This window comes from Eleginops maclovinus, chromosome 21 (assembly GCF_036324505.1).
Source record: "Eleginops maclovinus isolate JMC-PN-2008 ecotype Puerto Natales chromosome 21, JC_Emac_rtc_rv5, whole genome shotgun sequence".
Taxonomy (NCBI): domain Eukaryota; kingdom Metazoa; phylum Chordata; class Actinopteri; order Perciformes; family Eleginopidae; genus Eleginops; species Eleginops maclovinus.
This window is the reverse complement of record NC_086369.1, coordinates 13,665,251-13,787,146: the sequence shown is the minus strand read 5'-3', so window position 1 is coordinate 13,787,146 and position 121,896 is coordinate 13,665,251. Positions and strand designations below refer to the sequence as shown.

General features: G+C 40.7%; 9 protein-coding genes across 26 annotated transcripts; 3 read left to right on the top strand and 6 right to left on the bottom strand.

The window, feature by feature from the left end:
- Positions 1 to 849: 849 nt before the first annotated feature.
- zc2hc1a (zinc finger, C2HC-type containing 1A) lies at positions 850 to 7,892 on the bottom strand. The gene is given in 11 exon segments (XM_063912143.1): positions 850 to 2,351; positions 2,777 to 2,792; positions 2,795 to 2,880; positions 3,067 to 3,142; positions 3,289 to 3,394; positions 4,354 to 4,496; positions 4,782 to 4,923; positions 5,761 to 5,787; positions 5,992 to 6,108; positions 7,037 to 7,110; positions 7,808 to 7,892. Coding segments are annotated over 11 exon segments (942 nt in total). The 5' UTR covers positions 7,827 to 7,892; the 3' UTR covers positions 850 to 2,215.
- Positions 7,893 to 9,482: 1,590 nt separating this feature from the next.
- Positions 9,483 to 13,534, top strand: pkia (cAMP-dependent protein kinase inhibitor alpha). The gene is made up of 3 exons (XM_063874060.1): positions 9,483 to 9,600; positions 11,751 to 11,928; positions 12,576 to 13,534. Exons 2-3 carry the CDS (start codon positions 11,778 to 11,780, stop codon positions 12,650 to 12,652), a joined length of 228 nt encoding a protein of 75 aa, XP_063730130.1. The 5' UTR covers positions 9,483 to 9,600; positions 11,751 to 11,777; the 3' UTR covers positions 12,653 to 13,534.
- Positions 13,535 to 13,660: 126 nt separating this feature from the next.
- On the bottom strand, positions 13,661 to 22,149 carry bco1 (beta-carotene oxygenase 1). Its single transcript, XM_063874058.1, is given in 12 exon segments — positions 13,661 to 14,154; positions 14,333 to 14,444; positions 16,213 to 16,307; positions 16,413 to 16,518; positions 16,603 to 16,860; positions 17,256 to 17,443; positions 17,446 to 17,490; positions 18,368 to 18,518; positions 18,604 to 18,751; positions 19,455 to 19,584; positions 19,684 to 19,812; positions 19,891 to 22,149. Coding segments are annotated over 12 exon segments (1,581 nt in total). The 5' UTR covers positions 19,955 to 22,149; the 3' UTR covers positions 13,661 to 13,999.
- Positions 22,150 to 22,863: 714 nt separating this feature from the next.
- Positions 22,864 to 35,624, bottom strand: LOC134858153 (TLC domain-containing protein 4-B-like). The gene is made up of 7 exons (XM_063874059.1): positions 35,272 to 35,624; positions 32,145 to 32,314; positions 31,208 to 31,297; positions 30,362 to 30,420; positions 30,104 to 30,198; positions 26,084 to 26,157; positions 22,864 to 25,846 (listed from the first exon to the last, which is right to left on the bottom strand). Exons 2-7 carry the CDS (start codon positions 32,297 to 32,299, stop codon positions 25,528 to 25,530), a joined length of 792 nt encoding a protein of 263 aa, XP_063730129.1. The 5' UTR covers positions 32,300 to 32,314; positions 35,272 to 35,624; the 3' UTR covers positions 22,864 to 25,527.
- Positions 35,625 to 37,851: 2,227 nt separating this feature from the next.
- phldb2b (pleckstrin homology-like domain, family B, member 2b) lies at positions 37,852 to 72,616 on the bottom strand. 6 transcript variants are annotated; one of them, XM_063912720.1, is made up of 25 exons: positions 72,375 to 72,616; positions 65,581 to 65,637; positions 65,271 to 65,394; positions 63,487 to 63,585; positions 62,743 to 62,826; positions 56,370 to 56,489; positions 54,147 to 54,331; positions 52,530 to 53,720; positions 49,729 to 50,100; positions 49,035 to 49,196; positions 48,702 to 48,839; positions 47,612 to 47,740; positions 46,909 to 47,064; positions 46,716 to 46,826; positions 46,505 to 46,579; positions 46,269 to 46,385; positions 45,708 to 45,860; positions 45,004 to 45,147; positions 44,700 to 44,799; positions 43,325 to 43,475; positions 41,054 to 41,144; positions 40,740 to 40,886; positions 40,041 to 40,260; positions 39,869 to 39,954; positions 37,852 to 39,695 (listed from the first exon to the last, which is right to left on the bottom strand). In XM_063912720.1, exons 1-25 carry the CDS (start codon positions 72,405 to 72,407, stop codon positions 39,555 to 39,557), a joined length of 4,386 nt encoding a protein of 1,461 aa, XP_063768790.1. In that variant the 5' UTR covers positions 72,408 to 72,616; the 3' UTR covers positions 37,852 to 39,554. The 6 variants fall into 6 exon arrangements, with proteins under 6 accessions (XP_063768790.1, XP_063768791.1, XP_063768792.1 ...); XM_063912721.1 differs by lacking the exon at positions 46,269 to 46,385; XM_063912722.1 differs by lacking the exon at positions 47,612 to 47,740.
- Positions 72,617 to 76,498: 3,882 nt separating this feature from the next.
- On the bottom strand, positions 76,499 to 81,514 carry plcxd2 (phosphatidylinositol-specific phospholipase C, X domain containing 2). The gene is made up of 8 exons (XM_063912946.1): positions 81,155 to 81,514; positions 80,875 to 81,011; positions 80,589 to 80,708; positions 80,390 to 80,443; positions 80,162 to 80,317; positions 79,216 to 79,326; positions 78,901 to 79,031; positions 76,499 to 77,409 (listed from the first exon to the last, which is right to left on the bottom strand). Exons 1-8 carry the CDS (start codon positions 81,255 to 81,257, stop codon positions 77,250 to 77,252), a joined length of 972 nt encoding a protein of 323 aa, XP_063769016.1. The 5' UTR covers positions 81,258 to 81,514; the 3' UTR covers positions 76,499 to 77,249.
- Positions 81,515 to 82,581: 1,067 nt separating this feature from the next.
- Positions 82,582 to 93,485, top strand: mak (male germ cell-associated kinase). 8 transcript variants are annotated; one of them, XM_063912954.1, is made up of 17 exons: positions 82,582 to 82,706; positions 84,388 to 84,509; positions 84,640 to 84,780; positions 85,963 to 86,017; positions 86,139 to 86,260; positions 87,473 to 87,555; positions 87,978 to 88,110; positions 88,266 to 88,437; positions 88,531 to 88,698; positions 89,243 to 89,479; positions 89,594 to 89,796; positions 90,001 to 90,146; positions 90,521 to 90,667; positions 91,333 to 91,413; positions 91,989 to 92,108; positions 92,332 to 92,427; positions 92,707 to 93,485. In XM_063912954.1, the coding sequence occupies exons 3-17, from the start codon at positions 84,677 to 84,679 to the stop codon at positions 92,865 to 92,867; spliced, it is 2,028 nt and encodes a 675-aa protein (XP_063769024.1). In that variant the 5' UTR covers positions 82,582 to 82,706; positions 84,388 to 84,509; positions 84,640 to 84,676; the 3' UTR covers positions 92,868 to 93,485. The 8 variants fall into 8 exon arrangements, with proteins under 8 accessions (XP_063769024.1, XP_063769022.1, XP_063769023.1 ...); XM_063912952.1 differs by having other exon boundaries at positions 91,330 to 91,413; XM_063912953.1 differs by lacking the exon at positions 87,473 to 87,555 and adding an exon at positions 86,992 to 87,071 and having other exon boundaries at positions 91,330 to 91,413.
- Positions 93,486 to 93,508: 23 nt separating this feature from the next.
- Positions 93,509 to 95,880, bottom strand: tmem14ca (transmembrane protein 14Ca). Of its 2 annotated transcripts, none has more exons than XM_063912962.1 (5): positions 95,751 to 95,880; positions 94,622 to 94,706; positions 94,161 to 94,262; positions 93,957 to 94,044; positions 93,509 to 93,700 (listed from the first exon to the last, which is right to left on the bottom strand). In XM_063912962.1, the coding sequence occupies exons 2-5, from the start codon at positions 94,695 to 94,697 to the stop codon at positions 93,643 to 93,645; spliced, it is 324 nt and encodes a 107-aa protein (XP_063769032.1). In that variant the 5' UTR covers positions 94,698 to 94,706; positions 95,751 to 95,880; the 3' UTR covers positions 93,509 to 93,642. The 2 variants fall into 2 exon arrangements, with proteins under 2 accessions (XP_063769032.1, XP_063769031.1); XM_063912961.1 differs by lacking the exon at positions 95,751 to 95,880 and adding an exon at positions 94,790 to 94,924.
- Positions 95,881 to 100,743: 4,863 nt separating this feature from the next.
- On the top strand, positions 100,744 to 111,699 carry tfap2a (transcription factor AP-2 alpha). 5 transcript variants are annotated; one of them, XM_063912194.1, is made up of 8 exons: positions 101,667 to 102,001; positions 102,477 to 102,901; positions 103,367 to 103,786; positions 104,846 to 104,897; positions 106,342 to 106,567; positions 107,331 to 107,449; positions 108,971 to 109,112; positions 110,165 to 111,699. In XM_063912194.1, the coding sequence occupies exons 2-8, from the start codon at positions 102,875 to 102,877 to the stop codon at positions 110,448 to 110,450; spliced, it is 1,272 nt and encodes a 423-aa protein (XP_063768264.1). In that variant the 5' UTR covers positions 101,667 to 102,001; positions 102,477 to 102,874; the 3' UTR covers positions 110,451 to 111,699. The 5 variants fall into 5 exon arrangements, with proteins under 5 accessions (XP_063768262.1, XP_063768261.1, XP_063768264.1 ...); XM_063912192.1 differs by lacking the exons at positions 101,667 to 102,001; positions 102,477 to 102,901 and adding an exon at positions 100,744 to 100,908 and having other exon boundaries at positions 106,348 to 106,567; XM_063912191.1 differs by lacking the exons at positions 101,667 to 102,001; positions 102,477 to 102,901 and adding an exon at positions 100,744 to 100,908.
- Positions 111,700 to 121,896: the final 10,197 nt, after the last annotated feature.

Genomic DNA, 121,896 nt, shown 5'->3' with positions numbered 1-121,896 from the left:
ACCACCCACTTTTGTGAATAATTCACAAGAATATCTTACGGACTCCAGGTTCACAGTACAAAGAAGCTCTTGGAAGTCGGTAAGTGTACTCCAACAGGAAACTAAGATATAAAGCTGCAAACGGGTTTTGAGCAAATCGATAATATGCTATAACACTTACTGGCACTCAGTGATGCCAGTTCAGAGGCCCGCATGAGCGGGAAATATTAAGGTAGTAGTTTTACTTTCACTTTGGTGCAGTAACCAGCCCTGACACATCTTCTCTAAAGCTCCTTTGTTTTTTTGTTTGACTTGTTTTAGGCTGTGTGTCAACTCTTTTTGTACTCTCCTTAAAATGACATTGTGTTGAATCATCATCAGTGTCATTAATCAATGTGTGATTGATGTTTTAAAAGCACACTCTGCCACACATGGCTGATTTTGGCACACAACCCTGACTCTGTTATGGGATACGTCTAATAAGCTTTGCTGCCGCATAAAGTTGGAGATTTGATTAATGGGGCCTGCCTTATGATTGAAAAACCGTCCTGTTAGTGCTGCTCAGTTTGGGGAGCATTTGTTGTTTTACATTATTTTTGAATAGGCCATTTGTTGTTTGTGTTCCAGAAATAATATTGACACGCAGTCTTTTCCCAGTGGATGTGTTCTTCCTGTCAGGGACTAAACTCAGTGCATTTACATGTAGCTAATTTCTGTCTGTGAAATGTTGCAACTACTTTTGTATATGGCATATGTATTTCGAATATATTTATCTATAAAACAAAGTAAAGGTGTATGTGTCACTTATTTCATTTATTACAGCACTTATGTATTCCAGTCTCTTCAACAGACTCTCACAACTCACACAGATGTCTTCAAAGACATTTATTGATGATGGAAAAACATGCCATCAAGTGCACAATTTATCCAGGCTAACAACCAGTACAGGAAACACCCCTGTCAAACATGTCATTCATCTAACATAATATACTTATGTTTCATGGCTTATTGAACATTGTAACTTTCTTAGTTTTCAAAGGAATAAAAGATGACCTAGACACTGTACCTTTCCGTCTTAGTGTTCTACCTGTCAATCGACTGAGGGGGGGCAGTGATATATAGGTCACTTCCATATAGGGCATTTCAAATGATAACTTTTGACCCTAAATACCTTAATGCACTGCATACTGAATCAATAGTAGGAAAAATGCAATTGCAACACAACCCAAGTTCATTTAGGGTTTAATTGCTTTTCAAAAACACATTTTAATTCCGTAGAGAATTAAGGATTCAGTCATTGTTCATTTAGTAAAAGACAAATGGAAAAGGAAAATAAATATTAAATTGTATAAAATAAGTTTGAATAAAAGAGTTTTGCTACACGTTTAGAGACATCAGGCGTACAATGCTGATCTTAAGATAGCTGGAAACAAACGGTGCCTGTAAAGTGACCTTAAAGGGGGAGCTGACCTTTGAACTGCTAGGTGATGTCTCTCCAAAATTACAACAAATTGTCTTTCAGAATAACAATGTTGTTTTCCTCAGTAGTGAATCATATTGCACTTCAACTGGAACCGTTTGAGGAAGCAGAGGCGAATGGGATTAAGGAATGCATTTCAGATCATGGATGAATGGGGATAAAGATACAGAGGAAATCACATCCACCTCCAAATGACTCGCATTACACATTTTCTTTCATCTTCCTATTTTACCATCTGCCTCTCAATTTGATCTAATCTCTCTTATCTCATCTTTACTTATTCATCTTTTATCATGACATGTGCTCTTCTCTATAGGTTGCTCAACTCTTTATTATTGCCCAAAGACAATAAAACAAGGTTTTTTCTGATCAGATTTCTTTCAAAACTGGATATGTTATTTTTCTTTCAAAGGCTGCTGATATCTTGGACCTTTACACAGTTTAACATAAGTTTGAAATCCATCAGCCTACTATCAACATTTTTGTAGATTATGATTATTGAAAAGGAAATCAAGAATTGTATATATCCAGCAGAACTGATAGATGAGAAGAGAGGAATGGATCAGCAAAATCCATGAAGATATGAAGCCGACAGAAAAGAAAACACCGCAGCGTTGGGTAGTCTGCTGATCACACCACAGTGCTGTCGTGAAATTACACCCAAGCGTGAAAATACAGACGGATAAGCTTTGCTGAAACTCTGGTGCTAGTTTAAGTCCTGGTGCATCCCGGAGTCTCTTCTTCCTCTGACCTGCATCAAATACACATCCTCCTGATCCCACACTCGCAGCAGAATTTGGCCGCCTCAATGGGGTACTTGGTCCCACAGGAATGACAGAACTTGCTCTTCACTCCACCGTCACAGTTTTCGTCACTGCCGTCATTTTCATTCCTGGGAAATTCAACAAGCAACGCTATTAGAAACAAAGTTCATTTTGCAGGGCTGCTGATAAGGTCCAAAAGTATTATCGATACGAGATAGCCAAAGGTACATGTAAACAAAACAACTTCAAATCCTGTGGATGTGGAAGGCAGGCCTTTTAGTTTGATTATTAATATAATAACATATAATTAACATAATTGCTTAAGCTTTGATACTGCAACCACTAAATGGTGATTGTCTATCCGGAATTTCAGGTTATGTGTAAGTCTTGCAAGCTGAAATCTGCATAAAAAGGCACCATTCACGAGTTACTGAACGGGAACAGAATGGACTCAGCTTTATGAAATACAGCAACGAACCACAGGAGGTCAGGAGAGTCTATCAAGACTATGGTGGTTGTGTCGTGTTATTTTTCCAAACCCTGTTAGTCTCACCTTGATATGTAGTTGTCACTTTCTTCTTATTGAGTGCTATTCCAGACTGAGTGTTCCTCGCCGGGCCGTAGCCAGAGCTCACTTTCCGGGTCTTAATTCCAACACTGACAAAAAAAAGACATAAAAAGAGAAGAAAGACAAGGATGTGTTAAATGCAAACGTCTGTGTGTGTGTGTGTGTGTGTGTGTGTGTGTGTGTGTGTGTGTGTGTGTGTGTGTGTGTGTGTGTGTGTGTGTGTGTGTGTGTGTGTGTGTGTGTGTGTGTGTGTGTGTGTGTGTGAGAGCACTGACCCTGACGGAGGGCTTGTCAAGCCGGAGGGATTAGTCCTCACTGAACCTGCAGAAGCGATCTTACTAGAGGGGATCCCTAGAGCAGAAGAGAACAAAAATGGTCAAGTAATACAGAGGCATTTTACTGAACTCCTTGAACTTATCCAGCCCCAGTCACTGCATTAAAAGGAATCTGTCACAAACATATAGAACTGTCAGATGTGGACACAGCTGTACCCATACCAGAGGGCTGTCCGATGCCAGACCTCTGGGGTAAACGAGAGGAGGCTGAAGGGATGGTGGACACAGCAGGAGTGGTCACCTTTTTTACAGGAGCAGAAGTCTTGGTCTGAGAGAGAAAGGGGAGGCAAAGAGAGAAGCAATGGAATATAAATATGTGCATTATATGGAACATCCGCCATGGAGGTCATGGGAAGCATCAACATAATGGCTCTACATTAGGAGACACAGAAACAGGGAAAGCGCACACAGGTCATGCATCACTATTATATAGCCTACAGGCGCGGACTGTACTGTAGATGTGGTTGCACATGTATGCAAATGTGTGATATGTACTATTACTCTTTGAAATGTGTGCAAGGATTTGGCTTTACTTCCAGGGAAAATGCCAGGTTTTAAACTGTTGCAAGGGAAAACAATGTGAGACAATTAAAAAAAACACTGACTGAAGTTAACGACAGATCGACTCAAAGAATAGAAACTGTATCCCACCATGGCCCATTTAGGAACGGTGACAGAATGATCAACGATTTAAAAACATGCAGCGCTCTTAATCAAAATGCTTTGGACCCTGCTGTGCTTTTTTATTGGCTTTCAGATGAAATCCCCAGCCATGTGTTGTAGTTGCTAAGTGACTGGTAATTCTACGCCTGCTGCAAAATGGGCGTCTCACCGTGATAATAACAGACAAGGGATTATTAAATATTCCCAAACAAAAGTTCTCACTTAGAAAGATAATTGGCAGTTAGATAACATAAAGAAGTGCCTTGGCCAAGTATTTGGGAGAGAGTGTAGCTACAGGGGGTAAACACAACTTGTGTTTGTTGGGAGTAAGCTGTGTGTGCAATGTATGGTGATATTTTTAAATCAACACATTTTGAATTGCATGCTTAATATGTGTATGTCTCATCAGATTTAAATGAGGAATGAATGGTACATGTTTGCACAGGGGGTCTGGCATCTGTGAAATGTAGAATATTCGACCAAATTCCAGTCAAGGGAAAACACTATTTTCTAAATTGTCTGAGTGTGGGTATAATTAGTGGTGCAGTGTGTGCTTGTGTGTACCGGTGTGCGAGCAGCAGGCTTCTTCACTTCTCCTAACTTGCCCTTGCTAGGCATACGGGCGGCCTGCTCCTGGCAGAACTTGATGTGTCTCTCAGCTGCACCCTGGTTGAACCTCCGCTCACAGAAAGGGCACTGGACATAGTCTAAAGACAAAACAGGTGGTGAGAAAATCGAGCGGTAACTGCAACTGCTACGTGAAAAAAAAGCGTGCCTGTTTTTCTTTTCGCTCAACTGTAAAAACAACACTTGGTATTCTACATAATGAGGCAAAACCATTTCCACACTTCTTTCAAAATGTTTCCTATATTTACTAACACTACTACTACTGATAATGAATAATACAATTTATTACAGTTTCTTAACAGTAACCAAAATACAGTCACTCTTCTGTCTCTTGTTTGATTCCACTCTCTATAAAGCTATGTTACCTGGGTCATAAGTGGGAGGTGGAGGCGGGGGTAAAGGTCCTCCATCCTTCATGACCTGAGTGAGGCCCTTGGCAGCCCGGATGGTAGCGATAAAGTCCTCATGCTTCTTGCGCCAGTTGGACGGCTTCTTCGGGGGTTCTGCCTGGCAGGAGGCCACACAGACAAGATGCACCGTTACAGCAGCCATTTTTTTACTAAACCACAACCAGACAGCTATTGCTGCTGACATGGGAAACCTCATCTCTGCGTTACTGATGTGCAGTCATTACTTGAAATCACAGTCACCTTTGTACTCGGTCTCTAGTTACTCTCTACGTTAAACAAACAAAAGTCTTGGTATTCCGATTATTTAAGAAATTGTTTTAAGGAATAAAGTTCTTCTGTCTCTCATAACCAACTTCCGTTCTTTTCAGCATTGACATTAAAAGGATATCCTCTCTGATTCCACACTGGTGGTCTGCGGCAACATGATATCCCTGCTGTCTTCCTGATTGCGTCCTATACGGGTACAGCATGATATATTTCCTTTAACCGTAATTCTAGTTCATTTTATATATGACTTGACTCACAGATTGTCTCCTATTTACGGAATTGAAAGTGGCAATGATGCATTACTGAGAGAATCACATGACATAAGAACATCTCCTGCCGGAAGAGAGAATATTATTATTCCAGGTGGAGGGACATATCTGTTTTTAGAGTTGACATAATTTCAACGCATCAGACTTCACACCGGGCAATGGATTAGCAAGTCTCTGTAACTCAATGACCAAGTGCCTTAATGTACGTTATTTTGTTCATTGTCTGTTGTACATTATGGTTTTATAAAACAACACTACCACCAGTATGAGTTGACATACCTCGAGACTATTTAGACGAATGATTGAAAGCGAGAAATCAGCCTTTACAACAGCTTCAGTCATTTAACCAGGCCACTAAAATCCATGTAAACAGAAATAAAGAAAAAAAATCAACTTACTTTTCCAGAAGAAGATGAACTTTGTGACTGAAATACAATTGAAAGTGCCTAAATTTATTCAGGCTTACATTTTTACGTGTAGAAAAACAATGATGTCTTTAAACCGTTCCCACAGGGAGTTTTCAGACAGTACAAGCTCAAGCCCTTTTTTCTTCCTATTCATAACCAGTTTAAACTGTGTTCGAATTTAAAAGTAAGAGTTTCCATCCCTCTGCTTTAGATATGTCTTACCTTTGGTTTGATGGGTTTAAGCGTGGGGATGTCTGTACCCTCAGCTCTCTGTCGACTGGAGTCAAAAACCTTCCTCCTCTTCGCGGCTGACTTCTGGCAGATCTTAGTATGCTTCGCCTGGTGAGAGATTTACAAACACACTATAACTACACAAGCTAAATCTGATTCTAATAACTTAACAAACATTTGCAGACATTTGAAATGTGTACAATTCATGGATAGTCGTTCTAATATTTTAATACAAAAAGTTATGATGAGAGCCAAAACAGCGTGGGTAATAAAAACGGGTTTTGTACTGTATAACTTCTGGATAGAAAAGGAAGTTTAGTAAGTAAGAGGCATCTCAAAAGAGTGCAAACATCTCACTGATAAAAGTAGCCCCTTTGAGAAAGCTTCATAATATACAAACCCAGCATTTGTCGTGTTTCATTCCTTTGTACATATGGCAATACATAGAAACCACGGTCTACAATTTGTACTATTGAATTTACATTTGAGAATACCTTTGAGCTCATAGACAGACCATAAGTGAGGGTTTAAACATGTAGTCTTAACTCTTAAACGTTTAAAGACAAACTTTTAGTGCTTCGTTTATTTGTTGTTGCTCATATAAAAGCTCTCCACAGAGCCCTACTGGCTATTTGGATTGGCGCCAGTAACCAATCTCAACAGCTGATACCTTGTTAGCTGGAAAACACTTCTTAGCGCATGCATATCACAATACATTTAGTCTTATTTGGTATGCATCATTTTCAAAATATGCATGCTCCTATAACACTGTATCTTCATTTGGATTGCTCCAGTAATGGAGATGCATTTGAATAGAGCCTTTCTAGTTCTCTCATCACTTTTATACGACATGTCAGCATTCACCCATTCAGTCATTCACTCATCAGGATCTGATCTAAATGCTCAGCCATACACACACAGCCTTGGGGAGAAAGTACATGCATACTGGAGGAGCCTGAGATCGAACCCACCATACCTACTGAGCCACTATGGCTTTATATCTCTATTAGGAATATTAAAAATGATCATTTCTTACCAGGACTTTAGGGAAGAAACATCTTTTACAGGTTTTGCATTCAACCAGCTCCTCTCCAGGAGGAGCTTCACCATCTGCAAGAATAAAAACATTTACTTTTTATAACAGTAAAGGAGGACTTGTATGCAAAAGAAGAGTGATCAGCTGGCAATATTTGTTTAAGTGATAAATTAATGTGTCATGTGTAGACAAACATTGGGTTTGTTCACCCTATTTGATACATGGCAGTTAAATAAATGCTTACTATTGCTCACATAAATCATGTTTTGCATTGTTGTTGGCACAATAACACAACCACAATGCTATACATCGTTACCTTGATAAGTATTAGTTCATTTCACAAGAATCCCACCCTTAATATCCAAATGCCGGGCAAAAAAACTAGCGGTAGTTTAGCGTTAGTCAGACAGTGGCTACATTTCCACATTCATGTCGTCAGTATAACGGTAGTTCCGGCACACATTTAGCGTTTTAAAACCAAACGTAATGCTTTATTTTAAGGCTAGGTTCATTAGTTAGCAGCATGCTAACAGCGGATAGCTCCAAAGGCTAATGTAGAAACACATCAAGAGTAGCTAGCTTCTTCTTTGGCCATGACGTTACCTAGCATTACTTGGGCTAAACCCAACACAAAAAAAGAGGTCGTTGCCTTAAACTGGTAAACAAGCAAAAACGAAACCGACCATTTGTGATGATAAACATCGTGAAACTGTGAGCTCGACTGAGCCACAAAACAGATCAAATAAACCATTAGAGAGTTGTTTCTCTCACCTTCAAATTCTTCCATCATTAGGTTATGCTGTCTGATGCTGCTGTTGTTACAAACGGCAAAAAGCAGCAAGTGGAAGTGAGAGGATTCACCCCTGCCCACTTCCGGCTTCGCTAAGATTGGGAGGGAAGTCTGAAATTGGTGACAATACCGCTATTTCTGCTGAAAACAAATCTACGTTGCCTACATACAGAATGCACGAACATATATGATCATATATACGGTTTTATTTTGGCAACTACACATTTTAGTTTCAAGGTTTCTCTGGTAGGCCAAGTGTCTTGTATTTAGCAGTTGTGTTACTAGGATTTCCTCATAATATGTTATTCCTGTTATGTATGAATTGTAGTAGTAAAATCATTACATCACGTTTATTGAAATTATTTTTCAGGATTCAGTAGGCTCTTAGATATGTAACGTTAGAATTTAGGTCAAATTAACAGTGACTGGATTTCAAAAGCTTGGGATGAGGATGAACTATCTTGACATCACTGATCTTTGGCTACCAATAGCAACTCATTTGTCTTCGTGTGCCAACATCCGATCATTTCATTGGATGTTACTGAACGGGTACTTTAAGCAGCGATGGGTGTGGAAGGCAGTCATATGTGTTATGGAGGAAACCGCTGTTGTTCTTTTTATACATCCATATCGTTTTCCTGTTCCCATCATCCTTCCCAAATAATGCATTAAAATAAACCAAGTTTGCAATGTGGACATAAGGAACCCTTATTCATTTGACTTTAATCTAGTTTATTATTGCGAGGTTGGAACAATAATGTTAGCAAAATGTAATTAATAAAGATATAGATATAGGTTTATTAGTGATGTTCTTAATGAAAACAGACACATAAATATAAATATTCTGGAAGTTTTAAGCTTATTGTGAGTAGGCTATACATTTCTTCTAAAAAAAAAAGTCTATAATGTGCTCTATAAAATTAGGCCAATTGGTAGTTTTGTTTACTTTATATTTTAACCTTGTCCTGTGACAGACCTCATTTAAAGATGACTGTGATCATTGCTGCTTAAACAATACAACTAGTGTATCCCCTTGTGGCATCTGTTGGCTCAAACACTTGCCCAGAGCACTCGGAAGTTCCAAGCTTGGCATATTGAGCACATGTGTCATCTGAATGGAGCAATTGACAACCAGATGCTATAAGACCACAGTCAAAGTGTTACTTAAAGCCTTTCTGCTTTCATCACAACAAGATCACTGTTCTCTCACACTGAATATATCTCTCTCTCTCTCACACACACACACACACACACACACACACACACACACACACACACACACACACACACACACACACACACACACACACACACACACACACACACACACACACACACACACACACACACACACACACACTAACTGCCTTGTTCATCTGTCATCTGACCGTTTGACTTAAAAAATGTTTGACAAATTGGGGTTCAGCTGAATAAATATAATAGCCCCTAAATTAGCCTAGGTCTTTTGTGTTACCAATAAAATGCATAATGTTCAACACATGGAAGTTATAATCAATTTAAAATAATCAAAAACAATAAAATCTGAAGAGGTGGGGGAAAAAGTTAGATTCAAGCCCTGACTGTTTTACTCCTGATTGCAAATGGTTAAACAAACAAGGGTTTTATTTTGAAATTCAATCCGGAAGCGGTGGTGTTCTGGCATTGACTTGACGTTGGTAAATCCTCTTTCAGTGAGTGTGGGGAATACCGGAGTGGCATGACAATTGATGTGATTGACCCTTGCGAATATTGGGAAGCCTTTTAACCCAAACAGGTACACTACAGATAATAATATTAATAATAACGATTACATTTTTTAGGTGTTTTTAGGAGTGTGCATGCCTCGCATCGCAATTCAATGTGAACTTAATATGCATGCTGCGTTTACTGGCACTGCAAGAGCTCTGTGGGAGTCTTTGTCATCAGAGAAAGACATATGGCAGTAGATGTATAATGGAACATGTGGATCTCCCTGCACCATTACTGTTTTTATGCAAAGGTTATGTTTCTATTATGTCAACAATGCAATGATTTGTTGGAGAACCCAATTACGCACGACAATAGGCTATCCTATTTTAGCCCACAATAGATTCCTCATATTGCAAGACATTCATTATTTTTGATTATGATGCTGTATAAATAACTTCTACTTTACATATTGAATTGAGATATTGGTGATGCTAAGCTAAACTAAGGAATACAATTTGTACTTTTTATTAAATGGCTCTGAATGAGTCCAAATCACCCAAAATAACACTTGTATAAATTAGTGGGACTCAATTCCTTCACTCCCCTCCCCACATCATTTTCTGTTTGGCAGAACAACTAGGTTGAAGAGCGGGAGCTTTCTTTCCTTCTTTTCAGCATTTACTAAGAGGACAGAGCATGCTGGCTTGAAACTTTTCTTTGGATAGTTTATTGTTGTTCAGGCTCTAGATTGGGAGCAAAGTTCTATACAGCTTGATAAGAATGCCACACACACACACACACACACACACACACACACACACACACACACACACACACACACACACACACACACACACACACACACACGCACGCACGCACGCACGCACACACACACACCTTGCTACTTCATGGGTGCAACAGCATGACTAAATGATGTAAACTTCTGATTAATATTTCATAGAATATGACCAAAGGAAACACGGGCCAACAATGTGCTATCACTGTTCGCTTCAAATCCTGCTACGACATCAGTCTAAAAATATACATTTCAATTCAATTAGTAATCATGATATTTATCAAAAATAGACATTCTGTTGACATATTTTGTATTTCAACCTTATGTTCTGAAGCTATGGACAAGTATTTTGCATGTTGTTTGATAGTATCTAACAATTTCAGACTTTCATTCCATTTCATTATAGATCGTTTTTAAATGTCTGGTTATATAAAGTCTTTATGGTGTGGATCTTTTTGCTGAATCCAGAAATCTATATTGTCATCACCCCGAGCTTTAACATTCGATAATAATTAGATAATTCACTAATTGAGTTCTAATATTGGCTGTGCAGGCATGCTGTGTCTCTTGCTTCAACATGTTGAGGCTAACAATTGTACATGGACAACATCTGTTTGGTCTTTGCCGTCTTGACCCCATTTGGGGAATGACAGCCGGGTGGGAGCATGCTCAGATGATGACATAGGAGGTATCCAAAAATAGCCACGGTCAATAGCAGCCTGCCAGACTCTGGAAATAGCCACAAATGGATGTGGGAGCTGAGGTCATTTTTACCCTAATGTCTGTATTAGTTAAAAATCAATCTGTCCTTTGAATATCCAAGGGGATAAAAAGTCTCTGCAAGTGCATATGTTCAGAAATTAGTGGTAAAATTGAAGGTAAAAAACAGATATTAATGAGTGAAAATGGAGGGAAGCTGAAGGCCAGCTTCACAAGGGCAGATTGATACAGATTGTAATAATGTCATCAGAGGGGTTTAACCCAAATCTCTGCAGCAGCACAGCTCCCATCATGCACCATGCCTACAAGCGCTATGACATTTAAATACAGTACTCTCCTTCTTCATTACCCCTTTAATTGTGTATTTTTGGTTGCTGTATTGCACCATTATAAAAAGCACCATTATGTTTTGTTCCATTCCATCTGCAGAATATCTGTCCTCTGAGTATTTGGTGTTGACTCACTGAGATTAAAATAGATTAATCAGGGATTAGGTCATTAAATATTGGTGTGTGTGTGGGGGGGAGTGCAACTGTGTCACTTTTTTCATGTCAACACAAACAAATGATTCTTCTATTGTGCAAAGCCGTTTAAGACACTGCACAGATCCTCAGCCGTCTTCTTCACAAATGTCGCATAAATGAATGTGTGTGTGTGTGTGTGTGTGTGTGTGTGTGTGTGTGTGTGTGTGTCAATGTTGTACCTGCTGTGTGTGCCAGGCCCTGCTATGGTGAGGTGTGTTAGCGATGACGGATGAGGAGGCTAGTTATGATGACTTCATCGCCTCTCGACGGTCCGGCCGCAGGAACGCCATCCATAATATCCCACCAGCCTCTGGAGCTGAAGGCCCCGCTGACCTGTCACAGAGTCTTGCACAGCTCAACATCATCAAGTCAGGTAAGAAACATCACTGTGGGGATCTGAAGAGGGAATAAAGGAAGTGGAGGGGTATGTGTAGGGAGGGACTGATGAGGGAATGAGATGCAGGTGAGGGGTAACAGGTGTGTAGATGGGTGGGGCATTCAGGTGATGAAAAGTGAGGAAAAGTCTGAGGGCATCGAAAATGAGAATTAAGGGGCCTTGAGGATAGAGATGTACGACATATTTTAGCTTGGGCCACAATAAAAAAGGTTTTCAAAGGTATTTTAATTGCATCTTTCAAGTGTATGCAGTGGACAGTGCAGTGTCCGTTTTCTACCACAAGGGGGTAAATCCTGAACATCCGCACATGGTGGCTTTTGATGGATATTTATTGCGATAATTCTACTAAAGCTGAAAGGCCCTCTACCCTTACATATTGTTTTATTGTTGTTTCACTTAGATGTTCAACCTTTACAATGAGTGATATTACAACTCATTTGGAATCTTATGATGTAAATATATAATCTAGAACTTTTTATAATTCCCTTTTTTTAACACGAGCTGTTTTGAGAAGACCCTTCTACTTTAGTGTCTTTGGTTCCTGCAGTTTTAACCCACCCTATTTGCATCATTGACATCACAATAAAAACTTGAAACTGATTGGTTCTCTTTCCTTGTGTCAGGTGATGAGGGAGAAGACAATAAGAAAAGCCAGGACTCTGCAGCTAAAGAAGAGGAGGCTAAAGCTGAGGGAAGCTAAACGCACATGTATGGACTCAAACAACGCTGTTCTGTTCACCTGATCGCTGATTGCTAGGCTGGATCCAATAACCTTGAATGAACACGGCAAAATCCTACTGCCACCATCCCACAATCAGGAAGTCATTGCTATGGCAACCACAGCTCCATTGAGCAGTTGGGTGTGATCCAGTTTCCTTAAAAGATCAATCTATCAATTTGGCACTTTTTTTAAAACATAAAATGCTCAGTCTGTCAAATCAGGACAAAATACAGGACATACTGATGAAATATTATCCCTCCCATTACCTGTAGATGGTCCATGATGAAGTCTTCAATCTTGTAGTATGTGATGCAATAGGTGCTGGAGTTTTCTAATTAAAAACAGGGTGTTAGGTTTTGTACGTACAGAAAGTGTCCATATAATGTGTCTTGCTTTCCTAGTTTTTAACACTGCCATTGAGCATTTTTAAAAGGCATAGTCTGTAAGTGTGTCTGTGTTTAAAATTGGACTTTGTTTAGGGTGGATACAGAGATCAAGAATGTATTTGCTGCTTGGAAAAAAGAACATTGATTGCACTCCCATACACTTGTGTGTGTTTTTATGATGTAGCATATAGCTGTTGATTGGATGTATGAATTTCTCTGGTTAATTGGAGTTTTTTTTAGAATGCTTAATGCCATGATTGGACAGACTACTTATGACCTTTTCATTTACCAACCTTCATCTTCAACCACCCCTCAATACTATAATGGTACAATAGAAAGCCCTTTGCTGTTTATACCGAGCACATCTGTGGATATGCACTCCAAGAATGTCTGTCTTGATGACCTTTTTAAAAAGTGAAGTCTTTGCTTGTTTGTCTTGGCAACTTATAAGAAAATAAATGAATTTTTGAAGGAGGATTGGGCTTTTTTTTAAAAGTAATTTTCTCGGTAGCTTTACTTGATCAAACGTACAGAATCAGATATCCTGTCATTTCTCACTTTGACCCTCTGTCTCTGTCACTGCAGAATGAGAGGACACCACTTCACTTGTAGAACATAGTCTTTTTTATTAAAAATGATGAGCAAAAGTACAATGATTGTCAAAGTAGTGCAACAGAGTAATATTGACTACATAATAAACAGTGATAGGGCCTATATACATGTCTAAATGTCGTTTTGATTGACGCACAATTAAGAAATCTTCACCTTTGTAAATAAACATACCAATAGGAACTTTGATTTGATACAATCCCTATAATCTTACAAAGATGAGATAGTCCATGAATGCATCCTCCTCAAGCTTTTGTCTGGAAGCACTGTTCAGCAGAATGTGTCTCAGTGTTCAAACAGATCGCTGTGCCATGCAGCACAGTTTAACTGACTAATTGGCTTGCGGGATGAAAAAGCCGTGCATATCCTTTTTTAGCTTAGCGTGCACGTATGCTCGAGCTACCTCTTTAAATGTTTTGCCATCAAGAATCAGGATGAAACACAACTGGCCTGGGTTGCTGTTGATAACTGATGCCAACACCACACCTGCAATTAAAAAGGGTAGAGGTTACTGTTAGAATGCAAAGAAGAATCAAATATAAGTAACTGTTTCTTCAAAATACAATCTATCCATTTTCTACTTTAGCAGATACAGTTGCTTATACAGTGCTCACACCATTTCCATGTCATACATCGCGCATGCACATCACACAGTGTTTATTACCATCATCCTCTGACTCTCCATTTGGTCTGGGGATGAACACAGGCTCTGAGGGCAGGCAGTTTTCTTCGCTCCAGTAAATCCTCTCCTTGGTCTCTGTGTCAAACTTCGCAATCTACAGAAAATTGATAAGTTGTTAAGAAAATAATTCAAACGTGCTTTAACTAGGCCTGTAAAAGCGTTTCATGACAAAGCATTACAAACTAGCACTTCATCATCTGATAACTAAGTGTAAATCATAAAAAAACCACTAACGTTTATTAGTATTATTTTGCTAAATGACTGTAGGCTAGTGTCCACTTTAACAAACCGTTGGCACAGGTCAGGTTTTAGGTAGGGCTTTTCATGTTTCACTAGTTGCTGGTGATGATACTTTGTAATGCACCCAGTCATTTTATTTACAGGAGTAGAAACACCTCTCGTGAATCAATTTATTGCATTGTGATTTAGAAAGTCTGTCGGACAAACTCATGTCCCATCAGTTGTGTATCAGTACCTTACGTCCAGCTGTGATAAAGAGCATATCTTTTAGAGAAGCAGCATGCCTGTTCAGTACTTTGCCCCAACTGCACGCCATATAATTGCAATAGAGTTATTAAGTTGTAAAGTAGAGCTTCTTAGTACTGTTAATATACATACATTTTATCCTAGTGTCAGCTCAATGTACTTTCACACTAACTGTGGGAGTAAAACTGAGCAGTCGCAGGAACAGAAAAGCCATATTGTCCATACTACTACACCACACGGCAGGTATGAATACAGAATAAAATAAAACTGACATATCATTTGGAGTTATAGTCATCTGCTGAGTTTGTTCAGGAAAAGTCAACAAAATGATTGTGTGTCAAAATACTTCGATTGTATTCTCTGTTCAATTTATTTTCAGTGTATTCATAATGCAGACGTGTTAAATGAGACAACTTTATAAGCTATCTGAAACATAGCTTTTATCCCGAGACGAAGAGATATAGCATGTTGTAAGATTAAGCATTTTACAATCATGTTGTCCTTGCAGATTCAAGCACGTAATCTGGATATATGACTGGCATTGAAGTCCCACAACCTCTACGGCGAACAATCTATCCAGCTGGCGGTGGAAGAGATCCAATAATGCATATAATGCTGTTCAAATACGTTTTTATGATGCCCACAAGGAAACATTCGATAGATAAACGCTGATGGAAATGACTGCCTCCCTGTATGCGTAAACAGTGTTGTTGTTTAAGTCACCCTTCTTGACCTGTTAAAGGAATGAGTCATACATATTTCATCAACAATAAAAAAGAGGTTGGTGCGACATCTCATCGTAACTATTTAAAACTCCTTTTGTTTATTTCACATTACAAACGTCATTCAATTCAATTAAAACTCTCTTATGTTGTTGCCATTATGCGTCAAGTGAGAACAATATGTAATTGCCTGACATAGGAGGCTTTCTTTTGTTCCTTCCTCTTCTTCCTCCACTAAAATTTGGAGACCAGGCATGCTGTGACACGCAAAGGAAGCGTTGTTACTCAATACTTCAAAGCCTCACGGAGTTTATTACTTCTTTTCATTGTTACTGGTACCTTGATGTTCAAGAGTACCAAATGGAAAAGACATCTGGGTATTACAGACAGAGCCATAAAGTGGTGCGGTCATTGTTTTTGCAACACTAACCACGTTTTTCCTATCTCATGATGTGCCAACTGCTAATCCTCAGTTCTGCAATTTGCTTCCTGCAAAAACAACTTGGCCAGAAACAATGTGTTTTCCAATCTCCCCAGATTTAAAATCTAAGTTTTTATGAGAGTCTGCAAGTTATAGGTCTCTCTTGGTAGATAACAAACATGGGGATTTGAGAAATCACAAAGACAGATACAAATAAAATCAAAATGCGTTACCTCTTTGGCCAGCGCAGACTCCTCCACACAGTTCCCGTAGACATACCGGTGCCTCTTGCCGTTGAAATCATAATTCATCCTGGGTAATTCAAAGCCTGATGGGAAAAAAGGGAGTTTTTGTATTAATATATGACCACATGCATTACTTTTAAAGACCAAATGAGCAAGATTGACTTCATTTAGGTGTCTGAGTGTTTTACCTTCACAGAACACTTCTGCCTGGCACATTAGTTTGCCTTCCTTCTCCTTCACAGCACTGGCAGTCGTGTACTTGAGTTTCACCAGGTCTTCTCCAACTGCCACACCCTACATACACAAAATAATCAAGGGTTGAAGAACATCTTCTCATAATTTTAAGATGGAGTCCATTTGGTAGCTTTTTTTCCGCACCTTGTCTGAGTGGACAGGAAGTACAAATCGTTTGTAGCTTGGTGTGGAGTAGCTATCATCCTGGAACCCCGGATTTTCCTTCAGCTTGCTCAGGTAGAACATATCGTAAAGACTGGTGTCACTGTAGGCGATCACATCGAAAATCACGTGACCATCATCCTCAAAAGCATTCACGTGATGGTAGACCACCATTGCTCGGGTGTAGTACTTTGTCTCAAGCACTTTGCAAGTCTTTCTGTCTATCAGATGGATGAGAGTCTGTGGAAGAAATAAAGATTTAGAAACACAGTCACTGTTATATGAACCAAAGTCTTCTGACTTAGTTATGGTCTACTTGCCAGCAATGTGAATCCAGAAATGTTGAGTTTGACAATAGAAACGTACAGTTTGGGTCATTAGCAAAAAGGAGCTCATTTACATTTGATGGGCAACTTGCACAATTGGCACAAGTTGCATTAATTAGCATATGCAGACAATAGCAAAAACATTGCTTGCCCAATTTGGACAATGTTGGGGCAGTTTGTATGTTCTGGGGACCCGTACTATACATTTCAAATATAAAAGTTTGGGGTATTCCACATTTCTGGGTTCACAATAGACTAATAAATAGTATGAATATAAAGAACTGTAATCAGATCACAGGGACCCCTTACACTTTCATCAGGGCAGAACTTCAGGCAGCTGGCCCAGTTGACTCCCCTCATGTATGCAGTGGCCATCTTCAGGATGTCCAGTTTAAACGGCTGCTCGATGAAGATGAAGTAGTTGTCCGTCATGCCGAAGCTGTGGTAGTAGCTGGGTGTGAGCAGGGAGCGGCAGGGGACAGTGCAGACTACCTCGAGTTCTTCAGAGCGGGGACCCACTTGTGTTTGTCTGAAGGGTTCTTGTCTGAAGTTAGGGGCAAGAAAGTCACAGAAAAATACACTTAAAATTGTGTCAAAGCTATAGTTTTTATTTTTGGGCGCATATGACTGTATGTTGGAGTTAAAAATGCAATGATGATGAGAGTGCGAATGTACGAACACATCACACCCATCCTGAAATTGTTGCACTGGCTCCCGGTCTCACTCAGGATTGACTATAAAATCTCCCTTCTCACCTATCAGTGCATTCACAGAAATGCTCCCTGCTAACTCAGAGAACTGCTCACCCCACAAACCTCCACAAAAAAACCCAGTTCTGGAAAGGCTGACCTCCATCGACCCCAGGACCAAGCTCAAATCCATGGGAGACTGAGCCTTGTGCTCCTCTGCTCACAGATTGTAGAATGCTGAGCCTTCTGCTGGAACTTTAACCATCCATTTGTTTGACTACCTAATGTTTTTATTCTGATTTGTAGCAGAGAGAGTTTTGAGTATTCAAATGAAAAGTGTGCTTACAAATAAAATGTAATATTATTACTATGATTACATAACTATGAGCGTGTACTTGAAGAACTATGTACATGCAAATTAAAAAAGATAAAACAAAATGTAAAAGGAAATGCTGTATAGTGGCAAACAAGAACAACAACCAAGTAAAACCCTTCAAATACAATGTTGGAGAGGAGCTGGAGACACGGCAGCTATGCTAAAGCTGTTTGCATGTGTGAAAAGGGCCTTTAAATTTAATGCAGGAACCAACAGCCCAACCCTTTTCACCATGGCTGATCTTAATCTGGTCCTCATTCATTTGCATAATTGTTTTCAAAGTATCCCGCAGCTGATATGGCTTGAAAGCACTGAGCTGTCAGGGCAAAGTAGAGCAGGTAATGCAGTTTATATACCTTTCTCTGTAACGGCAGGGACTTTGAACAGCGTGTATTTCGTCTTGCCCTTCTCTGCTATTGAAGTTCCCATGTTGTAGGCATTGCCCTCTTTGTCGTAGTGTGGATGGGATGACGCCAGGTTTACAGGCAGGTACTTCAAGTAGTCCACCTGCGTGAAAGAGTTTATTAACTTATTAGCAATTCAATCAAGTCTGTGCAAGTGGATGAATGCTTATCGTGATCATTAGAGTTACCTTATCCAAAGTTTCCAGTGTCACAGGATCAATCTTGCGGATGTAGTTGGTTTCAGAGGTGGCGTAAAAGTCATTTCCATATTTAATGAAATTGCTTGCTCCATTGTCAGTGAAGTCGGGCACTGTGTGGTTAAGAAAGGTAATCGCCCTGGAAAATTAGAAGAACAAATGCTGTATATTAGAAAGTGGCAGAAGACCTAATCATCTCACACTGAAGGTCCTGTACTTTAGAAATGTGTGACTCATTTGCATCCCAAGTGCAAATGTACAAGCTGAAGGGGAACAGCAGGGGGTTTCTCCAAAGTGTGAATATCCTTATTTGACATATCCTATAGAGCTGTTTTTAAATGACCTTACTTTACAAGTCTGTGAGGTGAGTGTATTACAGATGTTTCTAAAGCCTCTTGAAAAAAACAGAATAAGACTACTGTGACGGTACCATGAGATACTCATATGTTATACTTGGGTAAAAGTAGTCATACCACATGTTACAAGTATGCATCCTTAAAGTAGCCTAGCAAAAGTCAAAGTTCGCATTTTGAACAATGGCTTACTTCGGAATGATATTTACTATATTATTGCATTATAACAAGAGATGCAGTAATGTGTGTATCACTTTATTGTTGCAGCAGGTAGAAAGGACACTGCTGTTTAACTTCTGAATCAACCAAGCGATCAATTAACCTATAATACTACACTAAACATCAAGAAAATGCAGTATAAGGTACACCATTTGCCCTTTATTGCAATAAAGTAGAAGCAGTAGGAGTGGAGTAGCAGGAAATATACATTCTTAAGTAAAAAACAACAAACTCAAAATTGTATTACTTCACAATTAAGAGGATGCTTACTTGAAAATGAAGTTCTTGCTCGGATCTGGATAGGCCATTGTTCCCATTTCAGACACAACAATCCTGTTGGCAGTCATGTTAGCTTTGTAGGTGTCACTTCTCAGGAATCTGCTTCTGTGGGTCACCTCACCTGCAGGGAAATATTGTAAGTATTGAGCATGCAAATACTGTAAACAAAAATAAAGTCACCGATCAACTACCGTTAAACAAAAAAGACTTTTGGACGAACCATCTTTAATGTCAAAACTGTTCATGATAGCCATCCCATCAAACCAGTGGCTGTAGCTGGTGTCCCCCAGAGAGAAGATGCCGGGGCCGTTGCGCAGCAGCGTGCCCTGCAGCCAGCTGGGAATACATCCTAAAGGAGAGGAAACAGCAACAGTCAGCAAAGTATTTGATAAAGTCAGTCCTTCAACAGCGTAAAAACTCGACCTACCTTTTACTTCTGCCTTTCGGGGCTCCGGGCTCTCCTCTGCGTTTTTGGAGTAGTCTGTAGACATGTTGGTTGGAGGCTCAGTGCCTAAACAATCGGAGATGTCCTAATAATCAACTGCAGTCAATCCCATCGCAAACCACTCCTTTTAAAGCGTGTGTGAGTGTGGGGGGTGTTGACCAACGACGCGTTAACTTATCTGAAGACACGGATGCACTCTGGTTTCAACGAAATCTTTATAGCAAGTTCAGCGAAGAGATCCGTATCAAAACACTTCATTATCAACAAGGCGTTATATGAGCGATATACAGGTTTGCAAGGTTTTTCATTCCTATTATTTCCCAACTTTCTTTTTACTTAATATGAGCCATATTCACTGCAGACCTTATAAATGCTTTAAGTTTACATTTAGCTTGTCTGAGTATGTTGTATTCTTCAGTACACTGTTATTTGTACCCGCCATATACATGTTTTAAATGCTTAGGTTTTGATTGAGTTTATTTGGATGGAAGAGTAGCTACTCTTTCATGGATTTACTGTTTCAGTAACTGTTTTTGTCTGTGTTGTTTTTTTTGACAGCAGAGTTCCTTCTCTAACTCACTGCTCCATAGTTTCTCTTTTCTTAACTGGACATATAACTTCACATTGTAAATATTTAATTTAATATGCCATTCTTGTACCCTAAACGTTAATAATATCCCACTTTCATTTTGTGTTAGCTGTAATTTAGCCCCTCTGTAGTATTTTATTTGTCAGATTTTGTTTAGGTATTTTGATCTTCACTATCAACTTTTGTATTTTGACTCTTTTAATTGTGTATATCTTCTATTTTGTATAATTGTTCATTTTCTACCCTTTTTTAATTCTTTAATTGTGTACAATACTTTGTCGTTCGTGCTGCTGCAGTGAAACAATCCCTATTTGGGATCAATACGGTATCTTATTTATCTCATATCTGAAGATAACCTATTTGAACTGCTTACTTAAGTTTGTTTAAATGAATTATAATCACTGAAAAAGCATGTTGCTCTTGGGTCAAGTGCTTTACAGTTTCTGGATTTTTTTGTTGGCATTACTTTTCTTGGAAGGCTGCAGCTGATTGAGTCAAAATTGTTCAACTCTAGCATACAGTGGATGACTGGGCCTTCTTGGAAAACCAGTGAGTAGTAGTAATAAATCTTATCTGTACGTTAAAGTCCAAATGCACTTCGCCTCCAACACCTTTTGTGGGTAAAAAGCCTATGTCTCGATGACATAATGCATCTGGCCTCAGATGACCGGAGGTAACATAATTATGTATGCTTAGTTATCTATTGTATGAAATGCTTTATGCAGCAGTGATCATCATCACAAGATAACTCTGTTGGCATAAAGAAGAATAAAGGGTGGCATCAGAAAGCAATAGTGGGAGGTTCTAAAAGCCCTTTAACTCAAATTTGAGTTTCACGGGTATAAGAGATCCCCGAGGTTAAACCTTTTCTGGAATAACTAGTCCAGTTTTTTCTTTTGGAGAGTGGGGATAATGTATGCATCCATTCCACAGGTTCAATGATCCTACACATGTAATAGTAATATGAATAATACAATAAAATGATGTCAACTAAAACATATACACAAGAGGGGTTATATATGAAAGAAAATACATATTTGCAAAGATGACATTAAATGATGATACAAAAAACAAGTCAATCGTAAACTAATAGGAGATGGATAAAAACAATGTTAACATTTAAAAATGATTTGTTAAAGTATGTATAAAGGGTTGGGTCCTGTCTATAGCTCACTTACATAATTCATCATAGGGCCAAAACACACTGTAGTTCTCCTTAAGGACACAAATACCATGAGGTTTTGGGCCTTAGAGATGCTTTGGGGTCTTTCAATATAACAGTATACGACCAAAACATGTATACATTTTGAAGAGTTGGATTTTGTAAAGATAGATGTGATGTATATCTTTGAGATTGAACCTGAAACTAGATGTACTATCATTCACTGAAATTGATGCAGCAGTCCACTCAGTCCTTCTTTTTTTGGACGGTTACATTTCATAAGGCATTGTCAGCGTAAAGGTCATTAAAGTTGACAAGGAATAACTTCTGCCATAAGGAAAAGGCCATATAGGATAGTGCAGGTCAATGGTTATCCTGTCTGAAAGGTGAAGTGATACCTCTGCAGCATTTCCACAATAAGTAGAATTCCACTCTCCCTTTTCAGAGAAACAAGTGACACAACACTCTGAAGTAACACCTCAATCCTTTCAAAAGAAATGCATAGCAGCAGTGCCCTCTAGTGGCTCTCGTGAGGCTCTACCTGTATTGGTTAGGCAGCAGTTAATGTGCAATTGCTACTTCTCTCATTGATAACATCAAAAAAAGTGAATAATAAAAGAGATAAAATAGTTCTTACTCACAGCTTGTAAGACTTACATATGTGTGGCAGGAGAATCTGGAAAGTGGGAATATGAGACAATCATCTCTTTTCAGGAAACTTTCATAAACACCTTCGCCACCTGGAAATGAAATAGGGGCAAACTGGGATTTATGTATGTGGCATTGTGTGACAAATGTACCCTTCTTTTACCAGCAGGGTGCAGATCTTTTAGTGTTCAGTGAATGCACCATCCTTTCCCAGGTGTCATCCATACATTTCTATTGTGTTATTATTCTGAGTATTTTGGAACACATTTTAAATACACAGACACCATCTTTGCTTTTAAAAGTGAGTTTCATTACTGTCTCCAATGTCAATGCAATCCAAAGTAATGACAGTAAGAATATGATTCTGTATCCACATACCTTTTTTATAGCTGCTATTAAAAAGTCAGCCTAAAGAAAAAATACATCAATATGTACTGATAATAAAAAGATTGGGTTTATTGAAGTTAAATGGCATACTGTAAAAATATATCACTAAATAAGGGCGTACATGAGTTTTAAGCTTCAACATAATACCACTTAAATTAAACACATGACATCAGTTAATTTGGTATTTATTGGAAAGAACAAGTGAAAATGTAAATGACAAGTATTTCCTCTTCTCCAATACATTCATAGAATGTCACTAAACACTCCGTCTACTCACATCTCTGCTCGTACGACATTCAGAACAGAAACACAGACACCAGCACTGGGCTCTCTGTTACCGCAGCATCTGCTTTTGGATTAATAAATTAAAGACAATGGTACAGACACAATGCTAGATGCTCTTAGTATTCATGTTTATTCTGAGTGCCCAGAATGTTATAGACTGTGCTGACCAGTATTCAAGTATTCCCTTAGGACCTCTCTCTGTGCAGGATATTATACAAAATATCTTTATGTTCTCGCCGCATCACCATCTGTACTACACTACATTATGTGACACAGTACAAGAAAAACGTTAGGTAAACATTATGCACTAAGAAAAATAATTAACAAAAGTTGTCTTGCAAAATGTATATCTGTTTACAGTGCGATCCCCATGCAATACCACATGCAGTTATAGAGGGTGCATGAAGAAGATCAAATAGACCATGCATACAGAGCCACACCTGGTTCTAACAGAATGCTGACCTGAAACCCTTTTATGATTTCCATTTATTCCCAGTGAAATATTAACACATCCTGACGGTTATCTAAGATGTGAGATAGTGTCTCATAGCCAGAGTCCATCCTGTTCCAAACAGTGTCTGTAATAAAATGGCGCAAAAGTCTTTCACACTTTTGACCAAGCCAAACTTCACTGAGCCGCATCACACCGTGACTACAGAGCTGTGTGACAACAGAACAAATCATGGTTGGCACTGAAAAGTATTTCGCATGAATGGCTAAAGCACTGGCACGTAACGTAAATTTGAACTTAAAACCACGACAAAACAAAAGCACTAAAACAACCAGCCTTCACATGCCGCTTGGATTTACATTTGGAGCTATAACAAAGGCTGAACAATCACTTTCGACAGGCATCAGACATGGAAGAAAAAAAAAAACAGTGTTGTAGGGGTGTAACAAAATATTCACTGTGCAATCAGAAGTTGTTTTTAAAAAGGCAACAAAATCAAGCGCTGAACAACAAGGCCTACTTCCAAAACTAGCAACACTTTTGATAGAAGCTAGTGATGTACAGCTCATGAAGATACAGTTTCAATATAAATTCAAGTTTTGTAAATCATCTATGAATTGCCATCTTTAATTTGAACAAATGATACATTTGTCCTGAAAGCCTTGTACGGTTTTGTTCAGTGTTGTACGACGATTAACTGCTGTGTCTGTAGAATATCGCTTTAGAAACAACGGTGGGGTGAATCCTCGTAACTTCTACATATTCAACTGAAAACATAACAGTATATTTTGTATCATGAATAACTATGGAAGTGCACATGGTGTTTAACAGCTGGAAATCATACAGAACAGAAGCTATTTGTCACAAAATGCTCTAAAATAACCACAAAATATCTTTAACATATATACAGAAGTATTACCATTTCAAATACTGATTATTGTCTCTGATTTTACCAAACCATTACCATTTTAATGTTAATTTCACAATATTATAAACAGGAATATTATATAAACCTATTGCCAAACCAAACTGGAAGAGTGTCAGATCTACTACCAACATTTCAAAGCAGTTGCTCTTTGACTACAACACTGATTCTGAATGAGTGTCCCTTTACATGCATCGCACATGTGATGCATACATGTGAAATAAATATGATGCCGGCTCTACAAAACAGTGTCATCAATATAACTTTGTGTATCTAATGCAATTTTGTTTTCCAATTCCAATTCAATGATGTGGGTTTAAATATCTGGAGATGACTTAAGGAAAAGTCTTGCATTGCTAAATGTCAGCAACACAGCGGCAACATTCAGTTTCCCTTTCACTAATTCTAAGGTCCTCCATACATTAGTCTTTTTTCATTAAAAACAGGATCTTTATTTGTTTAAAAACGATTTGCCTTGACCCCAGCAAGACAAAAGAAATACACTTTAATCCAAACCAATCAAAGGCAGACAGACTCACAATAGCAAATACACTTCTTAATAGGCTGGCTTTCATTCAAACCTCTGAACCTAATGACTGTGGGTGTGTGATTCAATGACTTAAATAACTGTTCTCCTCTGTGATTGCACTGAATATCCCATCTTGTGGCATTCAAGTCCCTGCAAACGTAGATTTCCTGAGGAAAAAGAGATGCTTGACTCTTCTCCTCAACAGGCCTCTGACTATGATTGTATGGCACTGACCATTACAGAGAACGTTTCCCAGGTTCCCTTTAGATCTTTGCTTTACCCTCATTTCCATCGTGGGACTCAGGCAGCAGTAATAATAATGAAAAACAAAATATTTTAAAGTCTGTTGTTGAGCATAAAGAAAGGTCAACTTTTTGACGATTTGTGGCAATCCTCAAATCCTTGGACGAACGTTTTTCAGATTGGCAATTCGCCATGCTCATATTGCTAAGAGGCCATTCCGTGGCTTAGGGACGCCCTGTTGAACGGTCCTTTATTACTCCTGCTTTCCAAAATAATTCCTTCATTACATTCGGTCTTGTAACATCACCTCGCAGGTTTGACCAACGGCTGTCCAACACAGTGCTAATGATGTCATTTGTCTCTGCTGTGGCGTTCTCTCACCACTGACACCCTGTTTCCCTTAATCCCTTTTCCCATTCTCCTGAGGTGCTCCGGCTTTGCTCCCTTGTGCCGAGCGCAGCACCCTGTAGCAGCCACGTGCGATCTTATGCATCCACATAACGTTCATGATGTCCAGGCAGATACTGGAGCCGATCCAGGCTACGCGGCCCCCCCAGGGCACCAGGTAGAAGGCATCGGTGCCATACACCAAGTACATACGGATGTAGTAGACCGGCATGACGGCGATGCGGACCACGAAAAAGACTACTGCCATGGCAACACCATTCGCCATGTTGGGCCGGGAGGACTTAGGATAACCTAGTACCTCAAAGAACCAGCTGGAACACAACACAGAGTTAGGAAACAAGTCTAACAAGATGAAATATGAAGTTATAGAAAGTATGTTCACTACGACTCCAGATTTATCAGGGTTAACATGGAGTTGGAATCTAATAATCTGAAGAGAACATGCAAGAACCAGTTGATTGTTCTTACTTCTGATATATCAAACTGTTGTAAACTGAACTCCTAACTTTAACAGCCAGAGCCCAGGTGATCAGTCAGCAGGTACTCACCGCTGGTTAACACATGGCGTGGAAAACTCAGCAAGCAGACGGAAGTTAGCAAAATAAGGCAACATTCCAACGCCCTGCAGGAACAAGGTAAACACAGGACACAACCAAACATGAAAGGGAAAAAAAACACAAGTCACCGAGTCATTTGGATCAGCAGGCAGGAAGCTCACTTTCCGCCTGCTGATATTTCACATTTCAAGACATACTTTTACTGTGTGGGCATCTCGAGTCCAACTACAGACCTACTTGGCAGAGCTAACAAAAGAGGCTTCTGCTTCGAGGCTCACAATTATTCTTTGGCTAAAATTAGACTGGTCCTTAATTTGACTTCAGAATGATTAATTCTCCTCAGCTCTTGTGAGAAGAAACTCATTCTTAGGAAAGAAGGAGAATGAAGAACTGATGATGTGCAAAATAAACCAAACTACTTTGACTTTAAATACAATTTTAAAAATGTGTCCCTTGGTAGCACGAGTGTGCTGTCCATATTTCATTGTAATAAATCAGTTTATTAGATATTTTATTGAAATGTGGACATTTCACTTGAAAAAAGCCAAATTGTCAAACATGGAAATGGATCATCCTTTAAAGAGTATTAAACTCATGGGATCCATCCTCCCAAAACCATGAATTCTCACACCTTATTGAATGGAAAGTGATTTAGGTGTTAATGTACTAGAAAGTATAAGACAATTACAATAAATCATGACCTAGGCTGTAATGGACTAAACTAGAGACAGACATGGGGTTTCTTTTAGTGAGACAATAACTGGTTTTGCGTCATATAAGTTGTCAGATTACCTCATATATTCAAGTTACACTGACTAAAGCCTCCTTTCAACGAACCGTACGCCAAATACTGCTAATTCCCCCTATGTCTTTTCATCAAGAATGCAGCAGAACAGTGTGAAGCTCCTAAGCACGGCAATAATTCTGATGACCGTCGCACTGAGCAAATATCAACACAGCAAAATATCGATACAAATACTGTACAACCATACACACACTCAGCCAGCCACTACTCGGAGGAGCAATCAGAAGCCATGCAGAGGAAAAGCAATATGTTTCTAAGTCATAGCTTGGAGTATCAGGGCCTGAATCCCATGTTGTGTGAGATCATCAGCAGGTTTTGACTTGAATAATTTAAGCAATTTGTGATTACATGGACAGAAACCTCTATGACGCCCTTGTGTGATCCCTCAATAAGATAACCCACAAGGCTTTATTTCCATTTCAATCACAATTCAACACTCTCCAAGCTGCTGCTAAATAGAATGAAGATGATCCTACAAACAGGGGGATTTCAGGACACCTCATCTTGTAAACCTGGCCTTCGTGGCTTAATGAACTTTTCAAAATAAAGCACTCAGACTCAAATTGTGTGAATAATGTGCCATCAGTCAAAGTTGTAAAGTGCTTGGCAATAAGACGGTTCTAGAAACTGAAAGCTGGGATTTGCACCTCTTACTCTGGGTCAAACTGAAAGCTAAGATAAATCACAGCACTCAGTTTCACCCACAAGGATCTTAAGATGGATGTTATTTGGCTCACAGCATGTAAAAGAAGACTTACCGTCAGAGCTGAAACAAAAGCTGTACATTAAAACATACTTACTATGGGACACACACAGTTTTTGTACCATAAGATATGAAGTTTCCACCTAGCATTAGCATGCTAGTACCTCTAGGAACTGGTAAGTCCATACTGTGACTGGGCATCATATCTGCTCAGTGCAACACAACAGCATAGTAGCAGACAAGGCAGGAATAGGTCCCCATCTAGATCAAAACCTGCTCTGGGTTTTTCTAAATGACACACAACCCTTTTGGTAGTTTTTGCATGAACAGGGATGACACGACCCGACTCGATGTTGGAAATGTAGGGTTTGAAGAGGGGCTATTTATGTTAAAGTCAGCAGAGGACACAGAGACAGACAGACAGATATATTAGAAGAACGAAAAAGATGCCACAATTTGAAATCAATAAAAAGCCACATTAACAAAACTTAACAAAAGAAAGCATGCATCTAATACTTAGTTATTAAATTATCTTTTGGATTAAGCTACACACACAAAATACAGATTATGCTGCATTTTTTTTTTAAATCATACGATTATTTGAACACTGTTACGAGCAAAACATTAGTGACTGATTAGTCAAGAATCATCATGCCAACAAGCTCATAACTTTAAGCTGATTCAAGTGTTTGGCCTTAGTTTGGCTGTGTGCCCCAGGGATTGATATTCACTTTGAGTATGTATAATTGATTTGACATAAAACACACCACATTAACTAATAAGACTTAGACAACATAAGACAAATTTGACTCGGTACAGAACTAAATAAAATGAAAACGACATCAAGTTTTGACCACTTTTACAGTGGTTTCACCAGAGATTCAGTACAGAAATGTGTACCACAGGTGACAACGCGGAGCATTCATTCTGTTGTTCCACATGAAGTTCAGAACTAGTCTGAGGAACAGTCACGAGTGTCCAGTAACAGTATGGCCTACTTTGTCTCATTATCCTAACTCTTTTAGATACAGGGGCTTGCTCTGTTTCTCAAAATAAACGGCTGGATTTACAGTTACAACTCCTAATTTTAATCTAACGATGTGACACTGATTTAATCCTATTATTGAAATGTGGAACATAAATATTCCTCATCTACGGTGCAATGAAGACAGACATCAAAAACCACATGGTTAAATGTGTCTCATTTAAGAAGAAAAACAAATCTGTAAATCCAGCCAGTGACTGAAGACAGGGGTCGAATGTGGATCTGGAGTTTGGGGTTTGTATGCAACATAAAGCTAAATAAAATTATGGGTTTTTTTCCAAGTAGATCATCTGACAGAAGAGGCCAGAGGGGCTTTGTCAGTTTCCTCTACAGGAAATCTCAGGAAAAGTTTAAGGAAGAAAGAAGAGGCAGAGCTAGGATTTTAACACAGAAACAGACAGGCAGAAGCTGGTTATGTAGAAAGGCAGGGAAGTAATTGAGAGAGTTAAATACTTTTTGTCCGCATGCACAGTTACAATAAAAGGAACCCTGCCTTTGTAGAATGCTTCACAACTGCCAGCATGCACACAGTGGTTACAGATTAGCATCAAGCTGCGCTAAACTCACGTCAGTGTCACACAACTTAACAAAAAGGGGGGGTCGGTAAAACAAAGAGAAAGCAAGGAAAGTTTAAGGGAAAGGTAGGGGGGGGGGGGGGGGTCATCAGCCAGTACCATCATTGAGCATTCCATGCAAAAAATACCATAGTCATTCATTTCCATAATAATTATCAACAGATCCTGTTGACCTAGAGGGTCTTGGATTGAACCAAGAGTGAACAGCACTGCCCATAAACGAGTCATATAAACTATCTGCATATTTACACCAGAGCTAACCGTATAAAAACTGAGCAGCAATAAGCAGCTTCAGGAACATGAGTCCCACTTATTTCAAAGATAAATAGTCAAGTTCTCAAAAAAAACAGAAATTAAATAAATTATGTGAACAATATTAAAAGTCTAACTGTGCAAATCCTCATGCTATCACACTAGCTAGCCATCCTATGCTAAATCACTGTGCACCACCTATCACAAATGCTTGATTTGTGATCTACAGCTGCTGCTGATTATTGATTTAATTTATATGTATTGCTTGCACCACATAAGATGTGTTTATGGACGGCACTGTCGGCCACCCTTCACTTAATATTTGTATTTCTTAAGAAAGCAGAAACTGTGCAGGGAGACGATGCCTCCTGCTGGAACGAACTCTGTATCACGGATACAAAAACAGCAAGTGACACAGCATAATGTTCCCTAATCTCATGTGTTTGTACGCTTTGTGGGGTGAGTCACCTGTCGTTTTTGCTTTGTGCATATTTAACTAACCTATGAACTGCATGAAAACAGTCACAGAAACTAAGTGAGTCAAAAGCCAGAGAGGACACAGCTGTTCACTCTTGGTTGTGTCCTTCCCATCTTGCCTGCGTGTTCTGCTATTGGACAATAGGGCACTCACCAGTACATAGTAGTAAGCATACAACGCTGCCAGGTGGTGAACTACAAAAAACTTGTCGCCTATGGCCTTCCAATAGTAAAATATTAGCAGCAGATCTGGAACACAGAAGCACAGGGGAAACACAGATAACATGTCATTGGTGCAATCCAAACAGTCGAGGCATTTCTGACTGGCAACCGACACACACACACACACACACACACACCGTAAGTCTTGCTTTTGCAAACATATCCCAGGTTAACTGAAGGCTTCTCTTACCAGATATGAGGTAGCCTGTTGTGATGGCAACATTAGTCTTCACCAGTGTAGGATCTCCCCTATTGAAAAAACACATTTGGTTGGAGAATGTCCGGAATTCAATATCCTGTCGTGTGTTTTAGTTTTTGTGCATGCAAATTGTCTTCAAAGGCTAAAAAAGGTCTCCCCCTCAACCCCTTCTTGCCTGAAACACCGCCATTGGACTCCTTGTTTACTACATCACTATGTAACACTCGCACTTCTATTGGATAGCGCTCAAACACATTGTACGTAGGGCTAAGGGGCGAGTCATCTCTAAACAGTTGACCAATCACAATACAGCCGGCCAGCTAACCATCAGAGCAAACTGGGCTCTGGTTTCAGACAGAGGGTGAAAAGAGGTGCTGCGGCACAGGCAGTCTGAGAAAAATAAAGAGACACTAAGCTGCTAATATGTGTAGGTGTTGTAAATGTCATTAGTATAGTTTCGAAAAAGAAGCTGAGGTAAGCAAACCTCCTCCAAGCTTTCAGGGGAATTCCCATTACCATAAGTCAGAGATGGATATCATCACCAAGCATTACCCCCTTGGTTACTGTTGCTATGGCTGACATGGAGCTTAACAGGTGTGAAAAAATAGATGTCTGATGAAATCTTAAACAGGTTTCTCATGTCTACATTTGATCAGTAATGCTTTTAAGTCTTTGACCTGCTATAAACACAATAAAACCATTGGTTATCATTTCATTTGAGTTTGAAGGTCTCCATAAAAGGTGTTATACAAGAGTCTGCGAAACTATAAAACAATAAGCCAACACCTGACGGGAAGTAAAGGTTAACAACATGTGATTCAATGAGTCACTTCTCACCAAACTGGATCTTCATTGACGGGATCATCAAAGAACAAGATGTAGAGACAGAAGATTCCCACCAACAGTGCGTGAAACGTCGACACCGTCCTGAAATTACAACCAAAACACACAGCCGTGATTATTTGGTTCCGTGCCAAAAGTAGAGTAAGTATTTATCTTTTTACAGGAACAGTGCCTTGGAGCTGCTCTGTGGTTTAGAGCGCTGCATTTTGAGAACTCACGGCGAATCAACTGATTGCCTGTCACGGCTGCACACAGATTCAGACCAATTAGACTAGGAGATTAAACACTGCTGCAGGGTCAGGCAGAGCAGCAGACTGCCAGTCAGTCACTCAGGAGGTTACACAGACAGACAGACATCAGCCACTGAGACTCAATGACAGCTACACTCCGTGTTTCACTAGAATCTGTAAAGTCAGGGGCCTCACCGAGCCTTCAATCCACCGCACGGATTATATTGTTCTGCTTTAAGATCGCAGCCTGTCAGTCGGACGAAACACACACTCCATCTTTTTACTCAAATCTACTTGTTCCTGTTAGTATCTGCAATGTACCCATAACCATTTATCAGATAAACCGCTGCGTGACAACACATGACACTGTTTGATCAAATTGTCTGTTCATCAGTAGGAACACCGTGTCCCTGATACATCTTAATGTCTGATATCTTCACCGATGAACTGTGAGGATAAGGTAGTAACTTAGAGGGTTAGAAATTTGAATAATAGCAACAGACATAACAACAGGCTTGGCGTTGTCGTCAGTCTGAGATAGGATCTTGATAAATGTTAATAGGATGAGGTTGACATTTTTTGGACTGGGCATTGATAAGGTGGAAGGTGAAGCAAAATGCATCGACTGCAGAGATACTGTACTGGTGTTACAGGAAGCAACTGGTTTGACTTATGGTGATAATATGTTTTTGTCCGGTCACCTTGAGTTCCATTCCACCTTCTGCTTGTCACTGAGGCCGCGGAAGCTGGGGCTGATGCGTATGGACACCCAGGGGCTGACTGTGTGGAAGAGCCACTGGAAGGTGAAGAAACTGATTACCGAGATGGTGAGGATAAGCAGGCTGAATGGGTCCATGGCCACCCAACCACACTAAGGGAGAGAAAGAAGGAGAAGATTAGAAATATAACTGGGAAATTAGACATGCTAGGTTGATTCATTAGAAAAGGCATCAGAAGTAAAACATGCCAGTAAAGGCCTAGTCAGCTTTAACTAGACTCTAGTAGAAAGGCTGCCACTGGTCTTAAGAATAAAACAAGGTATATTAGAGCTCATAGGTAAAGTGTGGGAAAGTAACAAATATGAAAGATATTAAGACAAAAGTAGAATCCAATATTTTATTACGAAGACAAAACACCGATACATATCATCTTTAAAATACGCTTTTATTTTGAAATTCCCGTGCCATGTCTGGGTCAGCATTTCTGTCAATGAACACCTCTTCCAAAAACATTCCACCAGTGCTTAAAGGTGAGAAATGTGGCACTTTATAAAGCACAACAGGAGGTCTGTTTTTAAAATGAAATCAATTTAAATTAGAAGTCTGGAAGAAACCAGGAATGAAATGGTGAAATTATATTTTAGCTGTGTTTTGTGAGTCGATATAAATGTGCCTGGTATTAAATCAAATCAAAATTCTGACGTGGCAGACTTTGTGATGTACACATAGCTACTTGATTTCAATATAGAATCATGATTAGACTTGGGATTACGACTTCTAACAATAACTCTGCTCCATCAGCTTCTTTATAAATTTAGCGCCGGCACCAGGACGTACAAAGTATTAAATCACATTTTGGCAAAGACACGCTTGTGTATTACTTCCTGGAACTCTTCTCAGAGGAAGTGCAACTCTTCAGACGGAAGACCACACTATCAGGACTGTCACAATAAACGCAGTCATCGTGGTTCACACCACACACACACACCTTCTAAAACCACACACACTCCTTCTTCCACAGGAAGCTCAACAGCAAAAAGATGCAAGTTATACTGAATACTGAGGGGGAAAAATAGCCTTCTTTTGGAGGATCCTTACGTCTTACAACCATTGGGGGGGGGACGACGACGACCATGTCCATACTTCATATTGGAGGTGAGGGGACTGCCTGTCCTGCGTGGCGATTACGTGCGTTGAGTTGTACACACCATTAGTCAAAGCATCACTAAAGCTGCTCCATTATTAGGATTGCAATAATCCCACTGTGTACAAAAGGACATTTTACAGAAACCAAATATAAAGCTGTACTCCCTTATTGGTGCAGTATGCATACAGTTATGGCTTTTGATCAAATTAAGTGTTGGATCAAATATGATCATATTTACTATGATGACATTTTGGAAATACTTACTTTGTTTTTTTAAAGACCAAAATACATTTAACATGTCGAGTCTGGTAGATATGTCCGTCACATTTTCAACAAACATGCATATTGCACAGCTGTAGTACATGCTAACAGTTAATGGAGACTGGTACCACAGATGTTAGGGTAATTAGCAAGGTTTCCATAAAGTCAGTTGGATCTTGATAGTTATTTCACCCTAAACCAGGCCTTGAAGTGGTACGATGTATTAAAAGGATCTGTCCAATGACCTCAAATAACCTAAAGATCCCTTTCGTCATATCTATATTTAGAAAAAAAGTGATCAGCTCTGCGTGCACACTGGCATGCAGCCGGTAAATGTATGTCAGTGACAGGTCCTCTGCAGCCATTGAACTGTTTTATGAGGGTTGCCTGGAGCTGTTTTGCATATGGCCTGATTTGACTGTGCAAGCTCTTGGTAAGAAGCCAATTCAGTTTACTTTATAGACGTATTTACAACTCCCACGCACAGTGTATATCCCAGGACGGGCATACTAAAATAAAACACATCTTTCTCCCTGGAGCTCTGGCCTTGGTTATTTTATCTGCCTGTGCTCATGCACTACGCAAAATAAATGCTCGAGGACAAACAGTGTGTACCTCACTTGCCAAGTGAAAGTCATCAGGGAACCTAAAGGCCAAGCCCCCAGAGTCCCCGTCTGTAATGCATCTGAGGAAACGTACTTTATTGTAGCATGCTGCAAGGCACAAAGACTTTTTGTTATTAGAGGAACACTTTTAGAGTCTACAACTGAGGATACATCTGGGTAAGTAATGTCACCTAAAGCCATTCTCACAGAGTGTAGTGGGCTCATTTGAGGTGCACACATGTTTGAGTCTTGCAAGTTCCCATACAGCAGTGCCAAGGGCAAATGGTTACAGAGGTCGCTTTATGGATACAAAACAGCTGAAGCTTCATGGAGAAGCAAGCACCAGTAGCTAGTGTTTAAAAATCTGCTTTCTAACAAACACATTGGCCTAGTCATGTGCTCCTTTATCAAAGATGTTAACATTTTAAACCCCCAAACAACAATCAGTGAATCAAAATGAATGTCAAAATCAAGGTGGACAAGTGCTAATAAACACAAAAGGACATACACCTTCAGGCTCATGCAAGGCATCACAACAACCATTATTTTGAAAATCCCATTTCCACATTGCTCTAATAAGAAAGAGTAGTCCTCAGGGAACATGTATCTGGCTAAAAGAAGGTGGAAAGAATGAAGAGGATTCAACTCCAAACTAATGAATGCTATCCAGCCCGCACTGATTTATCACTGCTTCCTAAGTGTTTGGGCCTGTCTAAAAGATCTGCCTTTACATTTTCTTGGAAGTGATGTGTATTTCCAGTTAATTGGAATGAAAAGGTTTTTCCTGGAAGATTTGTTTTGCCAGCTCCATGTCCATGCAACTACCAATAAGCGCTTGCGTAAGACGCGAGGACTTGTTTTTAAGAAGAAACGATTACACGAACATAACTGTGTGCATCACCGGATTGCCCTTTAGAGTTGCAGATCGCAAAAATATTGTTATTAGAGGGGAACTGTGGGTTCTTTTCAGCAAGGCATCTCATAGCACACGCACAAGGCCAACTGACGCCGCAGCTGGTGGGACTGTGTTGGGGGAAAACAACACTGGCCTGGTGTCTAGGACCAGCCATCTAGGAGGAGGAAATACAACACCTACCGTCTGACTTTCATTCAGATGATCTGAGCCTCACTCTCGCAGCTGGTTATGCTTCCCAGGGTCGTTTTCCGTGTAAATTGAGTCATGTCGAGTCATTTTTTGATACACCAAGAGAAGCCCGCCTCTTTATCCACACACAAACAGACAGACAGACACACACACACACGCTAACAACTTGTGGGGGATGATGCGGGGCTGGAGCTCCGCATCCGAGGCAGCTTTGCAGTGTTTACCGAGGATCCCATCCGAAGAAACGTGCGCTATCGCGGATCCTGCAGCTCGACGCTCGATTACAGAAACCTGGGGGCGTTACTGTGTGTTGTGTGCGTGTGTGTGTGTGTGTGTGTGTGTGTGTGTGTGGTGGTGGTGGTGTGTGTGTGTGTGTGTGTGTGGGGGGGGGGGGTGTTCTCTCTCTCTCTCTCTTTCTCTTTCTCCTCCGGAGCTCAAATTACAGCTGAATTCTTAAAGATATATACACACACAGGCGCACATACACTTCACACACCACCACAGTGGTCCGCCCACGAACAGCCACTGTGTCTTTTTATAGGGGGAGGCTGGACGAACTGATCCAGGGAGAATCAGAAAAAGATAGCCAGTGAAGCAGACTGACCCTGGTCAAGGTTTCATGGAATACTTAATTGATTTCATCCCTTTCAAAACACGATTACATATTTGACATTACACCTAGGGTTGGTCATGTATTGGAGAAACAACAGACTCAACATCCAGTGTCTAATTAAGCCACTGATGTCATTGGCCCCTGTCCCTGCTCAGATGTCAGTCAGAGTGCATACCATTGACTGTATATATAAAGTGTCCAGACACATTACCAGATGGCAGAACAACTGATCATTGGAAGCCAGTTATATTTACATTTCTTACAACTTGATTGAGTAGGGCAAGTATATTTACAGCACAAAGATGTGCCTAGATCACAATGAACAGAGTTTATAGTAGCCTTTAACTGTTAAATGCATCAGAGGTGACAATACCGACTGCTGCCACATGAGGGCGCACCTCGCGTGCTACTAACGCTGCAACTGTTTTCCTTCCGTTGTTTTAAACAGTCGTTTGACACACTTACATAAATAAGGTTTGGCACAAAGTATTGGCATTAATGTACTTAAAGTACCGGCATTATTTATTATGCGGGCTGGCCCATTATAGAATTATATATATATGAATTCTTAATGAATTGTTATTTATTTTTAATTATGCATTATTGTGTTCATCACTTCAGTGTTGCACTTGGTCAAGCTGGGGTTTATTTTTTAAATCTTTATCAACCCATAATACAAATGAAATATCATAATTGATTAGATTATTTATTAATAAGGTATAACTAAAACTATACAATAAATGTACTTGTACATTCTCACTCCTCACACCTTAACGACACAGACACAAATATGTTAACCCAATATGCTGACATTTAATGATTTGGTCCCAGGCAGTTTGAAAGCCAAGAACTATTTTCTCATTAAGTTTGAATCAGTTGATCCGAAAAATCTCCAAATGAGGCCATATACGGCGATCACGTACAGCCTCACAGGATGCACCAAACCACCGACCTGAGATCAGCCTCAGTGCAGGAACCCCTGAGTGTGACGTCACAGGCTAGTGTTTCTTTACATGCACTTATGCTGCCCCCTGCTGGAAGAGTTGTGAACTACATGTTACGTTTATTTCCTTTATGTAGCTCTTTAAAAGCATAAATGTTGTGCATATATGTGCATGTGGAAATAAAAAACAAGCTAAAGTAATACAATGACGAAATCCGTGTATATACGGACCATTTTTCTTTCTTGAACTCGTCTGAGAGGCCTTTTTCGTTTTTGCTTTTACCTTTCTAAATGGTCAAATGGTCATTGGAGTGAGGGGCGGGGCCAAACTCCCGGAAGTTATTTCAAAACAAAAGCACTCGCGTGCTAAAATACGCTTGTATTGAACTACAGTATCCGGTTGAAGGACCGACGATAATATTATAAACAAGGAAAAACGAGGTGAACTGCGATCATTGAGCCAAGACAACAAATGTTATTGAGGGCTGCAAATCTAATAAGCCACTAAGCGCCGTACGGCTTTGTCTAAAATGGACAACATTTTTAGGAGAGTTCAATCATACTGCGATTCTGACTGCGGTCAATTCAGCAGCTCATTACCCCCCTGCTGTATTTGATGAGCGAAATATTGGTTATTTTCACATTATTTCTTACTGAAATTGATACTCTTGGACCCAGTACTAGTGAAACTACTCCCCCAAGTACTATGAAGTACTTTTACTGCGTACTTTTTGAGTAATCCTCTGTCAAAGTCCCCTCCTGAATACAAGAATGCATGTTTTTCTGGTATTTTTAATAAGCGTTAATGACACTGATATTGTTGGACAGTTTTGAGAGGATATGGTAGACATGATATCAGCACTGCTTCCAGTCAGTATACTCCTAGTAGAAGAGGGGAGGCTAATAGAAAATGCCTTTCGAAAGTGTAATAGCCTGTCGGTATAATAAATAGAATACATGTAAATATTAAATTAATACAAATATAGTATGCTCTCACAGAGAGAACTTAAAAAGGTAAAATATACAATTTTTATTATTTATATATGGAAATACAAAATGAAGATACACGCATTGGTAATGGCATAAATACAGAAGGGTCAAAAATACATTATAGATGAAAAACATGTAAGCTCATAGAAACTACCACTGTAACAGCTCCTTTAGTGGGTTGAACTATGATTTTGTCATGCAAAAACAAATATCCTTTAGATCTTATTGTACGTAAAGATTTAAAGCAAAGGAACACCATATACAATATACCACACAAACTTGTACTTTGGTCAATATGTAAAAAGCAATAGCAAGAGGCAGGCACTGATCAGTGTGGAGTATGATATGAAATATAAAGCAGCTTTAGTGATCAATGTGGAAAAGTCAGATAAAGAAAAACATTGAATTAGTGTCAATAAATGAAAGCTAGTGGACCAAAGCAAAATATTACATCAGTCAGTTTTCTTTTAAAAGCCTCTTAATTGAGTTCCTGTACCATATTCTTTCAGCCCGACATCTTAAACGACTCATGTTTTCTCACCTTTAACAGTTTGGCATGGTATGTACTCTTAAAAATATAGATAATATGCATACCAATCACACAAAATATAATAACGAGGCACAGAAAGGAGTTTATTATGCATCATAACCGTCCTCACTAATCTTAACTACAATTTAGAAACAAAATGTACAAATATCTCTATTTTGTGCCTTAATAACAGTCATTATTCCTATTGAACCAAACTTCATGTTGTAAAATAACAAGCATGACACAAATTGTGTTTAAATAGAGCTTCATAACTGAGGCTGTGGTGGCACATGTAAACCCAGAACAGTAATACAGATCGCTGAATTACTAGAGCTAAACCTCACTGAAATACTCTGTGATGGTTTTTCTTGGATTACTAGTCATTCAAACGTGTAAGAATAGCACCTTGGAGCTACATCAGAAGCTCACAGTACATACAGTTTACATTGAAGAGGCACTTGTATAATTTCACACATGATCATATGATGCATGCACACAGTTAAGACCTGAGAATGCCACAGAAAATAGAAAGGAAATCGAGGCAATAAAAGTTCAAATAATATATTTGCTCAGCTGCTTTTACTTACTGAATATTCATTATTTATTATGTACATAATATGCTAAAAAAAACAGTCCAACATTTGATACAACTCATTGTGAAATTGACCACCTGTTCTACTATGAAGTTGAAAAGGCTAAGGCTTCATATGGCACATACCATTTGGTATTTTCAGTTGATCATAATGACAATCATCATGTTGATAATGACATACTATGGATAAAGCTTCTCCACATTAAACATCAGAGTCTGCTCTTCTCTGAAGAAAATGAGTTGTAATGAGCTCATGAAAATCTTTTTTATTAACATTTGTCTTTAAGCAACACGTCCAGGGCACAGGGGTGCACAATGGCACATTTAGATCTCCTTTACTACATTTAGTCTCGGGATTGAACCCCATGGCCTTAAAATAATGATCTTATATCGGCTCACCATTTCCCATGAATTCTCAGCATATGATACCAAATATCGCTCAATTATTTTGAGCAAGGCAACGCTGCTTTCTTTACACAACATTCTTCAGCATAGATGACAAAAACATCCATCCGGAGACAAAGAAATCCAAGGGTAAAAATAGAAAATTAATGGTAGTCTTTAAAGCCACGAAGAGGCGTAGCACGTTGCATATCCCGCTCCTTCACTACACCATGAACTGCGTGTATCCCTCAGCGCCCGTGACGATCACATCCATCCAGATCCTCATGGCCTCAGGAGAGGGAGCAACCATGTAGTAGACTCTGTCGTGAGTCTTTACACTGAAGGTCAGGGAGGGGTTTGGGCTCTGAACGAGAAAAAAGAAGGGAGGAAAAGAATAGGAACAAAAGGAAAGGAGGGATGAGGATGAATGGTAAGTGGAAGACAGAAGGAGAAAAGCGTAGATTCAAATTAAATCAGTAGATGATAAATCCCAATTTCCAAGACAGGAGTTATTTCCATGCATTTGTAGCAGCATACCTTATGTGCATTCTTCAAGTGATCATAATACACTTCTTCAATAGCTTGGAAGTAGATGACTCCTTTCAGCTTGGCTTCATGCTTGTCTGCAGAAGAGATAACAGAAGCCATGACACATAAATAATATTTATCGATAGGTTTTTGTGCCTGCGTGTGCACCTCCCGCCCTTACCTGAATAGTAGGAGAGCGTGCGTCGGTTGCGGTCAAACACAAACCAGCGTTTCTTCCAGGTTTTGATTTTGCCTCCCATTTTGATCAAGTAGCCCCTGCAGGTCTTCTCAGAGATGGATAAGTGGAAGCATGTGTCTGTGCTGTGACCCGCCGACTCAATGTGAGCCCGCAAGTCAAAATCGTCTTTACGCACCGGGAGGTAGCGTGTTAGCGGCCGGGCCTGCAGAGGAAGGAGAGCGAAGGTTCATTGAAAACGAGAGGGAATGGTTCAAGTAATGACAAAGATGTATTTACATAATTCATACAAATCATGCAGATGTATATCATATGTTAAATAGATTCTTTCTTCTGCTGCCAAGAGTTGAAGGTCCGGGCAAAAGAACAAAAGATGATGGATGAAGCTCATGCTAAGAACTGCAGGCGTGATTGAAAACATACGGAGAGGGACTTATATATGAAACAGAAAAACGCTTTCTGCAGAAACAAGATGGAATGTGTTGCAAAATAAAAACAATCCCTAAAACGGTGAAAAGAGAGAGAGAGAGAAAGGCAGGTAGTGCTCCACTGGCTGCCATATGGGTCATACAATTGAGATGTGATACAAGAACAATCACATATTACAAACAACATTCAAATCACAAGTGAACATTTTCTAGTGGATAACACATGTTGTAATCCCCTCTTCTGCTTCTTTCTTACCTGTGCCCTCTGCTTTTCTCTCAGTTTCACCTCACGATCTATGAGTTTCTGTCGTCTGCTCGTCTCCTCCTGCAGTCTCTTCTCCAGGTCCTCCCGCCTTTTCCTCTCCTCCTCCAGCGCTTGCATTCGCACTTCCATCTCTTGCTCCTGAGGAATAATTGAAATGGTTACACATTTTCCAAAAAACGAAATGAATGCAAATGTAGCTGTTCCTGAAAGTGTTAATCATCCCAAAGGCAAATAAACACATTTATCTCTATCATTTAAAAGCAACTCAACAGTGAACCAAAGTTGTGGATATATCTGCTAGTGACCTTGTTTTCGATGAGGCGGTGCTTCTCTAGCTGTGCTTCTCTCAGCAGTCGCTCCATCTCCTCTAGCTTGGCCATATTAGACGTACTGGCACTGCAGCACACAAACACACATAACACACATTAGAGCAAAAAGTAGAGAAAAGCGTTGGTTCTGCACAATTAACCACAGGCATGTAAAAACAAACTCTAAATCATCTGTCATCCGGCTGAACCTAAATTACAATTTAAGTGTCATGAAGCTGAAGTTAATCAATTAAACCTTCCAAACAAGCAGCAAGCGTGACAAACCGCCGCCATTCTGACTTTGCCATGTTTTTTCAGGTGTTACATTTTTTGAGAATCTCAGTTCAGTCGTTAATGTACAGATTACTGTGGTGAAGTTTAAGCATAATCCAAGCTAGAGAAAATATTCATTTCTGTTAAACCTCTGTGTGATTATCAAAGTATACAGAAAGAACACTTCCAAAAGAGGCTGCACTCCCCTGAGAATACTCTGACTATTCACTGTTTATGCATAAGTGTGTGTGTGTGTGCTGGATCAAAGAGGAACTCCATTAGGAGAGGAAGCCTCGATGTCAAGGCAATCTAGGGATCATATCTCTCTCTTTTTCCTCTCTGTAAAGTTTTCTGACTCTGCGGTGTCCCCGTCTGCAGCTCAGAACAGCTTCAGGTCTCTCACCCTGCAGATGGTCTACACATGACATGCATTCTTGCCTGACCTCACAGGGTAAAGATGTGTGTATATGATTTTCATGTGAAACAGTATTTTGCTCTCAAATGTTCCTCTCCGCCTCCCTCTGACCTGCAAACACACATTCTCTCTTCTCCTGAGCCAGAAAGGAAATGGATACCCAGTGTTGATTTGTGATGATGTCACAACATTGTGAAGATGAATGGTCCACATTAGACTCAGTCTAAACAAATCAGGAAGGGAGGGAGGGAGGGAAAGAAGTATGGCACCCCAAATAATTGAAAAGAGACAAAACAAGAACAAGTAGAAAAAAGAGAATGCTTTCCCGCTCTCTCCCTCCATTTTTTGAAAATCTATTTTCACTTTCATAAGAAATCCACACAGCCTGCACTCTATACTCTATAATTACACATTAGTGGATTTTGACCATTTTTGCTGGTAGTTAGCTCGTTCATTATTATACACCTCAAGAATAAAACCACCAACCAACATACAATCCTACTTAAATAACAGTAAGATGGGTAGACTTAATTGCATTTGCCTTTATAAATTTGGTCTAGTACTTGCATTTAGACTCAAACTCTTCTTCCACCACACATCCCCTGATCCCCTGTCATTTCTCACATAGGAATGCATCGATCCAAGCATCCATCCTTTCCTCTCGCCCTCCCCTTTGCCATTCTCTTACCTCCGTCGATGAGAATGAATCACCCTCATAGTCATTGTTGCCCAACTCTGTTTATCAAGTAATAAGATCACTTGAGAAGGTGTGTATATATCTTGCAACTCTTGTATCTCCAGAAACCAGGACACATCACTGACGAGATGACAAAAAATTTGAGCTCTATCCTTTTTTCCAGCACAGATTCAGGTCCAACACACACGTCTTCAAGTCTGATCTAAACCGGTACAACACAATCCAACTTGGAGGCATTTTGAGAGGCAGCCTGTTCCAGGAAAACTTTCAGAGAGGTCAGTCTGCAAATGGTTTGGCACTGTTCAAAATCCAACTACAGAAACAAGACCGTACCATTCAGAGAAACAAGAGGAGGGGAAACAAAAGACAGATGCAACCACTGTAAGAAGGAGAGAAGGAAAGCAAGAACACATGGTTTTAGTCCAGATGGGGGGTGAACCCCAACGAGTACCTCCACACTCATCTGAACCTGAGGGGCTTGAATGTGAACACACACACACACACACACACACACACAAGTTTTCCTTCTTCCGTAACCTGACCCTTAGAACACTAATCAAGAGTCCCCTTAACTGGAGTCACACACACAGTACTACACATCTTTAGTCTCTGAGGAGGGAGCATGAAAGGCGGGAAACCTCTGCCTTGCAGCTCCACACACTTTATGCATTAACTCACTTTCTCCTCACTTTGAAGCCCCCCAACCACCATCCCCTTCCTGCAGTCAATGTTTCATATTACAAATACAAAGAGATATTTTAGCATTTAACGGTTGATTTTCATATTTCTACTATTCACCCTTTCTGTCATTCACTTCCTTTTCTTTACCCTTTGTTTCTCTTCCGTTTGTACACACACCAACAACACATGCATGCACACCTACCTGGAGACATTATCAGGTGAGCATGCAGAGATGCTGGTTTCAATGGAGTCAGAGCTATCCACACTCATCGTGTCGAAGGCCTGGTTGTCGCTGAACCCAAAGGCATCGAGGTAGACGTTGGTCTGGGAAGCTGCTCGGGACCCGGACTGACCTGGAAACACACCGAGAAAGAGACAATTAACAACAGCTTCCGTTGAGACACACTATTTATTCTTCTTCTTCATGTTGTACCTGTCTCTGTCTTTTCATCTGGGACAGAATTCTGCCCAGATGGGTTCAATTTTGGATCACAATGTCCCGCCACTGTGAAATGCTCTTAAACGCTTAGTAAATAATAAATCCAAACCTCATTGAAGCAAAGACTCTTGTTTAAATATAAGGACTCACAAAATGGAAAAACAGGCTGCAAAATGAAGAACAGTAAGTCCTAGGCGAACCAAAGATGTCTGCAAAGAAAATGAGATGTCCCAGAAGCAGACAGAGAAATAATGACACAATTACTGTGCAGATACTGAGGACTAACACGGCCTCTGACTACAGGAATAAACACACAGAAGCCCTGATAGCATCTGCCTCATGCAGCAGACCCACCCATCTGATGAGCCAGATGAAGGGACCAGAGGGACTGAGGGGCCAGATACATGTTACAGTGTCCGGGAAATGCAGCAGCACTGTGACAACACCGAGCAAATAATACTCTATTGGATATACTTACTGTAAAAAGTGCAGCAATGGAAGAGTTATCTTAATCATATCTTAATTATCTATGTTATTGGTTAGTCTGCACATAAGTTATTACACTTTCATCAAACTTGAGCTAAATTGTGTCTTGTGGTGAATGAACCACATTATCTTAACGATTGGAAATGGCTGGTTGATGTTTGTGGCAGAAGCTGACTTGAAGAAATCTAGTTCTATGTAGCTTTTTTGTCTAACTGTTAAAACAATGAACATATCATTTATACAAAGTGCCTCTTCTTAACTCACTTACACAAACAAAACCACAGACAATACTCTACATCAGAGCAGTCCTCCTCCACTTACATTCCTGCACTATCTCCACTGACGGATAAACAAATGAGAATCTTTTTGATCCAGAAAAACACAATGAGGTATACACCCACTTACAAAACCCATTAAGAGGGTTGATGCTACCATATTAGGTGCCTTATCATGTGACAATGCAGGGATGGGGGTGTGTGTGTTTGTAAGTGAGAAGCAGGAATGACAAAGACAGGAAACAGACACAAAAGGGAGTCGTTGAAGTCGCAAGTATTCTCAATGTTCCTACATGTACTTTCTTTATCAGTATGTGGCGTGTGTGCGTGTGTGTGTGTGTGTGTGTGTGTGTGTGTGTGTGTGTGTGTGTGTGTACCTTTATGCAGACGGCGAGATTCAGCTTCCTTGTTGGATAAGGAGAGAAATCTTGGGAGAATGCTGCCACAACTTGTGCTCTGTACCAGGGGATGATGGGACTGTCAACAACAACAGAGAGAAAAAAGTTTCCATGTTTCGAAATGAAATAAACATTATTGCATCAAAAATTATATAATATTTACATCACACAATGCAATTGAATGTCGAATTTAAGACAAAAAGCTACACATATTTTGAGAAAAGGATTGACATCCATGAATTCTGTAAGTGATGCATTCGTCAAGTTCATTACGTATGTGTACCTTTGTAGGGTAGCTGCGTCCCAGTGTGGCACAGGTGAACTGGGGGCTCATCGTGGGGGTGGTTCTCTTCCTTGGTAATGTGTCACTTAGATGGGATCCCCCTTCTCTCTCAGACCTTCTCCTCTCTTCCAGCAAACGGAAATGCTGATCAAACGAGATGAATATGAATCAATCAAAGCAAAAGAGTGACGTTTGGTTTCTACACAGTGTGTTGCTGATCTTGAAGAGGGACGAAACGTCATCTAAATAAAAGAAGAAATGCATATGGAGCAGGAGTTCTGCCACCATTTTTTCCTTCTTTTATGTCACACTAAAACAGACAAACACAAAGTTGCTGACACACACACACACACACAGACACACACGCATTACCTGCCTGTGTTGCTGGCGATGTTTTTTGACAGGAAGGGGAGGTGGGGGGGAGTCAGGGAGAGGAGAGGGGTCTCGATAGGACACCATGTTCTCTGGCCAATGCACAGAGGGTGTTTTGGGGAGGGGGCGGGAGTATGGATGAAAGGAGGAAGAAGAGGAAGAGGAGGGACAGTCTGCAGGTGAAGAAGAAGAAGGACAGAGCTTTGGAAAGAAGAAAGGTACATTGTCAGAAAACGGGAAGAGTTCAAAAGAAGGAGGAACATTTGGGAAACACTCACTCAAACACACACACACACTTTGCACCATCTAGCCCCTTACACCACTACACACACCTCTTCCTCCGGGGGTTTGGGGGTGTCTTCATCAGAGGAAGGCTTTGCCCCGGACTCAGTAGAGGCACTGGTCAGAGCAGGAGCAGGGGCGGGTTTAGGGTCCCCCCCAAGCTGTGAGTAAAGCTCATTGATTTCACTGACTGTGACATAGCCCTGGAAAAGTGTCATGTAGAGAGAGAAGGGGTGAGGCATAGCATGGAGTGAGTCAGCCGTTTAATTACAAACCTGAGAATTAGTAGTTAGAATGATGCAGACACTTAGTGGTAGTTTTAGCAGGTTCAAAGCAACAATTACAACAAGTATCACTTACACTGTCCTGTCAACATTCATGAGTGGATTACACAAGACAATAGACATTGTTACAAGGTTACCTCTATTAATACACATGAGAATCATTTGTGCTCAGAATGAACCAAATTAGTCTCCGATCTGGCAGTTAAGAGATCGAAAAAGCAAAAAGAAGGACCAGGAGGAAGGAACGAGGGACAGGAAGTAAGGATAAGATGGATTTAAACAAAGAGGAACAGAAAAATAATATAATAGTGAAACCATCAACAATACCTCTGCCTTCTTGAGAGAAATAGAGGAAAGGCGGGATGAGAAGGCGTAAGGGTTGAATGGAGGAAGAGAAAGTTTGGAGTAGGTGGTGTCACACACATCAGCCAGAGAGGCTGTCTCCTAGCAGAGAATGAAACCCCAACAATGAAGAATGATGAGTCCAGCCCGCTTTATTTTTCTTAGTTCTAAGAGGCAGACAGAGTTCATTTCCTTGTTTGACAGCTTTCAATCAAACCTACCTCTCTTAAAGTGAAACTTCGGCCACCAGTGAGCTCAGCATATTTCCTTTCCAGCATGGACAGGTTTTCCTTCTCCTAATAGAAAAGAAAGACATTTAAAACAACGTTAAAAACTAGAGTACCTTTATTTGATGGGTTTTTCTTTTGGTTTATATCCGTTGGTCAAGAAAGGATGACTACACGCATCAACTGTCAACATGTATCATCATACCCTTTGCAGCATTGCCTCGAGGGTGCTCTTCTCCTTCAAGAAGCTTTCCTTCTCCCGCTGAGCCTGCTGGGTAATCTGCACAGCCTGCTTCTTAAGAGTTAAAAGTCGCTCCTGAAGGAAAAGCAAAACCCGCTGGTTAAGCATTTGTAGCTCACTCATGAAGTTTAACTCACCACAAACAGACCGCTGTTACCTTGCGAGACACACTGCTCCGCTGGAAGTCTGCGATCTCCCGGAGAAGCTGTTGGGTGTGCATCTCCTTCTCCTCGTCCTGCCTGCTCTCTTTCTCCAGCTGCTGGAACTCCAGGTCCTCGAATCGTTTCGACTCTGCATCCAAAACCTCACCGTCCTGATACACAAACATACACAGAAATACTTATCAGGTAGACAGGCAAGACAAAGGAATCGCAAACCAAAGTTAACTCGACATACTGTTAAGCACTACACCTTATGTACATTTAAGATGCAGTTAAACAAAAAACACTTCACACACTTGCCATGCTGCATTTTGGCAATTAAACCATATGCCGAAACATCTGCAATATTTCTATAATAGCCAAACTCTTAAATCCAACTCTTGAGTTTATACAGGCTCAAACCATGTTGAAATAAAGATGTGCACACATAAAAATCTCAAAGTGAGATATTGCGAACAGAACATGTTCCAGGATTAGATCAAAAGGTAGCTTTGGGGTGGAGAGCAAGTTAACTCAGGAGAGAAAATGGCTGTTTCCCACTTCATTTGAGTTATTTGCTTGTCTATGTTTTGTAAATTCTTTGTGGATCCATTGGTATACTCATTAAAGTACATGTCTTCCTGTGCCTGTGAGAGGTGTGTGTGTGTGTGTGTGTGTGTGTGTGTGTGTGTGTGTGTGTGTGTGTGTGTGTGTACTGACCCTGGCCAGCTGCTCCTGCAGGGGCTCCTTGGTGGCCTCAGGGCAGCTGTCCAGTTGGGAGCGCTGCTCACACACAATCTGAGCCAACCTCTCTACTCTGCCCCTTTCTGCCTGTAGCACCTCGCACGCCTGGCATACAAACATGAACACGACACATAGACGCACACATGCCCACGCAAACGTACATGTGCACATTTGATCATGTGTACGGACGAACAAGGAAACAGACACACACACACACACACAGGACAGAGAGAGGATGGCAGCGTTAGTGGGATTTAGGGAGCCACAGTTAGTTACTACGGCTATCAGGTCAGCGAGGTTAGCCAGGAGGGAGGAGGGGAGGGAAAGCTGCAGGAAACAACTAAAGGGAGGGAGATCTGGGGAGTAGTAATGAAGGGAGTATGGATAGAGTCATGAGTTCTGACTCCTGGGGATTATGTTTGAATGGAAATGACTGGATGAGAAGCGATGGCTCAGTGGATTAATGGTCCTCTCGACGAATAACACAACATATACACACGCCCCAAATCTGACAAGCACTCAACTTCACCTGGCTGTTCAGCACTCAGGGAAACACGATCTGAACATCTTTCCCTCGGTCTAACTCGGCATCATTTTGCAGTATTTAAAGGCTGCGGGTTCCATGACGCTTTCACAATTAGGCTAAGGAATACCACAGAGTAAAACATCCAGATACCAAGGCAGCATGTGCACACAAACACACATAGAACAAATTCAATCCGTTTAGCAACTTACAGCCCTCCCTGTCAATGACAGCATATGTTGGTATAAATGTCGACAGACTTTCACACACTCAACCACACCCAGGGTCCTCCCGCAGAGTGTGTGCGTGATAGGATCACATGTTGACCGCTATACCCTGGGCAGTATTAACAGATATATATTTGGACCAGAGACAGTATGAGAAGGATTAACACCTACCAGTTGGTCACATGACCCCGAAATGTATCAGAGAGAAAGTAGAGTGTGTATTTTCAATATGAAGTGGAACTGTTTAAAAGTACATTTCTCCTTTCTCCGCCATTATGGCTCACAGAAGGTATCCATTTCAATCCCTGCTATGTACCTTTTGTTTTTCCTGCTGGGACTTGGTTTCCAGGTCAGTCATCTTGTTGTGAAGGGCTTCCAGAGCATCTTTTTCCTGCTGGAGAGCGGATACCTCCGACTCCTGCTCGGCCTCCACCAGAGCTCGCTCAAGCTCCACCTTTAATAAATACACACCGGTAAGTTAGTCATTTGTAGTGATCCGGGATTACTTACACTAAATGACAATCTGTGAAACAACTGGTTTGTCGATTTCAAAATGAAATAAAATGCTTTATTTGACATTAAACTGTGCATTGGTATTTTTTCTGCTGTGTCTGTCAGCCCCACAGAGCCGTCGTTCTTCACTCTTTACCTCTTGTGCAGATTCGTCTATTTGGTTGTCCAGCTCCTTGATCTTTTGCTCCAGCTCCTCCATGTTGTTGAGCACTTGGATCCTCTCCTCTTCTACACGCCTCACTTCCTCCTCTGAAGCCCTCATGGCCTGTCCGCGACGACGAGCTGCATCTTCTAAAGCCTAGGATCAAACCCCACAGGTTGTTAGGATGTGGTAAAACATAATCTATATATGGGTTTCATGGTGACACCACCATTTCAAATGTGATGTATTCTGGTGAAATTGGTCTTCTGCAGCCAAAACAACATGCAGACACAAGCACACACACACCAACGCACAAACCACAGCTGTCAATTCTAATGTCTAACACTTAGCCTGCTCTAATCTAATAAATGGGCTGTAAATATATCCCATCTGTGTGCTTAAAGAATGTGTATGTCGATACTTTCCAAGTATTAAGGAGCGATCCTGAGAAAGAACAGGGAGCATAAACACATCAAATATCAATCCTGATTGATCTTTTAAGAGGCTGACCAAGACAAAGGTGCTATAGCTGTGTGACACTCAAATCTATTTGACCCAATTAAAAGAGACAGAGGATAATCTGTTGTCGTAAATACATTTGTTCAAATAAAAGTCCAATTTTAACCTTAAAAAATCACTTGGATTAGAATATGTGATATAAGTTGGAACCAATTTAAATCTATTGTACCTCGTTGGTCCTCTGTGCACGTGGAGAAGGTGAAGCGGCGTAGCTCCGCAGACTGACAGCAGGTGATTCGGCCCTGCCGTCCCGCTGACCGCTGCTGCGCCTACGTCGTACCTGCAGGTCATCATCATAGAAGCCATTCTCCGATCCATGGGAGGCCATGTGTCCGTTCCCTGTTCCGTTAACAGCTGAAGAATCAGAAAAGACCGATGGTGTGTCGTCATCGTCCTCGTCGTTCAGTTGAAGCTTCTCGAGCTCCTGGTTGATCTTCTGGAGATCCGACACGGCTGAAGTGGAAGAGGGGTCACCTCCGTCTCTCTCCGACCGGCCCAGCTCCGAACACAGAGACAGGATGGTCTCCAGTCGCTGTCGCTCCTGAGATGGCAAAAAGCATGAGTTATCAGAATCAGCTTGTAAATCCAAGTCAGTGTATAAACCAACAAAGAATTAGAACCCAGTATTTTGTTGCTCTCACAATTAAAATAGTAAACACATTTCAAAATAATACATTGAAGTTCAATTTGTCAGATTTTAAAAATCCAAAACCAGTATAAAATACATAATGCATTTTTTATATTCCTTAATATACACACATATTTTCTCAATTTGGTTAAAAGAAATGCACAGATTGAATGTTCCACACTATATAGAAGTGCCAACAGCTCCGCGGGTATTATTTCTTTCCATCATAAAATAAAGTTTCCAATGATCAGGTTACCTGGGGAAGCATCGCAGAAGTCAATCCCTCTGGATTAAATGTCCTTGTTTAGTCCCAAATACATTCAGTACCATCCTCATTTGTTTGTAATTTACATCATTTAGTTTAGATTATCATTCGTATAACCTAGAAAGAATATTATCCTTTAACTGGACAAGAGCTTTCCTTTCCACAGTTCTGCCTGCCTTAACTAAAGCTATATGAGACGCTACGGAGGCTGCAGAGGGTCAAAATACCCCTCATTGGTTCAGCAGTAGCTTCTCTGGAGGAGGGAAGTATGTAAACCACACAGCAAGCCTCTGTATGTAATATTAGAAATGGAGGTTAGGAAAAAGAATGTGGGACAGAGGTGTGTGAATGTGTTTGAGTGTGAGTGAGAGAGAAAGAGGGTGAGCTAATAAGAAGGTGGACAGCTGTCAACTACGATAGGAAGTGTGCACGAGAACAGGCCATGACTTCAAACACAGGAATGTGTCTGTGTGTACTGGAAACAGGACACTTTCCAGGGAATTGTGCCCCAGGAAGGCATCTGAACCAGGTGAAGTTAGGACTGTGGAAGATTCACAGACTCAAGAGATATGGAGACATCCTAGAGCTACACAAAGCCTACATTATGTTGCTCGTCATTTATCCAACATTGTTTAAGAAATGGTTAGGAAAGGTATTTTATTCAAATGCAGCAAAATAATGTGAATCTATTCCAAATGGTTTACCAGTGTAAAGCCCACAAACAAACATATACACCCCATTGACAGTGGGGTAATGTGAACCAGGAGCTGATGCTGTGTCAGTTTGTCACCTTGTTCTATTCTAATGGACACAAGCCTCTGTGGAGCCTTTATAGTAATCAGCTGTCAAATAGACCGACACACAGAGGGAGGATGAGGAAGACACACTGAAGGATGAAGGCTGTGTAGAGAAAAGATGGAGAAAGAAACCATGACAGGAAGACGGTGGAGGGACAGTATAAAGAAAACGTTTTGGACACAGAATTGGGACACAGTATTCTGACCCCTCTAACCAGCGTCATCTTAGGTTAGATGAAGCAGTTGAATTATTTTTCTAATCAAAATAACATCTCAACATGGAAAGAATGCATGTTTCCTGTCATACCACTAGAGGGCAGACACGGTTAAGACACTAAAGAAAACTGTTACTCGTTTGTTATCTTTCAGATTTACTATTCAACATATATAATAATATTTAGAGATTTTAAAATATTTAAGCTCAAATTAGTCTTTGATTAGGACTATTTGAAATGAACATGCCCAACGGGATGCTGTTCTCTTTTAAATTGCACCATAAACTAAAACCACACCTTTAATGCAAAACTGCTGGGTTTATGCGTTCTATATTGATATTGGACTAAGTGCAAATTGGGTAGGTTAAAGCCACGGAGATGCTTGAGAAATATGGTTTGAATAGCATCCAGAAAACTATTTCTCACAGTTTAAGAGACACCAGGCCACTTATCAGAGATGGCTGTGTGAAAGAGAGACATAAAAAAGAAGGAAGGGTGTTGGATTATGAGTCCAGTTGTCATTACATGTTGAGCATCTGTGTGTTTATCCACCTGCTACACTACAACTGCGCTCTCTAATCTTCATGGTTTCTCTAGCCCACATCTGACTGATGTGTTCTGTGGCTCTTCAGTGGTACGAACCACACTGGGCGGACCTCCAGATGACTGACATAAACATGCACCACACACACAACCCAAGCATGGAGTTAAGAATAGTGCTGTTAGTGTGGGCCTTCAGCCAGAGGCACCTGTGTGTGTGTTTGACGCTCCTTGGGAGAGTAAGTATGAGGGGGATAGTGTGGAGGAAGCATTCTTAAAATCTATCTATCTATCTATCTCTTGTGCATCATCGTGCAAAACTATATTCCAATTCAAATATAAACACCATGTTCTTTCAGCAATCCTAACAGCAACAGGCTGCAATTCTCTGAATCACAGTTTAGATCTATATTTCTAACGAGAGAAATTTGATTTGATTGCATAATTTTTCCATCACATGACTTGGCAGATGCAGCGAACACGAGGAACATTATAGAGAATCCACATGTGCAAACTCAAACTCACCAGTCTCTCCACCTCCTGCTCGCGGAGTCTCTCCTCCTTTTGGTGCAGGTGGTAGTCGGTCAGTTCCTCCTTCCCGCTCAGTGAGCTGATACTGCCCCTTCTCTCCCTGAATCCTCCAGGTGGGGTCACTCCTGCCTTACCGAACGACTGCCTCCTCTCACCCAGCCCCATCCAAGGCTCCAGCCCTGCCTGTCCAAATGAAGACCTCCTCTCTCCTAGTCCATGCCCCGGGGCAGCATTGGGCCTTTCCTTCTCCCCGGAGACCCCATTGCTGGCCAGCCGTTCTTGCTCTGGTGGGTCGGAAAACGTGGGGCTGATGGAGCCCACAGAGCTAGTCGAGGTCAGGCTGAGTTTTTTGGCCACGCGAGGAGAAGAGGAGCCCCCTGTCTTAGATGGGAGGGTAACATCCGGTGGGGCAGTTGTGGAAGAGATAGAGGAGGTGGTGGAGGGCAATATTTTAGGGGACGAAAGAGAGATAGACACAACACTTTCTCCCTGAGTTGCGTTTCGGATTTGATTCCTGCTGGAGGAATGCTGGCTGGAGTTGTGGTTAACGTCAGGGCTGCCATTCTGGTTGTTATTGTAATGGTCTTTGTTAAATTTATCACCACCAGCGGCATCTGATCGCCGTGGAGGCAGCGTCGACAAGGTGAGGACTCCGTTGTTGGTGCCGCGGGGTGACTGGGTGGGGCAGAGGCGTGGAAGCGAGCGACTGTGCCCTGCTCCCATCATCCCATTAAGAGAGCCTGCTGAGTACTTCCTGGTCCTACTGCTGGGCACTGGCTCTTGGGTGCCATAGCTGCGGCGGCCAAGACGGGGACTTGAGGGCATGCTGGCTGCCCCTCCTGCTGATGGAGTGCGGGATGACGGAGGAGGAAGAGAGAGGAGATAGTTGTTGCTGCAATCAACAGAAGTGGTGGAGCCTCCGCCGTTCCATGTGGACAGTGAAGACGAGGAGCCTGCATTGTGCAGCCGCCGGCTATCGATACTGCCGTAGTTGTCATGGTTGCGATTGACCGAGGAGCGGGAGGACAGAGAAGAAGAAGAAGGGTCCGATCGTCGTCCAGGGGAAAGAGGGGGAGGAGATTTCAAAGACATAGTCGCGCGTTCAGAGCCATAGAAACGCCTCGCCTGGTCCTGATAGGATGATGAGGATGTGGTAGGACTCGTGATAGGTGTGGTGGGGGGAGACTGAAAGATGGAAAGGAAGAAAATGTATTACTATTATTTTAACTCGTGTGCAATGCCTTGTTGACATGCTGCAGTAACAAAACCATTTTACAATTTGGGATTAATTAATAAAGTGTAATTTAATCTAAAATGAAGAAGATGATGTTGACTATAAGAGTCCAGGACTTATTTTTTTAAAGCCTTGTGATGGAATAATCAGTAGTGATTAAATCTAGTGTTGCAAGTTGAACACTATTGTATCACCAAGGATAATGAGTAACCCCGGTTAGCCATATTTACTATTGTAGATAATAAGTAAACCCTTGACATATCTGTTTACCCCAATACAAACAACCACACTGACCATATAGATTCTACAAAACCCGTCGGAGCATGACGTAGAAAGCACAACAACATATCCTGAGGTGGAGCTTTATGATGGCTGACCTGGGTCACGCTGAAGTAGGAAGGGTTTGCATTCCCGTTGGCTCTCAGGCTGTTCTCCAGGGCGATCTTCTTGCGCTGCAGGGTGTCCATCAAGTCCCGGAGCTCTGAGGCAGATCTCATCCCCCGAGCACTGCTGGTGCCACCCACCACCGAATGGCTATAGTCACTGCTGAACTTCAGGTAGTCTGGAGGTTAGAGAGCAGAAGATTGAATTATTAAATGAATTGTATAATATGTGGAAGTGTAGATATACATTCATGGGTAGGAGGAACGAGATACAAATTGGGAAAAAGAAACAAAGAAACACAAAAGGGATAAAGAGATGGACGGGCATTTTTGTCCGTTCAGTTTTTAGAAAATCAGTAACAGGGAAAGAAGTAGGTAGAAGAAGGAAGAAGGGAAGGGCACAGAGCAATAAATTATGGTTGAAGGGAGGTTGAGTATGTACCTGAAGCTGCGGCTATTCATAGATGCGCTCTTGGCAGAACAAACCCAACCCAAACACTCTGCAACTACCGGCGAATGACCCAGAATAGGAGTCAACTCACACACACTCACAGACACACACAGCATGCAAATACATTCTTCCGCACAACCATCCATTAGATCCAAGACAAACACTAATGCTAACTCGGCTTCAGTTCTGCAGAGTAGGATTTTGGGGGATGAAAAAGACCACAAAATATTCTGGAATACCCTCAAGAGGCCCCCCACCCTTCCTTTAGCCTTTTATTTAAAAAGCAGCTTCAGCAGAGAGGGGGTCTTTTTTTTGACAAACCTCAACTGAGTCAGTCAGATTTAGCAGGAAGGAAGTTGAAAAGACAAATCTAGACAATCTTTTACTGGGGAGAAATATTGCTGAGGTTGGTGGGAGTATGTTTGAATAATAGCTTCCACTTTCTCTGTACAGAATCACAAAAAAGCCCCCTCCCTTAATAGTATCCTATCATCAAAAATGCACGTAAAACACGGGGAGGAGGGCAGTAGAAAGGAATATGTGAGAAACCAAGCCAGTGTTTTTAATCCATCTGCGCCTTTATGTGGAAAAGGAGCTATAACAATGTTCAAGCTTAGACCACCCAGTGTTTAACTGTCAGAAACACCCACACACACAAAGTTTCCTACAACTGACAACAATGGGTCCGCCTGAGTGAAACACACACACGTGTACATACATATACCAAAACATTATATCCTGGAGAATTTAAGGATATTCAGCTTTTGCCTTTTAGATTTATATATTCTTTAAACTGCAGTAACTAAACCCGCATGCCATAGCTGAATATAAGCCTGTGTGGGAAAATGTCGAACCTTACATGGTAAAGAGAAATGGGCCAGAAAATTAAAGACATCATAAGAACTAGAAACACACATACACACACGCAGGGTGTTTGTGTCCATACATGGGCAGATTTAGACAGGAGGCCTGGCGTGCATCAGCTCCCTTCTATCGTGACTATTCTTCTATGCTAAGCTCAGTACTCTTTGTGCGGGAGTCTTCACTGTACGTGCACATGTCAGACTGTGGGTGTTGGCAATCTGCAGGATATAAGTTAAGATTTCGGCTGCCTGTAATAACAAATGTGTGTGAGATGTGTATGCAAAAACAGCAGAGAATCAGCGCAGTGCATTCCTTACGTCTGGGAGTTTTAAGAGCGAGGATTCCACTGATAATGGCACATGCACACCTTGCTCAACGTCCAATCAATCACTACAGAGACAGCAGAGCCCAGCTGCATCACCAAGGAAACAGGGGGAGGGGGGGCACCACATGACAATAACATTCCAATATGTTTTGACTTTCGGTTTTAGAGCGTGTGTGACAGTGTATGTTTATAAAAGACATATGGGATGGCTGAAAAACACCTGCCCTATCCCTACCCTTCAGTCTCCCTAACACACATACTCACAAATAACATCCCAGTCTTACACACCTGTCTTGGACGTGACTAGCTGTGACATTTCAATGAGATCCTTATCAGGGAGCAAAGATGTTATGGGGTGAGAGTAGATGTTATATAAGAAGAATCAGGTGATGAACTACACGCACAGAAAAGTTGGAAAACAGATGGAAAAATGGTTTAGGTGATAAAAAGGGAGGGAGGTGGAAGAGGTGATGGTGATGTGGCAGAACAAAGAGAGAGGAGGAACCAAGAGGATCAAGTACAGGTCGTGGTCGTGGAAAAAGTTCACCCCACTTTGTTCTTCTGTGTTTGTGTGTACCTGTGTTGTAGGCCAAAGCTGACACGGGGCTCTTTTGAGGAAGCATGCTCTTCATTCTGGTTGCTTCCTCAGGATGGTTGAACCGAAAGAAATAGGATTTACCCAGACACAGAGAATAACCTGGAGAGAAAAACACACGGTCAAATTAGAGATAAATCTAATAACTACTGAGACAGAGCTCGAGTATTTTAAGGCAAAGTGTAGTATAAAAAGATTTACATCAACAACTGTACGCATGGATCAAAAAGTCCTTTTAAAACATGGAATTATTTTGTAAGTGTGGCACAAGCTTTAAGATATTGCAGAGCACAGAACAAGGCCATTCGACATATTTATACCAAACACTGCTGTGTGAAGTGTGAAGAGGCAGTCATAAATACAGCTTAACATTGGTCTGAGCCTGGAGTATTTGCTCACAGCCAGAAACTCACTTCCACACACTCGTGCACAGTGGGCCATTCCCAACCACAGTGTTTGCTCTGGCCATCAATTACCCTTAGAGGGCCAGGTATTAAACAAGATGTCAGGGTCACAACCCCTGTAATACACACAGGCAGCCTCAGCTGTACAAATACCTCAGAAGAGAGAGGAGAGACAGCAGTGCTGACACACACTCACAGGAGATCTGACACAAGAAAAGGGCAACAGTAAAGACAGCAAAAAACAGACGATGTTAAAGGAAACAAAATCACAAGACCGTCTCAAACAAAGCTCTCCCTTTCATTTGTCTGTCCCTTTTCACACACACATGCAATCTCTTTGCCCTCTCCATTCTTTTAACCTCCACCCGGGAGGGTAGCAGCGTCAGATAAGCACTACAGTAAACCCCAGCATGTGTGTAAAAGGCTAAAAAATAACCTCCTGAATAGTAACATCAGATTCCTTGGACCTGAAGTCAGACACTGAGGAAAGAGGGGGGATAGCTAGAGGGTGAATGGAAAAAGACTGAATGGAAAAAGTTGTTATTCTTTCATTTCCCCTTCTCTCGTTCTCATCCCTTTTGCCCTGTTCTTTCTCACTCTTCACCGAATGTCCAGTTTCACTAACATCCCCATGAAAAGTCGTGCTAATACCCAAATTTGCGATTATAGTTTAGCTGAAAGAGCTCATATTTGTCTAGGCAATGCCTGAGAGTGCAGAGAGCAGATTCTGCCTTCAAAGCTGTAGTTTCTCAGCACAGGGGGGGACCTGAGTGCCGTGGTGAGGTGGAGCCAACACACACACACACACACACACACACACACACACACAGTGTAAGAAATGTTGAGTCTACACAGCTGGACTGTGAACCTCTCAAATACGCACTCATCCAAACGCAATCCTGCCGGTTTGAGCGCAAACTGTGAAGCAGTGGCATCCTGACAGAGAGATCAACAGATGAGTGTCTTGTTGTGAGTAAAAAGGATAGAAAACACACACATGTCACCGTGAAGGTTAGTGTGAGCATGTTATAATGACATGTTTCTCATTGCCAGACATTAGCAAATGTTGTGCATGCTCTGTGTGTGTGTGTGTGTGTGTGTGTGTGAAAACACGTCTCGTAACAGTGTCTGCCTAATGAATCACAGCAAGTCTCAGTATTTAGCACAACAGCTACACACAGGCATGCACACACACACACTTGGCCAGCAGTCGGCTCTTGTAAAAATCTAATTTCCTTCCCTCAATAGGCTCGCCATGTGCCACCTTTAAAGTGGGGAGTAAAGTGTGTCGCCCTGATTTGTTCACAACCCCCACCTCTTTTGTCAATCTAATTTCCTCTCAGTACTTCTTAGCTAACAAATAACTGCAAATCCTCTCCTTCAGCATCAGCAAATATACAGTATGTGTTTGTGACAGGGAAAATGAAAGGAAGATGGAGACAGTTTTGTGAGAAAACTTGAAGATTTAACTGTTATACCTCATCTTACAGTTTCAGACACAAACTAGTATATTATGATGGTGTAAAGTAAAGTACAAGGAACACATTCAATTCAATTCAATGCAGATATGCTAACCTTAACTGCCTCCGAATTAAATAAATGTGAGTCTGCTGTCCTCAATAACACATCCCCTCTTCTTTCAAACACACAAGAAAGACATACCATCTACAACGCAACATCTTTAATCTCATCCACGTTTACCAGCAAATTAGGTTTGCCTCCCACGTCAAAGCAGCCCCCCAACAAACACACATGGACAGACCCTCTCCAACGACAACAAAACACTTGAAATTAGTCTGTATATACATTTATAGGATCATTTAAAGTTTGCAATCTACAAAGTCAGACCTCAGAGTCTTTGAGGGAGCAGATGTAGGAGCCCTATCACGTCTGGAGTCAATTTTTGTTTCCTTGTAGATCTGAGCGGACCAAACTTCACTCTCACCACAGTGTTATGGAAGGGGGAAACTCAAAACTGTTTCTCTATTTGGTTAACTTAAGTGGAGGAATTGCCAAATTGAGACCATTAAGTTAGAATGAAAAATAAACCGATGGCAAAGATCCCATGACGAACATGTGCTTGGATGAAACCCACTTACCTGCTAATTGGTCTGGTTTGACGTGCGAAGCAATCACAGAAATAACAAGTAATCACCAACATTTCCCGATGCAGTCTGAAAAAAAACATCCCTGAGTCTGCTTTATCAAAATGTTGTACTGTTCCCTTAAATCTACATGGTACTGCACTACATTTACTCATTCATGAAAAGATGTATACACACAAGGTCCCAGTGGGAGTGTAAATTGGCCTCAAAAACCACAAGCTCTCTCTGGGGAACAAAGGTCCAGCAGTATTATCATAAAAAAACAGACTGGTCTTTCTCAGGGGAGCTGCTGCAGATTAGGTCAGTCAGTCACTCACACTTTTCCAGTCTCTCTTTCTCCCACAAACAAACAGATGCATGTATTGTCTCCCCAGCGGCGGCTCAGTAGATATCTTCTCTATCTCAACTCTCATGCACACAACCTATTGATCCTCACCCCAAACAGACACACTGTGCTTAAGCAAAGGTTGAAGGCCTGGAGACAACAACAGGTATAATCTATAAAAAATAAACTCTAATCCATCAGAAAGGAGGATGAACACAAACACCATGCAAACTGATGAAAGATGCAATTGGTTTATAGTGTAAGAGTGTGCTTTTAAACCCGAAAAAAGGTGCTTAAGGCCGGGAGAAGAAAGACAAGTGAGAATTACATCCAGAACAATGAGGACGTATTGTTTTCAGGTGTCAGGTATCCTGACCACTGCCTGTCCTCACAGCCATGGGCTCTTTGTCACGTGCATCCACACCAGTCTGTGAACTTGCCTGTTAATTTATAACCCTGAGGCATGCACACCCATGGTATTTCCACCAAAAGGTGCAGACAATAAGCCAAAATGTTGCAATGGAAAGCCTCCAAAAGTTGGCTGTAAATAAGACATTTGACTTTCACAACTCAGTGGCTTGGAGTGCAATAGCAGCACTGACTCCCACCCCATTCTTCAACAACAAGTCATATAAAGTTGTGCTTTACAGTCATTTTTAAACAATTCGAGCAGTTAAAAAGAGTTTCAGCTCAGTGCATCCGTTGGTTTAAGGTGACAGATGGGACTTCCATTGCAGCCAATCAGAAGGGATATGGATTGTTTAAAGGAAAACCAGTAATAGCAGCAAATGCTCCACTTCATGGCTGGTAAATAAGCAGTTCTGCTCCAATCAGCAGTGTGAGGAGTCTTCAAATAAACACATCTATCGATTAATGGGAATAAATATTGCTCAACCTGTTCAAAGAGCATCTAGGCACACTATCAGACAGACAGATGTATGGATATAGATCCAAAGAAAGCACAACTACGCCAACAATTGTAAGGTGTTCATCTTCGCAAATAGGTATGCTACAAAACACATAATGTATTTAAAAGAAAAGGTAGAGGGTTATAAATATGACAATCACAAATGTGTTTATTAGTAGTAGTAGGTCACAACATTGCCTGATTAAATGTAGCCTTATGTGTCTTTATTTAAGGAGCTAACTTAATACAAATCCGTTACATACCTGTTTAGTCCCATTCAGTGAACACGTATCAGGAAAAAAACGACTTTCTTCGTCTTAACGTCAAACAAATTATCGTCACAAGACCTCAAAATAACTCTTTCAACAAAAAAAAATTGTTATATATGTATATACACACTCGTGCCAGTCCCTGTGTTGTTGTTTGCCTTCCTCCCCAGCTTCCAACAACCTCCTCACCCGTCTTCACTCCGTGTGGAAGAAAGTTCACTGATTTAGCATCAACTGAGTCCGGACTGTACCAACTCTTGGTAAAAAGGGGTGGCAATCTCCGGTTTTACTGCAGCAACGGATTTCAAATGTTGTTAATGGATCGAACATTATTATTGAAGGTTTATACTTCCCACATGACAAGTAAAAGAGAAAAAGAGACGAGTGTAAGAAGTTAATACTACAGGTAAAACTAAACGGGGATACCACTACCCCCTATATGCAGATGGTATATTCAAAGGATTTTAGACAGTGAGGTATTTGGAGGACGCCCTCTCAGCTTTTCTTTGTCTACCTACCTATTTTCTTCTCTTTTCATTGAAATCCATTGGACCAGTGTTCCCCCAGAACAGCTGCACTACAGACACTGACTTCAAAATCTTCTAAAACTGGTGGCTGGATTCTATTATAATACACACTAATTAATTTGAGAAGGATTTCATTTGACTTCTAAGACAAAGCAACAGTAGAGAAAGGGCATGTAAGATATTTGGTGGTATGCCACAGAGACTGACTAGCTACAGCCCATAATGGAAGAATTTTTCTACTTTGCCTTTCAGCTTGAGTCAAATGTAGTCTTTCAAACTGTTTCTTTCAGATGCTTTCTTAACTCCAAGCATTTTCAATAAAACATGAACCCATTCAGACAGAGAGAGAGAAAGAGAACAGCTTGGATATAAGAGCAGCTGTGTTTGGTTCAGCAACCTGATTTGCATTTGCTTGAGACCAGTGTGAATGCTGGGAGATTGAGTTTTATACCCAAGCTCCATTTTAATGTGAACAGAAATGCATAAATAAAGGTAATCCCATTGCTTTTTGTAAGTATTAGAACGGGAGAATAAAAACCTGCGGTTGTTTCTGCTTCACAAGGATTATTGTAATCATGCTGTATGAACATATTACTTTTCAACAAGTGACTCCAGCTGTCCCAGTGAGTTAGTGGTAGTACTGATGTGATTCCAGGTCAAGCTCTGAAGTCCGAATACAGAACAGATCCCGTCCTAAACATAGCTAATCATCTCCAGGCTGCTCTACAGCGGGCATGTGTCTCTGTGTGTGACTCTACGAGTTTGTGCATGTGGTCGCACTAACTCAACCCAGAGCATCTGAGGCCTGTATTTCTGAAAGATGTTCTCTCCCCATAATTTTCCAAACCATGCCCTTTTGACTTTTTTAACCCCTTTTTCTCTTCCAGTCCTTCTCTCCGCTCCTGTGAATTCACAACGCCCTGTCCTCGTGTTTGTAGACACACCAACATGATGTCAATATTTGAATCAGCCAGGCAGCGCAGGAAGATAATTAGGCCTGTGAATATTTAACTGGAAATTGCAAGACCACACAGGACACTATGAAAAGGAGAAAGGGGTACATAGAAAGGGTATGGAGCTGGCAGTGTATCCCAGTAAAACAAGGAGAGCTTTGTAATGGGCTAAATCTAGAAAAGGTGAATTTGGCTGAAGAGAGAGGACAGACTGACCAGAGATAAAAAAAGATCAAGATACCGGCTGACAAAAAACAGACACGTGGGCAGAGGAAAACAGACATACAAGACACAAATATTTAACATTTTGGAAGGTGCTCTGAGTTTATGTGTGTTTTGCAAGTTTCCCGCAGAAACAGAATGTGATGTAAAGCATTTGCTCTTCAGTTGCTGGAAGCAGTGACTCACTGTAGCAGCTAGCTCCAAACCACAGTAAATTAAACCAATCCAGAGGTACACACGCACACACACACACACACACACACACACACACACACAGACACACACAAATACCTAAACATATGGAAATGTTCACACATACATAGGCCTGTACATTTATCTGAAACACACACAAATGCAGTACACCCCGTGTTTCCATGCATAATGTGACAATGTTAACACTGGTCATATGACACATACACACACTGAAAAGAATGCAAGTTAACCAAACCACAAGCTAACCACTCTTACTCTTTCCCACACACACAGGAGTTATGAAACACTTAAGATATGCACACTCCAAACAATTAAACCAACTTTTATTCCACATAGTTTATGACCAGTAGGTGGCGATATATCCCTCTTGCCCTTCTCAGCATAACAGCGTGTGTGTTTGTTCGTGTAGGTGAGAGTGTGTATATTTTACCCTGTGTAAGTGGTGTGGGTACAGTGACCTGCACTCCATCCAGACTGCAGGGGTTACCACAGGGGTCAAGGGTCACCACTCCTCCTGTGTTAGAGGTAATAATGACGAGGTTAGAAAAAATTGTCGCTTCACTTCAAAGTAAAGCAACTGCAGATTGCTACACACAATTACTCCAAAGTACTTCCCTGATGAAAGATGACTCTAACTACACTACCACTTGTAATAATAACATACACACAAAGACATGGTATTTATATCTTCACTACAAGGCTTTGTGCTGAACGCTGTATGTCATATAATTACGGTGTACAGTATTTATACAGACTGAATCACACAGGAACAAAAGAAAAATCAACAGTGTAATCAATCACTTGACATCTCTGCAACGATAATTGTCTTTCATTCACACAATGAATTACCAATCTACTGACAGATATCCAGCGAGAGTTCACTCAGTTTTGCCCGTGATATGGTAATTCTGCGGCAGTTTTGTTACGATAATGCCCTTAAAAGAAGTCAGTCAACATTTTGTAATTTCATTTCATTGTCAGGTTTGTTTTCAGTAGATCTTTTTTAAACCAAGGAGAGATTTTAAGATCATGCACTGATTTAGCAAAGCCTTTTAAAAGGAATCAAAGGTAAAAAGCTTGAAATGTAAATTTTAAGAGTCACTTGCCAGTCCAAAAAGTTAAAAGAACTGCTAATATTATAAGTTATGTTTGTGTAAAGTGAACTGACATCAACCTTCATTGAAGATGAGACAGTGCTCTGCCTCGATGCCTGCACCATGGATGGTGATATCTTGAGGAATTGGAGCATCTTCTCGACCTATGCGGGTCACTCCTGGAACAACATGCAACATACGAAAAAAATGAGATAGAAAAAACAACATTATATGAACAAACTTTGGTTTTCACGTGTTTCAGTCATTGTTGAATCTCTACTTCTCTGGAAACTTGATCACTACCAAAAATGGATACATACTTTTGAACCATATGGGTGGCACAAATGAATAAGCTACTTCAGAATTGTTCTTTTTGTCTGGTTGTTCTTCCTACTTAGAAACATTTAGAGAAAAATAGACCCCCAGTTCTCCTTAAATGGATTTTTCACATTGCTGGCATTCCTCACTGAAATGAAAGGGCACATTTTGTGTTTTGTATATTTTGTTCTTATGAAAAACAACCAGTTTAACTACATCAATGTAGACATGTGACTTAGTAAAGTTAATGATATGGAATACTGCAGCAGCTTTATTCAAAAAGTTAATCAAATCTATTAAAAAGCCACCACAATTTATTCTGCACTGTTCTCATGGTCGAGAGGAGGCCTAACAAAACGTCTCTGTCTCTCTGCACCGGAAATATAATGAGATCTTTGTGATCCACAAAACACATGTTAACTCTACAAGTCACCAGTGTTATCCAAGGACAGATCCTCACTATAATGTAAGGCTATTAATCTAATGTCAGTCAGGTTTTATTAGTATTCCCTGAAGTGTCTGCAGGCTATTGAATTTGAATCAGCTGTACAAGCGTGTCTCTCATTATATCACCCTGTAGATCTACAATCTTTTATATTGTGTGTTTGGCCAACTGTCTGGAATAATAATTAAGCGACGGCACCTGTTGCTTCCTGATCTGATGAATGTATGGGGTTTGCATGTGTGTGTGTGTGTGTGTGTGTGTGTGTGTGTGTGTGTGAAAGAAAGTGAATGAGACAGGTGTGCAAAACACCTGTGGATGGCTGATGATAGAGAATCTATAAATAACTCTAAATGCACCAACATTATGTCTCAATTATCAGGTGTGTGTGATTTGAATATGATTTCTATGTGGGACAGTGTTTGATTTTTGTCTTTTAGCTCATTGAAATAGTTTCTCTCCGTTGTTGTAGACACTGTCATGAAACCATGAGTCATCTCTGTTTTATAGCTGTTTTGATTCCAGTCTGTAGCTCAGTGTTGCCCTCTTTTTGTATACCGTTAACTGTGAGTTCAGTCTGCGCACTAACCAGAAAGTGGGGTAATTTTCATCCTCACTGACAGTAAAAGTAAAACACCAGGGATGTGGTTGTAGTAGTTTGTTTGAATATGTGTTTTCAGTCCAAGGGAAACCCTGTGGGAGGAATGAGGTTTGGCTTCTTGTCTTGACTTTATTGCGACCCAGTATCACTTTCCCCTATCCCCGACACTTTGTGAAAATTACCCAATGTGTGGGCGGGGAGGAAAAAGAGGGGATAATTTTGTGGGAAAACAGGAAACAAAGCAATGAGGGAGGTTCAAAGAAACGGAAGAGGAACATACTAAAATATCTGGTTTCTCAGGTGAAGGCTTTACATGACTCGTGTTAAAATACATGACCTGGTAATCCTAGCCCTTGGAGTACGATTTCTATGCTGTTTATGTATGTTTATGTGTGTGTGTGTGTGTGTGTGTGTGTGTGTGTGTGTGTGTGTGTGTGTGTGTGTGTGTGTGTGTGTGTGTGTGTGTGTGTGTGTGTGTGTGTGTGTGTGTGTGTGTGTGTTACCTTCTTTTATTGGTAGCAGGGTGATGGCCACACTGAGCCTCCCACTGCCCAGGCTCACTAGATGGGGAGTGGCTGTCTGGACCTTTAGCCCCTTCCCGGTGTCAATCAGGTCCAGAGGCGGAGACTACAAGCATCAGTCAGAGGGGAAAGGTCATTTTCAAACAAAAAGTATTCATTACTGTACATGTGTGTGTGTGTGTGTGTGTGTGTGTGTGTGTGTGTGTGTGTGTGTGTGTGTGTGTGTGTGTGTGTGTGTGTGTGTGTGTGTGTGTGTGTGTGTGTGTGTGTGTGTGTCTGTGTGTTCTCTAACCTTTGGTTCAACTGGGGACATCTGATCCGACTCTGGCTGGAACATCATCTCACAGTCCTGCATGAGAGAGAAAGGAGAAAACATATAATTATGAAACATTTCTAAAAGTCTTTAAAGTTTTGTTCTCGTTTTTTTTATATTCAAATGTACATGAGGGTTTTCAGTATCTTCTATCAGTCTCTTGAAGTCTTATCATCTTCAGCATATTTGGCCTATACACTATGCTGAAAATGGTAGTGTAAACGTACAATCATCCATCCATTCATTTGAGCGGACATAATAAAGACATGTAAGAGTAGGGTCACACAAGTACACATCTGCACAACCGATTATACCCATACACACACATGCAGTTAAACAACTGCAAACAGCTGCTGCCACATGAGAGGAACTCTCCGTATGAAAGTGTTCCGAGGGGAAAATACCACTAGAGGGGACACATTTACACACACACACACACACACACATACACACACACACACAAACTCACACAGAAACCAGTTTCTAGTGGGAAGAACTGGTAAAAATGTTTTCCCATGAAAACAGTTCAAAAAACTATTCATGGCATACAATCACTCTGCCTGGAGCTTTAATTGTGTGTGTGTCTGTATGTGTGTGTGTGTGTGTGTGTGTGTGTGTGTGTGTGTGTGTGTGTGTGTGTGTGTGTGTGTGTGTGTGTGTGTGTGTGTTTCATTTAATAACCAACAGAGCAAATCTATAGCAACATCCATCCGTTGCATGAACTCTATTAAAAGATTTTGGTCCAGAGCAAAAAAGGAACTTGAAAACTATTCAAGATCTTCTAAATATTCATGTAGAGGATGACGGTTACGGTAGGGCACAATTTCTGTTTTTATAAACACATTTGTGAGAGTAAATTTGCTTTCCTTTGTGCCACCGGTTTCCTAGTCTAGAAGCAAGATTGCACCGATCAATTTCATGCTCACAACAACATTTGCCCATTTAACTTCAGTGTATGTATTAAGTGCCTGCCTCAGCACAGACCTGAGAACAGCAAAATCAATGCAACGTTTTAAACACATTGTGGAGTGTAATATACATGTCAACCTCTAGGGGCCACTAACTAGTGTCATGACTCTTCTTATTTTGTTTTAGTTGACAGTGGAGTCCAAGATAACGAAACATGCTTTTAAGGGTGGGAATAAGTAGGAAGCCAACTCTGAAATAGCAGGGCAGGATTAGACTGGCATTGAAGGAAGAGAACCATAAAGGGGAATGAAAACGGGGCGAGATTAAAGGAAACACAATCAGAAATGTATGTGTTTGAGTAAACACACTCAGATCCAGTGCCAAGGACAACCCTTGCACCAACCTACAATTCAATGTAGGGAAAACAATCCTGCTCCTATTTGGGTGTGCGTACACACTAATTCAAAGGCACAAAAAAAACCAAAACAGATGGAGTGAAATACTTCTCACTAAAGAGATGATTACAGCACATGGGAAACCACCCCGACCACATCTCCTTTTATACCTTCTGTTATTTCCTTCCTCTCTTCCCCTTAACCTCCCCGAGATATCCTGTAATAATCGCTGTAATAATATACAGTACATTATCCACCTCACATAGTTTCAGCATTAGTATCTAATTTTCCCTAAAATACTCTCTTCTATTTATCCAACCATCTTGTCTTCACCATATTTTCCCTTAATTCCTCCTTTCTATGTCCCATCCTCCTGCCTTTTTTAAACTCAATCTTCTTTTTTTTCCCCCTTCCTCCTCCAGCAGAGGAAACCCAAATCAAAGTCAACTCCACTTCCTCTAATTCAGCACCAGCTTCCTAACTGAGGTCACTTCCTCTGCTGCTTTCACACCCGTATTGCCTTGAAATGCACTCTCTCACACACACTTGCTATTCTTTATAACTCAGCCACCCATGAAACCCCTATGCACGCACACACAAACACCTACAAATAAAGTCATGCATCAGCTCTGTTGTTATCGCATGGAGATATGAGGCCCCGCATTCCACTTTTTTTCAACCCTAGTGTAGACAAAGCAAACACACTATATGATGGCAACATCAGCTGGTCTGAAGGTGCTACAGAAAACTGGAGATCCAGTGGAGATCCAAAGTTCAACAGCGACTGTGAGAATAATGACAAGACTATTTCTCTTTTGTTCCAACGGTCTCCTCCCGCTTCCTTCCTGTATGTCCTTTCCCACCTCCCTGACTCTCCCCTTATGTCATTTATTCCTTACTCCACCTCATTGTCTCTTTTTCCTCAGCCTTCTTCTTTCACCAGGTGAGCTGCAGTCTGGGCAGGTCAAGACAAGTTTTCACCTTGTTGTGCTTTACTTAAAGCCGAGCAGTGAGGTGAATCAACCCCCCTTCTAGATTTACAGATTTAAGCTCTAGTTTCCCGAAGGGGGGTCTTCACAATCTGCAAACACCAAACCTGATGCTATCAGGCTCTCTGGACCGGAGAGCTCAAGCATCAGATTACTAGATGGAATAGGTATTTGCAGGTTTATAGAAAATCTAGATTTGTATCACTTGGATGTTCCCTCTCTGCTTTTTGGAAACTCTAAGATCCAAGTTGGAGCATATAGTTAAACATTAAGCTACTAAAGAAACTGTTATTTTTTAAGACGTTAGTCAAAACTTCAAAAATGCTGAAGTGACTTAATGTGAATAGAAGCAGGAGTTAATGCTAGAGTTGCTCCTTGAGCTACATATGGAGAAAGGCCACATGTGTAAAAGGAAGACAGCTAATGCCCACAAAACAAGAAGAGTGGCCAGGTTTGCATTCAATTATCGTAAGTACATTTTAACCCAATGAATAAATGAATGCTTTGCAGCACTGTCATGGCATCAATTTTCTAGTCTAAAAACGATTCAGAGTTGTTGGAAAAGAGTGTGCAACAATATTAAGTTATTATAAGAGCACCAGTCGAAGCTCAAATGGCTATTTTTTTGGATGTATTGGTGTAGAGTTTTATGGCAGGCCTAACATTAACTTGACAGGATGCCACATTACAGCTCCAATTGAGTTTGAAGGCAGAATAACATTCTATGTGAATAATTAGGTTCAGGTTCAGCCAGATATCAAGTGACATGAGGCAGAGAGAAAGAACGTCCAGCAGCGTGAACGTCAACATTTCATCACAAATGATCTCCTGGAATAGAATGGAATGAAAAGCTAGGGACGTTTATACAAATGGGTTTTTTTGCCTTGTACGGGAAAATATCGTTAATGTGCAGAGCTGACCTACTTTTAATAATCCTAAGTCTGTTTTACACCTGAACTAGCCCTTTAAATCATTAGAGGAACAGCTTAAACAACTCCATACATACACAATGTGCATGCACACACTCTCTCTTTGATCCCATCTGTAGGACAGCTGATTCCTCCCAAAATGCTCAGTTTGCCCCACATCTGGAGGTGGAGAAAGAGAAAGTGATGGAAGTACTCATAAAAGCAGAAGGACAAACAGCTCCAGCGTTCACAGACTGTTTCAAAACATCCTTTGTATTCTTCTCATCCTCTGCTTTCATCCCTCCTCCGTTTTTATTTCCTCTACATCTGTTTTGTTTTTCTCTCCGTTTCAATTACCTCCTTTGTTATTGTTGCTGTCTGTTTTTGATGCAGGCTGCATTCAGGACATTTCAGCCTGTTGTTTATGTCACTGACTGGGAGCAGGTTACATGCACACTTGCATATGTGTGTAATATACTTCAAAATATTGATAAGTGCATCAGTATTACCCTAATAAATATAGTGGCATGCACAAAAGAATATAATGTACAACAGAAAAATCATCTGGACTCTTCTTTCCATTGAACGCAGATATTCTATGTTGGCCATCTGCTTCTTCTCCTGCTTTATTGAAGTAGCTTGCATTGGCCTCAGGCTAAGGGTGTTTCAAAGCAGACCGATCCTCAAGATGATATATACGCTGGGGTTTTAACTTGACCCACTAAAGAAGATGGGGGGGGGATAATGATACCTCTAGCTGCAGTCAAGGTGACAGTTGAGCTTTTGTAGACTTGGTACAGAAATAAATTGTGCGTAGTTTCATGCATAATAGAATATTTTTTGCAAGGAGCACCAAATGATAATGAATGTTATCTGTGAGTATCTTTTGATTGTGTATGTCAAACATGACTAAACGGAGTCACAGTTTTATACCACAGGCTATAAGACTGCTGAACTCCTGAGCTCTGTGAATGTCTACTCACATCTGTTTATAGTACACACATACACATACATATATATATATATTATACACATCTGCCATAAATATCTGTTTATAGTACACACATCTATATATTATACATATCTGCCATATACATCTGTTATACGTAATATATGCATCTGTCCATACCTCCTCATTCAACAGTGTAAAGTATTTAAATACTCTCAATGTATTCCAATATGTATATATTTCACATCCTCAAATCTTTAGTGTTGTTATTGTAAATATTCTTCTCTCTCTTTGCACTATTTTATTTATCTTATTTGCACCATGTATGTGGAGTTGTTGGAGGAGCATGGGACATAAGATTTTCATTGCCAACATATACGTTGTATATGCTGTGCATATGACCAATAAACCTTGAAACCTTGAAACCTTGTCCCATTTTCATTCATCTTCTTCTCTTTCTTTTCATGATCCATTATGTGAAACAATATCTTTTAATCTCATCTCTCAGTTTCTTCTCTGTCTGTCCATTTCAAAAGCCGTCCTCCCACCTGTTTTCCTCTCTAGTGCTCATGTCTCATCTTTAAATGCCATGTCGTCACCCTTATTGCTCTCTCTCTGTCTTTATCTCGCTCTTTCTCTATCCCTCAGTCTCTCACTAACCTCCCCACCCCTTACATTCCAGCATTACCCTCTCCTCCTCCAACCTGACAAAGCCAGCATTGTATCACAGATGCTGTTTAATATGGAGTCCCTCTCTCTCTTATAGAGCAACTCACAAGGCTAAATAGGGTTATCTTCCCCCCTTCTATTCACTAGACTCACACATTTGAAACACAAATGTATTCCCTATGCATGCATACACACCATAGACATCAACATTTCCACACACATGAACAGATTGCATCCTTTCGGACAGAAATGACTGTTCTTCTCAGTATCAGTGTGTTTTGTTGAAAACATTGCAAGCTGATTAACACAACTTGACCTTGAACCGCTGCTGAAACACAACCAGCATTGTCCTCTAATTTCTCACACTCCACTGAGCGATTTCTCTCTTTATCATTTATCCGAGTGCAAAATCCTCGCAGGAAAGAAAGTCCATTGTTATTGCAGCTGACTCAACGTCGGAGGAAATAAATCTTCAGTTTCTATCTCGGGTGTGTGTGTCTTTGGAAAAGCCCAGATTACCTTTACCGCCATATGGAGGGGATCAACTGATGTTTAGGTTTCTGAGGGGCCGGATGTGACAGGGAGAAAAGGACAGACAGTGTGCCGGTATAGTAACTCACATTAACAAAGCTTGCGCGGTGAAATGAACTGTAACTGCTGCACAGATAAGAGAAGGGGAAGGCAGAAAGATGGACTTTGAGATAATAAGAACAACAAACTGGGTGGCGGGGAAACAAAGGAAAAGGAAATAGATAAAAAAACAGACTTCAGAATTCAGAGATGAAGGGAAATAGAGAAGAGTTGACCAAAAAAGCTGCATCACTGGCCTCCAAACTAAATATTATCATAAACTGAACTGATGGCAGTTCAAGCACACCTGGCAAACGCATTCATAGTAAATACTGTGGGAAAAATCCTGACAACTACAAGTGGAAATATAATTTGCTCAGCACACAATCTAACCTTTTAAGTGTTGTATTGAATGTGGTTTGTGTATAGCTGATATATAGCTTAAAAAAGCCACACAATTTAAAGAGTTTAACTTGTAGCAAGATTGAATTAGTCCCTCTGATGTAACACACAATGTTATTTAGTCTCACTATTGCCATCTGTATGGTGTTTGGAACCACCAAAGAGAAATCCACAACCTAATAATTACATTAGGATCCGTACTCATGATATGCAGCATACAACTTATTTCCACTTAACTGAAAAGACCAACTCCACATGACCCAAGTGTACCATTACAATGTCCTCACTGGTAGATCAACAATCAGATCAATTTAGATACACAGGGCATGATTCAATGTGAACCTTTTACACACTCACAAACCACACACATGCATCATGTTCATCCATACTTTGAAATCTGGCATGTTAAAGAGGTAGGAGGTGGAAAGACTTTCTTAAATGTTATGGTTGAAGTTAGGTCACATGACTGGCTGCATTAGAGTGGAAACAACATGTATGCTCGGATGAACTCAAGGAAGATACAGATTTCTCCTCTGAGTCATGAACTTATCTTGAAAGGGTTTGATTTTGTTATGTTTTTGTTAAATAAGGGACAAAACTATTTTTCACACACGAAAACACAATATTCAAAAACTCAAATTCATTTCATCACCACTTTGGGCCTCACAATGTCCCCTGAGAATAATCAAATATTGTATTCATATGTACTAATTCAAAACGAACGTCATCAGCAATAGTTAGTTAGTCTTTGTTTGTTTTTGTAGTGTAATCACCTACAGCATTTCTACACTGAGGGCTTTAAATCATTGTCACAGATACAAAACGTTCCCTGCGTTTATTTGCTGAGCACATAATCTGGAATTAAAATTGGATTTAATTAGTTTGTCGTTGCCTGAGCTGTGGATTTAACACGAGTGGCTATTGAAACCCCATGAGAAAAAAGGTGTATTCTGTTCATTTCCCCATAAAAAGCCTCGCTTACCATTATTGATGCGTGACTCGCCACTTCTGTCATCGCGCAGAAAAGGTCGCAATTACGCAGCTGCTTCAAATCCAACAAAAATCTGTCACTTCTTCACTGTGACAGTCCCGACAGCGAATACATTCCCTGTGAAGCATGAGCAACCTGTGGATGTCTTGATGATACCTTAAATGATGTGTCACATTCACACACACACGATCACAACACACTCACAAGTGTAAAAAGCCGGCGGCCTCAGCCAATCGCGACGTGTGGAGGAATGCAGGAACAGCTGTAAGTGGAGCTGGGGAGGGAACAAGGGGAGGGAGGGAGTCTCTCTCTCTCTCTCTCTCTCTCTCCCTCTCTCTCTCTCTCTCTCTCTCTCTCTCTCTCTCTCTCTCTCTCTCTCTCTCTCTCTCTCTCTCTCTCTCTCTCTCTCTCTCTCTCTCTCTCTCACAAACTCCCTGGGAATAATGTGCAGGTGTTAACAGACCACCTACACTTGACCTCTCATTCTCACTGGCTCAAAATGAGAAGCCTTTAGGCTGGAGAGGAACAAAGAGAGGGAGAGCATTCTTTCAGATCTACTTGGCTCCAATGATAAGGAACCACGATAAGAGGCATGTTTGGCTAATGATATTAGAAAAGGAATGCAGTCTAGACTCACTTAACATGACACAATGCAGTACTCATTATGCAGTTTTTAATTCATTCAGTCTCTGGAGATCTAGACTGGTGCACAAACTGGCAAAACTAATATAAAGCAGCAAGAACTTTATTCATTTAATAGTTTAAGAAGGTAAGTATTTATCTTCCCTTCCTGAGAATAAAAACTATAACCCTATTCAAAAGATATTTACTGTTTGGCAAGAACAGAAAAAAGAACAGAAAACACAAGTAATCCCCTTGGTGAAAATATTTGAGTTTTGAATCAAGATTAAAGATAAAACTGATGTTGGTTTTAATTACATTACGTTTTATTTTTCTATAGAAGAAGAGGTAATGTTTATATAAGTATATCCATACCATATCTCAGGTAAAGGCCAACATAAACACCCTTTGCAAAACAGAAAAGTGTGCAGATGATGAACGAAGTTTATTGGCTGTTCCAACAAAATTGTAATTATAAAGAGAGAAAAAATGATTTGTAGAAAAATGATCTTATTTTCAACCATGCAAACTCATACTTTATGCTAAAAACATGTGCTGGAGCAATTTGTTCCTAAAAAGTCAAGAACTTCTGCTATTTAAGCAGTGGCAGGCTGCTCTTAGCATAAGTTATGTGCACCATCTGAAAAATCCCAGCTACATGTACAATCATGCACCAGTCGGAAGATATCACAGAGGAGATGCCAGGAGTTCTGCATCAGAGGTATGTCATTATTTGGCAGTGGTTCAGGTTTTTTCCACAGTTCACAAGAGAGGTTGCAGAAAACACACATTATGCATGACTTTAAAGCAACCTTATTCATGCAGAATGTTGTATAGGCTGTGCACACACACCACAACTGAAGTGGAATGCACGGTGTGATCTTGTGGCTGGAAAATGACAGATGTCGTCTTTGAAAGTGGTTGTCGGTTAAGGACTGAGGCCAGGGAGGGTTTGCCTACGCACACAAAACAATCAGACACACACATTTTTAAGGCAGCAGGACTATCTTATCTCACAGGCAGCGCTGGGATCTCTTTGTGGATAAACAGGAAGAATGCTCGAGCACCAAGTCCCGCTTCACTTTCACCACTGCTTCCTTGAAGTGTAAATCTGCAAAATGCATACATTTCAAACACCAAAATGTATATATGATTAAAAAAAAGGGGCAAAAAAACATGACATACTATATAAGGTCTGACGAATTGGTTAATTGAGGAGCGAGTGAATGTTGTCCATTAAATTAGGTTATTTTTTTAGCTACTGTCATGCAAACAAGATTTGCCTCTGTATGGCAATATGTCACATGGTGAACGGATTCGTCTTTAGAGCCTGAAGCCTTAAAAAGGGCACAGCTAAATGTTATCAGGATAAGTCTCCCAGAAAACGGTTCATTTTCTTTTGAAGTGTTTCCAGGAGTGATTATGCCTCCATGGTTGCTTGTTAGCATGAGAACGGCTAAGCTTTCCCAATGACATCATCTATCTGAGCCCGTGGGTTTTAGGGCCGCCGAACATTTGACAGCATTCCGAGGTGAATTCCACAAATCCCAAGTGATCCCAGGAGGCTGAGCAGGAGCTCTGGAGCTGTTTGGACAGGGATTCAAACCGGTGACCCTGCAGTGAGAAACAGTTTCATGCAGACGAATCCATTATACCTTTCAGTCTTGTTTTAATTTTGCCTGTCCAATGTAAAGAAAGGCTGTGAAACATCTGAACCACTCCACACCAAATCTCTGTTGTCATCAATGATGAAGGACTTTGAGGATTAGTGTGTGGAAGACTTCTCAACCCACACTCTTTAGATGACAACTTGAAAGCAGATAATTGGATGACACTGACACTGTTTGTGGCTTAAGGGTAAGCGAGGTGCATTTTTATTTGTTTGCAGACATCTGGTGATGTGCCTCTACACGTTCTGCCTTTTTTCTTTACTCACCCCACTGTGTGTCAGAGATACAGTCATAAGAAAAGTGTCACCTGTTTGTACAGCTGTTTCAATACTGTACTTGTTATGGTCTATGAGGGAACACTAACACATCTGTGTGTGATGGATGTTGACTGACCTGGTTGGTTCAGGTCACTGGCATCACTTAACACCAGGGATATAGCAGTGGTTAAATACAGTCATACTCTGTTTACTCTATATTATTTGCAGAGTTGAATCACTTTTACAGTCGGAAATAAATGGCTTGCCAAGATTAGTTCCACATCTTTACTCAAAACAAACAAATAATGCAACCAAAGCATGAGTGTGACGATATTCCTGACACTCAAATGGCAAAAAAAACTGGAAACCAACTATAAATGTAGCTGCGTTGGAACCAAGTCAATATTGGTGTTTGGGGTGAATGGGGAAAAGAGTGAATTTGTATTATTTATGAAGAGAAAAATTACATCATGGCTTGTGAAGGTCATAAAAATAAAGTGTGGCTGCTGATCTACTCAGACTGTGGTGCCCAGAAATACATGTCTGTCAATGATTGCACATATTTCAGAGCATGTTTGTAAAATAACAAAATCCTGGCTGGAAAAATGTCCAGCCCTAATTGCAGTACCGTTACTTTTTTAAACACCTATAAAATCCTGCCAGAGTTAACGTGTTCTCCTTTGAAACCTGGGACGCCAGCAGGGATCCAGAAAAAAAGAGTGGGAAGGAGAGGGGACCAATCCAAACAACAAAGGAATGCTCTCCATCAGTTGGAGCTCTCCGCTCTCCCACTTGCCTGCCTTGGTATGTGTAATTACTTTGCAATTAAAGTGCCTCAGCTTGTGACTGTGTGTGTGTTGGTGTGTGTGAGCCTGGTGGTGCTTGGTGACCACACTCAACCATGTCCACAATGTGGCCTGGACAGATCAGGCTATTTCACACAAGTGAGTCATGGAGTGAAAAAAGGAAAGACATAGTGGATATGAAAAGAAAACATAATACAGAAGTTAGATAATGATGCTGCTGAAGGAAGGAAATGAACAGCTGGTGAAATATCCCTCTCTGCTTCTTAATGCAAGCAGACCTTTCTCCTACTTTCTGCTTTGTAAACCACTTTGCATCTTCTTCTGCAGACTCCTCTTATTCTGTTCACCACAGGAATGCAGGTCGACTGTCCCTGCAGTACTTTCTTTTCATGCATAGTAATCACCTAGCCCACAAACCAGAACCCAAACAGAGTAACGTACACTTACTCAGACACACACCGAGATATTCATTTCTGACGACGATATTTTAGCCTTCTGTCCCTTGCTATTCCAACATGTAGTAGACAATGCCTTTTTTATGGAGCCCGATGCAGACATATATACTGTAAATGTCCTTCTATGTATTTACCAAGCATACCTTATCGTCCCGGAAAATTGTTTCCATTCCAGCATCTCGAGTCAAACAATGGATGTGAAAAAATACTGAGCAAAAATACTATAAACAGAAACATTTATAGCCGTGTAAGTATGGTTGAACATGTTTAATGAGTATGGTGGCACAACCTGACACATATGGGCCTCTGCAATCCCCCATAAAGGTGCAACTATTTGCATCTCTAGGAAAAAGCCTAACAGTATTGAGAAGATGTTGGCACAGTGGGCTGCTTTTTACGACGTGTGACTTTGCTTAACATAGAGAAAAATAAAAACAAATAGAACCTGTACTTTCCCTGATTGGAAAACCGCCAAGTGCGTAGTTAAAAAGCTAACTTTAGCTCACTGAACAACGGCGGACGATTACTTTGAATATTTTTTTAACAATTCTTTAAAATAACTTACTAATATTCTGTAAAGACTTTCAATATACCTATCCATATAGTATTTTAAAAAAGCACAACATTTACACAATAAAGGATCCATGATTAAAGAAAATCAATTACATATACAGAAAAGTAAAAACAAAAAGAAATAAAATTACTGATTCATATGATCATAATTGATCTTATGAATAATGTCCAGGTCACAGGTAGCCGTGACTCTGTTTCTGGAGGGTGACCTGTGCCATGCCATTAGATAGTACCAATGTGGTATACTTCCAGTTTTCCCACAAAAAGGGAAAAGGTTTCGAGAAATGAAGCCAGAGATGTGTTTTGGTGAACCTATGGTGATGAATTGACATAGAAAATGGTCATTTCAAGGGTGTAAGAAACTCCTCCAGCATTATGTAAAACATCCTTATCCAACAGTGTTTTTGGAAAAATCTGCCATCCAACCTCTAACCTCCAATACGCTGTGGGTAAGCACATATTTGTCCTGTCGTGCAAACATCTGTCATCTGTGTTTTTGCTCCTGTTCAGACAGCAGAAGGTTGTTGAGTTTGATGACAATGTTTGCGAAGTCTGTGAGCTCCACAAAGTCCGAGGTGATGATGTTGACCCCGTCCAGCCCCGGCCTCTGAGCCTCCACCCAGGATATGATGGTGGGAAGGTTCCTGGAGGAGAAAGTGTATATGAGAAAGCAAACAATAACACCTCTGTTACACTCAACAGGCTGTTCAACGGATTCCCTGACCTTACAAACAAATATCTGAAGCCAAGTTTCTGTCTCTGGAAGGATTATTGTTATGGCTCTAACTTGTGCCAAACTCTAATCAGTTGTTTCTTAGCTGAACGTCTGTCCGTCCACCTCATTTCATCTGTTGATCAGAGTCTGAGATACATCATTTTGATTTGGGGTAAAAAGAACCTGATGGGAAAGAGTGAAAGGGAGTGCTTTGTTTCTGTCTGTCTGTCAGTGGCTGCATTCTCTGCTCGCCTTGCTTTGGATTCAAACACTCTCTGTTTCGGTTCTTGTCACAGAGGCACACCCACATCCATGACTCTGTATTACTTCCAACAGGCTCAAATTCTCCGCTACGTCTGAGCCGCCAGCAGAACAAAACCAGGAAGTCTGTTGTATATCCAGGAGTGATAAACAATCCCATTTCCTCGGAAGTGCAAAATTAGGCCTCCTCCTGTCTCGCCACAGATTCCGCTCAGGAGTTTTATAGCCCAGCATCAGTGGCTCTCTCTCACTTTTAAGGGTGGGTACTCTAAGTCAGGATTTCCACTTTAAGCTGCGGTTCAAAGCGCTAGCTGACTGCTAAACTGTGTGCAAATAATTGAGTCCTTACTTAGGGAAAGATCTCTTATCTGGGTGAAATGTGTTTCTGTTTTATCCACTAAAGTTTGGAAATGGATTAAGAGGATTATAGCTTATCCTTAGTCAAATAAACCAGTGTGAAGGGACATAATATTGAAATAGAGAAGTCCAATATAAATATAAGTCACAATCACAGAGAAGAATAACAATAGGACGACAAATGGATGCTTTTCCAGGAAATCAAACCGTTGTATAAGTAGTGTGGCGCGCAATATGAAAACACACATCACCACTAATCTGCTGCCAAAAGCATATTCTGTGGGGCTTTAATCATTTAATATATAAAACATATTGGTGAATGTTGGTGAAGACATTTGTATTTGACCTCCCCCATTTCAGTCTCAATTTGATTGTATCCCATGTCCTCTTCAGAAATGATCACATCATTAACTGTTCAAGAATAAAACATAAAAACACAGCTTTTGCTAAAATGATGACACACATTCATTAACTGGTCGAACAGTGATTAATTAAAAGGTGTTGTTTATATCATTAGGATGTTTCTGTAATCTGCATTCATTAGCACCACATATTTAGTTTACTGCAGTCAAGATCACAATCCTTTTTAATGTAGGCATTTGTAGCAGGGACTGTACTGCCCTCTGCTGGCAACACACAAGTATTCAAATTGAGTTGAGCATTAAAGAAAAGGACCAGGTTCGAAGATGACAATATAAACACTCAGGATTGTATTCCCAAACAAAAGTTATAAGCAGGTTTTATATTAAAATTCATGTATTAAACCTCTGAAGTTGACGTTGTATTAATCTTAGTCACTGACCTCTCCACCAGGTAGTTGCGGAGTCCCCAAAGCAGCCCCTTGGCCACAGTGTTGACCCTGGGTGTGAGGATGGCCTGAGACACGTGGAAGGAGCCATGTTTTGATCTGTCCTTCAGTGTAGTTTCCAGGAACTAGAGAGGAGAATGTCAAAAACCAACTTGGTGTGAGATTTTTGGGAACATAACTTGGGTTACATATGGCTGTTACTTTGTTTTTAAGCTTGAATCCATTGTGTATCCGGGAATTCCTGGTATCTGATAAAATAATAACACATGAGGCTTCCATGCAGGTGAGTAGTTACCACAGTCTTCTGACCTGTGTGAGCTTGTTGGGTTCGGTGGTGTTGGCCCAGGGAGCGGGGATCTTGTTACCAGGCCACATGACTGGGATGCCCTGAGCTGATGGATGATGGTAGAACACAATCACCTGAAGAGAAAAGTAAATAAAAGACAATTAGAGGAAAAGCTGCACAGACCGGGTATACCTCCGATAGCTTGTCACACTCATGCTACACTCAAAAAGCACCACTGTTGATATTTGAGTTAATATCCGGTGATTAAACTTATGGATTAATTTCTCTGGTCTTGCATTTACACACAAATTAGCCCTTTATATGCATACAACTTTTTGGCACCAGTGCTGCATATAAATTATGAAAGGACTTTTGATGAGTGGGCTCTTCTCTAAAGGGATTAAGCAAAGAGAACTGGTTGCGTGTCTTTACTAATGAAAGTTAATAAGATACTTTGGATTTCTTTGGAGCTGCTAATTGTGCAAATCTCTCCTCCTCTACTCTGTTTACTTTGTGTACTCTGCCTCCCTTTCTTCTTTGCCAACTAACCCAGGTACGGATTAGGGTCAAAGGAGCAGGAGCTAAACTGATAGTATCCGAACCAGGCACTGACATGCACATAGGACCATGCAGGGGGAATTGCACGCACACAGATATGTGAGAGAAGCTTGCTCATATGTTAAAGTATTACAACAACAAAAAAGAAATGGAAGGAGCGTCATCTCATTAACAAATGACGCCACCACTAATTCTTGTCCAGGAGGTCACAGGTGACAGGGATTACCTGACTTCAAGTGATAAGCGTGACGTCAAATACACAAACACCTCCATGCTGCTTTTACTACCTGAGCTTTAAAGGCTCTGAAGTCAATACCTTAAAACGACTGATTGGAATAGTGTCAACATGTCTTTTTAAAGTGTGTCAAGTGATGTTGTGCGTCCACTTTCATTGATGCATGTTCCTCTCACCTGGTACTTTTTCTGCCACAGGTAGTCCAGAGTGATGCTGTCCACTGCACACATGCTACAAAGCTTGCTGCCAAACACTTCCTGCAGCATGGTGAGGAGGTACACATGATGCTCTGTGCCCATCGCATAGTAGTGGTTGAAGTCTAGAAACACTACCTAAATCAATATAACTCAATCAGTTAGTGTGTCTGTGTTTCTTGATATCAGTGTTTAAGGAATGATTCTCACCTCTTTCCTGTGTTTGCTTAAGAAGGAGTTGATTTCCAACAAGCCTTCGCTCACCTGTGGGGGTGAAAGGTTGGAAATCACTTATTGCCTCAAACCTGAAGGTGACATACTACTTGTGGCAAAACACTTTTTGAAATAGGGAACAGGTACATATCACGAAGCAGGAAAAATGCTAGAAATGATGTTCTCCCCTGCTCACCTTGTGGCCAAACAGACCATGGATGAAGTAGATCTCCTTTCCAGACTCCCTTGGCTTGGAGGAGACTCGTAGATCAAAGTATCGGATTCCTGCTTCCAGCTGCTCTTTAAATGTGAGATTCTAGGAATACACACATCATTTATTACAGGACAGGCTTGAATGAAAGGCTTCAAAAACAGCTGTTCCACTGCAAAATACATACACTTTCAAAATCTACACCAAAAATCTGATTAAATGACAACTAAACACTTAAAAATGGCTGGGTTTGTACATTTGAACTCAGTACCTGGGTCATGGCCCACTTCACCATGACTTTCTTGGCTAATACGCTGAACATGGTGGCCAGGTACTTGACAAAGGCCTTCTGGTCCGGGCCCACAGGAGCATGCACATCCACCCAGTAGGTAAAGGAATCATGAGACCCTGCAAGAGAGATGAAGACAAATACAAATTGAATAGAGAGAGAATCAAATCCTATCCCTCTCACACCTGTAGCTTTATTGTTGTGGTATCAATCCAGGTGTGATGGACTGATGAGCAGACATCTTTAGGCACGACATGCTCACCTGGCACAGCAATGTGTTTGAGGGGCATGGCACTGAGCTTGGGGGGCAAAGAACCCATCCAGTCGGCATTGACATTGCCAATCCCTGCAGGTCGGGTCTTCATGACAGAATCAGTAAATTAAAAACTAACAAACAAGAAAACCTCCATGAAACCGCTCTCTGGTGCAGATGCAATCCTGGCAAGGGATTCCATTTTGCTCCCAATAGATAAACACTCCCGTGGACCATCTTGTAATGTCACAGTTTATCTACATATAGCTACGCTCTAAAATGCTGTCCACCTTGAACCGGGTTGAGTATGATCCGTCCATTCGCAGCGTTTCTTTAAAGATAGGCTATTGCGCTTTTGAGGCGCGCAGTTTTCCGACCGGCACACAACCAGCGGGTGGCTAACGACTGTGCTAATCCTCTTAGAGCAAAATTACACTTGTTATCCCCCCTAACCTGCTTCTTGTATTTACCTGCTTTGTGTGTTAGTGAGAAGACCACCACTTTGACACATGCTTACACAGAACATACAGGAACGTTGTCTTAATTCTAATTTAGAATCAGCAAATCATGAGCCTGTAAGAATAAATTTGCCATCCATGAGTTATTATTCAGCAGATAAACATGTGTTTGTAATCAACCCGGTGATGATTATATGGTGTATATATGGTTCATGATTTCGTATCTGTTTTATCATATTGTAGTTTAGGTATATTCTATTCATGGATCAATGTCTTTTAAGGGGGGGGGGTTGGATGTGACAAATAAGTTTGATCTAATAACCAGGCTGCTGATCTACATATGCCCATTGAAATAGTCAATTCACATTTTAAACAACTCTTACCTGTGATTGAGTCTGACAGCTCTATCTTGGCCCAGGTGAAAATCAAAACAGAACTATGGCTCCATCTAGTAGTGGAGCACCAGAACTGCAGTGTGCAGAAATGTGGTGAAGTAATGAGGTCTCACTCTGACCCTGAACATGTATGCAGTAAATACGCTGGACAATAGTTATCTTGGCGCACAGCTTTGAGTTTGAACAGCAAACAAATGATTAATCTTTGTCATTATGGGTCTTACCTGTCGCTTTGGTTCTTGAAAACACGAACTAAAAAGTGTGAAGAACTTCGCCAAATAAAGACTTTTAATAATACTGGCAAAACCACTTCAGGTTCATTTTGTCTTTCATAAAACCCCGAAAGTTAAATCTGTATATATATTTTTTAACTTAAAATCACACACACACACACACACACACACACACACACACACACACACACACACACACACACACACACACACACACACACACACACACACACACACACACACACACACACACACACACACACACACACTTACGCAGTCCCAGAAATCAATGCGCCTGAGCGCGCCCTCCGTCACCTGGCAACCAGCGTCAGGTTTGTATGTACGTTGCCATGGGGAGCAGTCACGCGCACGTACAGTATGGTAAGAGCTAGCTTTTAGATTTTCCCTCTGAAGAAACTTCGAGCTATCAGCAGCTGCAGACAACGGCCGAGGGAAGGAGCTACGCCCCTAAATGGTGAGTTACAAACTGGAAGAAAAGTGGAGTTACAGAGAAGGTGGAAAAAAATGGAGGTTGAGAAACTGAACTGTCAAAGCTGACAGGTCAACAACAAATGTTTCTCTGGTTTGAACTCTTTCTGGTTAACTCCACTGTCTATTTACTGGATTCATATCTGTTGTTTTTTAGAGTTGAACTGGGATGTCTTTGATTTCCCTGCTGTGTGTTACATTGACTGTTTATGACAGTAAAGTTTAAGGGAAGCAATTAACTCCAAATTTACTTTGTCAAGTAATCACATTTAGAATGTATGATCCAATTCAATCCCTCTGTTTCCTTTCCGCTGTCCAGTTAGTGTCCACGTGTTTTCAATATAATTGACCTTGAATAGCTTCCTAATGTCATGTGTCCTGGGTACTTCTTAATTCCCTTTAAATCCCTCCACAACAGATTGCCATATGTGAAAGCTGAGTGCAGGCCAGCAGTCCTTTGGCTGGCTTCTCCACTTGTCTTAGAGCTTATTGTTTCAGTGAGACTTGGAAATCAGACAAGGTTTTGTTTAGAGAAATCATTTCTTGTCTATATACAGCATGCACAACGTATAAGTAATCTGTAAATATTTACATATTTGTAATTGTACTGATTATTAGGAAACATAGAGCTTAATCCAGTTTGGACATTTTGTTTGGATGGCCCCATTCAATGAAATATACACTAATCTTACTTTGTTTGGTGACCCTTGGCTATACCTGCATCTTGATTTCTTTTAATCTAAATACAGCACGTCAGTGAACGACAAGCTTTACTTAAACTTTACCTCCTTTAAGTTTCAAGTAAAATAGCTGACGGATGGAATTCAAATCCTAACCAACGCTCAAAACGATGCTTTCATAGCTTTAAATGTATGAATGCTTTTCATTGTTCTTCAACAAATCCATCTATTAACAGTTTGTCCCAAAACAAAATCAGGTTTTCTTTCATTTTATTACCTGGATTATGTCAGAGTATGCTGTTGTTCAGTCTATAGGGCTACTGCTGTTTAACCACCTCTGTTGTGTGAATGAAGATATTCTTCTGATGGTTGATGAAGAAAATAAGGTAGACTTTCTCTGTGTCTTCTTTTAGAGAAACTGAACATAAACCCAGCATGAGTCCTTAATACAAAAGGATAAACTAGGCTTAAAAAAGTTCAGGGAGGCTTCTCACTTTACCTTATGAACCCTTAGGTAAAAGACACGAGTCAGGTGCAAGAATACCTAATGATGATATGATACCTATGCATTAAAATAAGGGAAACATATTTTACAATCTAAAAACAGCAGCTTGGACAGTGAAACATTTCCATACCAGAGAATTAAACGACATCAGTCTGACAGGTGCTGTTAAAAAAGCCCTCTGGCTGAATATGCATCACAACATTATGATGACTAGGGCCTTTGGCGTAAATCCAATCCTCCAGGCAGGGTGCTTGGGGAAGGTAGGGGATGCCGGTAAGCATGACGGTGATGTAACATCCTATTTACATCCCTGTTGACTTAATCTGCCTAGGGCTGGCTTTGTCATCTCTCTTGGGTGGTCATGTGCAAGCCTCCTACTAGCGAGACACACGCCTAATCCTCCTCCCTGACGGAACAACAAGAAGTGCTCCTCGTTCAGCTTTGCACATCTAACGAAACTCCTTGTTTTTGGTGATTTCCAGGAGTGGGTGAAGCCTCAAACTGTTGGCGCGGTGCCCATTTTTGGTTGACCTACATGACCAGGATCCAGTCTTTCTAACAACGGATCAGGCACTGCAGGATGAGTGTAGAACTGCAAGAATTGGTGAGAATCGTGACATACTGGGCTTTTCAAAATTCTGCCTTCTATGTAAATAGTTTTTCTCAGGAATAGGCAGATGAAAGACTTTCAATTTTCAATTGGACTTTACTCTGTTTTTTCTCCTCTTATGCAGAAGGAAAGTTAACACGCTAATGAAACCGCCTTGAGAGATGATGAATCGCTACACCACCCTGAGACAGCTGGGTGACGGCACCTACGGCAGCGTGCTGATGGGGAGAAGCAACGAGTCTGGAGAGCTGGTGGCTATCAAAAGGTGAGGGTATTGATCCTTTTCAAATCTAATTATTGTCCTCTTTGTTATAGCATGGAAATATTGTTTTGTAATATTTTGATATTGTGGCAATAATCAACTTGGTATTCCTGCATTTTACTTGCGCTACTTTCCTTCTTTCTTTCTCTACATCTTAGTATATTGTATAATTTAACAGGCTTCACCTTTGACAGGCAAAGGACTTAAGATTTTAACTACACTTATGACAATAAAACCTTTAAAACATAAATATTTTTATATTTCTCAAAGCTCATACTGTGCACAACCTAGTTTACTTTGAAAAGTGTATAAAATCTCCAATAACAACCCCAGAAATATGAAGACATCACAAGATTAAATAACAATACTGCAATGTTGCAATATAACCAAACTCAGAAAGTACACTATTCATGTTTCACTTTTAATATACATGCTCTCAAAAAAACTTAAATTTTGCTTTCTCTAAACATCTTTAACAATGTTCAAAGTGAAGTTGAGGACATTGTATTCCCACCATCACTAGGGCAAACATACCGGCTAACATGCCTTTGTTCCAGCAGCGTGGCGGCAGGGTTCAATTATAGATGAGGAACTGGGGAGATGCATCCACCGGCTGATTATATGGTTACCATGCAAGGCAATACATGTGGTGACGGTGAAAGGCAGTGAAAGTAGAGGGAGTGTGTCGGGTTGCTGTCATTGTGGAAGGGACGACAGAAACTGGCAGGTGACCAGAGGGGAGAAAAAGATATGTGCACATTCTGTGACTCTTACATAACGGCTGGAGGAGGGAGAGGTAACGCTGATCAGAGAAGATAAGCTGTCGTAAATGTGTCCCGCATACCAGCTGCTGTTTGGTTTTAATGTATATAGCAACACATACTGTGATGACAACTTAATGCAACTGGATCAAGATGTATTTCACACTTTATTTAAGTAGAGACGTTAATGGTAAAGATTAGGTAACATCACTTTATGTGTTGAGCTTTTGCTGGTTATATTCTTCAAATGAAATGAGGGGAAAATTGAGACACTTCAAAAAAGCTGAATTATTGATGGAGATACACAAAGGAATATTGACTCTACTGTATGTGGGTGTAAATGATATGCCCTGCAAATGTAATGTCTTCTTTTCTTTAGTTGCATGTGCTAATTAATATCTGGTTTTGCCTTTTTTTCACACAGGATGAAGAGGAAGTTTTATTCATGGGAAGAGTGTATGAACTTAAGAGAGGTGAAGGTAAGGATGGTCCTATAATCTAAATAACCCTGTTTGATTCCAGAAATAATGTCACTGTAGAGCAGAACGGTGTCATATTTGTATCGTTATTCGAAACTTCTCCCATGATTTGTCACACCAGTCTCTGAAGAAGCTGAACCATGCGAATGTGGTGAAGCTAAAGGAGGTGATCAGAGAGAACGATCACCTCTACTTTGTCTTTGAGTACATGAAGGAGAACCTCTACCAGCTTATGAAGGACAGGTAAGAAGACATTAACACACACACAATGGTGATGTCTGCACAGAAGTGTAGTTTGAGCTTCAAGAGCTCCCTGTTTACAGAGCAAACAGTTTAGACATGTGTACCACCAAAAGGGTTGTGATGTAACTCAAAGTAAAAAATGGTTTCCAGTAAATATTTATATTTCTGTCACCAAAACATGTCCTATATACCGTGCATTAGGCTCCTCTTTGTATAAAGCTGCCACCTGACTAACCCCTTCTCTGGGGGAGCTCTGATGTTTTTGCTAGATTGGAAACCCCAGGTGTAAACTGCACTCACTCACACCTGGGTTTGTCAAATTTGAAAGGCAAAGAGCAGACGAGTCAGGGAAGATTAGGATGTTTTAGGTAACAGTTCATCCACGAACATTTGTTTCCCTCTTACCGGAAGTGCTTTTGATCAATCTAGATAGTGTTGCAGAGTGTTGGAAAGGTGGATTATATTGAGTAATGGTGTCTGGATTTCTGGTAAGAGAGACTGATTTACTTTAGAATATTTGGCAATCCTCACCAAAACAATCTGCATTTTAAATAGCCGTGCAAGTAAGAGAAACAAAACATGTTATTCAATTTTGGGGTGAACTGTTCCTTCATGTGTGCTATGCTTTTCAACTCGTTTTATCAGTGTGTACAAAGGGAAACATAATGTGATTTTATCTATCGATTCTTTCATAAGCAGGCTCCTGAATCCTATACATTTTATGTTTACAGAAAAAAGTTGTTCCCTGAATCAATTACAAGAAACATAAGCTTTCAGATTTTACAAGGCCTCTCATTTATTCACAAACATGGTAGGTGCACTGTGTTCCCTTCATGCTCTGCAAGTGCATGAGAGTGGTTGCATACAGCAAGATTCATTGCATATCGCCAATGAGAAGTTAGTAGTAGTAGTACTTCAACAAAAGTTCTAAATAGGCAATCTGGTGATAAATGAATATGAATCTTGTAGTCTGTAAACCCTTAATCATCTGACCTGTTGCTCTGCTTTACTATAAAGAATGGATGTGTGTAAGTTTTGGGGCATTTTACAGAAATGCATCAAACAAATTGTATAAATCCTTGCTCTACCTGCTAATTTCTTCCACACATCCAGAATGCATGTTCTTTTCAGGATTTCTTTTCTTTTGACTGCTTTTATTTCATTATTTTTAACCCTCTTTCCTTCCTTTTCTATCTCTTTGTTTGCTGTTAGAGAGAATAAGATGTTCTCAGAGAACGAAATTAGGAACATCCTGTTTCAAGTGATATCTGGGTTGGCTTTTGTACATAAGCATGGTAAGAGGCTTTACTCTGTCATACTTCACATGTTCTGGAGTAGAATAACTTTTCAGTAGTTGGTTTGGGTGTATATTGAATGTTGTGCTAAATGCACTACCAACATTTGGATGCATTCCCGGCATGAGGCAACTAAAGAACTGTCTACAAAGCAAGAACAGGAAGCTAAAACAGCTTGCTCAAGGTTAGAGAAACAACGTGGCCATGGTTAAATAATAAAAATGTCGAATTCACAGACCTTCAAACCTAGGCCACCAGTCTACAGCAAATATACACCCAATCACCAGCTCCACAGTTTTCCCTTTTTCTTCCTCTAAATGGTGCTAAAGTATGAAATGCTCATGTAGAATAGTAGCATCTGATTGTAATCTGGCTATGTATGCTTTGCACAATGGCTCAGCTCAATATTGACCAATCTACAGGATTCTTTCACCGGGACATGAAGCCAGAGAATCTGCTGTGCATGGGTCCAGAACTGGTGAAAATAGCAGATTTTGGACTAGCCAGAGAGATCCGCTCCAAACCTCCCTACACAGACTACGTTTCAACCCGATGGTGAGTGTACTGTCCATCAGCTATCTAAAACACAGAGGAGAAATATGTATCAATTACAGTGTGCTAGACTGCTTCGGTTCAGATGCATGTTCTATTCACATTGTGAGCAATATGCAGATTTTACATTTCTTTACTTGAGTATATTCTCTGTGCAGGTACCGGGCTCCAGAGGTCCTGCTCAGATCCTCTACCTACAGCTCTCCTGTTGACCTGTGGGCTGTGGGCTGCATCATGGCTGAACTCTACACTCTCAGACCTCTCTTCCCTGGGAACAGTGAAGTGGATGAGATATTTAAGATCTGCCAAGTTCTAGGCACTGTCAAAAAGGTGGGAAATAACTTACTGTGGACGAGAACAACATAAAAACACTTGATTAATAAGTCAAATATTCATTACCCATCTGGTTGTCTCTTCCCATAGACGGATTGGTCAGAGGGCTACCAATTAGCTTCTGCTATGAACTTTCGCTTCCCCCAATGTGTGCCCACCCACCTAAAGACCCTCATCCCAAATGCCAGCAATGAGGCTATCACCCTGATGAGGGATCTGCTGCAGTGGGACCCCAAGAAAAGACCTACTGCTGTACAGGTGGGGGAGAGTAAGAAAACATAGCTTTATTTGCATCCTAGTATCCTAATCCCAGTTATTTTTTACCAGTTCTGAAGCCAACCTGATTCCCTCTGGCCCTCTGCATCACATATTCCTATCATGCACAAACCCTGGTCAGGTCATTACATGATTAAACATCATTTTTCCACTGAGACGGTTGTGTTACTCTGTGGGCCCTGAGTTGGAAACACCTTACCAGCGGGAGGGACTTTTCCATTCTCTGCTTACAAAGCTCCCAGGTGTAGGATCACATCCAGTTTGAGCTGATTCCAAGGAAGCTATTCAAATTAAATGTAACTAACTGAAACATATATAATGTTTTGAGTCTGCTTTGCACGTTCACCCTTCTTTCTTTTTTTAAATCAAAGTGAAAGTTTAACACGCTTCTGTGTCAAAATATGAGTTTTTGGTGTCTACGTCCCTACAGGTTTGAGAAAATGTTCAGAGTGATCTGATTGACAGAAAACAATGATTGGGGATTATTCGTAATAGCTAAAGGACAATCTGTATTCTTCCCTCCCAGTCCCTGCGTTACCCATACTTCCAGGTAGGCCAGATCTTAGGGCCTCGTCCTCTGAGCCAGGAGATCAAGAAGGTCCAGGCCAGGCCGCTGGCCCAGAGGCAGGTCTCGGAGTGCAAGGCTGATACCCAGCAGTCATCCTCTGACTCCAAAGCCTCTACTTCCTCCTCCAAAAACCATCATCAGCCTCTTCAGCAGATCCCCCTTCCCCAAACTGAGAGTAAAGCAGAAGGGCATGCAGTGAGTGTCACAAACGTTAATGTAGTTCATGTTGAATAAGAGAATGAAGTCACCTGAGTTTATGCAGATTCAAAGACATACATAACGGAGTCTTTCTGGTCCCTTACTTTGCAGAAAGCATCGCTGTGCACTGAGAACGCTGGGGGAGCTGGGATGGCGGTGCTGAAGAGCGGCCGGCGTCGCTGGGGCCAGACCATCGCCAAGAACTCAGACAGCTGGGAGGAATCGGAACCCTCAGAAACTGCAGTCTCCAACTCCAAGAAACCCAGCCTGGTGGACGCAGAGGAGGAGAGGGGCCCTCAGGAGCATCGCCCACAGTAAGTGCCCTAACAGAACTGTGTCGGATAACAAGGATTTACAAAAAAACATTGTGAATTGCAAAGAATTCTTGTTGAATTTAGTTGCCTCAAGCATCTCACATGTATTAATAGTTAGTTTAAGTATGTATGCAAACGTTCCCAACCTTCCCTTAATGATTATTTTCGGCACAGACCCTTAGAGTGTCTTCTTCATGTTTTCAGGCCCAAGCAGTGCGAGCAGAAGCCTCTGTATTCCTACAGCACAGTCACTAAGCTACCCAACAATGTTAAGATTGGCCAAATGGACCCCAATCTCCCAGGATCTGCTGCCCGACAGCACTACCTGAGCCAGTCACGGTACTTACCAGGTGAGACTGCATAACAAGCAAAATGTATCCTTAAAAAGAGGTTACCAAAGTGCAGCGTTTTATAAGCAATCTTTCCTTTTGTTTTATAGTTTTGCATCATTTTCCCTCTTACAGTCTCTATAGGAGTGGTTTAATAGGTCAGGTGAGCTATTGTCAAGCATGACTGCAGGAAGATCTGGTGTTTAATGCTTAATGACACTTACTATTGAAAGAAAACCTAAGGATCAGTTAGTCGAAATGCAAATGTCCGTAAGTATTGGTCCTAAAATCAAGGCGTCATCATCCTACTGTAGGTCACCTGATCAGAGAGTTTCTGAGAAAATGTATTGAAGTGTCTGTGTTGATTTTCATCACATCATTTCTGTTGCTTTAAGGGTTGATTGGCAAGCATCATACTTCTTCTGGAGATAAGGAGTTGAGTGGTTTGACGCTGCGGGACTTGTGGGAGAACTCCTCAAACACTGTAAATAAACCGCTTGCTCCTATTGGAGGAGGATTATCGGTCACCAGAGCCAAAGCAGGTAAGGACTAATGTCTAAAGTAGAGGTGTTAAGTGTCCAGATTTTACTAACATGGTAATGAAATGAAATCTATCAGAGATAAGAATCACGACCACACCTCCACCCGCCTCATTATGCCCTGCAGTGGAAACCTGGCGACTGTCAGTGTCACACATTACAAGACTGTCTTCTGTGCCACCAAGGCACTACATGCTAATGATGCAGCTAATGTCTCCTGATCAGTAGTTATGGAGCCATGGACAAAGCAGGGTTAGGAGTGAGTCTAAGTGTCTGCGACTTTAGAGAAGGGAGACCTCTATAAATCATTTGTCATGTAGACAGACACACAATATGGGTCCCTGCTGTGCTCTCTTCTTCTTCTGTCTCTTTCTTTCACCCCGTCTCTCCCTCTCTATTGCTTATTCATGACATTAAGACTGTCGGTGTAAGATCAAGTGTTCCTTAAAAGGCCTTCAACTGCACCCCCTACTCATTTGTCCCGGCACTTGTTTTGATACCCCTATGCATGCACCAATTTTTACATGACTCTGTCTCACCTGTTTTTTCTAGATGCATCAGTGCTAACATGACATTTTTCTCATAGATTTCTGTTTCTCTTTTTCTCCTCTTCTTTCTGATTGCATGCATTTCTTCTTCGGCTCTCCTTTTCCGTGTCAAACTAGAAGACAATGCCTCTAAATCTGAGGATAGCCCAACAGAGAAAACTGTTAAAGAAAGAATACTGGAGAAGATTGATCCCTCCAAAGGTATTTTATTTCACGTGAACTTTTGTGTTGTATTTTGAGTGTTTGCTGATGCAGCAAGCTTCAGTTATTCACCCAGCATCTTAACATGTGAATGAACCCAACTACCAAAGACTCTGCAGGAGACAAGGGTACAAATACACAGTTTAGCCAAAGTACTGAGAGCTCCAGTTGCTAAATAGATGTTAGATTGCACTACAACCACAACATCTTCTTAAGGGAACAATGAGGCTTTTCACTAATTACCCCGATAAGCATCTGTGAGCTGCAGATCGATGGAGTCGCTGCAGCAGCTCAATGACTTCAATCACTCGGCCTTAGTCATTTGTTTGGGTCCTCAGTAGCTTCTGCATATGCAGTAGCCACTTCACACACGTTAACACATAATTTGTATCAGTAAAGCCATGTGTGAGAACATCTATTAGGTGTGTTTACTAAACTTTACTTCATCTGTATGTTTTAAATGGTGCATCTTATTGGTGCCCATATGACCGTGAGAAGAAGCTAATGCTAGCTAGGTACCTGGAGGCTGCTAAATTAAATAAAGAAACATTAAGTATGTTTTTCTCCTCTTTTAGGGAACTTTGTGAGCGCCAAATACAACCTCTCTGGCGCTTATATCCCTTCATTCCAGAAGAAAGAGGTGGGCTCAGTGGGGCAGAGGATCCAGCTCGCTCCTTTGGCGGGTCAGCACACAAGTAAGATTTGATTATGCAAAGCTCACATAATTATTCTTAATACTTTTACATCAGGTAACCTCCCTTGATCCCCCTGTATCCAGCTCCAAAGGTTGCACTCAGTATGCCATGACTATTCATACTCCTTTACTCCTTTTCTCTATTCAATTTCTTACTTGCAATATTTCCATCCAGTCTCTCACTTCTTACTGGTACTGTTTCTCCTCTTTCTTCACCCTTTCAGTCAATCCTTCTTCTTCTCCTGATAACAAAAAAGAGAAATCAAAATCTGCAAAGGCCAAGCCTGTGTCCAACTCCTCTTTGAGCGAAAGTAATGAAGGTATTGGCCTTTCTTTAGTAGTTATTAGCCTCTTTTCTTTGCCTCTTGAAAGGATTCTTGCTTTCTTCCTTGCATTGATGTTTTTCTGTTATTGTCCAGTGCTTTGGCAGCTGCTTAGAGTACCCTTTTTATAAATGTTCCTTTGATGCCATGAAGAAATCCTATTTATTTTTAGCCGGTGTGGATGTGTCTTATGATCTTAACCTGGCCATGAAGCTATTGTGTTTATAACTGTGTTTATTAAAGATAGAAGACTCACAGACTTGCCTGTTCCTCCAGATTACGATGGCTGGAAGAGGAGGTCGGACAGGACTCAGATGAAGGGGAGCAGCTACTCAGCCCTGGGGAAGACTTCTGGGAATCTCCTCACCCGGGCTCCCCCCGTGCAGCCGGTCCACGGCAGGGTAGACTGGACATCCAAATATGGAGGAACTCGGTAGAACAAGTCGTACAGCTTCGCCTGCTTGTTGGACTTTACTCCCTAGAGTTTTACACACACTGAAACCCTACAGGAAATGCAGTATGTTCCCTGAAACAACTAATAAAGAAATCGACAGAAGTAGCTGGTGTGGGGGGGGAAGCAGTCACAAAGGAAAGGCTTTCAGGAAACAATTGCATAATTCTGTTTCCAGAGAGCCCAAAAAATGTTACTGTAAAACATGTTTTGGAGATGACGGTTGCCATGATGCTGAAGCAAGACTGATGCTTTCGGCAAGACAGTCCCACTGTACTCCAGTGTGAGCCAATTCTACGGTTAGTGTTGAGATACTCTATGTACAAGTTAAATATAGCATAGCTTTTCATTTTTATACTCTAGTTGATCATTATTGTCAAGTATTGCTTTAATACTGATGGAAAAGCACTAACGGTAACTTATTAACAGCTGCTGCAATGTTCCTGCTTTACATTTCACAACATTATTCAGTGTAACATCAGAAACGATCCCTTCAACTTATTCTGTGTAACGCAAGACAACTGCACACCTATTTGTATTATGCAATGATTGAATTGAACATTTTGTAAACATTTTGTACAAATAAATACATGAAATGTCATAATGCAGTGAAGGACAAGACAACCGTTTCTATTATATAAACAAGGTTCTATATTTCATCCTCAAATATACACTTTTACAAAAGGACATTAACGGTCAGCAGTGAAAGACAAATGCTGACATGAAACAGATCATAGGGTCACATCAGAGTCTTCACTCCATCAGGACTCCTGGGGTTTCTGGAGCAGAGCCAAACTGAGCTTCCCCACCATCACAAGACTGGAAACAGAAAGAAAAGGAGAAATCACATCACTGTTTTTGACTTTAAGCTGAGGCAGGTAGAGATTTTGAGTGACTTCGTAAGAGCCATCATCTGGGGTCAACAGAAAAGGTCTATTTAATCTCACAGACACATTAGTACATGTTCTTCCATAGAGGCAACCACCACACCTTGTCAGAGTCATCCTTTTAACTTCTCCTTGAACGTGTTCATGTATGTAAAATATATCACTCATATAAGTATTATAACAAATACCTTGCTGCAGCCATCAAGCCAGCTGGCATGAACTTCCTGGATCCGTAGAACCTCTTTCCCATCACACCAGTCAGAGCTCCTGATGTAACTGGAAGACACCAAAGGAGGACAAAACAGGATGCATTACAGCCAAATAAACACATTACTGTTCTTGTTCAGAAATTGAAATCCTCCTAACACAAACAGTGTTGTGAGTATAATTACCAAGGGACACCCAAACCGCTTTGGGGTCATTGGAGATCTGGTAGGCACCAAAACCTGCAAGGCCGCCGAAGAGAACACCAGCGGCGAGTGAGGGGACACTGCCTGAAAGAGAGAACACACAGCAGGTCAACATCTGCATTTATAATATCCACAGGACTAGAGAGCACGCACAGACTGGTGTGTATAAGAGTAACATACTTTAGTGGTATGTGCCGTGAAAATAATAGAATGAAATAGATATTTAGAAAGCAAATCGCCTTAAATATTGAAGTTGGCCCTGAGTTTTTCCTTATACTACTTAATGAAGATGTTTAAAGGAGATGCAATGATAACAAAGACAAAAAGCGAGGCAACAACACTGCAAATATCATATCTAAAACATAGTGCCTGGTAAAGTTTGCATGGTTTTTACACATTCAAAAGCATACATGATAATACAAAATACTAGGATATAAGATTACCTGCTTTTACGTAACCTATGGCTCCCCCAGAAGCGATCAGGGCCGCGTAACCATATCCTACCCAATCCACAGACATGTTGGAGACCTGCAAATAAAACAGCGTATGAGTAGACCAACATTAACCATTTAGTTCAGACAGCTTCCTGTTTCAAACCTTACAACACTTACAAATGCAACACCAAAAGGACTGTCTGAAGAGCTGTTACACAAAACTAGCTGAGGGAAGAGCAGGTAGAGAAACATTGTATTATAAAGAGCGTCCTCCTGCTCTGACACAGTAGTGCTCATCTTATCAGAAATCGTTACAATGTGGACCAACGGAGGATACATGCGTGTGTCTGGTTTACTCAGATAAGGCTAGCTGCAGTGCAGGCAAGTCACTAAGGACCTTTACTTAGTTCAGATGTGTATTTGTATTTTGAGTATTTCATGTTTTTGCTACTTAGTACTTCTATTCCACTACACTTCAGAGGTAAATGGTGTACTCTTAATGCACTACATTTATGTAATACCTTTAGTTACTTTACAGATTGGGATTAATGATGTGAAGTATACAAAGCCATTAAAACTAGCTGCACCTTTACCAGCTTTGATAACATGTTAATGCATCAATGAGTTCTTTGTATTTTGATGATAATACTTTGGTCTTTTACTCAAATAACATTTGCAACGCATGCCTTTTACTTATTCTACCTCTGCTTATACTTGCATAAACACCAACAGGACTGTCTGAATGCTGCAGATCACAGGTGTTACACAACACTGGCTGGGGAAACAGCAGGTACAGAAACATAGTGTCATTATAGGGAGTTTTCCCTCTGCCTGTCTGTTTTTAAAGAAGTCGTTACATTGTGTGTGTGTGTGTGTGTGTGTGTGTGTGTGTGTGTGTGTGTGTGTGTGTGTGTGTGTGTGTGTGTGTGTGTGTTTAAGGCTTACTTAGATAAAGCTAGCTTATTATAGCCCTTTAGCCATGCACGCCTACCCCAAACTAGCATCTTTGTTGCTACTACACACATGCTAACACGACGGCTTCCAGAATATATACGCCATTGTTTGATTTGTATTCAGAGCTTTAAACGTCTATAAATGCAAGTATGAAAACGTGAAACAGAAGAATGCTCCATACAACCTTGCTATTTCTGTTTGTCCTCTGTTAGTCACAACACACAGCAGCCTGTTCTCCACCGAGCACAATTTAGTGGTACACACGCAAAACGCGGCAGGGTGCCTTATGGGAAATGTAGGCCGTAGTGATTAATCGGAGGCAGGTGCTGCTGCGTTCATGAAAACCTGAAAACGGACCCCGGGTTTGGGATCCCCCACCCTCAAACTAACCATTTCCCCTTCGCTTCCCTGGACTTGAATGCAGCTGAAATGTCAAGGGCTCCTATGATCCCTGTAAACCCTAAACATTTTAAAGGTTTATTTAAATAATTGTGTTTTTGAACGTAGCATTTTGTGAATAATATGTGTAATGTCTGCATTCATGTAAAGCTTATCATATAAATACAAACAAACCGTGTAAAATACACACAGGTTTTTGCTTTTTTTCCTCCCTTGACAGTTTTTCTCTTCAAACTTTCCTTTTTCTCTTTATCTTCCCATTGTACTTGAATGCAGCTAAAATGTCAAGCTCTTCATTAAGTCCTGCTCAACCCAAGGTTTTAAAGATACATTTGTATAATTATTTATAAAAGTAGCTTATGTTGCATTAAACATTTGGTGTCTTAATATTTGTCAATGCAAACAGAAACTAACAGGTGCGATTTAAAACAATAATGGAGCATAACGTGTAGGATTAACGAGTAATTAACACGTTGGTAATAGCACCATTTGTTGTACATCATTTGACACTGCCACCTCTTAAGACTGATTATGTACCCTTGAGCAAAGCGTCCCCATCTGTTTCAACACGGATGTGCATTAGACAACAGAGGATTATTTCAAAGTGATTTGCTCTAAGGCAAATAAAGGCTTTTGTTGTTTGATATGCCATCATGAAATGTGGTATTATTTTTGAGTGTGGAAACTAAACCTCACAAGAGTCTTCCTATCATTTAATTGTCTCACTAACATGACAGTAACATTTGTCTTATTTCTATCACCACTAGATGGCACCACAGGATTATAATCTGATACTTTTAAAGCCATATCAACACCTCGAGTTTATAGTAGACTTATTTTTATTTTATTTAATACTATTACATGTATTCTGTTTTACATTCAGAGACAAAAGTCTGCACAGAGGCAGAACAAAACACCAACACACATGTGTGTTTTCAGTAGTGGAGCCCTGCTGGGTGATTACCGTGAAAATGGTCTTGAAAGTCTTGGAAGTGTGATTAAAGTTCATAAAGACAGACAGGTGGATGAAATCAAAAAGATGACTTAACCAACTCCAAGGAGTCCAATAAGGTTTGTAACTTAATAAACCAAACCTGTTCCTTGTGACCACCTGCTTTTTTGACTGGCATTGTTTTTTTCACTTACTGGAATGCTTCACAGACATTCTCATTTGGTTTCAATTACATGCAATATTTTCTGAAATATTGACCTTTCTCCAGAAGCAAGGTGGCGCTATAATACAATGTATAATCCCTGGGAAGCAGCGTTTCATACAAAGGGCCTGAAGTCTTCTCACTCACCAGACATCAATTCCATGATCTCACGGAGCTACTTCTGTACCTTGAGTGCTTGTGACGGGATGGTTACTTCAGCAGTCAGGCACGTCCAGCTGGAGCGAATGTGCAGCCCCAAAAAATCAAGCTGGGCATATTTTTTTTAATATAATAGTCAACTTTTCCATAACTTAGGGGCGCAAAAGAGTCCCATCCATGATCAAAATGTCAAAACATCTTGGGAAGGAGCAGAGACAATAATGAGAAGATTCCTTTAATGTTGCCTCATTTTCTCAATGAAAGGAACACACGCACAATTACACTAATACAGCCAATGAAAATATAATATTACTCAGACATTTTAATTACAACAATACTTTGTTTTCATTTGTGTAAAATAAGAATGCAAAGTGCCTGGGGTGCAGCCTGTTAAACGAGGCTGGTAGCTTGAGGAAGTAGCCGGAGGCCGGGGCGATGGTGGAAGTGGTTGAAACCAAGCCCTAGCCAAACAGGCAGGATATTCAAAAGGGACCCCGCTCCTGCACTCTCAGACAGCCCTGCTTTAAAACTTACTCCTCCCTTATAGAGCCCCAAACAATATTTTTGATCCCCCCTCACCCTCCACCTCCACCCCACCTCCCTCTCTTTTGTCCAGTCCCGGTGAAGGTCTATATAGCTGCAGGTATTGTGTGTGCAGTTAAAATGTGTTCGCCTTTGAAGTCAAACATGAAGGCAATTGTTTTAAATATTAGCACCGCAAAATAAATCTATAGATTTTATGTGGAATTATGCAATTGTGAAAAAGCAGAGGAATTAAGGATTTATTGGGAGAAAGCAAAACAGTGGATTTTCTTTGCATAAAAAGTGTCCAATATTCACAGTGCATGTGCATTAAAAATATTAGTAAGGTAAGATAATATAAGTGTTTGATTTAAATCCATGTAATGCTTCCCGTTTGCATGTGTGTGCAAATGCAATGAGCAAAAGGGGTTTTAGTTTAAATCTCTGACCATTATCACCTATTTTAGCGCACGTCTTGCACTCCTCTGCGGATGTGTGTGTTTGTGTGTGTGCGTGTGTAAAAGGGAGGGCTCATTTGCTCCTGGCCCGAGGGGTCTACATAAGTATGTATTAGAAATAAACAGTGGATAAATAAATAATGACCCTCACAATAGCAGGGTAGCGTTCTTGGTAGAAGTAATGATGTAGGCAGTTAACCTTCAAGTTTTTAACTTGACACAGTTTCATTTGCAGAGAGAATTCATGGTTTCTACCAGACACAAGCTAAGAAAACAAACAGATTTGTCCTTAACAACTATTTATGGCAGTTGAAGAAAATAATGTTATGTTTGCTTTGCTTTCTGTTTAATTTTCTGTTAGATTTAGCATATTCTCTAAACACACGTTTAATAATTATTATTTTTATTAGTATATTTATTTTCTACCATCTATCAAATCACAAGTCGCCTGGCTTCTAATATGCACGACACACTTTTTATTAGTTATAAAGGAAGTTCACTTTTTCTATGAAATTGCCTTAAAAAATATGGAACAAAAGCTTAAACTGACATTTCTACGTAGAACTTTACTTGCTGTATTTTCGGAGTTTCCCTCAATAAGTAATATTAATATTTCTTTGTTCGTTTTCATCATCATCGTTTTTAAAAAACGAATTAAATTGTCCATTAGCAACCACAAAATTAAAGTTTAGGCCTGTCAAGCACTAATTTAAATGTTCTAAGGTAGTTTCTCCTTGCTCGTCCACACCCGAAGGACTGCGCATGCGTCACCAGGTAGCCCCGCACCGTTTTTTTCATGGTCAGGTGAAGCGACTCGGTCCAGGTAAGAAAGTAAAAGCTTTACTTTGGGACCGGAGGCTTAATGAGATAGACACCGCACGGGATCGACCAAAACAACACCAAAGGCAGCAGAAGACAAAGAATGTCAATTATGGGCAAAATGGGGGACTGGCAGGTACGTGTTGCTCACTTTAAGACAAAGACACAGCTGTGGAAATCCATGAAAACTGTCAAAGTGTCGACTTGTTGTATGCTGAGCCTGAACAGGCACCAAAAACATTGTTTATAATGCTTCAACACTTGATATTTTAGAGGTCTTTGGATTCGGTCCGTCAGGAAGAAGTTAATATATTTTATTTTGGAAACTCTTGCGGTTAAGTGTCAAATTGTCCATGGTTGTTTTGCTCTGAAACCCGAGGATGTTATTTGCATGATGTTGGAAGGAAACCAAACGCGTTTAATATACAATCTTATGTTTTAATAGAAATTACAAATGTTTTTAAAGAAGCTTAAAATGGTGTTGTATTAAAAGAGTACTGACGAAACGGAGCCCTCGTTGGGTCTTTGAGGTCAAATACAACTTATTATGAATTTACTTTTTTTTTTAGAGCTGTTCCAAATTCATATTAATTGTTTTTAACCTAAACAATACAAAGCATCCCATTATGGACTTTCTGTAGAGTTTCGGGTTGGTCTTCCCTGAAAACCTGGCCTTGTTTTGGTGAGGTGTGCATGGAGGATTTAAGCTGCTTTAACAAAAATCCTCGTTAAAGAACCGATCAGCCCCAGACAGCCAGGCCACTTCTCCAGAAAGGCACCCGCATGCATAGCTGTCATTGTCAACCAGTTTCATCGCTCCATTCTCATTAATAACAACTGCTCGTAAAAAAGGCACTCCACCAAAAATGGTAATCCGGGTTTTAAACGAGAGAAGCCAACGCCTTAAAGAGCTGGCGACCTGTCTGCTGACCCACGACCTGCTGAGGTGAAGGCTCGGCCGGCGTCAGGGCAGAGCCGGGCTCCCCGAGCCGCTCATTCAGATGAAACAAGGCCATGTTGTTGTGTTAATTATTTACACCCCCCCTCCCGCCCACCCCAACCCTGTGCCCTTACAGGTAGTCAATGGACCTGTAGAGCCGCTTGGAATGGCTCACCTTTTTAACATAACATTGTAAGAATAGCCTCTCAAGGTCTCCACTCTCAATGGGATTAAAATAACAGTTTGGGAGTTAGAAAATCAAGGCTGGCACCAACGTGTGTGACAGTGGTGTATTTGCATAGGCATGCTGTTTTCACATCAAGTCTTAGAAAAGTCATCAATGGACAAAAAAAAGTTATTTCACTTCAGTTTTTTCTTTTTATCAAATGAATTTAACTGCATCGCTAAAAAAGCATTTCTGTAGTCAATTCCTCTGAAAATACTGTAAAATGTACCACAAATCGTCCCAGGTGCAGACAGGTCCCCATGCATGGCTATACCCTCTTACCCCCCCTAACAAACACCTCGCTGAACAGTAGAAATATTAAGCATGTGTAGCGTCTTGCTGCTTTAGTTTTTACCTGTACGCTGTCCATTGGTGTTGTGTGAGCAGATGGGGGGAATCAAACGGCTGTTGATATGCTAATGAGGCCCTGTGCCAGTGTTATTACAGAGCTGCTCCAGCCCTTCACTTCCACCATTAGAGGGAGACCTCAGAGCGCAAGACAGACAGCAGCCCACAGCTTCAATAAAACTAGTTTTTCTGAGCGGGGAGCACAATCCACTGAGTGAAAACAAGACTAAGCCGAAACCTATACTCAATATCCACCTCAACAATCCATGAACATGCTTTGGAAATTAACTGATAACATTAAATATGAAGATTGCGAGGTAAGGGACTCCTCTTTAATTTATTTGATTTGATTTAACCTTTTACAATTGAAGTTGGATATTTTATATGTTGTATTGTTTTGATCCAAATGTGTCATTCTTTTGACAGCTGGTAGGGAGCACATTTAATTCGCAGCTGGATGAATAGATCCATGTCTTTTATTAAATGCATGGATTATAATTTGTATGTTTTTGTACAGTAAAATTAATAACTATACTAAAACAAATTATTACGAGAAAAAACAACAACAAATATAATAATGATGAGGAGAATAATAATTGTGCAGTATTGTAATATAAACTGTTTTATTACATTAGATGCATGATTAAAATCACACCATGATTCAATTTGGTTCTCTTTTAATTCACATTTTGAAATATAACAGAATATTAATTGACACGTATAGGACGAATAGAATAATACAATACATTTACCATTTATTTAATACAAATATATACTTTTAATTAAATGACAGATGTATTTGCTGCCACAGCTTGCTTTATTCACTGCTCAAATGGCATGGACATTTACCCCTCAGTTTTAATTTTATCTGCAATTTGAGCCGTTACACTTCGCGTGTGTGCCTGCATGTGTGGAGTGCATACACTGAGTAATTGTTGTTATGGGCATTGACTCAGTTAGTCTGTAATATCAGGAACTTGTTCGGGAGTGGAGAAGCCAGTCCAACGTGTTTGCAGCCGCGTCCTGGAGATATAGGGACGGCCGGTAGTAGGAAAACAAAAGCTGGGCACCTCCGCGTACCTACATGTTGGAGTGGTTATTTTAATTTACAGGCACTTTCTTTCGCTGGTGTGGATTAAAAAAATAAAGTCCAGTTTCAGTCCTTTTTCCCCAAAAATATATAGTTTAAATGTGTGATTTAGCAGGAAAGGGAATGGAGCTGTGCGTAAAAGTTCCAAGCGGCCCTGTCATAGACTTTGAGAATTTATTTTCCGTCTTTCCGGGTTAAAATGAAAAGTTAGCCGGTGTGACTCTGGCTTTGGAGGTGAGGAGGAACCGGTGGACAGATTCGGCGGAGACAGAGGAGAGAAAGGAAACCCATGGAGGGCAGTTTCTCGGTCGGAGAATGAGGTGGGAAAACAAAGGGACGAAATGAGCCGATCGGAATGCCCACTATCGTCTGCTGGATTTTGTTTAGCCAGTTCAGAGTTGTTTCTTTCCATGGCTTCTTCTTACTGTGGTCCACCTCCCCTTCATTCCTATGTCTTTCTTTCACTTTTGCGCTTTGGCCCTGGGACCCTTTTAAAATGCCCCCCTCCCTCCTCCCCCCCTCTCTCTCTGATTCGTCTGACGAGAGTGTATGTCCCTCTTTTTGTCTCTCCCTCTCTCCACTCCCTCAACAGTCTCTCACTACCTCTTCCTCTCTCACTCCCTCTCTCTCCTCCATCTCTGATTAGATATACTGATTCCTCCTTTCAATGGACGTCATTTAAGCGCAGACTCCTGCCTTGAGTTGCGTCCTCCGCTTCACGCTCGATTTCCGACCATTCTTTCCTTATTATTAAGTATTCCTGTAATATTAATAGTCATGAATGCGTTCTATTAGGAGTCCAAGAGGGAGACGAAGAAGCGGCTCTTTTGCTAATATGAGCTCAAGCGAGGGGACGGCAGCACTGTGATAGAAGCCAGGAGAGCAGGGAGAACAGAGGGTTTTCCAAGAGAAACTTTTCGACCCAAATCCGACGAATATCTGCATTTTTTTCGACTCACCTGAAGGGCAGCGGGGATCTAATCATTTGTTTTTCTGATGGATTATCGTCCTGCTTCTGAGGCACATATCTGATCGCCGGGGCCATCGTGATCTTTCAGGAGAGAAGAGTCTTTCCGGGGGGCTACAGTGTTTTATTTTGCTGGTTGATTCCCATTTGCTCGCCCCCCTAAAACACGCAAAGTGTTTTTGAACTGAATACTCTTTTCTTGAGTGGGCACCAAAAATCCGTAAACATGTTAGTGCACAGTTTCTCCGCGATGGTAAGTTTGCAGAAGCCTCTCCGTGACAGACTTTGAATTTGTTTGCACCAGATTGTGTAATAATGTTATATTTCATGTGGCTGAGTACTTTTTTGGTGAAGCTTGCATGCTTAAAAAACGATGGGACACTTTGGAGAAACATTGCAAAAATGGTTATTTATTTGAGTATTTCCACCTCCGGAATGTTGATGTTTTTATTTGTTATTTTACTTGTGACCGTTTAATAACATTATTAAAACGTGTGTAAAACTAATTTATATCTGAAAGTCTTGTCTTTATCGGTTAAAAGCAACCAGGACAAGTTATTCAGATTTAATAGACTATTCCTGTCAGGCCATATTTGATAATGCCAAGCAAAAGCCCGCAGAGCATTCTCTAGTAAAAACAAAGAGTGAAACTGCAATCACTTAGTTGTCTATTTCTAAACTGTTTAAATCTAAAGCACACTGTTCCTTCTTCTTCCAGGACCGTCACGACGGCACCAGCAATGGGACAGCCAGGCTACCTCAGCTGGGCGGCGTGGGACAGAGTCCCTACACGAGCGCCCCTCCGCTCTCCCACACACCGAACTCGGACTTCCAGCCCCCGTACTTCCCCCCTCCCTACCAGCCCATCTACCCGCAGTCTCAGGACCCTTACTCGCACGTCAACGACCCGTACTCCCTGAACTCGCTGCACGCCCAGCAGCAGCCGCAGCACCCGGGCTGGCCGGGCCAGAGGCAGAGCCAGGACAGCGGCCTGCTGCACCAGCACCGCAGCCTGCCCCACCAGCTGTGCCGGGATTACCGCAGGGAAGTGCTGCTACCGTCCGGCCACGGCATCGACACGGGACTGTCGGACTCTATCCCTATCCATGGAATACCTCACTCTTTAGACGATGTTCAGGTGAGGCAGCATTTCTCTTTTTTGGGCTGTTAAAAAAAATGAAATCCCTTACCATATAATGGTCGGGACTACTGTTGTGGGTTTAACTAACATTATAATAAAAAACCCACAACTGTTATAGTGCTATTTCAATTTTTAATATAATTATCAAAACAAGTGTTTAACCCTGCCTTTCAAAATCCCCATTCATATATAATATGTAATAAGACTATTAGGGTATTAATTTAATAAATATAAAAGGATTACAGAGGATTAAATTAGCCGTTTTCTGCTACCTGAAAAAATAGCATGACTTTTTTTTCTCCCAGAGATGTTATTTTATTTCAAATAAGAATATCATAATTTCAATTGATAGCTCTATCGCTTTGTTAACGTTAAATATGACACATGTTGTGAGTAGCCTAATTATTGTTTGATTTTATATTTTAATATTATCTCTTGAATTTAATTTTTTAAAAATAGATAAACAGAAACAGAAGAAATGTGCCATTTACGGATTTCTTCAAGTCCTCTGATTTAATTTGATTTCTCAGTTTAAAGCTCGCCGATGTCTGCTAACAATTACATCATAAAACATAGCTTGCACTAAGAGGACAATTGAGTTTAAGGTAATAGCTCACGATTACTAAAGATGCATGATAAATGAGGGCTAAAATTGTGAAACCCTTATTCTTATTTAGAGGATTCTTCCCAGTTTTTAATCAGAAACAAACACCAATAATCCTCTAATTAGTTCATAGGCCTTTAATAGGCTGCGCTGCCGTAATTACTATCCAATCTAGATTAGAAGTTTCCTTGTGAGTAGAGCCAATATGAGGGCGAAATTAGGTCAGGATTATGGGGCGACACAGCTTCGTTATTTAAGTCTGAGTTTGTGATCTAGTGCAACCCGCTGAAAAAACATGGACAATAATAACAGGTATATGGGCCTCGAGAGCCTCCATGGTGGGCGATTGTGTCCGCTAATTGTGTCAGGCTTTGTTCGAATTGCATTCACATGTGAGGCGAAATGTTCCTGCATTTTGTGCTAAAATTCTCCTTTTTCATTTTTTGTTATAGTCTGTTGATGATCAAGGAATTCACATTTCCGACCAGACTGTAATTAAGAAAGGTAAGCAATTTCCTCCGAGATATCATGCATGTTTCTGCACACACACACACACACACACACACACACACACACACACACACACACACACACACACACACACACACACACGCAAACACGCACGCACGCACGCACGCACTCACTCTCTCACACACACACACACACACACACACACACACACACACACACACACCATTCTGCTCCAGAGAACTCGATGCAATGCGGTAATGCCTGACTGATCCTAATACGCAGTAGCCTATTTTTCATTACATGCTTTCCAAGTGCATCAAACTGGCTGCACCTTTTTTTCTCGCTGATGGAATTTACTGTCAGCGTTTCAGAGCAGCGGGGAGATGAGTAGTGCTGCTGGGCTTTGTAGGCCGTGGGTATTGATGGTCAAAGATTCAGGCCCATAGACTTCAGTGGTGAAAAGCCAATAGCTGCAATCACACTGCATGGTCAAATTTAAAATGGAAGTTGGAGCGCAGGCCTACAGTGTGTACAGGGTGTTATTGTGTCATTTATGGAGGGAATCTGCTTGGAAAATTCATGTTGGATTATAATATGTTTTATATTGTTAATATACAACACTTGGAGTCTCTTTTCACGGTCATGTTTAAACGCGTTTTGTCAGGTCACAGACTAGATTTTTCTTCAATCTTTTTTCCCATTCTCTCTATTTTGAGTCTGTCTATCTGCGCATCAACATGATAATTGGCTTCTTATATTAGTAATCTCAAGAGTTCGTTTAACTCCTATTGTCTCTATTAGGCTCCCCTGAGCCATTAATGTCACAAGTGATCTATCCAAAGGCGCACAGTCCCCTTTGTCTCCGGTTACTGCACACCAAAACGGTGTAAAGCCCAGTAGTGCTGAGCCCCTCCACCACCACCACCACCAATCCCCCCAACCCGGGTTTAGAAATCACACGGGCGATTTTGCTGGATATACGAGGATATGTCAAAATAGGTAGACTTGATCAAATCTCTCGGATGGTGTGGCTGCTTTGTGCAAAGTCGATCCAAGGTGCGCAAAAATACAACGTAAGCGCTCATATATCCCAGAGTTTCCCTATCTGCTGCTCAATCTCATATACATTTAGTATTTTGAAGATAACGATCAAATTAAGGAACATTCTCTGATTTGTGTGCGTTAATTATGCGTGATATTTCTGACAATGCAAACACACACATTATTCTTCTTATGCTATTTTCATTGCTATTATTATTTTGGCTTCTTTTATGTTCGTGTTGCTGAAAGTGTACACACATGTGGTGCTAAACTCTAAATCCGGGGCCTAAATCCCCCCTTCTCATTTAGTTAAGGCTCTGCATTGCATGAAATTCACTGAGCACGGTCTCTCTCTCTCTCTCTCTACCCCCCCTCCTCCTCCACCACCTCCCTTCCTTCTTCCCCATCCCCTCTCTTTCTCTACCCCCATTGCTAGGTCCAGTGTCTTTATCCAAGAACAACAACATCTCCTCCATCCCCGTAAATAAGGACGGGCTCTTCGGAGGGGTGGTAAACCCCAACGAGGTGTTCTGCTCGGTTCCGGGTCGCCTGTCCCTGCTCAGCTCCACATCAAAGTACAAGGTCACGGTGGCCGAGGTGCAGAGACGCCTCTCGCCGCCCGAGTGCCTGAACGCCTCACTGCTGGGAGGAGTGCTGAGGAGGTGAGTTAAAAAATAAATAAAAAATCTCCACCTTTCTCTCTCTCTCTGTACCTGTTTGTCTACTCCAATCCATTCTCTCTCTCCTCTGTACCACGAATAATTAAAATCGACCAACCATGACACCTAGCTCCTGCATTTAAAGCAGGAGGGGTCTGTTAAATTCCATATTAACTTCCCCTAGTGCTCTCTCTCTTTCTCTCTCTCGCTCACTCTCTCTCTCTCTTTCTCTCTCTCGCTCACTCTCTCTTTCTCTCTCTCTCTCTCTCAAATTAATGTAGGCCTAGTCTGTTTCAACCCCAGCTCTATAGGCCCACTGAAGGCATTACACATGAAAACATTGGTCTCCAGTGAACTGTCTACTGAAGTGCTGTAGACACGCAGCCAGTAATAGCGCTGCCTATTAAGTAGGGCTTTATTTATTCATTTTGTACAGTATTTGTTTGCTGGTGAAAAAAGGCTGGGCTCTTTTGGTATTATTTATAGCACGCAAGAGGGATGTAATGGAGGGTAAAGCCAGCCAAATACACCTTTTAATTAGTGAAAAAGAGCCATAGAATACAAATGTAATTCCATGCCTGAACCACATTAGCTGTAAATATTATGCACCATAGGAGGAGGCATCAAGATCCCCAGAGATCAAGACACAATTATTAAAAAATGTTGAAAATGTATAACTTTTTGCCACAAAGCTTTCCTGTGGTTATACATTCACAACATTATTAAATATGTTATATATTCAAACGTGTCTTCTGTTCTGTGCCAGGGCCAAGTCTAAGAACGGAGGAAGATCCTTAAGGGAGAAGTTGGATAAAATCGGCTTGAATCTACCTGCGGGGAGACGCAAGGCAGCCAACGTCACCTTGCTGACGTCACTAGTCGAAGGTAAGTCGAGTGCCGTAAATCACGTTCCCACTCGTGTAGCTCCCGCGATATCAGGTGCTTGCAAAGTGGGATTTTTTTTCTTCTCTCTCTTTCTTTCTCTGTGTTGGAAATCAGCATATGCGCTCATCCGTGTAATGTGGACCGACTTTGCCTCGCAAGTAATAAAGCATGAAGGATGTGTGTGTGTCTGTGCAGTGTGTGTGTGAGGAGGGGAGAATGCTGCTGGTTTATTCTAGTGGCTTTGCAGCGTTGGCCTTCGCTTTCAGGAGCACACTTGCAGGTCCACGGCTGGCCTAGTTTATACACAGGATGAATTCATGTTGAAGTCCAGTTAATTATTGAGAGCTGCTTGTTTATTGGGCACCGCTGAGCTGCTTCACCTCATGGATGAGAAGTCGATTGATTTATTAACCCTGCATTATTTCAAACATTAATACAGGCCGGGTATGTCGGCGTAGGGCTGATTTTTTAATAGTGACTTAATTCTTTCGTTAATAGCTTTGGTTTTCCGTGAAGATGCAAATGGCATGGCTCTGACCTATTGAGAGCTATATGTTTTGGGCCTATTAAAGAATAAATTAGTCAATTATGGCGCGCTGAAAAGATGCACTGAATAAATCCATTTTGCCTGCAGAGTTGAACCTTATTATTCAGTGCAGTGGTATTTGGTTGTGCTGTGGGGTTTTCAAAGGTGAATGCCAGCGATGGTTCATTGGTCCTTGTTAATCATTATTGCAGAAGAGGGCCGAGTGTTCATTGTGCTTGGTAGAAAATGTGCTGCTGTATTGTAATGAGCCTGGAGAAATGTATGATTCTGGGTGATAAGGGAGGGGGGGGGGGTGGTGGCACGGGGAGGGTGGGAGAAGGCAGCCGGTTATTTAGTGAAGGGACAGTGGGTTTGCTGAAGTGCTGTCATTGTTTATGATCCGCTCCGTTTTATGGAAACGAGTTTACTGGACTTGAGCTTTGATGCTAATTGGCGCATGCGTTCTTCCGGAGTGGAGGCTTATAGGCAGGAAGCCCCGCAGTAAAAACTCAACTGCTTCAGGAAATTAAAACCAAAGACTTGGAAAAAAATATATAACAGGGACGGAATGAAACCTGTATATGTAAAGACAAAGCGAGATTTAGGTATAGCCCTTCAAAATTGCTTCCCCATGCCTGTGTGATCTGCTGGACTTTCAATATGTGCACCCATTGGTAATCAATGACATGGTGTTCAGCATGACGCCCCGTCTATATTTCATATCCACTTATTGTCTCTCCTCCATATTATTCCGTTCTCACGGTATGAGGGGGAGAGCTTGACGTGCATTGACAGCTCGCTGTTTTATTATTATTCCTCGGCTATTATTGTCATCATTAGTGTTGTTGTGAAGGCACAGGTGCTGTAACACTGCTGTCTGGACACATCAGATTAATCATGTGTCGTCCAAGCAGGGAGTGTGAACTGCTCTGAATTTGATGTAACCATATTTAATAAGCAAACACATTCAACCTCGTTTTTTCTTTCCTTCTCAGGCGAAGCGGTTCATCTTGCCAGGGATTTTGGTTATGTATGCGAGACCGAGTTTCCAGCCAAGGCAGTAGCTGAATATGTAAACCGTCAGCATTCCGACCCAAACGAACAAGTCCAAAGAAAAAACATGCTATTGGCCACGAAGTAAGTGCTATTATCACATTTCACTGTGTCACAGCAAATGCAACCAAACACACACGCAGACAGGGATTGGATTATTAAAAATCCCACCTGTTCTAAACAAATAAAAATATCTCACGATAAAATACGTTGTCATCATTGCTTCATGCCAATTTCAGTCCACTAATAGCTAGCATAATATTAATTAATTAATTAACAAGCTTTTTTTTGCCACATGGCCTACTTCTAATTGTTACTGAACATCTCTGCAAATTATGGATTTCATTCAGACTAGTTTATTCACACATATAATTCAATGTAATATTATTATAATGCATATAGCTAAGTGCTCTGTTGTTGGTGTGTTGACTGGGCCTTTTCTTCATCCATAAGCACCGTTTAGTTTGTGGTTCACATGCAGCACTATAGGTGTTTTAATTATGGGAAACATGGGGATTCCTTAACTGGCAGGCATTTAATATTGATAACGGGCTATTCTTATCAAACAGCTGTCCACTATAGCAGGAGTACAGGCTTTTAGAGGATATTAAAATAGCAATATATTGAAATGGAAAAACGTGTTTGATTTACATTCAACGTGAACAGGTTTAAGTTGCATAAAGATAAAGGTGTATTTTAAAGGATTCAATCACTCTTTTTTTACCTCATAGTTTTATTGGTTGGTGTTTCTACTATTTGATAATAAGCAGCTCAAAGTTTACTCACCGACGAAGTCATTTGCACTCGTGTTTTGTCTTAAAATCTTATTCTTAATAAAAGAGAGATATCCTGCCTCTGAGCTCACCGAGGAGTTTCCACCTGTTTGTAGCTGCAGGACATTTTCTTTAGCCAGGGGTTAATTTCTGAAAACAAAGCAGAGTAAGACAAACTATTTCAGTGCACTAATAAATGTTTTTAAAAAGTTTGCAGAAACAGGATCTGCTCACTTTAGGCTAATTTGGAATTTACAACCCTGCAGGGCTGACTAATTACAAATGTTTTTGATTTATTCTCATCAGAGCGTGGGTTTGCAGTGTTCTGGATTTGTCATTAACACTCCGTGTTCTCTGTTTTAGGCAAGTCTGCAAAGAGTTCACAGACCTGCTGTCCCAGGACCGCTCGCCGCTTGGAAACTCACGGCCGCAGCCCATTCTTGAACCGGGAATCCAGAGCTGTTTAACCCACTTCAGTCTAATCTCACACGGGTTCGGGACCCCGGCACTGTGCGCGGCAGTCACGGCTCTACAGAACTATCTGACCGAGGCTATCAAAGCCATGGACAAAATGTACCTCAACAACAACCCCAACAGTCACTCAGATAACGGCACTAAAGGCGACAAAGACGAGAAGCACAGAAAGTGATGTTTCCATCCTCACCGAGGGCTAAAACCCCGGGGTCCCTTCTTCTACACCGACCCCTCCGCCTCGCCCCGGCCCCCACCCATCCAATATAAATATTATAAATACCTTATAAATACTATTGATAAAGTTAAACGTGCCACTTCCTGATCTTGCGCGCGGTTTTACATGTTTTGTTTTGGATCACGGGGGAAACGACGCGAGAATCTTCTTCCAACACCTGAACCATACGAAATGTTATTTTAAAAAAAGAAAAGAGAAAAAAAAGCTGCAGAGGAACAGCTCCAGGGCGAGGAAAAAGGTGTATTGCCTCAGCCAGAGGACTTTTTATGTACTCCCCTTATTTTTTATGAGCTGCAACGAATGGACTGAAATCCAGCGACCCCTCTATATCTCAATTTTACGATTGTGACAAAGACGAAGCGAAAAGAGGATGAATTCTTATCAGTATTGTGAATAATAAACTTGAAAAACAAAGAGAAATTCCACAGAGCTCCATGTCATGACTTCAGTTGTAGACTCTCACTCTCTCCAAGCGACCAACTTGAACTTTTTGAAATTTCAACACGATTCACGGTTATATAAGGGAATCAGTGTTCATGTATGTATATATTTATTTATGTGTAATTTAATGGGAATTGTAAATATGGTGCGTCTGTTGAAACTTCTTTTTTTATTTATCTGGTGCCTCCTGTTTTAGTGGGTTTGAATATTCGGTTAGTTCTTCTTCATGTGATTTTATGGTTCTTAGAAAAACCGAAGTTTGGGGTATTTTTATTTCTCTGGGATATTTCAATTCAGCCCTCTTGTAGCATGTTGAGGTGACATTGAAGCAAGTGAACAAATTGAATAGAAATAAACTTCCATTTCTCTCTATATATATCATCCTTATTCAGTTTTTTATTTGAGACAGAGCACAGGTGACACCCTGAGGAGAACTTGTTTTTTTTTGTGTTTCTATTTTCGTTTTTATACAAGCTTTTATGTGTTGTGCCAATCAGAATCACCTCTCGTTCTCTCCTTGAAGCACCATAAAAGCAATAAATGGAATATTGTCTTTTTTTAAATGTTGGAAGACATTTCAAAAAAACATTTTTTGGGACCACCTGATATCTTGTCATGTCCGATAATGTCCAAAATTGGAGGCGGTTTTAGCTGTATTGTATAGACATGTGCTGGCAATAGTTCCCATGCCTGTCAATGTATTATAGTCCTTTGTTGCCCAGAAAAAAAATAAATATTTGATACGCTTCATCTCGATTTTTATTCATATCTTTTAATTTTTTATTCACTGCTTGATGCGCCGGGTGTTTTTTTTTTCCTTTCTGTTTTTTTTTTTTGTGGTCTTTTTTCCATTCTGAACGGCTACAGTAATTGAGTTTAAGTCTCCCCCGACGATTGCTCCTTGCAATAAGCAGCTGAACTCATTGTTTCCCTCAAGTATAATAAAAAAAATCTTACTTTAAACTCCCTAGTTCAGAGCACAGGATCTTATGCAGGCCAAATGGCTCACAACAATGGATGTATTCGCGTTTGAAGTGTGCAGCGCCACCCCTCCAGCTAAAACCCTCTGAGATGTATATAGGCCTGGTGTGCAATGTTTGGTTGTTATGGGCTATATTTGCACCCCCCCCCCCCCCTTTTTTATTCTGCCTTATTTAAAGACATGCATCAACTATTTGTTATGTTGTTTGCCTCAGTGTAATCAATGCACAATCAGCGCGCAGTACGCTGGCTTTTTAATCTATATTTCGTGATAATCATAACACTTTCATGAGGAATCTTCATCTCTGGCTGGTATTTTTGTGTCTTTTGTTTGGCTGAGTGAGCGTATAACTATCACGCAGGCTGTAATAGCAAATCTGATGCTGGCCTTGGCTTTGTTTCGCGTGCAGAGCTGCAGAGAACGTTGCATAACACTTGAATTCGATTGTATATTGACAGCGTTGCACCTATATAGCTCGAGATCATCTGATCTGGAGCATGCATCAGTGTGGTTATAAATGCATCTCGTTTTCCCCCATTTCACTGTCTGGTAAGCATGCAGTTTAAAATATTGTGAGAGCACACCCTCCCTTCCTCCTCTTTCTCTCCTCAGCAGCCATATTTATTATCTGCATGATTTTCGGGCCCTGGTTTAATTCTGAGGCAGTTGTTTTTTGTGCAGGAGGGTGAATGAAGCCTAACTGTACATGTCCTTGGCATAATTGCGATGCACAGTGCTGGAGCAGGTGAAGCGAGGCATTGTCTGTCAGGCCCTGTTTTTGTTGGCTCAGTCTTCAGATTGTGTGTGGGATCCTGTCCTCAGGCACAATAGCTCACTCATAAAGGGGAGAGACTACCCGGCTGCTCCTGCTATGGTGCATGTGAGGGGGGGGGGGGGGGGGGGGGGGGTAAATAGTCACTTTAAGGGGAAAACAATCGTATTAAAAAACAGCATTGGTATTAGCCAAAAAGGAAGCCCCTCACGTGTGTCATTAATGCTAATTTTATTTAATAAATGTATCAGGGTTTGGGTGAATGAAAACAGGTTTTGGAGGGTGAAACGAACGCATTAGAAATAGTAGTATCTGTGACAATGGCGGATGTTTGTGCCTATTATTAGTGTGAGAGGAGAAGGATGGCAGGGCCTGTAATTGTGCCTTTTTGTGTAATGGAATTGGTGTTAAAGAAACTCCAAATCCTATTGTGAGGCGTTTGTTTGCACTGATACTAGCCTATAATTTGCATACCTTTTTAATACGAAAAAACCCAAATTCGATCTTAAACAGGTGGAGCTAGTTTCTCAGCGAAAGTCATTTAAAAAAAAGAAACACAAAAGGAAGTGTGACATTTGAAGAGCCAGTCAGCAATACCCAGATGAATTTGGCTAATTCAATCCATAACTGCTGCTTGTCTCAAGTAAAGCAATTACAGCTGATTCCCGGTTAGTAATTAATAAGTGGGAGGCCTGTTGTTATCAAATATGTTGGAGGATTTGCAAAATAAAATGTTAGAGGGGTTAGAGTGACGCATTTTGTTTGATTAAGCGTTTCTGCAGGCAAATGGTGCGTAAAGATGAAGTGTGGATTGTTTTTCATTTCAAACAGCATTTCGCTAACAGTTCATTTTTTGTAGGATTCAGGTAGTTCCCTATTTAATGCTTCTGTTAACATTGTTTTTTTCTTTCGTGCAACTTGCGTTAATTGATCACTGCCTGTCGCGCATTTTACGCAACTTTTCATCTCAAACCAGCTGCTCTCATCAGCCCTGTACACATGTGTCCCATCCACTTTACACGCCAGCAGCCATGTTTGTGGTCAGAAAGTATTTAGTTGATGCTGCTGAGGTCCTGCCTGGTGAAAGGAGTGTCTGCATGGCCTAATTACCCCGCAGCACCATGGCTACAACAATCTGCACTGTAACGCTCGCAGGCAATGCTTTTGAGCTGCCTGCCTGCATGGGGAGATATAGGACAGCAGCACACAGGGCCTAGCTTTTTTTTCTTCCCCTGCACTGCCACAAATGTTATATCGGGGTGATTGGAGTTTGATTTAAGCCCAGCTGTCCTCCTGACATTTAAACAGAGGGATCTGCTGGAGATTGAAGTGATTGTTTAAAGATGATCAGTCATTGCGAATTACTTTGGAGGAAAAGCCTTTCCAAAAGATCATTGCAAGTTTGCCTTATTGATGGGAAAGAGATGTTTTGAAGGAATACACATGTTGATGATCAACAAATAATAAGGGGACATGATAAAGGGCAGATATTACTCTACATATTTTTTGCAAACGCAGTGGAGCAGGCCCCACTCAGATGTGTCACCATTACGCATTTCAAACTGCCAGCTTACGCAGTAGAAGGCTCGGACAAGACGCAGGGTTCCTTTAAATGACATTTGATACGGTTATTGGTGCAATCGAATTAGGCTGTGTGACTCTAAAGTTTGCAATGAAGCGCAAAATGGCTAATTGTCCTCAACTCTGACATCAGCCGTCATTGGCGCTGACCCCCCCTGTGGGCCCCCCTTGCCCACTGTGAGAGCAGGGCTCAAAAGCCAAGATAGGTCAATGACTCCAGCAAACCATCAAATCACCGCTGATTACTCGAGACATTAGGTAATCGATTAGAAAACATTAAGTGACTTTGAATAAACAAGGGGACTGCTGATAGGAGGAGCTGCAGAGCAATACGGCTCATTCACAAAAAATGAGAGGTGTTTGATTAGTTGCACGTGCACATCTCCTTGCACGTGCACAGATAAATAAATATTCGTTTCTTTTGTGGTTTCTGTGACACTTAAATGAAGTAAGCTGTAGAATATATATTTTGTTGCACTTATCACGCCTCATTGTATCGAACACTGAGGTCTGCCAATTTCATGGGCTTGTGTTTCCCTAAATATATGAAAAAAGAGAGGATTAAAATTGTGTTGATGTTTCCCCACTCGGTTAATGCAGTTTATATTCTAGTTTTAGTCATTCTCTCCCTCTTTCGGTCTCTCCCTGCATCCTCTGCAGTCAGCCAGGGGGGGAGTGTCGCCCCGGGCCAAACATATGCTTCTTTCCATTGCACTAATCCAAATGCAGCGTGGAGGAATAATTGCTCGAGTGGCCGTGGCTTCGCAGGGGCTTTGTCCCTCACTGGCTCCCGTCAGCCAGGCACACGCCATTTCAATCAAGCCTCTATATCTCCCTTTCTCTCTCTGTGTATCAAACCTCGGACCTTTTATCAAACCAGACCCTCACGCTTCATAAGCACACAGCCACATGCTCTAAAAGGCGTTTTTTATTTCCCCTCATGTTGTTGTTGCTGTCAGGTCATCACATTTGGAGCCCCATCTTCATTAATATTGACAGTGCAGCACGTTGGCAGGCTTTATTGGCAAAACGGTCGCATGAGCAATGAATACAAATTAAAAAAGGACTTTTGGGTAATATTCTCTCAGAGCCTTGAAGTATTTTTAATGTATTTCACAGACTCCAAGCACCAGGAAATATTCGGTGAAGAAGGGGAAATCCACTTGGTCATTCAAGCAGAAATCTGACAGAGTTGATTATGACTTGTTTGGATTTAATATGTTGTTAAAAACGGACAGAAATGATTGACAAATGACTTGATCTGCACAGTTTCACAGATGTTGTCCTTGGGGCTCTTTCGTGAAAATAAAATAAAATGCCTAGGGACAAAGATTGACTGTATCAGCAATAATAATAATAATAATAATAATAATAATAATAATAATAATAATAATAATAATAATAATAATAATAATAATGATAATAATAATAATAATATGAATAATATGAATAATATGAATAATAATAATAATAATAATAATAATAATATGAATAATAATAATAATAATAATAATAATAATATGAATAATAATAATAATAATAATAATAATAATAATAATAATAATAATAATAATAATAATAATGATAATAAATGATCAATTTAATTTAAAAATAAAATATAGGTTTATTAGGCCTACATTTGGACAAACAGTATCCCACTGTGCCAAGTTTTACCATTACGTTCATAATAAAAGATAATTCGATTCTTCGATACAGAAACAAAACTGTCGGTTTTGCTGTGATGAATTTACACACACACACACACGCACACACACACACACACACGCACACACACACACACACACACACACACACACACACACACACACACACACACACACACACACACACACACACACACACACACACACACACACACACACACACACACACACACACACACACACACACACACACACACGGTGCTCTAACAGTCCGTGTAATCCTTTGCCTTATTTTCTGTGAATCAACGATGGAAAAATCACTCTAGTAAAATGTAGCATTTGCTAGGAAATCACATATTTTCACGGATAAGAAATGAAATAAGACAGAGCGAGAGATGGGGGGCAGGGGGAAGCAGCGTGGATGTCTGACTGAATTAATAGACATGATAATTTCACACTATTTCATAGTGAGCTATCTGTTCCATCACAGCAAAATAAAAGGGTCACTGCGCAGCTGTGGCAAACCCCAAGCGTTATTATGAAGTTTGATGACAGACCCCCACCCTCTCTTTCTTTTTTTCTCCTCTGCCTCTCTTTTTTTCCCTCTCTGGTACTTTGCTTCAGGCCAGCAATAGCTCGGGGCCACGCCGGTGCCTCCCCATGATAAAGGACTTATACTCTGTCTGTGCGCAAAGAAAGCCGCAGCAGCTCCTCTCTCTCTCTGAACCTAATCAACTCACTGGCTGGGTCCTTAACGATTGGTATACCCCCCCCATGTCTCTTTTCCTCCATCCCTCTCTTTCTTCCCTCGTTCTCTTTTTCTCTTTCTGTGAGTTGCTGCACGTTTTGTTAGGCATGCATATAATTGGTCATAATAATACTAATAATAATAGCAATTACAACAACAATAACAACAACAACAACAACAACATTATTACATATTATTATTATTATTATTATTATTATAACAAAATAATGTTTAATAGTATTTAATATTATTATTTTAAATCATATACATATAGTTACACAATAAATCAATGCAAAGAAGTCATTTCTGGTCAAAAGGAAACGAATATAACAGTGAATTAATATTAATTCAATAAAAACATATATATTCACAAACATTTATTTATAAAGTATGCATATCAGTATAAATATAAAACCCTATCAAAACAAAGGATGGAGTAATAGCTACACCATAAAGAACTTTAAGGTCATTTTATATTCACCCGAAGTTGCTATTCATAACTGCAACCCTTTTAAAAAAAATAAAGTTCCTTACTTTTTGAGTCCTACACGTTTTGTTTGGCATGTATTTCTTCCCATACAGCTGCTGAAAAACATACAGATTTAAGGGGGCCACATTGCAGAAGACATATATTTTTTGTTGCTAAAAAATATAAAATTGTTTCTCAACAGAATAAAAAAGAAGACATTCATAAAGAAATGGGACACACCGAATATAGGACCTCTCCCCCTGGAGCCTCCAGGTTGAGAAGTCCTAAAACTCTAATGCCAGGTGATGGGCCCATTCTCTCCATGTGGCTTCACTCCTGCCTCCAGGTTAGACAGTTTTAACTTCATCCAGAAGGATAGAAACTATTATGCAGTCACCAAAAAAAAAATATCTTGGATGAAAAAGGGAGTTTTTTTTATGGTGCCTACAAATGCTACTATTTTATTTTTCTCCAATGGTCTGGATTCTTGAAGTGAATATATCTGCACTTTCCTTGCTATTAGAAGTTTGAGTCTTTATGGTATTTGCACTTATTGTACGATCCTTTGGATAAAAAATTAAATAAAATGTAATTGTTTGACTTTTGGAAAGTTCTTTGGGTATTCAGAATAAGAACTAATTCAACAAAAGAGGACTTTAATTGGCAAAAATATTTATACTTACTATTAATTAAAATGACTCTTGTCAATTGTAAGAGTGATGTTGCTGTGTAGGCCTACATGGATAAAAATATGGATATCGAACATAATGACCCTTGTGTCCTTCATCATCTCATCACTTCACAATAAGGAAATACATGAAGAGGAATACATCAGATAAATATATCTCTTGCTTTTGATTATAAAAAGTACTTTTATAAGTATTACATTGTTTCTCTTCATATGTCATTTCAGTTTGAACAGTGAAGAGTGACAGTGAGAGACGGAGAAAGAGAGGGTGTGTGTGTATGTGTGTGTGTGTTGGGGGGGGGAGGGGGGTGTTAGTGGCAGGTGACAAAGGTCATGCGCCAGTTTCAATCCGACGCTCCTGAGAGCACACAGTGTCAGAAGTGTTCCAGCTCCCGGTTGTGAAGGCTGTTCTCTTTGACTTATTTGTATGTTGACACTTAAATGTATATGCGTGGATAAGTGTGACTGAATCAGGCCTGACCATGACCAACTCATTACCCTATAACCCTCATAAAGAAGATAGGGATGTATGCAATTACACCCTGTCAAATGGTAAAGGGAACTTATAAAAGACGGGTTTACGATTGGGGCTTTTAACAGATTTTGGAAGTCGTCTCATATATTGTTCTTTGTTATTTTATTGTACTGCTTCTCCCGGTATTCAATATCTTTCTATTCTTTCTAAAGGATTACAAGGTTTCATTGTTAAGCCTACGATTACACACATAAAAGAGTGGAAAACTGTGTGAAACATGCATTTAGACTAAAAGAGAGTCTATATTGCAAACAAAACTAATAGAAGTTAGGGCACAGTGACCCCCGTGCACATATCCAATGCTAGAGAACTGTTTATTCATCTTAATGAATACAATAATGAATATGTGCTAAAATAACATGTACCCCAACTGTAAGCTATTTCTGTGGCTGGATTTTGATGGTGGTGTAATGACATTTTTGGTAGAATCTCTATTTTATTGTAAAAAAAGGACTGTTATTTTGGTCAATAACATGTACTTAGCCTAATGTTAGGGTTAAATATTTTGGTTATGCTTAATTAAAAGCCTTAAGAATAATATTTTACAACGAAATAATACACTTTTAATATTTTCCTGATTATTTATTATTCTTTTTTTGAGAATCTTTCCGACACCGGTTTTGTTTTTAGCCTCTGCTGAGTTTTCAAACTGTAGTAACACAACACTTATAATAACTGGGTATAACTGTACATTTTCAACCTCACAAACATGGCTGAGCGTATTGCATTCTGTCTACAAATAAGTGACCACTCAAATAATATTTTTGCACCAAATTGATCACATAGACATTCAATTGTTCTTGACAGTGCGGAAGTACCATACCATTTTGGTCAATTTCAGGAGTTCCTGTGAGCGGCTGATAGTAACTGACTCTCCTTTATGATAAACAGCCACATTATTAGCTTAAAGGAGAGTCTATGGCTGGGAGTTAGAGAGCCTGGTCTGGCCTCTCGCAGTCTGTGAAGAAATGGTTTTGATCTTACCACAGGCTAAACACTGCCAACAGGACTTGACATTGCAGAACAATTTCCCAATTACCTTTTGACATGCATATTGACACAAACGCGCAAAACTGTAATTTTCCCTCTGAATTTGTTAGCTTGAGGGGCTCACTTTCATGCCAGTGGATTGTCAGATGTGCTGCTCTCTCTCCCTCAGTTTCTCATACTCACTATATCACTCTCTCTTTCCCAGTACATGTAAGTGTCCAGAGAAAGGATTCCGTACTGACAGCTGGAAAATGAAGACCATTTCAAAAATGGAGGGGAAAAGTGTGTCAAGAGGCTTTGTTCATATGAATACATTTTTGGTTGCGATATTTAAATCTAGTTGGAGTTGGTCTTGTGTGTTTACTTCCTGTGTAAGATTCTATTTTTAAATCTGTGAAAAATGTGCTTATTTTTCATGTTTTTGGAAGCTTCATGGATGTAAATGCGATCTGATGCTTTGCTTCCGCAAACAGGCTTCGTCTAATACTTCTGAACACTTGTGTGCCAAAAACCTCAACCTTTCCCAATAAACTTCGCAAACATGTTGTCTCCACATTGTCAATCTCAAGGTTCTGGCCAAACTCAACATGCCAGTTGACACTGAAATGCCATAATCACTGGGATGTTTTCCTGTGTTTGAGATGTCCAGGCAGCAAAGAGAGGAGAGAGGACGGAGGCCGTGTCATCACGAGCTTGTCATCGCGTTGGGCTTGATTGACACATGCTAGGCCGGATTACGGGAGCTGGTGTTGATGGAAGGTTACCCTGAGACTCCCAGCCGTCTGCTATCAGGAACCCCTGAAAACTGGGTCAGGCTTGGGCTTGGCTCTGCCCCGAGCCCCTTTGCCCCAGCGTTGGTCCCAATGCAGGAGCTGTGGAGGAGGAGGATGGAGCCTCAGGCCTCGGATGAAGGCCAAAGCCAGTTCCTCAACCTTCCCCTTGTTGTCTGTTCCCAAAACAGAATCATATATATATGGTTAGCTCTGTTAAAGATCCAACATTGGAGTGAGAAAATAATAACTACACTTTTGGTTATGAGTAGTGATTCCTTTTTTTCATTGTAGTCAACTCCAGAAAACGCTTTCAGTGCATTGTGCATCAAAACTGTTATTGAATTTATTTTTCTGTACTTGAAACAAGCAACTGTTAGTGTGTTTGCTGCTTGAATCTCATCTTTTGGTGGTAGAAAGCCAAACACGTGAAAAAAAAAAACACAAATTCATAATTCGAGATACTCAGATTTTCCCAATTATTGTCACACATCGCTGATTTTGTTTACACTCTTCCATTTCAAACAGCATATTAGGCTGTCTCCAGATTGTGTATGATGATGAAGAAAGGTTGGATGTTGATTTGCTGTGAACTCCCAATGTTCAAAGTAGTCTAAACCTCTGGTTACATATTGAGCCGTCATGACTTACAGTTCATGACCGGCCAGAGTGTTTATATAACACACATTTCAAAAGAAACACAAAAAAATAATTCTTTTTGACACCATGGGGTAAACAAATGGGTCAAATGTAGGATGGAGGCGTGTTTATTTGTAGGTAAAATCAAATGATATATCATAAAGTTCTCACTGGTCTTATTGGGAAACCACTTTAGTGTGGTGACAGCGGGTGGAGTTTGACATTAAAGGGACATTGAACCGCAAGTCTTTTAAAACTGTGGGGCTCCATTTCTGCAGCTTGAAGTGAAAATAATATGGCATTTTGTTTAATACAAGGGCAAGAATAATTAACCAGCTAGGATATTCAAAACCTCCTAGATGCAAACTTGAAAAGATTAATCATTTTCCTAGTTCCTGAAGAAGTCGCACAGCAGATACAAATGAGAAAATGTAAATGCGGCCTATATGAATTCACCATGGGCACCCTCTTTATCTCCCTCCATGGCCCTGGTGCACACTTTGAAAAGTGTGTAACCCAAATGAGCTCCGTCTTCTTTCAGTAGTCACCTAAATTAAAGCAGCCACAACTAAGGGCTGGGGCTGAACGCCAAAGCTTTGCAGTGGCAGCACCGTGTTTAACACAAGTTCCATTAAAAAGAGCCCATTACTACTACTGAGGGAAACGATGCCCGGGGCCTCTCTAAAGTGTTGCAAAAACCTCATTGATAATTAAATGTTGGTTACCCCCGGTATGCATCGCTCCCGCACTTTGCTTACCAATCAAACCTCCGCCCACCACTGCTGCCATTCGCTCCCTCTCCTCATTGTTTATCAAGGAATCATACAGCTCTCTAATAGGTGCCAATTAGAACCAATGGGGGCTCTGGGGTTAATTATTCCCAACACATTATTTGATTGAGCGTATTTAGAGCAGTACAGTGCTGGGGAAAAATAGTGACAGGGGTAGATAACGCCTTAGTCTTTGTTGACAGTGACAGACACATGCCTGTTAACGTGCATGTACACACACACACACACACACACATCCAAATCCTCTTCCAAAACAGCTGAAATAACTTTATTGCACTTCCTGTAGCACGGAACTTGATACTAAGCTGTATTTTCC

Excerpts from the sequence above, each read along its gene's own strand:
- tmem14ca (XM_063912961.1), bottom strand. The coding sequence starts at position 94,909 with ATGAGCACTACTGTGTCAGAGCAGGAGGACGCTCTTTATAATACAATG. Across the intron at positions 94,707-94,789 it reads GTCCTTTTGGTGTTGCATTT|GTCTCCAACATGTCTGTGGA; the intron begins GTAAGTGTTGTA and ends TTTTATTTGCAG. Across the intron at positions 93,701-93,956 it reads GGCTTGATGGCTGCAGCAAG|TCTTGTGATGGTGGGGAAGC; the intron begins GTATTTGTTATA and ends TTCTGTTTCCAG.
- pkia (XM_063874060.1), top strand. The coding sequence starts at position 11,778 with ATGACGGATGAGGAGGCTAGTTATGATGACTTCATCGCCTCTCGACGG. Across the intron at positions 11,929-12,575 it reads GCTCAACATCATCAAGTCAG|GTGATGAGGGAGAAGACAAT; the intron begins GTAAGAAACATC and ends TCCTTGTGTCAG.
- phldb2b (XM_063912720.1), bottom strand. The coding sequence starts at position 72,407 with ATGACAGAAGTGGCGAGTCACGCATCAATAATG. Across the intron at positions 49,197-49,728 it reads GTGCACAGAGGACCAACGAG|GCTTTAGAAGATGCAGCTCG; the intron begins GTACAATAGATT and ends GTTTGATCCTAG. Across the intron at positions 41,145-43,324 it reads TCACCTGATAATGTCTCCAG|TGCCAGTACGTCTAATATGG; the intron begins GTAGGTGTGCAT and ends TGTGTGCTGCAG.
- mak (XM_063912952.1), top strand. The coding sequence starts at position 84,677 with ATGATGAATCGCTACACCACCCTGAGACAGCTGGGTGACGGCACCTAC. Across the intron at positions 86,018-86,138 it reads TGAACTTAAGAGAGGTGAAG|TCTCTGAAGAAGCTGAACCA; the intron begins GTAAGGATGGTC and ends TTGTCACACCAG. Across the intron at positions 88,699-89,242 it reads AAAGACCTACTGCTGTACAG|TCCCTGCGTTACCCATACTT; the intron begins GTGGGGGAGAGT and ends CTTCCCTCCCAG.
- tfap2a (XM_063912191.1), top strand. The coding sequence starts at position 100,858 with ATGAACATGCTTTGGAAATTAACTGATAACATTAAATATGAAGATTGC. Across the intron at positions 107,450-108,970 it reads GCTGACGTCACTAGTCGAAG|GCGAAGCGGTTCATCTTGCC; the intron begins GTAAGTCGAGTG and ends TTTCCTTCTCAG. Across the intron at positions 109,113-110,164 it reads AACATGCTATTGGCCACGAA|GCAAGTCTGCAAAGAGTTCA; the intron begins GTAAGTGCTATT and ends TCTCTGTTTTAG.
- plcxd2 (XM_063912946.1), bottom strand. The coding sequence starts at position 81,257 with ATGAAGACCCGACCTGCAGGGATTGGCAATGTCAATGCCGACTGGATG. Across the intron at positions 80,709-80,874 it reads TGAAGTGGGCCATGACCCAG|AATCTCACATTTAAAGAGCA; the intron begins GTACTGAGTTCA and ends GTGTATTCCTAG. Across the intron at positions 79,032-79,215 it reads AACCCAACAAGCTCACACAG|TTCCTGGAAACTACACTGAA; the intron begins GTCAGAAGACTG and ends TCTCCTCTCTAG.
- LOC134858153 (XM_063874059.1), bottom strand. The coding sequence starts at position 32,299 with ATGGACCCATTCAGCCTGCTTATCCTCACCATCTCGGTAATCAGTTTC. Across the intron at positions 31,298-32,144 it reads AAGGTGGAATGGAACTCAAG|GACGGTGTCGACGTTTCACG; the intron begins GTGACCGGACAA and ends TTGTAATTTCAG. Across the intron at positions 30,199-30,361 it reads AACAGGCTACCTCATATCTG|ATCTGCTGCTAATATTTTAC; the intron begins GTAAGAGAAGCC and ends TCTGTGTTCCAG.